This window comes from Vicugna pacos, chromosome 1 (genome assembly GCF_048564905.1).
Source record: "Vicugna pacos chromosome 1, VicPac4, whole genome shotgun sequence".
NCBI classification, from domain to species: Eukaryota; Metazoa; Chordata; class Mammalia; order Artiodactyla; family Camelidae; genus Vicugna; species Vicugna pacos.
This window is the reverse complement of record NC_132987.1, coordinates 42,462,367-42,606,545: the sequence shown is the minus strand read 5'-3', so window position 1 is coordinate 42,606,545 and position 144,179 is coordinate 42,462,367. Positions and strand designations below refer to the sequence as shown.

Sequence of the window (144,179 nt, the reverse complement as noted above, 5' to 3'; positions counted from 1 at the left end):
TTGACAGTGGTGCAGAAGCAGTTTAATGGAGGAAAGAACCATTATCCTGTTCAACAATGGCACGACAGCAAGTGGACACCCGTAGGCCAGGTAGGAGGCCAGTGCAGTCAGTCACACTTGGGAGAGATGCTAGTGGCTTGGACCAGAGAGGGGCCTGTGGAGAGGGTGAGAAGAGGCAGGCTACAATGGGGACAAACTTGATTCAGAAATCTTAAAATACACTGGCCTTCATTCAGAAACTGGGACTTTCCAATACTCTCTTGCTCTCCTGGCTTGGCCCAGTTTGAACTCATTTGATTTTCGTTCCCTAGAGATGCCTTTGCCCTTCCCCCACACCTGACCCAATCAGAGAGGAATGCAGCATGCAGAGATAGCTGGTTGTCTTTCTTCCCATTTATAGAAATAAACTAAGCTCTCGTTTTACTCAAAGTAAAAAGAATAGTGAAAAAAGAGGAGAAGCTCTTTTCTGTCCTTGGGAACTCTCACCACCTAGAGCTATTGGTATGTACCATGAGGAATAAATCAATCAGGTAGTCAGAATGCGATTTGAAGCGTTTAAAGAGTGAACCCTAAAACAAACCCAGAGCTGGTTTCACGCCCCCCAGAGGGAATATCCAGATGATTCTGAGCACTAGTGCACCTCATTGAGTGGTCCCCATACCGACAGAAAGGCTTGACTTTATCCCACAGCCAGGGAAACAGAAGATGCCTCCAGGCAATCCGACCCGCATTTCCTTGGGTGACCGCTAAAGGCAATCTCTCCTGAGAGGCCGAAATGGATTAATTCTCCAAGCGCTAAATCCATCAATGCAATCACTGTAACAATCCCTCCACCCACAACGGGAGATAAAGTTCCAGCCCATCCCTAAAAAGGTGCAGAGATTACTCATTTATGTGCAAAGAGCAGAACAGGAAATGTCTCGGCTAAACCAGAGGAAACTGGTCTGGGTGGCTCAAGGTCCCGCGTCCCTGGACAGCGAGGGGCAGAGCGCGCTTCGGCTCCAAACCGGCAGGACAAGTTAAAGGCTCCCCAGCCCCGCGCCACACTCAAGGCCAATTCTTCTCTTAAAAGATTCAAAAACAAAGGTTGGTAAACAGAGGGGACGATCAGCCGCACAAAGACTTTCCGGCAGCGTCACGTCACTGGAAAATGTTAAGGAATCCTCTCCTGATTATAGACGCTCTGACGGTGGCGCGAATCACTGGCTGAACCGGGGGCAGAAAGCCGGAAGCTGCCCATGCACTAAGGGCAGCGTGGCTCCTTGGGCTCTTTACAGTCTGCTTTCAAAACGGCTCCCAAAAGCTTGGCCCTACAACGAAGAGTGCCTTATGCTGTGACTGAATGAGTTAATCCATGTAAAGTGCTGAGAGCAGCACCTGGCACCAAGCAAGAACTCAATAAAGATTAACTATCTTTGCTAATAATATTCGTTCATGCTTTTCCACTAAGAAATTACTGCACTGATGTTTGCGCTTACGTTTGTCTCTTCCTTATGCATTTGTGCTCCTAAGTGTCTTATTTGTATCATGCATTTCAGAGCCTGGGTCTGTGCTGGGCTCAATAAAAGTTTGTGGTTTTAATGGGATTGTTCACTCATTGGCATCACCTTGCAGAGATGATAGAAATGAAAAGAGGGTGGTGAAATAAGAGACAAATGAAATCTGAGTTTCCTTTACCTCTTCACCCTATGTTTCTTCATAACACTCCTTGTTTATGGGGCTGTCTGGGACATTTGGTCTGCTGGGAATTGGTTCCACTTGAACCTCAGTGGAACCAGTGACACTATTTGCCAAGCACAGTTCAAGATCAACCAATTTTGATATCACCTGGGCCCCCCCAGGGAGTAGATCTCATAGTGAATACACAGAAGTGCCTTAGCTCAAATGCTATGAGCAGATTTGTTTGAGAACTCTACACTATTGCCTCCAACAGGTGCTTCTTGACATACACAGAATCAATAATAGTAATAGCGAAAACAATAACAACCAACATTTGCTGAGCACTTATTATTCACTGTGCTAAACACTTTCATATACTACCACGTTTAACCCAACCAACAAGAGAAAGTATGTGTTCTGTTATTCTCATTTTTATCAGGTGAAAAAATGAAGGCACAGGAGAGTCACAGTGAGCCACCTACTTAAGGTCACACCACCAGTAAAATGGTGAGATTCGAACCCAAGTTCATGACTCTCCAAACTCACTCAGGTAACCACTCACACCTACAGTGACCCCTGGCCACACAGCGCAGTCTGAAGCACAGCAGTGCAGAGTTGGTTCTCTGCAGGGCAGTGCGTGTGCCTCCCGTGCCCCTGTCTTTCTTGTCCCCACAACATAGCACTGCAGCCCAGCATATCTCATTCTCTATAAAAGACCCCAAATATTTCTTTCCCTCTGCCCCTGGTAACTGCCACACTTAGCACATGCCTTAAAACATGCCTCTGGTTTGTAACTTATGCCTAAGGACACTGTTCCCATTTTCTTTCCTGGTGGGACAAAGGCATGGAAGCCACAGGTTATGGAGGCAAAGCATTTATTGATTAGATTCTATCAATAATCACCCTCTGCCCAAGATTAAACTTGGCCTCTTTCCTCTTTGCCTTTGCTCCTCCTCCTCTAATGTATAACTAGTCTCAGAAGGCTGGAGAAAGACAGGCAGAGGCTGGCTACTGCATCTGCCACACTCACTACAGGACCTGGAATTAAGAGGAGGACTCTCAACACATAAAATGGCAGAAGATAAGGTAAAGTCGTATTATGTCCATTCGAGGACATGAATAGGGTAATCCGTTCAAGTCAGTGAGCGTGCTGAGGCTCTGGGGTATGATAGGAGTAGCTACCACAGATCAAAGCTACCTCTCTTGGCCAATTGATAGTTTAGCTGCTGAAAAATCGTATTTCTTTTTCAGTAGTTGGGATTTTAAGAATATTAGCTCTGTTTCTGACTAGTCTGTGTAATGTTTTCTCAAGTGGTACTGCATAATCATATCACTGAAAGAATGTGAAAAAAACAGGCATATTAAATCTAATTAATCATGAAACTGCTATGAAATCTCAGAAAGTATCAATATATGAAAAACAAGAGGTAGGACTGTTCCAGGAGACTAAGAACTGACAATGCAACAAGTGATCTTAGACGGTGGAAGGAAGAAGAAAACAGATCTCAGGGACAATACGGGGACAATGAGACATTTTGAAAATGATATATTAGGTAATAATAGATCTACTACATTCTTGGATATGATAGTGCTATGGTAATTATGTGGGAGAATACCTTATTCTTAGTGAGTACATGCTGAAGTGTTTAGGAGAGAAGTGACACAAATGTCTGCAATTTATATTCAATTAATTCAGCCAAAACAACACACACACACACACACACACACACACAGAGTTAAACAAATGTGGTAAATGTTAACCATCGGTGAACACAGGTGAAGGTTATGGAGTGTTCACTGCACTGCTCTTTCAACTTCTCTGCAGATACACTTTTCAAAGTAAAACCTTGAAAATAAAAAGTGTACTGTGCTATTGCTGCATTATAAGTGTTCTGCAACCAAGCATACCCACCTCTGCACACAGTCATACAAGTAGGGAAATGGGTGGCCCAGTTAGAGTAGGACCTGTAAGTTCTGATCCGCTGTAACTTACACTGCTGTAAGTGACAAGGCTAGGAGCACGGGTTTGGCAGCCAGCTGCCATGGATTTGGAATGTGGCAATGCTACGTACCTCCGTGATACTGGGGGTAAGTTATTCAATTGATCTTGGGTTTTCTCGGTTGTGACAAAATGAAAACATATGGAGATATAAGGATATAGCAGGGATTATAATAGTTCTTTACTGTATGGGAGTAATTAAATGAGGTAATGTTAGAGAAACTCAGGTAACAAACATTTGAATGTCAATAGTTATATATTTATATAATGTGTGTTTAAGGAATAACCCAGACTTCATGGTTTCCTATTACAGCTCAGGATAAAGCTAAAGTAGTTAAAACTTTAAAGATAATACAAAGACTATAATAACTATACCTATGGTATGTTGATTTGACAAAAATCATGAAGGTAGTGTTCAAACAACTGAAGTCTGGCAGATACTCCAAGAGGGAAGGTAACGTGCTTACCACAGTGCCTGGCACATAGCAGTTGCTCAAGCTTCATTTAGAACTATCATTAAATTCCCTTACAGCCTTTAGAAATTGCGTTCTAGCACTTTTCTTGAGAACTGAGAAATTGGCTAGTAAGAGAGCCCAACAGAATGAGGACTGATGTAAAGCATAATGTTTCAGCTTTGTAAATCTACCTAGACTTAAAAGAAGTGAACTAAGCAGGAGACTGAGAGTCAGGAGACCTGGGTTATCAGTCTGGATATACCCAGGAATGCACTCTGTAATTCAGACAAAGGACTTGGACTCAGGTTCTTCAACTGAAAAAGGGAGAGATCAGACTAGAATCCATTGCTCTCAAAGGTTCCTTTCAGCTTGAAAATTCTATGGCTTGAGAAGCTCCTGGACTTTTCCAAAGCTGAGTGCAAGATCACCTTTGGGTTGGCGTTCATGGTATGTGGTGTAGAGGAAACAGTATAAGCATCTCTTCCCTACCTACTCAATCAATAGCTGCTGAAAGCCTGCTTTTTTTGTTTAGCAATGGGAGTTTAAAATTGGAACCCTTGGGTTCCAATACAGGAGTATTTGTTATTCTCCAGCTGTGAGTGTTAGGTATACCACTTAATCTCTGGGCCTTGATTTCCTCACCTGTAAAATGGGAATAATTTCATGTACTTTATAACACTGTTGTGAAGATTATTGGTGATGTCTGAAAAACTGACAGCTGGTTGTTTGGCAAGAGTGATGAATGATGGGATTAAAGATCAGTTGTTTTCAGTTTTGATAGGAAGACCACATTATGTATCTTACACATTATATATGATAATCTTACGCATTAACTATTATTATATACTTTTTTCGGCAAAGAAACTGAGGCTTGGGGATGTTAAGGGCATAGCTGAAACTCTTCTAGGTTTTCTGACTGCCAAGCCTACTTGTTTTTCCTAATAGACCCCATCTGACTTCAAAGCCACAAAATAAATACCACATTTTGTTTTATGTTAAGGTTCCGCCGCTTGCCCATTCTACTCTTCTACATTCATCCAACTGCACATTTTAATTGGATATATAACCTAATTTCTCTAACAAAATTATTAAGCTCCAAATGAAGGTAGTCTTTCTAAAAGAATAAGCTTAATGCCTTGTTGCTATGAAGAGGTTGAGAGAAAAGACTGTATCTTCTGCCACTTAGTGGATAAACAGCCTTTGGATGAATTCCTTACTTTCCATATCTATCTTCCCATATGTGAAATGGTAATAATAATTCTTACCTACAGGGTTGTTGAGAGAACAGGCAAACCACTTAGAACCCAGAGCATGGACAGAGTGAGGTCCTAAGTTCTCACTGTTTTCGTTAGCTCCTATGTACCTACCCTTAGGTCAGCCTTGACATTAAATTGGACATTTAATGTAATGGATGAGGGTTGATGAACTAAAATTCAGAAGTAGTAGTTTCCAGAAATTTTGTATCTCATAAAACTTTCTCTGACCAAGTCTAACCACACAGAAGCCCGACTATAAATGTTAGCTCTTTTTGTTTCATAATGGAAAAACAAAAGATAGGAAGCAAGGAGCCAGTTTAAAATGGAGTTCAGAGAGGAAAATTAAACCTGAAAGTAAGAGGTGCCAAACAAACAAACAAACAAACAAAATCCAATCAAATAGTTCCAGAGACTGATATGTGAAATGATCACTTTAGCTGAGAATTCAAGTGATAAATGAAGTTTCTCCTTATCTGACCAACTGAATGAAATTTCTATCTCAAGGGGTTAAAACGGGAACTGCAGATCATGGGGTGGCAGGACCAGAGTCAAGGCTGAAAAAGAAGCCAGGGAAACCAGAAGACAAAGACTTTAAGAACACCCTAAGAGAATTCGAAAACTGCACCTCTTGGGGAGTGTTGGAAATGGTAGCTATCTTGATTGTGGTGGTGGTTTCATGTGTGTATACATCTATCAAAATTCATCAGATTGTACATCTGGAATATACGTAGATTACTGTACAGGAACCATACCACAAAAAAAGTGTTTAAAAAAAAAGAACACTCTAAGATTTCTAAACATTTAAAACCTCTCCTATCTCCTTCACAATGGCTTTTTTGCTGTTAGGGGCAGCTCCAGTATTTCTATAGTAATGACTGAGAACGATTTGATCAGGAGATAATGGGACAGGAGCTAGACAGACCTTCTGTCTCTGAAAATTAACTTTCATTTTTGTCAACGTAATGTAGGAAAAATTAACCCTATTGTAACTGAGACTGTGTATGTGGAGTGGCAGAGCAAGGCTGATGGAGATTATGGGGGACCCAACCTGCTGCAGCCACCACCTTCAGCCCCAACTGCCACTTCTGTAGCACCCCTGCTCAGCATTGCCATGGTCACTGGTTGAGCTCAAAATAAGAGGAAATGAACTATATGCTTGTCCAGGGGGGACAGGAGGAGAGAGCCAGCAGAGAGTAGAAGCCCAGGGGTGGAGTGGGAGGGACAGTCACTTAGACGCCGAGTGCTTGGAGACTCTGCCAGAGGAAGAAAGGGAGATGCAGGGATGAACTGGGTGAGTATATCGTGGCCCTGGGCTTGGTGGTGGGCAGGACCTGAGGTGGTCCTTCAGGTGAGTTACAGGTGAGTGGTTGAGTAGCCATTCTTTGTTATTTTCAACTTTTGTCCAGAGACTTCATGAAAGTTTTCTCTGGGTGTGTGAGGAAGGTGGGGATTTGTGTAGTGAGTGGCTGGAAAATGGAAAATGCACTTGTGGAAACGGAAATGGAAAATGTGACTTTAGTATCACAATTGGCAATTTCTATTAATATGTGCACTCTCGGATCTTTTTTTCAGTTTAGAAAAATTAGGATCCTGTATTTTCAGATATGTTTGGTTTTTGACTGTTTGTTTTTGACCAATGAGAAATGCCAAAGAACCAAGCAATTAAGAGTATAGATCCTGAATCCAAATCTTTATTTTACAAGTTACTGGCTGTGAGACCTTAACCTAGTTATCTTAGTTATTTTAACTAAGATAACCTAGTTATTTTATAGGGATATCAGTATCCTATAAAATAGGGATACTAATGGTGCTGTCATCAGGAGTGTGGTTGGCAGAATAATGGTCCTCAAAAGATGTCCATGATCTTGTCCCCAGAACCTATGAGTATGTTACCGTACATAGTAAAAAGGCCTTTACAAATGTCATTAACTTTATGGACCTTGAGATAGGGAGACTCTCCTGGGTTCTCCAGATGGACCAAAACTAACTTCACAAATTCTTAAAAGGGAAGAACTTTCCTGGCTGTGGTTAGAGTCAGAGAAATGGAACAAGGGGCTTGACCAGCCTATTTCTGGCTATGAAGATGGAGGAAGGGCACCACTACCCAAGGAACGTTGTGGCCTCTAGAGCTGGGAGCGGCCCTTGCTTTAAGCCAGCCCAAACCCTGGTCCTACAACCATGAGGAACTGAAGTCTACCATCAGCCTGAATTTTTCCCTACAAGCCTCCAGAAAGGAACACTTGCCGACACTTTAATTTTAGTCTAGTGAGACTTGTACCAGACTTACGAGCTATAAGAACTGTAAAAAACTGTAAAATAATAAATCTGTGTTATTTAAGCCACTGCTTTTTTGGTTATTTGTAATAGTAGCAAGAGAAAACCAGTAAATGAGATGAAACACATAGAGCATGCAATAGGCAAAATACTCAGTATCAGGCATTGAAGCTTCAATACATATAAATTATACCAGCTATATATGTATTTGGTTACCCCTCTGGACGAAGCTGTCCCAGACTTTCACAGTGTAGGGGAGATGAATGGTGCCCCCACTCCCATAAGAATGTACCCTGCCCTGCCGGGAGCGCAGGACACGTGGTGAATGAGTATCAAGGGGCAAGAATCAGCCTGTGGAGCCTGTGAGAAGTCCACGCTGCATGGGACAATGGGTAACTGAAATTTCCTGGTGTGTCCCAGCCCTGTGCTCCATTCCCCACAGGTCACCGGGACCTTGGTTTTTGCTGTCTTCACTGCCGTGCTGGCTTCCTTCCAGTTTGGATACGACATTGGTGTGATCAACGCACCTCAACAGGCAAGTGAAACATGTACAAGTTCTCTTTTTGGCAATTTCTACCAGTGACAGAAAGATACCTGCTCCTCATCCACAGAGATAAAGGGTGCCCACGTGGGAACACGGGGTAGTCCCGGTCTTCTGTCAGGAGCCACATGCATGGTTCCAAAGCTGATAACTTGGCCTTGACTCCTCATGTAATAGCCCTCGCAGAAAAAGAAGGGTAATAAACAATTCTTGATCTCTGATTCTGTTGTTTGCTGAGCTCACAGAAAACTGCAGTCAGAATACCACATGCCTCAGGATTTTTTTTTTTTAAGCTTAACAGCTTATTGCAGCACACATTCCAGAGTTCCCGGTCATACACAGATGGAAACGCCAGGGAATAAAAGGAAATGATGGAAGAGCAGGGTTTTCTCGGTGCACAAACATACTGAGCACCAACTCACTGTGCGTCAGGCACTTTAACATATGCTCTCCCCAGTCTCACTCACCCAGCAACATTATTGTGCCCATTTCTTGGCCACATCAAAATATTTAGGAGCCCCAGCAGTGGGTGGTGGGGGTTGTTGGATGAAGACAGTCAAAAGGTATAAACTTCCAGCTATAAGGTAAATAAGTACTGGGGATGTAAAGTACAACATAATAAATATAATTAACACCACTGTACGTTATGTATGAAAGGTGTTGAGAGTAAATCATAAGAGTTCTCATCACCAAAAAAAAAGACAAGCAAAAACCCCTTAGGAGCCCTAACACTAGTCCTTCCCCCGACTCTTGTCTCCCATAGGTGACTCAAAGCAAAATAATACAAAACTGTATAACAGTTACGAAGTCCAACAAAGTCTGGATTTTCTCCATGATGACTATTTGGATGGGTATTTTTTTAATATTGAATAATTGCTATCATTTTTCTCACTTATTTTGTGCATCCCTACTCTGGTATCTAGTGAACAGGCAGGAGAGGGATGTCATTGCTCTCAGCTCCCACAGCCTGTAAATGGGTGAATCAGGACTCCATTCTTTCTTCTCTAATGCAGACTGTCAGGTCATTGAGGGTGAGGTTGTAGTCTTGACCCTCTTCCTACCACCAGTGCCAAACATAACAATTGATGTAAACAACAAAGTGTTTAGTGAATGAAGGAGAGAGACACACACACACAGAGAAGAGAAGCTGGGGGAAGGAGTGGCATAAGGTGACAGTAAAAGCAGTTGCTGGGCGCCATTTATGAATCCATCATATTTCATCTGCTTCTCTTACAACATTGAACTCTAAGGAAAATGTAAGATTCTACAAGGCGTGAGTGTGTGAAATATGTACAGTCCATCACATGAAAAGGGTTGCTCCTGGGGCTGAGGCTGTGCTCTGGTTGGGCACCCACATGTCATGAGTGTGGCAGGCTTTGCCTGGGCTGAGGGATTTAGGGAATAACGCTGGAGGTCACGTCTTTTTTCTGTGGGTGATGACAACACACGCCAATTTAGCAGGATTCCTGAAATTTAGCGCAATATCACCATAATTTGGAAGTGACAGAACCTCTTCTCATGGGAGAACTTTTTATAATTTAAACCATCTTCTTCAATCTTAGAGGGAAAAATAATCTAAGGTTTCCCCTCCTCCAATCCAAGTCCTAGAGCCAGACCTGAGAAGAGAGTCTCCCACTGGCAGCTGGCTTAGTGCCCTCTCTATAGCCCCTCCCTTCCGTATTTAAAGAGCTGCTCATCTGGAAAAGACGAAAACTCTAACTTGAAAAGATACAAACACTCCAATGTTCACAGTAGCACTATTTATGACAGCCGAGACGTGGAAGCAACCTAAATGTCTATGGACAGATGAATGGATAAAGAAGCTGTGGTGTGTATGCATGTATGTATGTGTGTGTGTGTGTGTGTGTATTTATAAATATATATATATATATATTTAAATTTTGTATACTAACTTTATTTTTGGCCTATCTTACCTTTCCCAATCTTTTTTCTCATATCCACTTCTATGTTTCTATTAAAATATTTAGGGAAGCCAATTTGGATCCTGCTTTGCAAGGGTAATAGTGGAGTGAAAATGTTATCTTTTCAGCCTGCAGAATATTTTCAATTTGAATAGTTGCCAACCTTTAAAACTTAAGGAATTTTACATAAAAATCCATTATTTCTGGCTTCTCTTTTAAAAATTAAAGCTCACAAAACATTAGTCTCACATTGCAGCTTCCTTCTTTATACGGGACAAATAAACCCTGCCCACTCGCTATCAAATTCTCAGTAATACAGACGGTTTTTCAGTGCTCTGGTCATCAAGGTTCTTCTTGCCTCCTTCACTTGTTTGTTCCTGCCTGGTTCCTGCTGACACTGAAATCTGTAACCTCTATTTTATAGGATATGATCAACTGTAAATAATCTATATGTGTTAGGATGTACATAACACAAATAATTGAAATAATCCTGTTTAAACATCTAACAAATATTTTAAAGGAAAAACAAACAACAATATACAGAACATTTGAATTATTGGAGCTGTATTTCCTTATTTTATTTCCTTAGGTAATATTAACCCATTACAGACATGTTTTGGGTGTTCCACTGGACGACCGAAAAGCTGTCAACAACGATGCTATCCATAGTACAAAGGAACTACCCACAGTTCCACATCGAGAGAGCCCAACACCCATCTCTTGGCCTGAGGAAGAAACTATGGCATCTGCTAGCCTCATCACCTTGTTCTGGTCCCTATCTGTGTCCAGCTTTGCAGTTGGTGGAATGATTGCTTCATTTTTTGGTGGGTTGCTTGGGGACCGGCTTGGAAGGTAGGCATATTTCAAAAATAAGTATAAATACAGAAACTTCAGTAATTGGGGTTTGTATGAATTTGTTTGGAAAGAAATCATCTTTCCTTTTGTGAATTAGTTTTAGAGTTGTTTTTTTCAACTCATGATCCTATGAGTTAGGTTGGTGTTGGACCAAATGATGGACAAATCTGTTGCAACAATCTGCTTAATTGTGGAAGCATTTATAGCAAAAGTGAGTTTGCTGTGTATTTTTATTTTTTTGTATTTTTTTTTGTAGGGGGAGGTAATTAGGTTTATATATTTATTTTTAATGGAGGTACTGGGGATTGAACCCAGGATCTTGTGCACGCTAAGCATGTGCTCTACCACTTGAGCTACATCCTCCCCCACTGCTGTATATTTTTAGATTCTCTCACTCTATAACTTGTAAAACATATTCAGAAACAGCTGCACAAATGGTGAACTCAGGAAGTCAATAGAAGAGTCAGGAGTGGAATTTTTAACCTGGAAGTTCATTTTGGCTTCACCAAATCACTCCATTTCTCAGACATACGGGTTTTCATTTTCAGGTTATAATTTGGCATTTGGATCAGTCAAGTCCTAAGGTCAAGTCAATAACCCCAACTCCCAATTGCCCAATATACTTGGCATAGGGTGCCTAGCTGCTGCTACTGCTATTTCAAAGCCCCAAGCAGAAAAGTTTATTTCTGTACTCTGGTTTCTTTCAGGTGTTTTGGATTAAAAACATCAGTAGAACTTCTTTACACTCAAATTTCATTTAGTCATATGACATACTAAGTCTCCTAGGATTCCCCCACCTCCATAAAGAGGAAGTAAAAAATCAAATGGTTATTTCTTTTGATTTATTTTCTGCTCTTTGAGTCCATCTTTTGTTTATTACTTTGGTTCTCATGATAAAAATATACAAATATGGAAAATTTAGAAAATGCAAAAACTTTTGAAAGTCTAATTAATATAGGCAACTATCTTAGTAATTTAATAAAAACTATCTTTTATAATTCACTTAGCTTTTTAAATTCCTATTTTAAATTATAGTTTTAGCTCTCTGGTTATTAAATTCTGATAACTTCTTCCTCTGTACTGGAGCTTTTATAGAATAAGACTGGAAGAATTTCTCTTAAGTAATGGGTAGCATGGTAACCCAAGTTTTATTCTTGTTCTCATTTGAAAGGGACTTTCCTCTACCACAAAAGAAAATGGTTAGTTCTTCTTTTTATCAACTTACTGGTGTTTAGCTGAACTTTAAATCAGTATCCGTAAATTATGGAGGTCATATGCTGGCTTTATTTATTTTAAAAATTTGAGAGTCATTTTAATTTGCACATAGTTGGTTTAAGCAGTAACTGGAAAATTTTCTGAATTAATTATGTCTAAAATAAATAAAATTAAGCAAAACTATATGAAATTTTTAAATGTGGACAGACCAAGTCTTTTAGCAGCTTTTGATGTTTTATACTTCTCATCCCTGAAGAAAAAATTAAAGCCCTTGTCCCTCATTTAGAGATGAGAGTCTAGCAACTCAGTAACTTCTCTAAAACATTTAATTGGTGTCCTAGTGATGGAACCAGGATACATGTCCTCTCAAGTCTCAAGATTTAGCATCAACAATGGTCAGACCCCCAAAACAATGTCAAATGAGCATTTATCAAATCATTTATGGTGAACTAAAAGTGACACTTCTTCCAACTCTCAGTAGAAAAATGATCCTCCTTGAAAAACAGCCCTAAAATTAATCATTTTAACTCCAAAATTAAGACAAAATAGTCCAGCCTCTCTCATAAAACTATTTTTCTAGGGAGAGACCCTGAGAAATGACATGAGTGTCCTTATTGCCAAGGTCATTGCTCTACTAGTTAAAGTAAATAAATAAAAATATACCTTTCCTCCACTGCTTAAAAAAAAAAAGTCTTTCCTTGTAATTGTGTAATAGTCAATAGATGTCTGTGGCCACTGTTTTATAGATCTGGGTTTTCAAGGTCACTTTTTACTTAAAATGTATGTACTAGAGTATGGTGGGGGTGACCACGGTTGTGCAATCCACACTACCATGCATCAAGGAAAGTATCCATAGCTTGCCTTTGAATGCATTCTGTCTTTGCTGTCAAAAAAGGAACTCACTAAAATCAAGCATTAACCTTTGGTTCCACACAGACCAAGTCTCAGCTCTGTCACTTAATAGCTGTGTGAAAATAAGCAAGCTATTTATTAAATGAAAATGAATAGGAAAGGTTTAATACACCGCCTGGCACATGGTGAGGAGTCAGCAAACATAGACGGTGATGATGATGATGGCAGCAATGACAAAGCCTGTGCTAACAGAAGTATTTAGAGCAAGATTTAAGGAGATATGCTTAGAAATATATTTCTTTCTCCCTGATTCAACCATTTCGTGTATTTTTAGATTATTTATTCTTGGCCATTTCTCACATCTGAGCAGAAGTTAAAATCCTTTAAGTTGTATAAAGTGCTCCAGCATCCACCTGTGATAAGGAAGGGGGACTTTAGAACAATCTGGCATCAAAAATACTTTTAGGTTATCTCTTTTATGACTTTTCAAACTTTTTTCCCACTAATAAAATACACTGTTAGCTAGCTATCAACCATAAGGTAGATTATTGAATTTACCTGTCCTCTGTCCTTGTGTAGAGAAAAAGCCCTTCCCAGAGAAACACGCCTGCCTTTTCCTACTCTGCAGCTCCGAGCTGGCTGGCTCCAAATCACTCTATTTGCCTGCCTTTGGGTAGTTTATAACTTTCATATACTAGTTTCCTATTACTTCTCTAATAAATTACCACAACTTAGTGGCTTAAAAACAACACAAATGTGTTTTCTTACAGTTTTGGAGATCAGTAGCTCAAATTCAGTTTCACTTGGCTGAAGTCAAGGTGTCAGCAGGGCTCATTCCTTCTGGAGTCTTCGAGGAAAGAGTCCATTTTCTTGCCCTTCTCCAGCTTCTGATGGCCACTTCTATCCCTTGGCTTGTGGCCCCTTCCTCCATCCTCAAAGCACATCACTCCAGGCTTTGCTCCTTTCATCACATCACCATCTCTTCTGCCTTCCTAGGATAAGGATCATGGTGATTCATCATCACTGGGCCGAAATGGATAATCTCTTCATCTCAAAATCCTTGATTTAATCATATTTGCAAAATCCCCTAAGTCATATGAAGTAACATATTCATTCCCAGGATCTGAGGATAAGGATGTGGACTCTTGTGCGGTATTATTCGGCTTATCATATAGTTTCATTGCAGTATGAGATTATATGGTTTTCTACACCAGAAAAAAAAAAAATCGGTTTGGTGTTTGATATTCCCTTAGTAAAAGCACACCTATTAAAGTTTGAAACATTGAAATGGAACATAATAAGATACTTACATTTATTTGTGACACAAACGTTTTCATACCTGTTCACTCAGATTCTTTTATTGACCTTATTATCATCGATTGAACTTTGAAGAAGGTTTTTGTTTCACTTCCCTATTTTATAGGAGGAAAAGTGTCAGATATCTGCAAGTGTTGTCAATTTTTCATAAGATTAACTTTGAAAACGATGTTTTTGTTGCTGTTGTCAACTTTATTATGCACTTTACATTAGTTGACATTAATTCATACATTGTGGAAGTATGCTGGCATACAATGATAAAATAAGAATAATTATAGTTCTCTACGATAAGGCTTAAAGTAAAAGCGTGTTTTAATTTACTTCCAAATAATTCATACTAAAGAAACCTGAACTTTGAAAGTTCCTTTCATGATCTATAGCAACAAAAAAACTATACCATTAAAAGGAAAAAAGGGCATCATAGGTTACAGCCACAGAATTGAATTTAGCTAGCACCAGGCAATTATTGTCTAAAACAATCAACTTGTGGAAAAATCTAATTGTTAACTACTTGAAAAAGTGCCAAAAGAGTTACCTTAAAGCAAACTAGTCATCATTACAATTGAATCATCTCTGTCAAAATGTGGAGGTCAGGCACATGCAACACAAAATTCTCTCATTATAAATATTACTTATTAGTAATGCTTTAATCCAAAGACAAATCAAAGTAGCAATCACGGTTTAAGATTCCCCAACTATCTCTATCAACAAAATTAAAATAGTTACTCTTAGGTAAAAATCTCAGCATGCTCTGAAAGCAAATAATTTTTATCGAGATTTGATGCTGAATTTATAATCCTCGCTTTTCAAATTTTCAGAATCAAAGCCTTGTTGGTATCAAATATTCTCTCATTAGCTGGAGCTCTCTTGATGGGGTTTTCGAAACTGGGACCATCTCACATTCTTATAATTGCAGGAAGAGGCATATCAGGACTCTACTGTGGTAAGTCGTGCACACACGCCCACCCACACACACAAACACACAAACATATGTGTCTGAAAATTATTCTAATGGCAGATGAGGTTACATGCAGGGAACTTTTTGAGCCTAGGGTGATGTTACAAAAGGGAAAGGCAGTAGCATAAGGTTGCAGTCCTAAGTTAGGGAAGTTTGGGACCAGTAAGTGGAAGTTGTAAAGCTATGTTCTTATCCACAGCAATGACATCATTTCTAGTCATATGATCTCAGACAAATTACTTAACTCTCAGCTTCCTTATACATTAAATGAGAAGAGTAACAATATCTACTTCATGGGGCGTTTGTGAGAATAAAATGTTCAGCATGGAATCTGACTAGAGTAAGCTGCCAAAAGTGCCAGCTGTTGTTATTACCCCTGCTGTTCAGTAGACAGGGGAAGACTGCTAGACTAACTACACTCCTCTGGCCCGCCTGGCCACTGATGTCGCCGTCTCTCCTATCTGGAAAGACCTTGACATCCCGGCCCATGTCTCAGACCACATTCCCCAGCCCTCTCTGCTGGCTGAAGTGTTACAGGGGTGGGGACCACAGGGAGAGGGAAGCGGGCAGAAGCAGCTGCTAGAGGAGTTCAGAATGGAGGGAAGACGCATCACCTAAGAACGTCACGGTCTAGTCACTATTTCTTGGAAATAGCTTTTCAAACTTCCTGAAGCAACTTACCAGCAGAGGCCTGAAGAAAGGGAGGATCCCTCATTCTCTAAAATGGCCAAATCTTTTGCTTCTCAACGCCAGTGACACCCATTGTCCCGAATCACAGCCACATGTCAAACCACTAATATTCTTTGGGGGTGGGAGAGGAGACATGAGGGCACAAAAGGGTGCATAAAATATTTATAACATTCTTACCTGAAAAGAAGAAAGACTGTAATTCGATGCATCTTCAATGATCAGTTAAAACAAAAGTCTTAGGTTACTTAATTAAATGTCTCTGTGTTATTTTCAACATTAATACAAATAACTGAAAGTGAGGATAACTTTATCCAGGTAAAGAGTCAACTCACTTGTGGAAAGAGCTTTGGATTCAGAGTGAATCAGTTGTGGCACTGTCTCTGTGTAGCCTTTGTAAGTGAATATGAGACTCAGTTTCCTCTTCTGTAAAATGCTACTAATAACACTATCAAAGGATCCAAATCATGATTCCTCTTTCTTTTCTCTCCATTTCTGGAAATAGAGTAGAGGAAAAAATTACAAAATATTTTTGATAAAATTGAAAATAAATGCTATATAAACATATTGTGAGGCAAACTATCACTAGCACAGCTAGGTAACTTACACCCTCCAACCACCTTTTAAAATTATGTCTGGACCTATTATAAGCATTAAAATTGCCAAAAATTATTAGAAATACAATTTGACTTCAGGTTCACATGACTTCAGGCCTGCAAGCTTATTTGCATTTTCTGTTCTTGAGGTATAACATTAGGTATTACACAAAAATAGTACAGCCTGGAACAGGGCCAAACACATGTTTTTTCTTCTTATTTAAATCAACAGACGCACATCAGAGTTATTTGTAAAAGTCAGAAGAAATTCAGATGCTGTATCTACCATGCAAATGTTCATGTGAGATATTAAGGACAATTTGAAGCATTAAAAATATATATATTGAAACAGTTTCCAAAAGCATCTGTTACACAAAGACCATCCATTTCCATTTGATTGGCAGGCAGTCTCTCTAGGAGGAAGCCTCTGACAAATCTTATTTTTAAATTCTTAAGAAAATACAAAACATTATATTCAGCCTTGTTCATTGATAGTCTCTGACCTTTTTCTGCACTCAGCAAATGACTGGATCCTCCACCATTTCCAACATGATCGATTATATCTGCATTTAAGAAAACTATAGAAGGCAGAATGGCCTAGTGCTTTTCAGTTTTTTTTGTATTCCTTTAAATACCAGAAATCTTTATGCAAGTACAATCTTTTCTGAAGCCTATTATTTGGAGAAAATACAGAAGAAGCTAGGTTGCTGTGGTTGGAGCAATTGGGAGAAGAGCCCCGAGCTCCTCATCCCCTTCCACCTCCCTACATGCCAACCCCCGACCCTAAGTGTGATCTTGGGCACCTCCACACTGTGAGAACTCAGGCAGCGCTTGAGGTTCTCGCGCTAACGCTCTAATACCCTGTGATCTTGGGTAGGTCGTTTCTCACCTTTACCAAGTAAAGAGTTTGGCCTAGATATTTCCTAGTTTCCTTTAATCCCATGAATCTAGATTAAGAATGGTATTGTGTTTTTAAGAATATTGTTAAAGCATTTTTCAGTCTCTTTTCTGAAGATAACCTAAGGTGTTATGATGTAAACTCAATATTAACATGGATTTTTAACTGGATGAGCCAATGCTATGAATAATTGCCAAATGCATGACCAACCATTTCTGTTTGTACATCCAACTACAACTTCATTTGGAATCTTGTCAACAAATATTTTTTGCATAAACTCTGTCAGTGGTTGGGGGCAAGGTCTCTTCCTTCCAGTGAACTCAGGAAGGGATTTTCAGCAGAATGCTGACTGTACTTAAACAAAATTACTGTTATTGAGGTAGTCCTGACTACATTTTAACATGTATGTTCATGTCTCATGCAGGGCTAATCTCGGGCTTGGTTCCAATGTACGTTGGTGAAGTTGCTCCAACCACGCTCCGGGGTGCCATGGGTACTCTTCATCAGCTGGCCATTGTCATGGGCATTCTTATTAGTCAGGTGAAAACTCCCAGCCCCTATTTCACCTACCCTCTACTCTACCCAACGTCTCCCTCCCTAACTGTCCACTCTCACTGTAGACCAACGCAGAGGGAAAAAAACAGTTCCACAAGTGGTAGTGGATGTGGTATAGAGATACTGGCTTTTTAGCTCAAAGCTAACGTACTGCTACTCCATCCCTCACTTTTCTCCCTGCAGTTGTGTGGGGGTTGGTGCTGGAGGTGACCTGGTAAGCGAAGTCTTGAACCTCTGGAGCTATTCTACTATTAAATTATTCCACTTAGATTTCAAGGAATAAAAAATATCAAATCTCTGTCTGCCTGGGTTTCCTTTGTTTTGAGCATCTTACCTGCTCAAATTTAATGTGCAAATGATTACAATAGCAGTTCTTACTCAGCTGGTCTATTCTTTCCTTCTATCCTGTGGTCTCAGAGGGCTTCTTCGGAACCTCACACCTGACTATCCAGATGATAAACTCCTTGCAATAGGGATCACAAAACTGGTTCTCATCAGAGTAATTGCTCTAGCTGTGTGACGCCATCCTATTTAAGTTCTGGATAATCGAAGGAGAATTTTTTTTTTACAAAGGTCTAAAGTTATGCATGATTTTTGCTGTCGTTTCAGATATTGAAACGTGTACTTAGCGGTTTGGTTGAGGCCCATCTTAAATGTCCCATAGCAGTTAATGAAAACAAATCTAGGTGAATCCTTTGTAAAACAAAGTGTTCCTAAGTCAGTTAAGGTGAGACTACATGAGCAATAGTTCCCATCTTATGCATACTTGTGCATACTTGAATCAAAGTTGTCAGGGATTGCTATTAGCCAGTGAGTTTTTCAACAAATTGTTTCAAAAGGTAGGTCCAAAGTCTTATGCAGTCAATATGCTTCCTCCCTGCCTTTTCAGATTGCTGGCCTTGACTTTCTCCTGGGCAATCATGAGCTGTGGCACATCCTACTTGGTCTAACTGCTGTGCCAGCCGTTCTCCAGTCTCTGCTGCTCTTCTTCTGTCCAGAAAGCCCCAGATACCTTTACATCAGGTTGGATGAGGAAGCCAAAGCAAAGATAAGTAAGTCTATGGGTGGTTTAACTCTCTTCCTATTGTTTTGGAACTATCAGCTAATAAGAAACTGTGTGCATAAATGGATACTCATGAAACTGGTACCAGCGCTTTCCAAGTGAAGTTAGTGGTTATATGTAAGAAGAATATGTGAGATCACTTACTAGGACTGGCGCATGCCATTTTCCAACCATGAACATTCACACAAGCCCAAATAGAAAATCTACACACAGAGAACTGAACTCAGAGTCTTGTAGAAGACCTTTCCCGCATTATGCTTCTATGACAAAAAAAAAAAAGATTATAGTTTTCATTGTCGTGAGATAAAGCCAAGTGTTCTGCGTTTTCTTAATAAAAATAGTGAGATTTAATTTAACAAGAAAGAATTTCCAACACCCATGCTATTAAGTAATAGAAAGGGCTATGCAGAACTATAGCTCTTTCATTAAGGTAATAAAACTAAATTTATTTTTGTTTTGACCTGAGTTGTGTCAACCTGATCATTTTGGGGGACAGGCTTGAAAAGACTCAGAGGGAGTGATGATGTCACCAAAGACATCATTGAGATGAGAAAAGAAAAGGAAGAAGCATCAAGTGAAAAGAAAGTCTCCATAATTCAGCTCTTCACCAGTTCCACCTACCGGCAGCCCATTCTGGTGGCACTGATGCTGCACATGGTTCAGCAGTTTTCTGGGATCAATGCGGTGAGTTTAAGAACACGCCCTAACTCCTAAGAGCAAAGTGAATTAAGACAGAGAAGGAAAGGGGTTTAAGTTTAAATAACTAGCAGACATTTCAGAATGTTGATATCACATGTCTTATTACAACAAATATATTGAATGGGCATTAATTTTCTTTGTTTTGCTTCCTCTGATTTCTAAAACTAGCTTAAATTTTTTTTAATGTCAGTAATCAATGTTACTGTATGTCTATTAAGATGACGTTTAAAAGGCAAGTCATAATAAACACAAAAGAGGGGAGAGAGAATAAATATACCAAAAAGACTAAATTACAAGGGGCTTCTAGAGTTGAGTATCAAACTAGGATTTCTGAGAACCTAGGCAAAAGGAATCCATGGTTCCCTCTATTTAAATAAAGTATACCAGATATCCAGATGCAAAGAAGTTTCTCACCATCCCAAGAAACTTACACCCTACCTGGGGAGCACATAAAATACATAACAGAGTGAACTTATATGTTATCAGTGAGTGAGGGTAATAAAAAAGACATGATTGAAAAACATACTGTGTATTAAACTAGCAGCATTTAAGTTTTGAATTCCAAACCTTGTATTCAGACTAAAACTGTTCTACTGACAATCAGCTACTAGAAGAAAATAATTAAGCATTTGTTAAGAAACTAGATAACGAAAATCACATCACCTTTCATTGCTGTTAAAAATGTGGTTTGGGCTTCTATAGTGAATCACAGATTCGCAAAGGCACTGTGGGTGGACTGATCGGTGGACAGAGACTTGGGGAGACAAAGAAATAATTCCCATGAGCTGAAGTAAAAGGAGACCTGAGCCTTACTCCACAAGCTAGCTGCCACTCTGCTGTGGTCTCTGTCCTCCTCTAAGGGGCCCCTGATGTCCATTTTTATCTCTTAACTCTGTAACTTTGGGTCTCAGAGACCAAATCTGTGTCCTTTCTCTCAGCTCTGCCTGTATACCCAACAGTGCAACACTTAATCTCCCTGAACCTTCCTGCTTTAGCTTCCATCCCAGCGCCTGACTCAGAGGCATCCAGGAAATGTTCAACCAGAGACTATGGGGCAGCCTGAAAATGGTGGGATAGCGTGCAGTGAGTAAGTCATTCCTCTCTGAATACGGTCTGAACAGTCCTCCTGCACCAGCCCTGTCTGCTGGAAGAGGTGCCTGCAGTAGGGCATGTTACCTGGGGAAGGAATGACAGAGGATGATAGATTAAAAAAATGACCTAAATAAACATAAAGACTTCACTAAATAATAAAGGCCATTAAGGAGGTTGTGAGTCAGATTTTTTTCAATTCCACTAAGATTAGTGGGAAATTTTGGATTAAATGCAATGACAACCAGAACTCTTACACACACTGGTGAGAGCACAAATTGGCACAACTTCTTTGGAAAACTGTTAGGCAGGGTCTGTCAGAGCTGAGAACATGCATACACTATGATCCAGCAATCCTAGTCCCCAGGAATTAGCAAACAGCTTGTTATAAGTGTAAATGTGTACATATTTTAGCAAAAGGCTTGTACTAGAATGTTCATAGCAGCACTATTCATAACCACTCTAAATGATAACTACCTAAACACCCAACAATAGTAGAATGAGTAGGTAAATTGTGGTATGTTAATACAATAATATACTACTTTTACATAGCAATGATAATGAACAGTCTACAAACACAACAGTGTGAATGATTCTCACAAAGGTAATGTTGATGCCAAATACAAAATACATACAATGTGGCTCCACTTATGTCAAATACAAAACTAGACAAAATTTATCTACAGTGGTAGAAGCTGAGTTTCATTTGGAGGAAAGGTGACATTCAGGGGGCTTCTGGAGGGCAAGAAACAATTTATTCTTTGATCTGGACGCTGATATACAAAATACAGTTTATTTTGTGAAAATCAATTGAGCTGTACACTTAAGTGATGTGCACTTTTCTGCATGTATTTTATACTTTAACAAAAGGTTTTAAAACTGAAAAAAAGATAAAGTGCATATGTAGAGATTTCAACTAAACATAAGGAGAACGTTTAAGTGTTTGGAATCTTTACATAATAAAGAAAGACTGATTTCTGCTGCCCTGGAAGGAGAGGGCAGATGAAACATTTTGGAAATTCTAGGGACCCAGGTTCCACAGAAACAACTAAAAATAAACAACCTAAAATATTTCTTGCTTTAAAGCCATCAGTGCTAGGCTTCTTGATTAAGGCTAAACTATTATTATTTTGCAGATCTTTTACTATTCAACCAGCATTTTTCAGATGGCTGGAATCAGCCAACCTGTTTATGCAACCATTGGAGTTGGTGCTGTCAACACAGTTTTCACTGCTCTCTCTGTAAGTAAAATACCCTAGATAAATAGTCTGCTTGTTCCTCAGCCCAGAAATGGGAGTAAAAAACCTTCTGAGCTAAAAGCAACCAATGACATTTTCCACGTGTACTGGGTATGTAGGTAGAACCACGTGGGTCACAGGAAGAGCCCTGTATGTGAATAACCAACCACTGTACTAAGATGAGACATGACTGAGCAGGGTAGGTCACTGGTTCTCCCTATCTGCCGAGGAGGCCATTTGTCACTGATTTGTGAATTGACACTTGGTATTTTTGTGTAAATACCTGGGTTCCTTCTCCTTTGCTCTGTACTTAGCCCCCAGGAATTAGCAAACAGCTTGTTATTTCTGTCAATACTGGATCTTCCACTTAGATTCCTCTACTTTCATGGTTGAAATTCTTTATTTTATCCCAATGTCTTAGAAAAAACATTTTTAAAATAAACATGGCCCTCTTGATTAGCTATTTTGCTAAGCCTCTAGCAAAATTAAACTGACTCAGCAAATTCCTGTCATGTTCAGCCATGGGCGGGGCTTCCAGGTAGCTCACAAGGCCATGGCTTCTGATGACACACGTGACTGTGTGATATGAGAGAAGGGAGCAGAACTGCTGTATAACTTGATGTTATTGTTATTTTTGAAATGTAACTTTTTTTAAAGAGGGACTTCTTTTCTCCCAGTTTTATTGAGCTATAATTGACATACAGCACTGTATACTTTGTGGCAGGGAGGTAATTAGATTTTATTATTTTTTTTTTTAATGAAAGTACTGGGGATTGAACCCAGGACCTTATGCTTGGTAGGCACACACTCTGCCACTGAGCCATACCCTTCCCCCACAAATGTAACTTTTTTCAAATGTCAAATGTTATTATATACTTTTGAAATTTTGTTTTCTTCCCAACAGGGGAAAAGGTCACATATTTGTCTCAAAATCAGATACCTTATCTAAGGAATGATTCAGTATCTTGACAGTAATAATATTTAACCTAACAATCTAAGAATTAAAGTAAACAACCAAAAGACTCAAAAAACTTCCCAACCAATGTAACTCACTTTAAAACAAGGATAATGTGGCTTATTTTTTATCTTTGAATGCAGGATGTTCAAAAACCTTGTGCTTTTTAATTTTGGTCACAGTGCTATACTCAATATACTTTTAGTCATTTGTTTTTCATTCTCTGCACATGGACATTTAACTATTACCTAGACTGGTCAATAAGTTACAGCCTGGCTACCTAGATCAAAAGGCAGGTTTGTTCAGACCACATTAAACAGAACTGGACCTTGGAAAGAGGAGGATGAACAGATAGCAAACGAACACCAGTGCTTCGGGAGATGTGCCTTTAGAGATAATGCCTGTTCAAGCTCACTCGAAATCAATGAAGGCCTGGTACTGGAATGAAATCCAAGGGACTATGCACTCTCTTGTCTCCTGGGATAGTATTTTTTTACAAATCCCTCTTCAGCATATTTTTCTAATATAGAGACTACGATTAAAACATGTTATGTGTAACAGAATTTGCTATGTAAAGCGTCAAGTTATCAAGGTCAGGGTAACCCGAACTCCAAGTATGCCTAAAGAGGAATTTTCATTTTTGCTACTACTATTTTTTTTGCTACTACTGGAAGGCAGCATGAGTCTAGGGGAGAAAGAGTAGCTCCAAGTAGGCATCTGGGATCTGAGTGATGCACACTGTCTGGGGTGAAGACGAGACTGAAGATCAGGTAGACATCTCCAGCCCCTGACCAAGTCTCGACCCAAGTCAACTCCTCTATGAGTACCCACCTGGCCCCAGGAAGGGAGTCTGACTCAGTTTTCAAGGCATGTAGTTTTAGAGTTTATAATCTTATTGGTAATAATTGTTCAGAAATAGAAGAAACAGACACAGGAAAAGCCCTTATTCCTGAAGAGATGTTTCAGTTTTCTTGGCAGCTTGACATGGTGTCATCAAGTCAGCTTTAAAAGTCATAATTAAACAGTCAAAATATAGAGAGAAATTTTATGAACTTGAGAAAGGTTTGTGTTTTCCCACTTCTTTCTCAACAATTAAACGTAGGTAGGCTCTTTGCTTAGTATCCTTAAGTGATTTGGAACTCTGATATAAAATGCCTCTGAGATGAAAGGAGCTTTCACTGAAAGTGAACAGAAATATTCCTCAGATATTTTCAGAGCCTGAGCTCAGTATACGAAGGGTATTGGATTGCTATTGATTTACTGATAGATTTATGAGCCTAGCCAATCTACTGACTGAAGTAAGAAATTACGACAGGTAGTTTTTGTGTCTGTGACTCACCAACTTTGGTCGTATTCCAAGGGTAAAGCAAGAGTCTGGTCAACAAACTCTGGTCCTGGCTAATTGTAAATCTTAACCATTAATGCAAAGGTCCACAGACCCAAAGGACTCAATGATGTATCTCCTGAATTAGGATAAGAAAGCACTTTAACCTTTCGCTTTAAAGTCTTATCTTTCAAAGTGAATAGCAGGTCATTACCAGTACTAGGTACACTTGAGCTCACCAGAAAAATGCAGACCTGATTATTTTAAGGTGATCAAATTCTGTACGCTGCCCCCTGAGTGGTCCCAATTTGACTTTATTTGCAGTAAGAAAGTTGGATGAGAACAGTTGACACATCAACCGTTGTGCTGTGTCAGGGGTCTGCAGTGCTCAAACCCTTGCAGTTGCAACAGGATAATTATCAGAAGGGAGATGGCATTTTTTAATGTAGAACCTTTGTATTTTAAATGTACAGAAACTATATTCAGAGAGATCCAAGGTGTCCAGCCTCTTTAAATATTGTCCCCAAAGTGATAAGCATCGGGTGGTGGTAATGCTTGGTTCTTCCTCTAGAAGGTTCAAATCAATGCAATGCGATGAAGCCAGTATTTGTTACCCACCTCTGTTCACTAGACCAGTTCTGACACCTTGGGGAAGAACCACTCCCCTCCTCAGCTCCACGTCTAGAAAATGGAATAACAGAACTGCCTCTTTCCAGCTATGTAAGTTAAAATGACCTCTTTGGCAAAAAAAAAAAAAAAAAAAAAAAAAAAAAAAAAAAAAAAAAACTAGTTAAGTATAAAGCCAATATATCTAAAACTTTCCTAGGTATTCCTTGTGGAGAAGGCAGGGCGACGCTCTCTGTTTCTCATCGGAATGAGTGGGATGTTTTTTTGTGCCATCTTCATGTCGGTGGGACTTGTGCTGCTGGTGAGTTTGGTGCCTACAGTGAGATTTTTGGTTACCATATGATAGCACGTCTGTGTTCCAGGTTAAAGTGCTTTGTGTGTGAAAAACATTTGAGATTGACTTATGAAGTAAAGCCAGAGGAATAGCATATAAGGAGAAATGCAAAGAAAAAGAGAATTCGTTTTGGGGGTTTAAATACTGAACAGCAGCCAGTAAATTGTGCCTGTTAACGCAGAGAAGTAGTGTAGTGTAATGGTAGACCACAGGCTCTGCGATCAGCCCCAACCAGGTTCTGACGCTGGCTCTGCCACTTGGCTCCCTGTATGACCTTGGGCAAGTGCCTGGACCTTTCCAGTCCAGCACTGGCATCTGCTGCTTTACAGGGGGTCATGCATCCTGTCTAGCAATCTTGGTATGAGTAGAAGCTAAGGTCACTGGATCCTTGCTTTGCCTCTTTCACAGGAAAAGAGTGAATAAGAGTCATAGAAAATCCTAATCCAGAGGATTTCCTATAGCTCAAAAGATTTAAGGATGACTCAGGCTACAATAAATTTGTCTATGACTAGAATAACTTGTACCTAATTCAACATAAAGACAACAGGAAGAGAGCAATGTCACCTCTGAACTCCATGACAATCTACTTAGCTAAAGGAAGAAGTAGCCAATGATCCCAGTTCCACTCTTGTTTTGTTTTGTTTTTGTTTTTGTTTTCCTCAGAATAAACTGGCTTGGATGAGTTATGTGAGCATGTCAGCCATCTTCCTTTTTGTCAGTTTCTTTGAAATTGGGCCAGGTCCCATCCCCTGGTTCATGGTGGCTGAGTTTTTCAGTCAAGGACCACGTCCCGCTGCTTTGGCAATAGCTGCGTTCACCAACTGGACCTGCAATTTCATTATAGCTATGTGTTTCCAGTACATTGCGGTAAGCAGCCTAACAGTGTGCAAGTTCACGGAACAGAAGATAGAGTTGAACAGCTGTTAATTGGATCTCTGTTTATTCTCTTTGCAGGACTTCTGTGGACCTTATGTGTTTTTCCTCTTTGCTGGAGTGGTCCTGGCCTTTACTCTGTTCACATTTTTCAAAGTCCCAGAAACCAAAGGAAAGTCCTTTGAGGAGATTGCAGCAGAATTCCGAAAGAAGAGTGGTTCAACCCAAGCGCCAAAAGCTGCTGTAGAAATGGAATTCCTTGGAGCAACAGAGACTGTGTAAAGATAACCTACTTTTTGGCATAAACAGAAACAGGAACGAAGCAGTGTTTTTTAAATGACAATTTTTTGAGAATGTTTGAGAATTTTATATTACATCTTGAAGTACTCTTTTATTTTTTTAAAGAGATTTTATAAGCTCTGATCAGAAATGTCATCAAATATTACAAACAAAATATTTTTTTTAACTTAGAGAATCTATTTTGGATGGTAAGATTCAGTAATTGCGTAAACCCAGTCTAGCTCATTTTGTTACACTACATGGCAAGTATAGTCTCACGTTCTTAACCCTGTCCTTTATAACAAAGGTCTCCTGAAATTGAAGCAGTTTCATTGCATTATGTTATTGCTTCATTAAGCACAAAACTAGAAACCTGAAGACACAACAAATATTTGCATATTTAAATATGAGTAAGTTGGAATTTTCTTACCCATCAACCTCATACTAAAGGAGATATGACTAGTATGACTAGTGGCAGTAAGGTCCATGTTAAAATTGGTAACTTTGTATTTCTCCCCCTCAGCATTTTTCTTGTGCATTAGAATTTGTATTATGCTTACAATTTTATTTTTTCTGTATTTTCATGTGGAATGGTTTATTAAGCATATTAAAATATGTTTATATAGAAAACTTTTATTTTGGGTAAGCTTCCCAAAAATCTTTCAATACTTAGGGAAAAAAAAAATTTTTTTTTTTGTTATTTCGATGACGAAATGGTTTTTGTAGGATTAAGCACTAAAAGGTTTTACTTGGTCATTTAGCACTGGTTATCAGTTAATATTAACATCAATTATAAACCCATGTTATTCCTAGCTGGTTCAATCCTTTGAGCCAAATTTTGTTTTGCTTTTCAATTGAGCACAGCCTGGTGTTCTGAGTTGTGTTATAAAATACAATCAAACAGTGATAATTCTAGCATTTTGTATATCTCCTCAAGCCCCAAATAAGATAGAGCAGTCTAACTTAGAAAATTGGAAGCAAAAAATCACTGTTTGTTAAGAAAAAATATTTTCTAAATTATTATGTTTTAAAATAAGTTGAAAAGGTAGGGTTGGAGGATCCTGAGGGCGGGCTCCTGAAAATTCATGAATGTTCAGTTTCAGACTGGATCAAAATCCCTATTTAATTTTCCTGGAAAGACTGAGTTTCCCAGCACAAAATAGTCATCTCCTTTGACGTTTCCTTTTTTGCCTTAGCAGTATATGGATGCTAAATTAGCTGCTCTATTGCGATTGCTAACATTTCTTGTACACTACCTGTGTGCCAGGCACTGGTATAAGTGCTTTTACCTATGTAGGCAAATTGAAATACACAGATGATTAAACAGACTTTCACTTAGTTAGTTTTGCAACTATGGAAATACAGTTCTGATAGACACCAAAGACTTAACAGTGAGCTAAACTATCTCCATGCTGTTTTCCTCACAAGGTGGAGCACTGAATCAGTTCTTTTTATGTTTGCTTTAATGTGCGTAAAAGAAAGGCACTTTAAAAAAACTACTTTTTAATAGTGGAGGGAAAAACACTGAACACTGGAGGGGGGGCTGTTTCTTTTAGTCCTTTTTTGGGGGGTGCAAAATTATTTACCTTTATGCAATTTGGCGTCCCACACAACATGATATTATTTCTTTTCACATTGATTGATTTTTGTTTCCTCTGGGCCAATTTGAGATAAACTATTTTCACTTAGGACTTCAGGACACAAATAAGCTAAATAATTCAGTCGACCTTTTTGCTAAACTTTGAACTCTGAAAAAATGTAGGGACTCCGAATAGGGTAGGAGCAGGAAAATGGCTCATCATGCGGCTCCTGTCTTCTTCAGGATGCTGATGGCCTTGGAGAAGCCCACAGTTGCACTGATAAAGAAATGTAGCATTTTTACAGGCAATGAATGTGATTTATTCAAATCACTATTCCTGATCTCCTTTAGAATAAAGTAGTAAAGGTTTAAATAAAGAACCCAAAGACACATCCGCTAATACCAGAAATTCAGACCATGAAGTTTTCTGCCTCAGAGAAATATAAGTTGCGTACATTGTTTCCTTTCTATAGTTTTTTCCTTGCAGAGATACAAGTGAGTTTAAAGAAACACTAAGATGAAATAAGAGTTCAATTAAAAAAAAAAGAAATTGGAAAGAATACTCTCAGCTAATACTGACAGAAAAAAAAGATGAAATAAGAAGCTGTGGAAACTTTATACTAAGACAAAGGAACTAGCTCAACATGATAAAAACTCCTAGGTCTTCAACAATATACATCATAATACATAATAACAGCGGCATTAATGAGACTTAATCCCAGGGAAATTAGATGTGAGTTTGAACACTTGATTTTCATAGTATGCTGTCATTTTTTGCGGCAGTATTTTCACACTCTAACATCCTTACAAATGTGAGTTTTCTCTTTGCTTGCTTGAAGCATGATCACACTTCTTGGTCTGGCCACTCAACCGCTGCATCTAGTGTTGCCCGCTGTCATGAAACCAGTGCAAGGATCTCCCCTCACTGCCTCCTCCCAACTCTCCTCCACATGACCAGCACTACGATGTGCGCTGAGACACAGTTAGAGAATGCCCCTCCTCAAAGAGCTCAGTCTATGGAGGATTTCAGGAAGACCAGGGAATAAATGTCCCCATCTCTGTCTTTTGCCTTCCATAAAACTCAATTTGGAGGCCTCTCTTGTAAAATAGGTTCAATAATATGTCTACCTCAAAGAGTTGTGAGGATGAAATGTAAAGTGTTAAGCGGAGTGCCTGATACAAAGAGGGTGCTCAGTAAATGTTACCTAGAGTAAGAATTCATGAAGCTACTGTAAGGATACAGGATTATCATATGTAAAATAGTTCCAAATTTTTGTTTTAAATTAAAAAAAAGTTTTATAAATTCAATACAATATTTTCTTCACTTCAAGCAACAAGTTCACAATGACAAGGGAATGGTAAGAATTAGGGGAGATATTAGGCCATTTAATTCTTAAGCCCACACTTGATATTTCTAAGTAGGTTATAGGAGTTTTTATTATATTTTTTGAATTTGCTTTTGCCTAAGTTATTTTTTGAGGTCTATATATAATATTGTTTCTTTGGATAATACCGAGTACAAAATAATATGCTATATATCATAGTTAAATGTAGCTTAACAGGATTATAGTCACAGGACAAGACCAAACCTTCTTGATAATCCTCAAAAATTGCAAAAGGGTATACATCAGTGTACACGCATAAGCTACTTCTTCTTGCTAGCTTATTGTTGCATGTGTAGCAAATACAGCAACATTAGGCAATATTTTGTGCTTACAGTGTTCTAAACAGAGGTGCTGAGTAAAATGTAAAAAAAAAGCAATTTTTCATTACAAGTCTATATTAGTGACCTGAGGAGAAGACGTTTATTGCCAACCACGCTGAACCATCTGCTGGTGTTTTTACTGCTTTCTAGTTTGATGCATGTTAGAAAGAATCATCACGAAACTGATTTTAGTTAAGAGTATACATACACTATAGTTTTATGTTAATAAATATATGTCCAAATGCTTAGTGTTGTTTTATTTTACACAGAAAATAACCACATTTAAGAAGACTGATATTGGTTTACTGTATGTACTTGTTTCCTTCTCACAGCATTTTTCCTATTCTCACTTTAAATAAATTGCAAAGGTCAAAATGTTAAGCATCTTTTTTTTTTTCTGGGCTGAGTTAGCATTTATGATAATTAATACACAATTGATGAAAAACATTTATATTACAAATTTTGGTAAAATTATTCATTTTAAAGGTAGTTATTTTAGAAATTCATCTCAATGAGGAGTATGGGGGTTTTCAAGTAATTTAAATATTAATGGATAGTTATTTCTTATTGCTAATGTGAAACAGTGTTCAGCATAAACTCTATAAATATTTTTTGTTATTATAGATGTATTGAAGATCTTGTTTTCATAAACAAGTAGATAGAAACAGAAGGGCCGATGTCATTCAATTCCATAACTATTTCTAAGTTCTAGCCAAAAGCACATAAAAATTAATCTTCAAAGTAACTTTTAACAAACTACCAGCTAATAACTCAATTGGGCCCCTTCATTTTGTTGAAATGAAAGAAGCTGTATTGTGAAAGGACCTGTTACCCAGTTGTTACAATTATTCTCTCCCTTAGTTTCTGGGCAGCATACCAAAAAGGCTTTACCAAGACTTAATAAAAAGATCATTAATTGTATTTTTGAATCTTTCACTTAGAGGCAACTTGCTTAACCTGATATACTCAGAAAGGGTTGGGAGAATTTAAATATTATTAATCTTATGCATTTTCACATGTATATAATAAAATTCTATTTTTATCACATGCTCTTTTTTTACAACAAACCTCTGATGAGAACTCAGATATAGCTCGTTAGCTTGTTGAATTCATGGAAAATATCTGTCATAACCTAATGAGCAAATACAGTCCTCAATGTAAAATTTATTTCCTAAATCAGATCTACTTTCTATCTGACTTCATTTTTCACTTCCAGTGAGAACCTTACCACTCCCTCCTGTGACAGCAACCTCACGTCTGAATTCCAGTGCTTCCACAGGCAAACGTGGATGACACACAGGGACTTGCTGTAAGTCTGTCTCCTGCATTTTTTACAGATGCTTTGTTTTCATGACTTTTACTGGCGTTTCCCTCAGGAGCAAATGCACTTTGAAAATAATTGGGTAAGGTCTACTAAACTAAAGTGGTCATTATCCTGTGCCACAATGTCTGAATTCAAAATATCCTAACTTGGGCCAAAATACACTATTTCTTATGCCACCTTAATTGAGGTAAGCTTCACAGATAAAATTATTTGCAAATATCACAGATAAAATTGTTTGGCACCGCTAAAGGTTTAACGCTCTGGGGCAATGCACCATGGCGAGAGCTGGGATCCAAGGAGGATTACACCAGTCTTTTGTAAAGTAGGAGAAGGACCACCAAGAAAGAGGTGTTGGAAAAAGAACTGGCCTGATGCCCAGTCACAGCCACATTACTGAACATGGCAGCATACATTTTTGTCCACGAATAAGAGGTAACATGCCCAACTCTGAAAACTGTTATTATAAGTTATTCACAGACTAAATTTTGGTGGTAGGGAGGAGAGAGGAAGAAATGAAAGTTAGAGGATCTACCCAGAAGATGCAGCATCCAAACAATGGGAGCCCAGAAGAGAAAAAAGAAAAAATCATAACAGAAGGAAGAAAATTACCAAAGACAAATCATACTGGAATTTTGCTGAGCTGAAGAACAAGACTTGAGATTGAAAGTTCATTGTGTGCCAAACACAAATAAACAAGCAGAGCCCAAAATTTCATCATGAAATTTCAGAACACCAGCAATTAAAAATACATATAAAATCGTCTAGAAAGGAAAGACAGGGTACGTACAAAGAAACAAGATTCATAACAGCATGTAATATCCAAATGTAACTGTGGAAGCTAAAAGGCTGTGGAGCAATACCTACCAAGTTCTGAAGGAAAATGATTTTTGGCCTAGAATTTTGTCCCCTAGACATATCATCAATTGAGTGTAAAAGTAGAATTATTTCTATTTCCAGGCATGTAAGACTCAAAAATGTATCTTTGGCACCTTTTCTCATGAAACAAGTGGAATATGTAATCTGCCAAAAAAAAAAAAAAAGAGAGAGAGAGAGAGAGAACAGAGAGAGAGGACAATATGGGATTCAGCAAAAAGGGAGAATGAAAGGCAAGTCTCAGGGCAGGGGCATAGATGATGGCGAGCACCAGGGCCTAGAAAGCAAACAATTCAGATTGAAATAAGGAACAGAGGGTTCCAGGGGAAAACAAAACTGAAAGATTCTCTGATGTGTTTGGCCATTTGAAAAAGAATTTGGAACATTTAGGAAGAAACAGTGCCAAACACATAGAAAACTAAACAAACGCAAACAGGAGGCAATTGTGAATTCTCAGGGAGAGAGCGAGACAGGGAGTGGCACAGAGAGGAAAAGTCCCAGTACTCTACTTGGCTCGACGGCAAAGAGTATTTACATGATCAGGTAAAACACAGGCTATTTTTACAATTCTTGTCTTCAAATAAAATTTATAATAGTACTACATTATGAGATATGTGGAGAGGAAAGGTGAGACGGTGTGAGAAAAAAGAGCTCAGTTACTATTTATCATAATTAGCTGTCAACACATGACAACCCAAATCTATCAAGCAAAAAACATCTATATAAGCCTAGGTGCGGGTGATCTTCCCTGTGCTCCTGCAGATCAGCTTTCACCCTTTCCACCCTGCTTTGTGGCTCAAAGGCTGATCTCTTCTGACTGTATCTTCTGGGCTCCCAGTCTTTGGCTTTTAATTGGGTTTGCTTAATGGGCTGCCCTGGCGGGAAATGGCAGAAGGAGGGCTATTGTCTCCTTCAGCTTCCACCCTTGGCTGGGCAGTGACCGTCTTCCTCCACCTAAGGCCACAGCTCCTGTACAGCTACAGTTCTCACTGGGAGCAGGGAACCGCTCCCCCAAATCTTGCCTCTTTTAATCCTAGAGTTGGGAATGGCATCTTACTACCGTTAGTCCCACTACCACCAGTCCCAGGTGTCTTACCATCCCTTGCTTTTTCCTTAACTTGGCCTGCCCTCTGTAGATCCTTTTTTCATTAAACTTTGTTAACCATCTCTTTTCAGTAGGCCGTCTGTTTCTGCTGGGACCCTGAACAATACAGCATACAAATCAGAACATGGAACTTAAAGCTTTAAAAAAATAGCTAAACATTTTTCAAGTGTTCACCTATAAGGAGACTCATGGTTAAAGAGGAATGGGGCAGGAAACCATTGTGATGGGGTTTTTTTAAAATATATTTAATATAAGCCTTGTACTATTATTTGAACTTTAAATTATAAACATGCATTATTGTCTAAAAATTTAAAAATAATTATCATATAAAAAGAAATATTTTAATTTAAAATATTAAATCAACTGAAAAAATGCTATGTAGCACAAAAATGGATGAGATTATATGTACACAATATATTTCAGATCGATGACAGAGATTGAGAGAGTAAAGAGGGGTAGGAAGGGAGGGAGAAAGGGGAAGAGAGAAGAAGGAAGAGAGGAAAAGAGAAGAATGTACAGAGGGTAGTGGTTATTGAAAGGGGATAGGATTTCAGTTAGTGTGTGTTTGTGTTTGTGTGTGTGAGTGTCCAGATTTTCTTCACTGTGCATGTTTATTTTGTATATAATAGGCCAAAAAATGTGGGAGAAATTTCTTTCAGAAATAGATAGTGAGAAAAAGAAGGAGAAATGGGTCTGCAATTTAGAACAATTCAGGACTTACAAAGGGGGGATATGTGAATGTGTTTGTAGACTGAGGGAAAGGAGAAATAGAGAAGGAATTTTAAGATAAGTGAGAAGGATAAGTGAAGCATGGGGGAATCTGGTATAAAAATCACAGGTAGGCATAAAGGTAGGAGAAAGGTGAAAAAAGATATGAAGACATTTTGAGGCAAAAAGTTAAAAAGTTGAGATTTCTTGTATCAGATTGACAGGTCCTTTTCCGCAGAGAAACTAGTAGGTGAGCTCCTACGGAGTGGGAATGCTAGAGATCACTGATTCCTTAGCCAACTCCTATAAAGCAACTGCACCCTAATGTTGATTATAGAGTCCATCTTGGGCTGATCACATAATCCTCTAAAGTTTCAATCATTCGCTTTTATGTAAAATGAAAATAAAGATAGTATGGATTCTGTTTAAATTATAGGTTTTTTACAAGATACAAATAATAACTGTTCAAAAAATTTACTGAAATATGCCATGAAACACACAAATAATTTAGTGAAGTATGTATTTGTCTGTTCAGACTGCCATAACAAAATACGACTGGGTGACTTAGACAACAGATTTTATTTCTCACAGTTCTAGAGGCTAAGAAGACAAGATCAGGGTGACAGCAGATTTGGTTCCTAGTGAGAGCTCTCTTCCAGGCATACAGATGTTTACCTTCTCGCTGTGTCATCACAAGGCAAGAGAGGGTCCTAGTATTTCTTCCTCTTTTTATAAGAACACCAGCTCTATCAAATTAGAGGCTTACCCTTATGACTTCATTTAACCTTTATCATCTCCTCACAGGCCTTATCTCCACATATAGCCACTTTGGGGGTTAGGGTTTCAACATATGAATTTGGAGGGACACAAATATTCAGTCCACAACAAATAGTAAAGAATTTTTTCCTCTAGCAGAGAAAAAGAGAAGACATACTGAGGGAGGGGTGAGGATGGGAAGAGGACCGAACTGCCTTGAAAGAATTAACATGTTTTAATATGATTTTATTATTGAAGAATGAAAAAGTAGCCCATTTTTGTTTTCTTTTGCTGGTGTAGCCATTAATCACACTTAAAAACTTTCCCAAAGTACCTACTTGTTAATTTCTTAAAGGACTTTACTCTCTTGGGAAAGAAAAAAATAGGACATTTTGGGAAAGGAAAAAATTGGAGGCAATATGGATGGCCCAATATTGGAATTTAGGGTTGGCAGATAAAATACAGGATACTCAGTTAAATTTGAATTTTGGAATCTCATGCACTATTTAGAACATACATACCCTAAAAAATTATTCATTGCTTATTTGAAATTCAAATTTAACTAGGTGGCCTGTATTTTAATTTGCTAAATCTGGCAATACTAAAAACTTTATAATCATAAAATTGTGGCATGGTATAAATACATAGATTGGCAAAAACAGAATTAAAAACTCAGAAACAGTCACAACTATATAAAAATAATTAATATTTGATAAAACAAGGATTTCAAACAAAGGGAAGGGGTGTGTGGGTGTGTGTGTGTGTATAAAACGTAATAGATATTACTGAACATATGCTTGCCAGTTAGAAAAAATAAAGTTAGATGCTTACTTCACACTAACCAAAACAATTAGTTGCAAATAGAGAAAAGTGCTAAATTTAGGAAACAAGTAGAAGTGCCAAAAGAAAATGTTAATGAATATTTACCTAACCTAGGATGTAAAAGATCTTCCTAAATAAAAGCCAAAAAAAAAAATAGTAAAGAAAAATTAGCAATAACTTTTCCTACGTAGGAATTAAACTGCTTTTAAAAATAAATCAGAAGGCCGGTGGGGAGGCGCCTGTGCGCAGTAAAGGCAGCGCGGTGAGTAGGGACGGAGCTGACAGCCGCCGCCACCGCCCACCCTCCCCGCCGGCTAGGTCCTGCGCGCCCGCGGGCCGCCCCCGCCCCCGCCACAGCGTCGGCCCCGCCTCCGCAGCAGATTTCAACACTAAACTTGCACGATGACTTTGAAACCGAGAGTGGTGGATTTTGATGAGACCTGGAACAAGCTCCTCACGAAAATCAAAGCCGTGGTCATGCTGGAGTACGTGGAGAGAGCCACGTGGAACGACCGCTTCTCAGATATCTATGCTTTATGTATGGCCTATACTGAACCCCGTGGAGAAAGACTTTATGCAGAAACTAAGATTTTTTTGGGAAATCACGTAGGGCATTTGCACAAGAGAGTTCTGGAGTCTGAAGAGCAAGTGCTGGTGATGTACCACAGGCACTGGGAGGAGTACAGCAAGGGTGCAGACTACATGGATTGCTTGTACAGGTATCTCAACACCCAGTTTATTAAAAAGAATAAATTGACAGAAGCCGACCTTCAGTATGGTTATGGTGGTGTAGATATGAATGAACCATCTATGGAAATAGGAGAGCTAGGGCTGGACATGTGGAGGAAACTGATGGTCGAGCCACTTCAGACCACCCTTATCCGGATGCTGCTCCAAGAAATCAAACATGACCGTGGTGGAGAAGACCCAAACCAGAAAGTAATCCATGGGGTTATTAACTCCTTTGTTCATGTTGAACAGTATAAGAAAAAAATTCCCCTTAAAGTTCTATCAGGAAATCTTTGAGTCTCCCTTTCTGACTGAAACAGGAGAGTGTTACAAACAAGAAGCTTCAAATCTATTACAAGAATCAAACTGCTCACAGTATATCGAAAAGGTTCTAGGCAGACTGAAAGATGAAGAAATTCGATGTCGAAAATACTTACATCCCAGTTCGTATACTAAAGTGATTCATGAGTGTCAGCAGCGGATGGTCACAGACTTACAATTCCTCCACACCGTGTCACAACATCGTCCAGCAAGAGAAGAAGAACGACATGGCGAACATGTACGTCCTCCTCCGTGCTGTGTCCACTGGCCTACCTCACATGATTCAGGATCTGCAGGACCACGTCCACGATGGAGGCCTTCGGGCAACTGGCAACCTTGCTCAGGAAAACATGCCAACACTATTTGTGGAGTCGGTTCTGGAAGTACACAGTAAAATTGTTCAACTTATCAACACTGTTTTGAATGGTGATCAGCACTTTATGAGTGCATTGGACAAGGCCCTTACATCAGTTGTAAACTACAGAGAACCCAAGTCTGTTTGCAAAGCCCCTGAGTTGCTCGCTAAGTACTGCGACAACCTGCTGCAGAAGTCAGCAAAGGGCATGACCGAGAACGAGGCCGAGGACAAGCTCACGCGCTTCATCACCGTCCTCAAATACATCGACGACAAGGATGTTTTTCAAAAGTTCTACGTGAGAATGCTGGTGAAACGTTTAATTCATGGGTTATCTATGTCTATGGATTCTGAAGAACCCATGATCAATAAATTAAAGAAAGCCTGTGGTTATGAATTCATCAGCAAGCTGCATTGGTGAGCGTCAGCGCGGACCTCAACAATAAGTTCAACAACTTCATCGAGAGTCAGGACACAGCGATAGACTTGGAAATTCGTTTTCAGATATATGTTCTCCAGGCTGGCTCGTGGCCTCTCTTTCAGGCTCCTTCATCTACGTTTGCAGTTCCCCAGGAATTGGAAAAAAGTGTACAGATGTTTGAATTATTTTACAGCCAGCATTTCAGTGGAAGGAAACTTACATGGTTGCATTATCTTTGTACAGGTGAAGTTAAAATGAACTACCTGGGCAAACCATATGTGGCCATGGTCACCATGTACCAGATGGCAGTCCTTCTTGCCTTTAACAACAGCGAGGCCGTCAGCTACAGGGAGCTTCAAAACAGCACGCAGATGAGCGAGAAGAACTGACAAAAACGATCAAATCCCTGCTCGACGTGAAGATGATCAGCCACGATTCAGAGAAGGAAGACATTGATGCAGAATCTTCATTTTCATTAAATATGAACTTCAGCAGTAAAAGGACAAAATTCAAAATTACTACATCAATGCAGAAAGACACGCCGCAGGAAATGGAGCAGAGGAGAAGTGCTGTGGATGAAGACCGGAAGATGTATCTCCAGGCCGACATCGTCCGCATCATGAAGGCGCGGAAAGTGCTGCGGCATAACGCCCTCATTCAGGAGGTGATCAGCCAGTCCAGGGCCAGGTTTAACCCAAGCATCAGCATGATCAAGAAGCGCATCGAGGTCCTGATAGACGAGCAGTACGTGGATCGCAGCCAGGCGTCGGCGGACGAGTACAGCTACGTGGCCTGACGTCCGCGCCGCGGGCGCAGTGTGCGGTTGTCGCCTCACCCTCCAGGCGTTCCTGGGGGGTGAGAGCAGACCTGTGCCTCCGTAATTTGGTCATTTGGCAGCCCCTGTTTTTCTGCTGTTTACAACATCACCAGTGCCACGTCCCGAGTGTCAGAGAAAATGCCTAGAGATATTTCAAGCTCATGTCATTATGGCATTTCTTAAAACTTTATTAAAAAAGAACGAGTGAAGTATTGCTGAAATGTGGAAATTTGGTTGGGTACCATGCTTTTTCTCGCCTTCACGTTTGCAGTTGATGTGTGTGTGTGTGTGTGTGTTTTTAATGTATCTTAAAGGACATACGATAAAAACTTAAATATTGTAATATGACAGATAACCTAATAATTGTATCATTAAAATGACAAACATGATATTGCTGCTTGTCAAATAAAAAAAAATAAAGAAATAGAACGCCAATAAATAAATAAATAAATAAATAAATAAATAAATAAATAAATAAATAAATAAGAATGTGAGGGGAAATTGGCAACATATACAACAAAGGCCAAATATTCTTAATGCCAAAAAATGAGATGCCATTTTTTCCTGTCTATTTGGCTAAGCTATTAAAAATGGTACTACTGACAGTACTGACAGAGACAAGTTACCATATTTAAAGTAGATAATGAGGACCTATTGTACAGCACGGGGAACTATATTCAATTTCTTGTAACAACATATAATGTAAAAGCATCTGAAAAGAAAAAAATATATATATGTACAACTGAATTACTTGGCTGTACACCTGAAACTAACTAACATTGTAAATCAACACTTTAATAAAAGAATTGTTTTTTAAATGGTACTACTGAGGCTGGCAAAATTCCTAAGAAAACAGGGCCCTGATACCCTGCTTGTGGAAACATAAATTGGTATATCTAGGGAAAATATCCTTTAGAGATGAAGGGGAAGAAATAACATTTTCAGATGAAGAAAAACCAAGAGATTTTTGTTGCCAGTAGACCCATTCTAAAAGAAATTCTAAAGACATTTTCTTAGCATTTCTTCAGGCTGAAAGGAATAATACAAATGTTTATGATTGTACTGGTGGTTTGCAGGACTATATATTTGTCTTATAGAAAGGTATGCCAAAAAGAGTGAATTTTACTGTACATAAAATTCATAAAAAGTATTTTAATGTTTTAAATGTTTTTAAAACTTTGGATAAAATGAATGGTAATGGAGTTCTTCTCAGGCCACTTGAGGAGTGATTTTTTTTTCCCCGTTTTTTTCTACCGAGGGTCAGTCATCAAAACACGAATCAAAATCAAATCAGTTAAGCCTTGCTTATTCTTTGAGTCTGGGTGATTTGCAGCAGAAGAGGACTATGCCGATCATCAAAATCCAGAGAGAATCCTAACAAACAGTTTGCGCTTCTCTTCACAGTCTCCAAGCTAACACTCAAAACCCTTTTCCAGAACTGCCAAGGAGGCTTGGCTGGGTTTCAGCGTCATTTCCAGACCTGCTCAGGTGGAGCCATTAACAATCAGTGAAATGGCCCAAAAAGAGAGCACGGAAAGGAACATGAGTTTCAAAAATCTGCTAACTGCATCATCAATTTCTAAATGATTAAGAACTGAATATAGAGGCCAGGATACCACTTTCCCTGTCTCAAAACCTACCACACTCTGAAGCAGAAATCAACCCCACAACGATCTCATGATATCATATAACCCTGAGGAGGCAGGGATGAGGCTGTCTCGGTACAGAGTTGCACTGATTGTCACCCATCAATCTGCACAGTCAGGAATATCTGTACCCAGAGACTCTGGCAACCAGTTCCAGTTCAGACTTGTTCCCAAGTGATACTGGTGATTATATTTATCTCCTAACGTTACAGTTTAACTGATTCACTAATGATTAAGACAATTCTAAAGACTGAGCAAGCCCCACTAACTAAATGGCTGTTGCACTTTAGTTAACATGCAAAGGGTGTCCACAGCCTGCAGTTAGCTAATAATGCATTATAATTAATAGTACATGGGGAAAGTGTCCTGTCAGCGGGAGCCCTGAGGTCGTTTTCCTGATGCACCAAGATGATCTCCATCGGGGCTTTTCTGTTTCATTGGATAAGTGACTGATGCTGTCCCTACTCTGATTATTTTAATTCTAAAAGTAATTTGGTTTCTGATTCCACAAACCCACAGAATTTTCTTCACTAGTATTTCCTTGAATTGACATGTGGGGTGCTGTGATGATAAAAGTGAATAATCACCTTCTTATTTACTCATCTGCGATTTTGCCTTGCAAAAAAAGCACATCTATCTCAGCAGGATGGCATGGGCAAGCAAAACCCAGGGGAAGTCACGACAGTGATTCAACGACCCTGGTAAAGATTTCTCTATTATATGCTTGCTCCATCTCATGCTCTTCTCACTAAATGCTTTTCTTTTCAATTTTTATTTCCCTGTGTATAGGATCCACTGTGTTACATTATCCTTAATTAGTGCTAAAAAGTATATTTTATATGTAAGAAAAACAATCTTGGATTACAGGTGATGATGATTTCTGAGGCCAGAGCTGTTCAGTAAAAGCTAAGCAAAATAACAGCAAATAATGGCATGACAACATGGCCAAAGACTCATCCTCATGTCCCACATCATTGTTACTGTCAAATAAGAATACACATAGAAATATTTTTGGCAATTCAGTGCCCATCTCCAGATTCCCCTTCCCATCTCCGTCATCATCCACTGCCCACCTACATTCCAGGGGCAGCAGCAGAAGAGGGATGAACAGTGTACGTGACCCTTACGCCACACTTTCCGAAAGCAAAAAGTGCCTAATCATGCAAATGTGATAGAACTATCAGAAGAGAAAAAGTGTAAGATGAGTTATGCATACTGTGAAGAATCATTGTTCTCTTGGCTCTGCAATTATATAAAATTTCATTAGCAAGTTAGAAATTAAATACAAAGGAAACTTTTAATAACTTTGGCATTAGATCACCTGGAGGAGAGTCTAGTTGTGTGGTCTGTGTTGTGGGGTAGGGTGTTCTATGAATGTCGGTCAGGTCAAGCTGGTTGATAGTGTTGTTCAGGTCCCCTGTTTCCTTACTGATGATTTCTTCCTTTGCTTGTTCTCTGATTACTGAGAGAGAAGTATTGAAGTCTCTAGCTATAACTGGATTTGTCTAGGCATATAACCTGTACCACTGTCATACAGTCTCCATCCCAAGAGTTTTACCATTCTAAACTCTACTGTCATGAGGAAATCGAGGCAGGGCGAGGTTAAGTAAATTGTACAAGGTCACTTAACTAGTAAACGGTAGAGCAGGTTTCAAGCTGAGGCAGTTGGACTCAGAGTCTCTGCCCTTCAACGCCATGATACGCTGTATCTTATCCCATCTGTGAATTTCAAGAGCAGGTGAATTGAGGCCATGACTGTATTTATCCTTTATAAGGCATTTTCAACACAAGTCAACTTCTAGGGAAGCTCAAGTGCCACCCCACCTCCAGCTTCTCCCACCTCCACCCACACTCAACACAATCTCATCTTCCCTCAAGGAGCACTGGAGGGGATGCTCTGAAGGTGGGTTGTTAGGAGTTACAGCTTCCAGTGGGTCAGAAGAAGGTAAAAGCCCTTGCTTTGGTATGAAGGGCTATCTGAGGTTATCTCTTTCTTTCCAGCTTTTCTTGGTTCTTAGCTTCCTCAACTTTGTTGTCTTCAGGATGCTGGTGTGGACAGGTTTGAGCCTTGTCTCGAGAGGAGCTCTGCCCTGAAGAAGCCTGAGGTGGGGAGACAGAGCCCAGTACTGCTCTGGGGGGTAGCAATTCATCTGTCCTTGCTTCTTTTTGTCATCAGTATGGTTAAGACCCCAAAGGTCAGGTATGGAGTGTCGGCTCTGAGGAAAGACCTGTTTTCAGATTCAGCTTTAGGCCAGAAATGCAAAAGGGAGTCCTTCTGGTTCATTCACAGTTCACCGAGTTTAGCAAAGCCAGGATGTCTCAAAGGAGTGGGGTCAAAGTTACACAGGAATAAGCAGCGTGTGTCCTCCTGGAGTATTGCTCCTGTGTAGAGCTCTCCTAGGGACACTGGAATGGTGGGCCACTGGCCACCTCTGTTTTCATCAAAGAAAAACTCACATCATAAAATTCTCCATGGGAATGGAATAACCACTTCTAAACCTAAGAAATGTAAATTTCCACTCAAAATATGGCTAAAGATCTCTTCTGCTATAGGCCTCAGAGATTTTTTTCAGACCTGAGGTCCCTTCCTATTTATATTAGGACAAACTTTAGATCCAATGCAAGGTAAAATGAAATCTCGGTACATTTGATATCTTGAAAACAAGAGATGACCAGCCACTCTCTCTAGTCAGCTAAGGAAGGACTGTGAGGTCTAAACTCCAAAACCAAGGCTGATATCCAGGTGCTTCAGAAGACCAGCTTCCAAAGGCACCCAGACAAACCCAGCAAAGTGGTGTTTATCTTGCTGCATTTACCATAGTCATGGTCTGACCTCAGCCTTGTAGGCTCAGAAAATCAGTCCCATAGGGCCCCAGAGCTGCCTGGCTTCAGGGATGCAATGCATGTAGAGGTAAAGAACTGGGACTCTGAAGCTAAACCATCTCAGTTTGAATTTGGGCTTTACCCTTTACTAGCTGCAAGTTACTTAACCTCCCTGTGCCTTACTTTCCACATTTAAAAAATTACGATAATAATAGGAGCTACCTTCTAGGGTTGTTATGAGAATTAAATGAGTTAATATTTGAATACTGTTGAGACCAGTGTGTGGCACATAGTCAGTGCTTTGTGAGTGTTATTACCAAACTAGTAAGAGACTGGTCATAATACCAAAGTGGCAAATTATTTTACAATGAGGAAACAGAGTTGTTGAGTAATCTGGAGACTCATGTTGACCTGACCTGGCCCCAAGGGAAGCAACATGGTTCCTAATGAACATGGAAAGTTAGCAAGCAAGGGAGTTGTTATGGCTTAAGTATCTAGTAGCACTAGGCTCTGAGATTGTTTCAGATTAAACATTCCTACGATAGATATGTTAGCGTATTTATCAGGCAAGAATTATGGACCTGCAGCCGGTGGGGAGAGGTGTCATCTAGTTGCTATACTGTTATCTTGCAAATCTCTACACCTATATCTTGTAGTGGTTGTAATAATAATGATGATGTTATAATAATTAGAATTTGGTGAGTACTTACTCTGTCCATTATAAAGATAAACGTTTTCTCACTTATTCTTCACAACACTTCTATAAACACTTACAGATGAGGAAACCAAGATTTAGAAAGATACACATGGTCTCTCTGTGCTTTTGCCCTTGCAGTTTCCTTGCCTAGAACACACATTTGCCACCTGGATCACACCTATTCATCCTTCAAGACTCAGTTCTAGTGTTCCCTATTCTAGAAAGCAGGCCCACCTTGCCTTCCTGGAGCCTACTCTGAGCTAGGAATCCTTCCTCTGCTCCCCTCAGTCCTCTGCATGACCTCTGCAAAGTACTCACTGCATCGTATTAAAGTGTTCTTAGCTGTCTTCCACTAGGGCTGTCTGCACCTTGTTTTGACTCTACCTTCTTTCTTTCCAGAGGTGCTTAGTATCTGGCAGAAATGATTATTCAGTAGAATGAGTATGGTGCCTGGTACTGAGTAGGTACTCAAATACTTGGGGAATCACAAATTAGGTAGTGGTAAAGGCTTTTAGCACCAAATGGTGATCGGACTGAGGATCCTTTAAGGTCCAATTGTGAGACTCTACAGGCTTGAGGTTCAGAGTTGAGCCTGGCTGGCTTGAATGGATGATGCCAAAATTCACTGAGAAAAGAAGTGGTTTCAAGAGGAAGATAAGGAAGTCAGTTCTGAGTTCGAATGAGCAAAAGAAATTGCCCCTTCTAAGTTGGTAAACTTATCTAAAAGTGGAGGACCCACATTTTTTAAAGAAAAAAAACCCAATAATGTATTATAATGTTATCCTATACTACACCACTTCCAATTTTCAGATGTAAATCTCTACATAGTTTCCAGGAATTATAGTAGTTTGACCCTAAAAATAATCCAACTTGAGTCATAACCTCAAAGAAGAAGTTGCTCAGTTATGTAACTCAGATTATATATGAAGGGTATGAAAATGCCATACAGGAAGGGCTGGTCAGCCCTTCCTCGTTACCAATGGCCCCAGCAGCGGTAGCAGTCGGCTCCTGCAAGTCGTCATTCACAGCCTTGATCTACTATTTACTAGGCCTCTGCTGACTATCCCTGTGATCTTCACCAAGGTGCCTCATACAGTAGTCATTCTTTCCTGCCAACTAAGGGCTTCATGAATTGTAAATCAATTCAAAACTGATAAACACACATCAGCTCCCACTTACACTCTGTTCCAAAGCATCATTGTTTCCATCAGTCCAAAATCCGTCATAAAACTTTCACGCTATGAAACTCATGATGAGAATCTCTCTCAGTAGTAAGCATATTTATTTCACGTAAGCCTCGGAAACTAGCTCAGCAAAATGTAGTATGGTTCTTTTTGCCTTGTTTCTAATGTCTCTTCATTGCAGGAAAAATACTTTGAGAGGTCTCTGGTAAAAGGCTGGTTTTGATGGCCAGTGTCATAATCTAAATTTCATCACAAGTATTGATTGATTCAAAAGTAACAAAGAAAAATGATCTGCAATTCTCTGTTGTAGAGCCAAGTTTAATCTGAGTGTTGTGGGAATATTAACTTCTTGGCGGAATTCAATGCAAGGTAACATGCTCGCGTTCTTACGCAAATCTGTCATTTCAAATTGGGGTTGCCAAGAACAGTGTCACGATATTACAAAATCAAAGTTTAATGTGTCTATGTTCACGTGCTTTCCGAATGTATTTCATAGTCCACTTGTAGTACAGATAACCTCTGAAATCTGCTACTTTAGATTTTATTCTGAGAACTCCCTGCAACCACGAGGCTGTGTGGTTATTTTAACTTGTGAAAATCACCCCTCCTTGTCCACTTCTGTTAGACAGCTTTAAATGTTAGAAACTACTTCACTAAATTGAACCAAAAATTGCCTCCATGAAATTGCTTTCATTTTTCAGGTGGGAATGTCTTCTAGATAAAAGCAACAGGGGCCCAATTTCAACCTATCACGAAAAATAACTTTCTAGCAATCAAGTGCTTTGGTGGACAGTGAGTTCCCTATTAACATGACTGTTGTGTGAATTGAGTATACACAAATTACATGTACAGATGCTCCTCAGCTTACGATGGGGTTATCTCCCAATAAACCCACTGTAAGCTAAAAATATCGTAAGTTGAAAATGCATTTTATACACCTAACCTACCAAACATTATAGCTTAGCATAGCCTAACTTAACCATGCTCAAACACAGGACACTATACAGTACAAGTTGTTTACCCTCGTGATCACGTTGACTGGGAGCTGAGACTCACTGCCACTGCCCAGCATCATGAAAGAATATCATACTGCATATTGCTAGCCTGGGAAAAATTCAAAATTCAAAGTCCAGTTTCCACTGAATGAGTATCACTTTTGTACCAGTGTAAAGTCAAAAAATCGTAAGCCAAACTATCCTAAGTTTGGGGTGGTATTTTATGTGCCAGACGTTCTTTTAAATGCCTTACCTATATTAAATCTTCCTATCACAACAGCACCTTTAAGTGGATACTATTATTATTTCATTTTAGGGATAAAACAGGCACAGAGGTTTTAAGCAACTTGCCTGAAATCACGCATGCAGATAGTAAATAAGTAGAGCCAGGACTCAAACCCCAGTAGTCTAAACCCTTTGATTATACTGCAAAGCCCTGTGTACTGCATCACCACTTGACACAGAAAATTCCAGCAGCAAAAGAGGTTTGAACTAAATGACATCTGAAGTCTTTTCCCACCATGAGAATATATGGCACAGGGAATTCTCATGCAAATGAACATTTCCCATTAACCACCCTTCTCTAGACTCTGGAAGAGTTGCCTCTCTTACGTCCCCCCTTGGATGTGTGTACTTCTTCTATAATGGCACCTATCCAATGACTTTTTAATTATTTATTGTGTTTCTCCCACATAAAACTATACTTCCTCAAAATGAGGACCACTTCTATCTTCTTCATCATTATATACTAAGTACCTAGCACAGATCCTGGTACAAAGTAGGCAGTATTTGTTAGATAAATGAATGAAAGATATAATAAACCAATGGTAACATCTTATTGCCTACAATTTAAATTGCTATCTTACTGCAAAACTAGATGCTGGAATAAACCCTAAAAAAAGAAAAAAACAGATACACACACTAGAAGTTAAGGGTCTTTAAAAAGCATATCCTTTTGTTTATTGTATATTGCTTACTAATAAAAGAATATAAATAATTACAATAGGAGATTAGTTAAATAAATTATGACCTGTTCATCCAGTGGAATATTGGACTTCTATTAAAAATGATGCTGACAAATAATAGTTAGTAACATGGAAATACATTCTCAATACATTAAATTTTTAAAAATTTAAACCCTTTTTTTTGCAAGTGAGAAAGAAAAAGAGAAGCAAATAAAATGGTATGTACACATAAGCCTTACTTAAAGGATATGTTATAGCCCTACATAGCAATAATGTTTTTCTCTACTGTAGAATCAGAAATGGATTTTTATTTTTTACAGGTGAAGGTTTTTCCTATGTCATTTATCTCTATTTTTTAAATTTCTACAATAAACACATACTACATTAGGAAAGAGAAAAATAAAGGGTTTGGGGGTTTTTTTCTGATAAATACAAATAAAGTACTTATATAAAATAATTAGTATAAGTAGGATAGGTACAAATTCTCCCCATGTTCTCAGTTACCTCTTTTCCTCAATACTTTAGTTGAAACACTGTATATAGATAGGCATGAGTAAAGGGAAGGTGTAACTCTTGGGAAGTATCTTTTCAAAGTGGAAGCAAAAGCACTAGCAACCACCCTCACCCACACTTGATTAAAGTGTTCAGAGGCTACTGTGCTAGCTTGAATCTCCTCATGGTTTTACCTTTCTCCACTCATTGTAACAAATGCGCTAACTCTATGAAGTGATTAAAATCAACCAACCAAATGAGCCAGCAATAACAAATTCTTCATAATGACATGTGCCACCAGAAAGAAAAACAAATGCTGGTTGTTGAAATGAAAAAAAGCAAACAGGGGCAAGACAGTGATAGTTCTTGGCCTAGACCTATGTAATTTATGGGGAAAATTACATACAAAAATTCCAGGCAAAAACAGTTTTTCTAAGTGTTTTCTGTAGGTTTTCCTATTTTTCCCCCCCTCTAATAACACAAGACCAGGCAATTTCTGAAAAATGTTATGCCAGGATTCCAACTTCTTAATTTTTCCCCCTGCCATAACAACAGAAAAGAAAGGGTGGAGAGAGTGGGAGGAAGAGGGTAAGAGAGCAGTGCCGATGCTGGCTCTTGTAAAGAATTCAATTGTCAGTGATATAGGTGATGGTCAGGAAATATTTCTTTTTAAAGAGGAGGGGAAGATGGGCAGAGGAGGGTGTGCCTGTGAGTCACTGAACACTGGCCCTCCTTCCATCTATTTGTAAGAAAGGTTAGACATTGATGCCCAAGACTGGGAGAAGGAACAAAGAGTGGGAGTGATGGTCTAGATGTGGGCATGGAGTAATTAGGAAGGTAAACAGCTCCATCTCTCTACACCTTGGAGTCATATACACAATAACCTGGGAACCATTTATCAACATTACAAGACCTCCCTACAAGCCACAGAAATTCTTTGCATTAGGAAGACACAATATTTAGTAAAACCTCCTTCTCAAAAGACATTGTTTATATTGTGAGATGGCAATGCATTTATAAAATCCCAAAAACTCAAAGCATTTTTTTTTAAAAGAGAGACCTATGGTAGGTAAAAGGCAGTAACTTTTTTTTAATTGAAGTATAGTCAGTTTATAATATTGTGTCAATTTCTAGTGTAAAGCATAATGTTTTGGTCATCCATATACATGTAATCATTTTCATAATCTTTTTCACTATGGGTTACTACAAGATATTGAATATAGTTCCCTGTGCTATACAGTATAAACTTGTTTATCTATTTTATATATAGTAGTTACATCTGCAAATCTTGAACTCCCATTTTATCCCTTCCCCTACCCTTTCCTCCCTGGTAACCTTAAGTTTGTTTTCTATGTCTGTGAGTCTGTTTCTGTTTTGTAAATAAGTTCATTTGTGTCTTTTTTTTTTTTTTTAAGCTGGAGACAATAGCACTACTACATCACTCATTTAAGATGGTGGTTCTCAACCCTGTCCACACATTAGAATTGACTGTGAAGCTTAAAAATAATTACCTATGCCTGGATTCCCACCTATTTCCCACAACCCTGGAATTCTGGCTTAATTTCTGGGATGAGACTGGTGACAGCTACATTTTAAAAGTTCCTTCAGTGAATCCAATCTGTAGGCTGGGTTCAGAACTACTGATTTAAGAAGTCTAAAGGCTATAAACCAAAATATGAATAATGGGTCTATCTGGGTGGTGAAATTACAAATTCTATTCTCTTTTCAGTTGTTTTTCTTTATGGTTTTCCAATCTTTAAAATATGAAAATGTTTAGATTGTGTATTTAAATTTATTTTCAAAAATGAAATCTATAAGTTAAACATGAAGTTAAATTTTAATTTCTATTTTTATTCAAGTCATATTCCTACTTTGGAATAAATTTGAGGTGAATTGTGGGAATAATCATGACAGTTATCATTAAAAAATAAAATAAATGGGACTAATGTAAACAAAACATACTCCAAATTTGGGGGAATTTAACATAGTACAACAATTTGAAGAGCTGTAGTCCTCCCTAGCCACAAATAGCTCCACAGAGTCAAACCCCCTTCCCTTACCGTTTTCACTCCTCCAAGTCAGGGACAGTAACTCGCCCTCTTACACATATCTGGACCCCCTCAGGCTCACCCATCCTAAGGCCCCATCTCTGCATAGACAGGAAGGATATAAGAGATCCCTTTCTGACAAAGATTAAGCTTAAAATCACTTACACAAGATACTGTTTGCTGGTGGCTTGACTTGACTTGGATAGGTTTGGTGCATATGCCTGCCAGCTGCAGATACTGAAGTTTTCCCGAGTCCCTAACCAGAGGAAAGCACTGTTTGGTGAGATATATACTGAGAATTTAGGGAGATTTTATGTTAAAAGGTGTACCAATTCTAGTTTCATTATGAACCACAAAATGCCTCCCATTTGCTATCCTCTCACTGGGCAACGCTCCTTTTTTTTATTATTATTAAATTGACATCATCACTTCTTACTTTCCCATACTAGTGCACCTGTTCATGTGAGACAGCTCTCCACATCAAAGAAGTATTGATCCAAGATGCCCGTAGTGCTAATATTGAGAAACCCAAGCTTACATATATGATTTCACTTATATTTTCTGAATGCTACTCTACTCACTTAAGTGGGAGTAAGAATAAGTTCAAAGCATTTTCCAACCCTCGAAAATATAAATGATTTACTCAAGACCACCTATTCAGTAAACCACCTACTAAGCACTGTTCCTAGATCTCTAAGTGTCGTTATCTTCCCACTACATTACAATCTTGGTCTCTGCTTGATTTCTCTGGTTCTCCTACTTGAACTCCTGTCTCCCTTTGTTCTTAGCATGCTAACTGAGCTCCTTAATGCTCTTTTTTTTCTGCCTGGTCTCCTTAGCTTTTCTGGCCTCTAATACTGTTTCCCCTTGTGTCATCGTTTGGCCCTTCCTGTCCCTTGGTTCTGTTTGAGGCCCAAGAACAAGTATTAGTGATCAAAATTCCTTCCTGTATTATTGAATTTTGTGTCTATGATAAAATAACATTTGAGATATAATTGTTTCCTAAAAATAACTTTTGTTATTGTTTTCTTAGCTATACTAAGAAAACATCATTAAAACTTGGGGAAAAAAAAAAAGATAGTAACAGAGAAAACTGAAAATAATCTCCAAACCTGGAAATATCTCTGCCATCATATTCAGTCTCCTTTCTATGGGATATTTTTTTCCTCCATTAAACGGTATTACGATGTCAACACTATTCTGTAATTTTTTTCCACGTAATACATCGGAACCTCTATGTCACTATTATTCTCTAAATATTTAAAGAATTCTCAATTCACTAAATATTACTAATGTAATTCATTACATAGTAATTCATTGTATGGATATATTAGAATTTGTTTAACTACCCTGTATTGTTGGGTAGTTACGCAACTTCTAATTTTTATCTTTTATAAACATGTCCTTCCAAATATTCTTCAAACAAATCTTTGAGCATTTTTACCATGTTCTTACCTAGAAGTAGAATACAGGGATCAAATTACACACAAAAGTTTAAGCGTTTTGACATATAGGGTCAAACTGAATGGAAATTTTATTTCAAATTGATTGATTTTTAGGTTAGTGAGGATTGATAAACCATGCACATCCTTAATCCAGGTTGGTTTCTCACTCTAGTGGCTCCTCATTGCGTGTCCGTGAAATGTAAAGCCAGAGTGAGGCTGGCAATCAGGTGGTGACTGATCAGCACTTTCACCACTGCTGCAGACTAGCTTTGAATCATCCTGAAATTCAATTCCACTGACCTTAGTGAGTGCCACATAGTACCAACACAATGAGGAGACTAAAAAGACAAGCTACCTACCTTCAAAGTGTTTATAATTTAGTGTTCACACATAATTATGACATAATACAAAAATGTGATAATAAGAAAATTACAAAGAGCTGTGTGAGGAAGATTTCTGAATGCGGTGTTTGGGAAGATAACAAAGAAAATGACATGTAACCTGAGCTTTGATGAGAATAAGGTCAGACTTTGTCTAGTTGGGCAGAAGGGCGTCATAGATATGGGGATATATGAAGTGAAACACTCACAGGCAACAAAGTGTGTAAAATTCATTTTAAAAAAAAGGACAGCAATGAAGGAGTCTCATGAATAAAGTCAATGCAAGGCAATAATGGGAGATACACTGAGGAAGCAGACAGGTATCAATTTCAACACTTATCTGAGGAGTGGAAATTATTTGGAAGGAAGTGGGGACATGATGGAGGGGACAGAAATGCTGCAGGAAGGTTACTGTGTCAGCAGGTGGATCAGAGTGGCCTCTGGTGTAGGGAACCACTGAGGTAGCCCTTCGGAGAAGTAAGGGCCTGGAAAAGGAAAGGGACAGGACAGAGGCAGACTGTAAGACAAAGAAAATTTATAGCTGAGACTTTTCAGTTTATGTAGAATATAATAATGCAAGCAAAAGTGAAAACTGGCAAAATTTAAAAGCTAGATTTATAGTCCATGACCCCTCCCACCCCAATTTTTCCTAAATAAATACCCAATTTATTGTCAACAGTTTGCCTGTTTATTTAGCTTTATTCAAAAAGCACCAGCACCACCTGGTGACAGAAACTCAGATTACCCTCTCAACCATCCTGAATTCCACCTTATTTTCTTCTAATTTTTCTTATGAAAAAATTTCACACATACATAGATGTTGAAAGAATACTAAAATAAACACCCCTATCCCATCATCTACATTTTCTAGTTATTAATGTTTTGCCAAATTGGCTTTAGCTCTTTCTATATGTGTATATATGCTAAGCCATTTGAAAATAAACTATAGACACTGAAACACTTCAAAATTTTCTGCATAAACTTACTAAGAAAAGAATATCCTCTACATAAACACAATACCATTACCTTACCTGAAAAAAATTAACAATAATTTGCATCAAAATATAATATGCTATTCAAATTTTCCCAATTGTCACAAAAAATGTTTTGAAGTTTGTATTTTTTAATCTAAGACCTAGTCAAGATTTATGCTTTGCACTTGGTTATGTTTCTGAGGAATCTTTTAATCTAGAACAATTTTCACTCCTTTTTTTTTAACTTCCTATGACATTGCCATTGTTTAAGCCTCCAGGCCAGTTATCTTGTAGAATGTCCTACATTCTGAATTTGTCTGATTATCACCCTCATGATAACATTCACATTAAATGTTTTGGCAAGAATACTTCATAGGTAACTTGTGTATTTTTTTACTGCATCACTTCAGGAAATATAATGTCATGTTGTCCGACTGTTGTTGTTGCTAAGTTTGATCACTTGGTTAAGTGGTGACTGCAAAATATACCCTACATAATTAATCCCATGAGTAGGGTGTTATCTTGAGGCCATGTGAATATCTCGTCCTTAACAAATTTTTAGCCAAAAGTTTTAAAATACATTGACAACCTTGAATCAATTTATTGCACGGGGAATTGCCAAATGATGATTTTCTATTTTTATCATTCTTTTCACATATTAAACAAATCAACCTAACTATAAATCAAACTGATAAAATAATAAAAGAGAAAATAATTGAGATGGAAGAAGATTTTGACCAAGTACTCTATACATCCTTAGTGAAATATAGCCCAAAGACAAAAGGAACTGAAAAAGAAAACTTAAACTTTACTAAATATATTATTGGTAATCATACAAGTATTATAATTCTGAAGTTTTTTTTAATGTAATTGTAGAATAAAGTAAATAAGCAAGTGTATTCATGAAATTAGGAACCAAGATTTCACTGTAAGATAGAAGAGATACACATATAAAATAAAATCAAGTATGGAAAATGCTATAGTGTTTCATTTGAATTAGAAATATCAACATTAACTCATGATTTAAGAAAAAATGTACTTCTTAGTTCTGTCCACTAATCATTTAAACAATGGTATTCTAGTAGCGACAACATACTTAGCACCTAGATCTTGAGTTTTCATATGTTTACCAGTCATTTGCGTATTTTCCTTTGTGAAGTGTCTGCTCAAATATTCTGTTTTTTATTGGGTTGTGTTTCTTATGATGGAGTTAAAGGACTTCTTTCTGTATTCTGAATATAAGTTCATTTTCAGATATATGTTTTGTGACTATTTTCTCCATCTGGTGGCTCTATTATTTATTTTCTTGATGAGCAGTTTTTAATTATGATGAAGTCCAAATCTACCCATTTTTTCTTGTATAGTTATTGCTTTTCTGTGTTCTGCCCAAAAAAATCTTTGCCTACCAATAAGTCACAGATATTCTTCTTATGTTTTCTTCTAAAATGTTTATAGTTTTGCTTTTTATGTGTAAGAATATGCTCTATCTAAAATAAATTTTTGAATGGGCAGACAACCTGAATAGATCTTTCTCCAAAGAAGACATACAGATGGCCAATAGGCTCATGATAGATGCTCAGTACTGCTAATTATTAGAGAAATACAAATCACTTACAATGCGGTATCACCTCACACAGGTCAGAATGGCCATCATTAAAAAGTTTACAAATTATAAATGCTGGAGAGGGTGTGGAGAAAAGGGAACCCTCCTACATTGTTGGTAGGAATGTGAATTGGTGCAGCCACTATGGAAAACAGTATGGAGTTTCCTTTAAAAACTGAAGATACAGTTGCCATACAATCCCGCAATCCCATTGCCAAGTATATACCGAGAGAAAACTCTAATTTGAAAAGATACATGCACCCCAATGTTCATAGCAGAGCTATTTATAATAGTCAAGACACAGATGAATGGATGAAGAAGATATAGCTAGATAGATATAGAGATATAGATATGCAGTGGAATACTCCTCAACCATAAAGAAGAATGAAATAATGCCATTTGAAGCAACATTGACAGACCTCGAGATTATCATATTAAGTGAAGTTAGTCAGACAGAAACAGACAAATATCATATGATAGCCCTTAAATGTGGAATCTAAAATATGATATAAATAAACTTACTTACAAAACAGAAATGGACTCACAGACATTGAAAACAAATACGGTTACCAAAGGAGAAATGGGGTGGAGAAGGGATAAATTAGGAGTTCAGAATTAACAGATACAAACTACTATATATAAAATACATGAACAAGGTCCTACTGTATAGCATAGGGAACTATATTTGATATCTTGTAATAAACCATAATGAGAAATAATATGAAAAAGAATATATACATGTATAACTAAATCACTTTGCTGTACACCAGAAACTAACACAACATTATAAATCAACTATACTTCAATTAAAAAAATAAAATAAAATTTTGTATGTACTTATTAAATACCATAAAGTGTTTAAACATCTCCAACTTTGTCTATGTTTTATATGTTTCACACTTTTGATTAGCATAAAACAAACATTAAATGTGAAAATAAAGTTTTAGGAATACAAATTTTTTCCTTTTTATTTTTTAATTGAAGTACAGTTGACATATAGTATTATATCCATTTCAGGTGTACAATATAATAATTTGACCTTTATATACACTACAAACTGATCACCACAATAAATCTAATAACCATCTATCATACAAAGTTATTATTGACTATATACTCTATACCATACATGGTATCTCTGAGACTTACTTATTTTATAACTGGAATTTTGTACCTTTGAATCTCCTTCACCTATCTCCCTCATTCACTGACCCCTATCCTCTCTGGCGACCATCAGTTTGTTCTCTACAGATCTGTTTCTGTTTTATTCTGTTTGTTTTGTTTTTTAGATTCTAATATAAGTGAAACTATACAGTATTTGTATTTCTCTGTCTGACTTATGTCATTTAGAATAATGTCCTGAAGTTCCATCCATGTTGTTATAAATAGTAAGATTTCAGTCCTTTTTATGGCTGAATAGTGTTTCATTGTAAATATATACCACATCTTTTTTTTTAATCTAAAATGAGTCTCTTTTCAGTTTATACATGGGTCTTGTTTTTTATCCCATGTTTTTTGATTGAAGTATTTAGTCCACTTACGTTTAAAGTAATTATTGATAGGAATATTTATTGCCATTTTGTTAATTGTTTTCTGGCTGTTTTGTAGTTTTTCTCTATTTGGTTTCTTGAAAATATTTTCTAACCCTGTTGAAATTCTTACTAAGTTCATCCATTCTTCTCCCACCGTATTGAGTAATTTTATGACTATGACTTTGAACTCTTTATCTGGTAAATTGCTTTATTTCATTTTGTTTTTTCTGAGGTTTTGTCTTTTATTTGGGCTTATTTAAAACTAATGTATGTTTCTGTCCCAGAATCCTATCCAGGATACTATATTACATTATACTGCATGTCATGTTTCCTTGGGTTCCTCTTGGCTATGACAGTTTCTCAGACTTTATTTTGATGATCTCTACATTTTTGAGGAGTACTAGTCAAATATTTTATAAAATGTCCCTCTACTGGAATATGTCTCCTGTTTTTCTCATGATTAGACTGGGGATATAGGTTTAGGGATGAAGACTACAGAGGTGAATTGATGTTATCTTCATATTAAAGGTACATATTATCAGTATTTCTTTATTACTGCTGATTTTGACCTTGATCACTTGGCTGAGGTAGTGTTGATAGGTTTCTCCACTGTAAAGTCACTGTTTTTCCCTCTTTCTGTATTGTACTCTTTGGAAGGTAATCACTATGCACAGTGAGGATTTATGCTCTCCCTGTATTTAATTTTGATGCTATTATAAATGGTTCCTTTAAAATATATGTCTAATTTCTAACTGTCACTAACATAGAAATATAATTGATTTTCCTATTGGCCTTCATCATCACTTACTAATTCTAGTAATCTCACTTGTTAATTCTAGTTCCCCTTTTATAGATTCTATGGAATTTTCAACTAGATGATCATTACATCATGAATAAAATAACTTCTGATCTGTATACTTTTTCTTTTTCTTATCTCATTGCAATGGGTAGGATCTCCAATATGATGTTGAATAGAAGTGATTACAGTGGGTATCAATGGTCTTGTTCCCGTTCTTAGGAAGATATGATAGGCAGAATTCTAAAAATGTCCTCTCAAATTCCCATCCTCTCATTATTCAATCAAATACAAGTATACCTTGTTTTATTGTGCTTCACTTTGTCACGCTTTGTAGATATTGCACTTTTACACATTGAAGGTTTGTGGCAACATTGAGTCAAGCAAGTTTATTGGTGCCATTTTTCCAACAGCCTTTGCTCACTTTGTATCTCTGTGTCATATTTTGGCAATTCTTGCACTATTTCAAATCTTTTCATTATTATTATGTTTGTTGAGGTGATGTGTGATCACTGATCTTTGATGTTACTACTATGACTTGTGGAAGGTTCAGATTATTGTTGGAATTTTTAGCAATAAAGTATTTTTAAATTAAGGTATGTACACTTTTAAAGACATAATACTATTGCACACTTATTAGACTACAGTATAGTGTCAACATAACTTTTACATGCACTGGGAAACAACAACAAAAAATTGTGTGACTCAGTTAATTGTGATATTCACTTTATTGCAGTGGTCTGGGACCAAACTCAAAATATCTCTAAGGTATGCCTGCACTAATCTAGGTACTGCTGTGTAGAGACTCTGAAGATGGAATTAAGGTTACTAATCAGCTTTACCTTAAATTAGGAAGATTACCCTGTGGGGCCCAGTATAATTACTTAAGCCCTTAAAAGTAGAAGAAAGCAGAAAAGTCAGTTGGAGAGATGCTAAAGAAGGAGAAGGAGGAGAGGAAAGATGACAAAGAATGGGTGATCAGAGAGATTCAAAGCATAAGAAGGACTTGACCTGCCATTGTGCTGGTTTTGAAGGAGGAAAGGGTCCATGAGTCAAGAAACACAAGTGACCTATATAAGCTAAGAACAACCTCCATCTAACAGCCATCAAGGAAATAGGGACTCCAATAATAAAGCTGCCTGGAGCTGAATTGTGCCAATAATCTGAATGAACTTGAAAGTAGATTCATCCTTAGAATCTCCAGAAAAAAACACAGCCCCGCTAAAACCTTGAATTTGGCCTGCTAAAATCCAGAGCAGAGAACAAACTGAGCCACACTGTGTATGGACTTCTGATGTACAGAACGGTGTGATTTTAAAATGGGCATTATTTTAGGACACTAAATTTGTGGCACTTTGTTACGGAACAATAGAAAAGAAATACAGAGAGAATACCATCAGTCTTTCGCTGTTGAGTATGATGTTAGTTGTTTTTTTGTTCCCCCACAGGTGTCCTTTATTGGGTTGAAGAAGTTCCTTTGTATTCTTAGTTTGCTGAATGTTTTTCTCAGGAATGGGTATTGAATTTTGTCAAATGCTTTTTCCTGTATCTACTGAGATGATCATATGTTTTTCAATATTTTTCTGTTAATATAGTGAAATATATTTTTTATTAACATTCAGGAAAGTCATGACAACAAATGGAGGTTTTCATGTAAAACACATAAAGGAATAGGCTTGCAAAAGGACTCACTATGGTATGGCAAAATTATTTATGCTGAGTGGATGAGTATTGATCCTTATTTTTTATCTTTTCTTAAGTAACAACTTTATTGAGTTGTAATTCATGTACCGTATATTTTCCCCTTTAAAGTGTACAATTCATTGATTTTTAATATACTCAGAGTTGTGCAACCATCACATTATCTATTTTCAGTACATTTTCATCACCCTAAATGAAGCCCTGTACCAATTAGCAGTCATTTCTTATTCTGCCCAACACCTATGTCCTGTCAACCACTAATATACTGTCTGTTTCTATGGATTTGCCTATTCTAGACACTTCACATAAATGGAATCAGTCAACATGCAGCCATTTGTGACTGGCTTTTTTTCATGTAGCATAATTCTTCAAGGTCTGTCCATATTGTACTATTTATAAGTACTTTAATCCTTTTTATTCCTGAATATTCCATTATATGGAATAGCACATTTCATTTATCTGTTCATCAGTTAGAATGATGAACAGATAAATTAAATAGTTTTTTTTCTATAATGAATAATGCTGTTATGAACATTGGTGTACAAGTTGTTTTGGGGGGGATGTATGTTTTCAATTCTCTTGAGTATATAACTAGGTGTAGAATTGCTGGATGTTGAATTTTGTCAACTGCTTTTTCTGCATTTATTGAGATAATCATATAATTTGTATCCTTCATTTTGTTAATGTGGTGTATCACATAGATTGATTTACATATGTTGAAACATCCTTGCATCCCTGGAATAGATCCTTTTAATGTACTGATTTAAGTTTGCTAATATTTTTGTGGAGGATTTTTGCACTACGTTTCCTAGGGATATTAACCTGTTATTTTCTTTTCTTATAGAGTCCTAGTCTGGTTTTGTTATCAGAGTAATGTCGACCTCATAAAATTAGTCTAGAAGTGATCCCTCCTCTTCAACTTGTTGGGAAAGTTTATAAAGGATTAGCATTAATTATTCTTTAAATGTTGGTATAATTCACTAGTGGAGCCATCTGGTTCTGGACTTTTCTTTGTTAGGAGGTTTTGATTATTTGTTTAATCTCCTTATTTAATTGATCTCTTCAGATTTTCTATTTTTCATGATTCAGTCTTGGTAGGTTGCATGAATCCAATAATTTATCCATTTCTTCTAGGTTGCCCAATTTGTTAGCATTTAATTGTTCATGTGTGCTTGATAAGAATGTGTTTTCTGCTGCTATCAGGTGGAATGTTTTGTAAATATTGTCCATCTAGTCAAACAGGTAGTTTTAATCCAATGTTTCCTTAATTATTTTCTGTCTGGATGATCTATCCATTGTGAAAGTGGGATATTGAAGTCCCCTACTATTAATGTATGTTATCTAGTTCTTCCTTTTGGTCTGTTAATATTTGCTTTAAAAATTTAGGTGCTCCTATGTTGGGTGTATAAATATTTATAAATGTTAATCATCTTTCTGGATTGACCCCTATATCATTATATGACCTTCTTTGTCTCTTATTACAGTCTTTGTCTTAAAGTCTATTTTGTCTGATATAAGTATAGCTACCCCAGATTTCTTTTGGTTTCTATTTGCATGGAATATCTTTTCCACTCCTTCACTTTCAGTCTGTGTGTGTGCCTAAAACTGAAGTAAGTCTCTTGCTTTAGCTTTAATCAACATCTATATACTGATGATTCATAAATGTTTATCTCTAAAATATAATTCTTTCCCATGGTAAACTTAAACTTGATCTACCCAAAAATGAACTCAACTTTCCCTGGAAATTTATTTTTTCTCTTATATTTTCTATCACAACAAATGGTGCCAACAAATCTTCACAGTTTTTAACTTGACTCTTTCCTCTTCACTTCCTGTGTCTCCCTTCACATTTTGACCCTCAACATTCAATTAATTATGACATTCTTTGCATTATCCCTTATAATTTTCCTGAATCTGTCTTCTCTATATTCTCATAGTCACCACCTTTGTTCACCAACATAAATATTCCTTACTATTGGTTTTGTTTTTCCAACATTTTATCACCCTAAAAAAATTAATTCTTATCACAACCAGAAAGGACTTTCTAATTAAAAAATACTGTCTTGTCATTTTTTTATGTGTACTGTTTCGATGTTTCTCTATTGCCCTTGGGAGAAAATCCATATTCACCCACCTCTTTTTAGAATACACACCACTGACACTAAACTATATGCAGTCCAGGATGATGCCACAATTCTGTGAGCTATAGGCCCTTGTACTCCTAATCCCTTTGCTTAAAATGCCTTTTCCAAATACCTCATCATTGCTAACTTTTACTCATTTTTCAGATCTCAAATTAAGATATTGTCCCCAGATAAGTAGTGTTAAAATCTCCTAGACCTGTGATGTCCAATATGATAGCCACCAGTCATACATAGCTACTGAACACTTGAATGTGGCTAGTCTGGACTGAGATGTACACTACACCAGATTTTGAAGGCTTAGTATAAAAAATGAAAAATTATCTTATTAATAATTTTATATTGGTTACAAGTGAAATAACATATTGGATGTATTGGGTTAAATAAAATATATAATTGAAATTAATTTCATCCTTACTTTTTTATGTGGATACAATAAAACTCAAAATTACACGTGACTTGCATTATATTTCAACTGGACAATACCTAGACTAGACGAGGAGGACCGAGCCCCTTTTTCCAGCACCCTGTAGTAAATTCTTTAGCAGCATTTATTGTACCTGTTAAAATTGCTTCATTGTATCTTGCACTGGACTGTAAGCACCTAAAGAACAAGGGGCTATATTGGTCAACATGGTAATCTCACTGCTGAGGGCACTAAAATAAAAACAGTCAGTCCTCATTATTCATGGATGCCATATTTGTGAATATGCCTAGTCACTAAAATTTACTTGTAACCCCAAAATCAATACTCGCTGTGCTTTCACGGTCATTTGTGGACATTAACGAAACAGCAGATTTGAGTCATCCGATATATATTTTCCTAGCAGAGGTCAAACAAGGCAATGCTCTACCTTCTTGTTTCAACTATCAAACTGTAAACAAGTGTTCTTTTCAGTCTATTTGTGCCACTTTTTCACATTTTTGTGACTTTTGTCATTTTTGTGTCAGTGATTTTGCTGTTTAAAATGGTCGCCAAGCATAGTACTAAAGTGCCATCTAGTATTTCTAAGTTCAAGAAGGCTGTGATGTGCCTTATAGAGAACATGTATGTTTTACAAAAGCATCCTTTGGGCATAAATTATGCTGCTGTTGGCTGTGAGTTAAATGCTAATTAATCAATATATATTAAATAAGATGTCTTCAAACAGAAATACACATAAAGCAATATGTTGGTTAGCTGATTAAAATGTTGTGACCCCGAGGCTTGCAGGAACATAACTCTCTATTTGCCCTAGGAGCAATGGTTCAGTATTTGCTAATTCAGTGTTCCAGCAACTTGACGAGATCTGTTGAATGAATGAGCTAGATCATTTGATTCCAATCCAAATCTTGTGAGAATGCAGTATATGGTGGTATACAGGTAACATATGGTAGTATATGGTGATAGTGACTGTGGAGCCAAACTGTCTTAGAGTTCAGTCCTGGCTCTCTGACTTGCTAGCTATGTAATTTAGGGCAAATTGCTTAACATTTCTCTGCCTTTTTCCACAACTAAAAATGTTAACAGATAGTTTCTAATGGTGGCCAAGGGCTGGGTGTAGGGGAGAGAAGTGACCAGAAAGAGGCACAAACAACTTTTGAAATGAGGGAAATATCCTATACCTTGATTATAGGATCATAGTGGTAGTTATATAACGTCCTATGTTTTTCAAAACTCATATAATTAAAAAGGGTAAATTTCAGTTTGCATAAATCATAACAAATTTGAGGTTAAAGAAGAAGTAACAGTCAAGATTAAAGGAATAATGCACATAAAACATTTAATGTACTAACTGCTTACATACTTTTTAAATATTGGTGCTTATTCTAACAATAAACGACAGGTAAAGGTTAGGTGGCGTAAGGAAAATGCAGAGTGGACTCATGAACCAGAGCTCTAATCTGGCTCTTTCACATATTAGCAGCTGAGCTCAGGTTATGGGAGTTCACTTGTTTATTGTAAAGGTTAGACTGGACAACATGTGTGAAATGTCTGTGTAAAAAAATAAACCACAGTGCCACATAGGAATGTGAGAAATGGGGTTTTTCATGAAATAGTGATACAAAATCTCAGGGCCACATAAACTGGGGTGTAAACGTCACTCCTCTAAGTAGGAGAATGTGGTGGGCTGTGAAGCCAGTGAGAAAAGGGGAAAGCATCTCTTTTTAAGAACCTTGGTCCTAATCCTATTCAAGTCACTATTGGCGCGAGGTTGATTCCAAGACAACCCAACTGCTCTTATGAGGTACGGACATACCTCAAACTGCAAGGAATGCCAAAGCCAGAAGGAAGGAAGAGCTGAGTTTGGCAGAACATCTTTTTGCTGGACGATGCAGTAGGAGTTAGGCACCACTCGCCTCCACCACGCCATAACAGCTTCTGGTGTGAGGAGTGAATGAGGTAATTTCACAGTTGCTTTTTAGTTCGTGGATGTCTCCGGAGTTCCCACCCCAAAGTGCGCTGCTGATCCTGCCGGGCCACCAGTGGCAGTCGCTGCCAGAATCTCATGAGTAGCTAGGGTCCCCTGCGGAGCCAGCAGCGGGAGCCAGGTTATAAAATACTTCACTCAGGCTTTTCCTCGAGGAACAGGCGTGGTGTTGAACGCCAAGTAGGGCTGCAAGTTGGGACAGAAGTTGGAACCCAAAGTTCCCTCCACAGCCACGAGGGACATCCGTTGAATTCGAGCGCCTCGCGAGTTCTGACAGCTGTCACGTGACAACCACCACGCACCTGAGGGCAAGGGCCAACCAGTGAGCGGCTTGCTTCCCGTTACCTTCGACTGGGACCCGAACGCAACGAACGAACCTAAAAGTTTGAGGCAGTAAGTTTCCTCGCCAGTGAGTTTGCCCTCAGCAACCGGACTCCAGAAAGTGCTCTTCATGCCGGAAGTGCACTAATCCGCAGCACGTGGGGTTGCCAGGGCACTCTTCACGTGACTGGGCGGGGCCTCGAGAACCTTATAGCCAATGGTAGCACAGGAGGGCGGTTCCTATGACGCGCCGGGACCTATCCCGGAAGTGGGGCTGAGGTGGGGGTGGGAAAGGGCGGGGAGGCCGGGGTGTGGAAAGTGTGGCGGCCCCGCCCCGTCTCTTGGAACTGCCGCGGCCGCCACCGCTGCCGCCGCCGCAGCTGTAGGGGACCGGCGCGGGTGCGCAAGCGAAAGGCACTCTTCCCCTGCTGAAAGGTGAAGGCATAGAGAAAAGCTGGTGGGGTTGGGACCGGAGCAAGGCAGGGCCGGGGAAGGCAGCCGGAGCCGAGCTCTGACAGAGAATGGAAGGAAGGATGGATGAGGGACCGAGGCGAGCGCTGGACCCGCCAGGGCTCAGGCCCGTGCGGCGCCGGGCCGGGGATGCGGGCAGGACAGGGGGCGTCTGAGAGGTGGGGGTGACGGCGCGGCCGGCTGGGGGAAGGAGTGCGCGCCGGCTGCCAAAGGGCCGGGTGCTGCTAGCCAGGTCCTGTTATTCTCATCCTTCGCGGGGACGTGCGGCCTGGGCTGGGCTGGGCCCCCCGCCGTGGGGATCCGGGCGGCGCGGAGGGCGGGCGGTGCGGTGCGGAAAGATCTTTGGCTTCTCCTGCGATGGGACGCTGGGGGCCGGGATTTCCATCCCTCAGCGCAGGTGAACGCTTTGGGCGGGTATCCCCCACCCCCAGCGAGCTCTTCTGCGACTTCCCTCCCACCTCCCCACTAGTGGATGGAAAAGTTTGTAGAGGCCAGAGTTAGAAAGTCCCCATTATTATAGGTGGGTGTTCTATAAATGCAAAAATAATAGATCCATGATGCTTGGCTCGTAACCTATCCGAAATGAGGCGTCTGCCTGCCTGCATGCCAGTTGTTAAAAAGCAAGCAAACTTTTTGCATAGTTCCCTCAGAAGAGCAACCATCTCCCCAGCCTACCATGGCGGATGAAATTGATTTTACTACTGGAGATGCTGGGGCTTCCAGCACTTACCCTATGCAGTGTTCGGCCCTGCGCAAAAACGGCTTCGTGGTGCTCAAAGGACGACCATGCAAAATAGTGGATATGTCAACTTCGAAAACTGGAAAGCACGGTCATGCCAAGGTAAATGCCCTTCCAGGACTGTCTTGGCATTGGGATTTTGATCCTTTGCATTCCGTTACAGAACATGAGGTTTCTGTACTGACAACTGTATATAATAACACAATTTTTTCATCCCATAATTACTGGGTGATCAGCTATTTGAATACTGAAAGGTAGCATTTCCCTCCTGGGCCCTTATGTTTCATTTACTAGGAACTGAAACTTTCCTGAATCCTAGTGATTTAGACAATCTATTCATTTTACAAATGAGAAAACCTATTCTAACATCATTCTAAGAAACCTAATTTCATTTTTCTTAAGCACTTTACAATTGAATTGAACTGTATATTGCTATTGGGTCTTGATATGTCATGATACTGTTTAGTTGTTCACTGCTTCTCAATTGTATGACCAGTACATTTTTTTTTAAGAAAGTAAAATTAGATGACCTTGGAAACAGAAAGAATCTGTCATAATCAGCGTTGGTATTGTGCTCTTGTGTATGTAATGAGTGATACCTTGGCAAAGATTAAACAGGTTTCCTGTTCCCTCCTCTCTGTTAGGTTCACCTTGTTGGCATTGATATTTTCACGGGCAAAAAGTATGAAGATATTTGCCCTTCTACTCACAACATGGATGTTCCAAATATTAAGAGAAATGATTATCAAGTAAGTACTAATTTCTCCTTGTTTCTTAAAGGTGCAAATACCCTCTACTCTCTATTGTAATTTAATAACACCCACAAGTAGTTTTCTAGGTTTTTCTAACTGTTAGCTACCACTTAGCTTAGAAATTGGAGAAATAGTGATATTGATATTTAACACTTGTGCCTTATCTAGGATGATTGCTAGTTTGCCACTTTTAACATTCTTGCATTTATAAAAATTTGAACACTTATTATTTCTCAGAACAAGTGACTCCATATTGTGAGTTTAATGTTTAGTTAAATTATTATTCCCTTTGTTGTAGATTATTTCAAGTTTAGATAACTCCTTCCCAGGTATTTCTTTTCCCTTACCAGACTTAAGACTTTTAAGAACTTATTGGACTTTATGTTCCACCAGCAAGTTTTTGTATATTAATGTGTGTCAGAATTTGGTATTCTTAAATAGAATAAGTTGAAAGCCATAAATACAAAGGATAAAGTATATGGTCACTGAGTATGGTAAAGAAAATAAAAAACTTTGTAATTGTTTTATTTATATTCAGTGACCATGCTGTGACCTTTAGTTAAATTATAGGTATAAACTGCAAGTTTTAGTTCCAGTTATACAGTTGGATAAGTCATGTTTAATGATAGCATTTTGTTGTTTGGAGTGCTGATGGCAACCAAACCATTGACCTCATAGGATGTGGGAGCTCAGATTAATCCTAACTAAAGTCTTCTTGAAAGTCTTCACTTTCTTTATCAAGCATACTATCTATAGAACTCTTTTCTATTCATTTTGCATAGTGAAAAATGCAAATGTGATTCCTGGATTTGTTTTACCCAATTTAAATTGATTACTTTCTATACTTTATATTGTGTTGTATAATTCTTTAAAAATGTTACCATTAACTGCAATTATCCAATGATTTCCTTTTACTTTTTGTTCACATGTAAACATATTTTACACAGTTTTAATCTAGTAAGCAGTTTTATATTTTCATTTTCCTACTTATCATAAACATTTTTAGGTTGCTTTGGAGTCTTTGTAGAAATGTGAATTGTCTTAGCATAATAATAGCAAGGTTTTGAAGTAAGGCTTGCTTGCTTTTTTTTTAAGTAAGGCAGATCTGGGTTTGGATCTAGTTCTGCAACTTTCTAGCTGGGTGACCTTGGGCAAATTATTCAACCTCTCTGAGCCTCAGTCTTCTCATCTACAAAGTATGGATAATATGAGGATTAAGTGAAAAAAATCTACCCTATAATTACCTCATAAGCAGATACGTACCACAAAGTAGTTCTTTCCTGCTTCCCCATTTCCAGTATGAAAATTCCACTTAATCATTCCATTATTCTTAGAGCACCCAATGTAGACATGGCATACAGTGGGTGCTCAATAAACATTTGTTAAAGGCATACGTGATTATTCAATGAGATAAAGATAGTGCAGTCAACTAAGGCTAAGTATAGAATTTCTCCTTGCCAAAAGTGGATTTCTGTTTTCATACTAACATGTGAATACTTTGAATATTCACTGTTCATTAATATTCATTCAATATACAATGCTTTTGCCTTTGACTATTTCAGAAAGATGGTATCAGTAGTTCAGATAACTACTATGATCAAATTAGCCTATCATTGATTGGAGCTCAAGATTTAACATAAAAAATAAATTTGGTTTTGGTTTTGTTTTGGGATATAGCAGAGCCTAGACTAGGGTGAGGGGGATGACATGAGTGAAGCCCTTGCCTCAAGCACAAAATTTTAAATAAAGACAGGACCAGTAACAATGGCAAGCCACACGGAGGCCTAAGTCAAAGGGAAAAATCAGCAATTCTGATCCTGTCTTTATTTAAAATGTTGATACTTTGTTCACCATAGAATTTTTGCATTAATTCTAATTTTAAAACTTGATCACTGTGAGGGGGGTGCGCACGTGCACGTGCCACCTTAAGTTTTGCACCCAAAGTGAGTCCTCATTTGCCTTACCCTAGTCCCAGCCTTGGTGTGTAGTCTGTTGCAGAGTGGATAAGACAGTGACTCAAGCAGGACAGCCTGGGCCCACATACTTGCTTTGGCACTTACTAATTGCGTGACTTCTGCTGGCAAGTCAGTTAATCTCTCACCTGCCTTTATTTATAAAATAGGGATAAGAATGATAAACTTATCATGGAATCATTGTGAGGTTTAATTAGTCAATTCTTAGAACAGGATTTGCATAGTAAGTACTCAGTGATCACATCCCTTTACTATCAAGTCACCATAGAATACTTATTTCTGTTCATTTAAAAAATTAGTTTTATGAACCTTTCTGGTTATATTTATTGTGCTATGGTGGTCTTCATGACTCACCTATCCAAGTGCCTTGATTAAATTCCTACTTATTATTGGGCTACATGTAGTCCTTTGTATTTGTACACACATATATATATGTTCATTATAATAATTAAAAAGTAAGTCTTTGTTTAGGGGAAGAAACATATTAATATTTACAGTTTTAACTTTATGTGTTTTAAAATGATACTGGATTAGAATTGCTCATTTCCATCGCTTCTCCCAAAAGTAGTGATTGTTGTCTGAGGCTCAGTGATCATGTAAAATACAAATGCACCCAAACACCTTTGGGAATCCCCAGACTCTTAAATATAGACATGCTTGTTCAAACTCTGGTACTCACTTGAATCATATTTCCTTAGAAAGTTCTGTGTTCATGTGCACCACAACCCAAGTTAAATGCCTTTTCTGTATTTACAAAGTTCTATCTGTCATTTAAAGACCATTTTTTCAGAAGGAAATCCTACCAGTACAAGACATGTTAAAGTATATATTGTGGATCTTTGGTGAATTGCCAGAACTATGAGTATTAAATCCTAGTATATTCTTCAAATAAGTGATATGCCTTTCGGATATGGAGTTGAATTTTGTTGTTGCAACTTAAAATAGAACAACAAAGAAATTAATGATGCTATGAATTATTTGTGCCTAAAGTCTTTTTATAATTTTTACCTGTTCTGTGGAATCTTTGTGTTCTCTACTGATAGAAGCAGTCTTTCTTTAGGAATAGAAAACCTCTAAACCAGCAGATCCCAGCATAGCAGGGACAAGAAACAAATACTTGCTACAGTATCATTAAAAGTAATAGGGAGAAGAGCCTCCTACTTTTGGTTCCTAGACCCGTGTATTCTACCTATGGGAGAAATAGTACCATTTTTGGAATGTATTGTAACCTGTGAAACAGCACCCAGGTCCATATAATATCATCCAGCAGGTGGCAAAGATGAGTCTTCTTTAGGCCAGTCCACACAGGCAAGCTGTTTTAGAATGATGGAGTACAATAGACCAATGAATTCTCTGAGTGTTGTCCTGTTATCTTTTTATTTTGCCTGTCAAATGAATTTTTAGCTAGAGATGATACTATGTGAGGTACTGACGGGAATGCGACATTCTATAAATCTGCAGATGAGATTTTAGCAGAAGCACTGCAGGCATCGAAGGCAAATTTACATGCAGAGTAAAGATCTATTGCAATGAGCACAAACTGCCACCTCTTCCATCATGGAAGGAGTACAGTATTACCAGGCAGCTGGCTGTTCCCTCTGGGGAATGGTGCCATATCAAGGACTCTGTACTGTGAGGTACTCAGTAATGGCTGTAGTCAGATCAGCCTTGGTGAGAGAAAACCTGTGTCATTGAGCCCTGCCACCATGGCCAGTAGTTCCATGAGCCAGTTGAGCAAGGACTGGGAAGACTACAAAAAGAAGTTAAATGACATTCACAGATAGAATCATCTTGTCCACCTAATTGTCCACCTCCTTTGTACTGTGTCCCTTTGGTAAGCATTCATATGAACACATTCTCTAACTTTCTGGAGAGATCTCTCCACATACCACTTCCCCAGACCTTACTGTCAGCAATTTTCCTATCTTGTTCTTTCAGTGTTGTTGACCTTCCATCCAGACTCATAGCCATTGCCCACAATCAGTGTAAATCCAAACCTCTGGTTCTCTCTTCTTTCAAATCCAGTACATGAAGTTCTTCTCACCCCCACTATCTTTCAGGGTCACCTCTGAATAGTTTCATCAGACCATTCTTAACCACCTAGAGACCAATCCTAGTTTTTTTCTTTTTCAGTCAGCTGGTCATAGGCAACTCCCCAGAAAGCCATTGGTATGAGCTGAGGGAGAAGCTGTTAATATTGCAGAAGAAGGTCCTTTATGAGTCTGAGCTACTTCTCATACAACTTGTTTATGCCTTTCGGATCTGCTTAGGCTGACCTCCTATATGCTATTTCCACTTGATGATGGAGTGCTGCCGTGCATACTCACCTTCATGGCTTGGTGGGTCAGATAACACTCCAGCTGATGATAGTGTTATTTGCTTGAGCTGTATGGTAACAATGATCAAGCATTCAGTCTCTCCCAGGGACCAGCAGCTCTAAGGAAGTAGCTTGAGAGTGCTAGGGGGAGAGGAAAAGGAGAAGGAAAAGTCTGTCTGTTTTGGAATAGATTGAGAAATAAAATAAAATTAAATTCAGAAATTAGGGCTAAGAAGGCACCTGCAGTGATGCCATGCTGTCTCCAGCCTCCTGCTGTTGTATATCAATAATACAAATACAGGCAAAAATATTCTCCATAATTCTCCTTTTTCAGTGTTCGTGCTTATTCTGACCACATCATGGACAGAATCTGCAGTCAGTAGCTCTTCTCCATCTTTCCTTTCAGTTCATGCTTTTCTTCCTCAGTTCCCTGTATCTCCAGCAATTTAGTGGCTACACTGCTCTTTCTAGTATTCTGATATACATTTTTCTTTTTTACTTTTTATTGTGGACATTTTCAAAATATGATGAACTTCATGTACCCATCAGCCAGCTTCAACAATTATCATTACATAGTCAATCTTGTTTCATCTGTATCCCACCACCTACTTTATTTCCTGTACACTCTACCTGATTATTTTGAAGCTAATCCCACATACTATATCATTTATCATTTCATCTGTAAATATTCTATTATGCATTTTTTAAAGATAAGGACTGTAAAAAACAAAATCAAGGCACACTGTGGCACCCTTACAATTAAAAATTCCTTAATATTGTCAAATATCCAGTCAGTATCTGCATTTTCCTAATTGTCTTTGTTTCTTTGTTTTTTTACTTTTTTGGATGTGATGGTTACTTTTTTGTCTTATAGTATGTCTAAATCAGGTCCTAAATAAGGTCCACATGTTGAAATTGGTTGAGGTATCTCTTAAATCTGTTTTATAGGTTTCCCTCTCTCCTACATGCCCTGAGGTCCCTCTCTTCTCTCTTTCCTTCCTCCCTTCTCTCTCTCATTTTTTGATGAAGAAACTAGATCGTTTGATCTGTAGACTTCCCCACAGTCTGTATTCTGCTAATTGCATTTCCTTGTTTAACATGTTCCTTTGTCCCATATATTTCCTGAAAATTGAAAATTAGATGTAGAGTCTTGATCAGATCCATTTTAGATTTCTATTTTCTTCCTCCTTTTTCTTCAAAGAACAATTCCATAGGTGATGTTCTGTGCAACCATCAAGGTAGTTAAGTCTGATTTTTTTGTGTGTGATGTTATCAGATAGGTAATCATTGCCTCAATCCATTAATTTATTAGGAGAGACAAAATAGTAATTTTATTCTTCAAAAAAAAAAAGCCAGAACACTTCTATAAACTTTAGTTCATCAATTTTTTTGTTTACTTTGTGGTACAGTATATAACAGGAAAGCCAATATAAATGCATGATTTTCCCCTTTAATTAGTATTCAAAATTAGTTGGTTCTCTTGCACCTACTGAACATGACCAATGAAATTTTTTTTCCACTTTGAATAGAAGCATTTAAACACATTTGTGTTTCAATCCATTGTAGTTATTATCCTTATCGATTCCCAAATTGTTCCATCTTTGGCAAGAGGGACCTTTTTCTGGTTAGCTCTTTGAGTTCCTTTGATACAGACCTAGTGGTCTTTGATAGCACCATGCATTCTTATCTTGTATACTTATTCTGGACCTGGAAGTATGTGTTTTTCCAAGGAGCCCTATGGAGAGAAATAGCACCGTACACTGGATTCTTTTAGTAGGAAATAATAGATACCACATTCTGATACTGGTATTTGGGGGTATGGTATAACTTCATATGTCTTTCAGCAGGTTGGTACACCACTGCTTGCCAGACTCCTATATTACAAGTTTTCTCACCCTGCCCTCTCCTGTTTCCTTGCTTGCTATTAACAAAATGATTTTTCTCACTACCAAAAAAAAAAAAGTCATAAACACCTCAAAGTTATCAATTGAGTAGATTTGTTTAAAGGTGAAGGATCAGAAAGAATATTTAGAATTGACATATAATTGTCTCCTTGCCGTCCTCTCCTTCTAACTCTATAGAATCAGAGAGGGCTTTGAGGGGAAATCAAAAAAGTTGCCCAGAAATATGCTTGAAACTCAGCAACCATTAGCTTTTTTTTTTTCAAGATTGAAAATTATAAAAGGGAAAATGGTACCATGAGAGTAGAAAAAGCTGGCAGATAACTATCTTATCCAAGTGAGCACAGCTAATATCACCAGTAATGGGACAAACTGACATCATTTGGCCTCTTGGTGTGATACTCTGAGGACACATCATTTATGTAGTAATCCTTCCAAAAATGCATTACCTGAATCATTAAGAAACAGATAAACTCAAACTGAGGAACTTTCTATAATAGAGTGAGCCTGTGCTCGTCAAAAAATGTCAATGTCATGAAAGACAAAGGGTCAGGAACTGTTTCAAATTAAAAGAGACTAAACTGACATGACAGCCAAATAAATACAAGTCATGATCCTGGAGTTGAGAGGGAAAAGTTGTTATTAAATACAATATTGGGACAATTGGAAAATTTGAGTATGGACTATATGTTGAATAATATGCTCACAATATTGAATTTCCTGATTTTGAAAAATAAACTGTGGTTATTTAAGAGTCTGTCCTTGTTCGTGGAAAAACACACTGAGGTATTATTGCTAAAGAGTCATAATGGTTGAAACTTACTCTCAAATGATTCAGTAAAAATAAGAAAAGAATAAGAATATTTATGGTATACAATTTATATATTCCATATATACAGAGAGAGAAAAAGTGCACATGTGGTTAAATGTTAACAAAGTGTAAATCTAGGTAAAAGATAAGGGATTTCATTGCGTTATTTGTGCAACTTTTCTCTATATCTGAACTTTTTTTAATAATTTAGGTAAGATGAAATACTTAATTTTTATTATTTAATTTTATTTTTCTATAGCTTAGTTTTATTTCTGAAATTTTAAATTTTATCTTATTGCAATTTATTTTCATAAGATGTATAATATTTATACATTTTTTACTAGATGTTTTATGTCTACATGTTTGTATTTGAAATACTTTATATTTATTTTATGAATTCTTAACTCTTGAAAAATAAAATATCATATAAATATCAAAATACTAGTATTATTATTTGTCTTAAAGGTCAGTCACTAAGGAGTGGGAACCTTTAACTCTTGAAATAGATAAATTTTATTTCAGGGACTTGCTAAAAGAGCCAAAATAAAAAAGGTCTGCTTTGAAAGCCTGTGGTTAATTGTTTAAAAATTACACTTCTATTGTAACCATCTTGCTCCCCACTTTTCTACCAACTACCTCACAAATGTTTGGATGACCAAAAGATTAACTAAAAGTGTTTGTAGTTTGTAGATTAACTAAAAGTGTTTGTAGGGTGGTTTTTTGTTTTTGAGACTGTAGACTCATACAAAAACTGAAATCTCCTGTGCTAGGTAGGGTTCCTGTGGAAAGCAACTGCCAGGTTTCGTCCTGCCATGGAGGAGAGCTTTGAAACTCTACCTCTGTTTTGTGCATGTGTTATGTCATCGTGGTTAGAGGGGATCAAGGACCATGTCTTGGACTTCTGTTGTGTATGTCAGTGTTAGCATTTGGTATTCTGGGTGATTGCTTTTTATAAAACCCATTAGAATTCTAGGCACGCTGGTGGCATACATGCTTTTAGAATAAATGGATTTGGCCTGCCTATTTGCTTATACCTGTAATGAAAAAAATTTAATGATATCAAAACTATGCCTTTTCGCAGGTTAGGTGATGACTTTGTTTCATTAATGACATCAGTAAGCTAGTGTTTGTCTTTTTAAAAAAATCTAATGTTGTTAGCAGTGAGCTGGAGACCTAAAATTTTCCACTTCAGCTTGTTTCATAATCAAATTATAAAACACAGGTTTTTGTAATTGTGAAAAACTGAAAATAACTTTTATGCCCATTAGTGTGAAAATGGTTAACTCAGTTGCAGTATATCTATGCAGTTGTGAAGAGATTAAAGAGACTAAGGTTGGGCCACATTTTCCAATATGGAAAGATTTCTAAAACACACTAAGTGAAAACAGCTTGCTGAAAAATACAATATCTCATTTTTTTAAGCTACCGTATTTATATTGTGTCCATAAATGTAAATGCTTCAGGATACACAATAAAAAAGCCTAAACTAGGGGGGAGGGTACAGCTCAGTGGTAGAATGCCTGCTTAGCATGCACGAGGTCCTGGGTTCAATCCCCAGTATCTCCATTAAAAATAAATAAATTAAATAAAAACCTAGTTATCTCCCCACAACAACAACAACAGCCAAAAAGACTGATTAAAAAATTTTAATAAATTAATTAATTTTTTAAAGCCTAAACAGTTTAATAATGCAGAGATTTGGGGGAAGGGAGAGTACAGGGAGGAATGAACTTACACTTTTTGTCTGTACCTATTTCATGCTTTTGTATGTTTACCATTCTCAAGCACCAAAAATTTCTTAATGTATTACTATGTTCTTGTACAAATTAATGTGGATTGCCACATAACTATGTAAATATTACAAAGGAGTAGATATAACCTAATTGATTCAAATGCTATAATTTCTTTCAATAGCTGATATGCATTCAGGATGGTTACCTTTCCCTGCTGACAGAAACTGGTGAAGTTCGTGAGGATCTTAAGCTGCCAGAAGGTGAACTAGGCAAAGAAATAGAAGGAAAATATAATGCAGGTGAAGATGTACAGGTAAAGACCTATGGGAAGATTGCTTTTTTAAACCATTCTATAAAAACTTTAAAAGCTATGTGAAATATAGCTTTTAAATACTGCTGAAATGTTGAAAATGATCTCTAGAAGGCAGTCTTCCCAGGATCCCCTTAGAGACCCATTACCAAAGAGTCAAAGTTCATTTTTTGCTACATAGACAGTGTCAGCCCCAAACTTGTTTTGAAGATCATCCTGAACTGTTCTTAAGGATAAGAAAGGATGCTATGAGAATACTGAAGAGTGAAGGTGATTACTCTAGTATTAAAACATTTATAGCTCTTATGTTCCCTGTTCCCTGGAAGTCTTAAAAACCACAATTTGAGAAATTCTGCTTTAGAAAACTATAAAGAAAGTAATTTATTTGGTCTTAGAATACCTCTTTCCAAAGTCAATATGTATAAAGTATCTACAAATATATCCAGTGTACAATGAATTAAATATATCTTATGTATATTTATGTATATTCTTATGTATGTAATGCCTTCTGAATAACTTTTTGCCTGCATTTTCCCCTTCTAGGTATCTGTCATGTGTGCAATGAGTGAAGAATATGCTGTAGCCATAAAGCCCTGCAAATAAATGGGAACATCAGGCATCAGCAAACTGTTTAGGTCTGGATCAACTGCAGATCTAAAGTCTGGTTCTAAGTTGTCACCAAAGCTATGGCCTTCATAAGCAACCTCATTTCTTTTTTAATTGTTTTGAAATTGTGCTGAGTTAGTTTTGCAGGCAACTAGTAATTTCAAACAATAATCAAGGTGTATAATTCTTTTGTTTTTTAATTTTGTAGGTGTCTTTCCTATAACATTCCTGCGGTTTCAGTACGTAAGCCCAAGAAACAGACAGGATAGTTTGGGCAAATGTGATTCGTCTGAGCAGATCATTCCTGAATTTTAGTTAAATGATAAGTAAACCAGGGTTTTAGATCAAACAATGTAGCATCTAGTGGTATTGACGTACCACATTTAAGTTGAATTGCTCTGCAGTAATTTCAAACTTAGTATCAGAATATCATGGATTGGAATTGTCACAGCTTCAGCCTGAGTGTGGCAAGTATAGGTCCTTCAACCAAAATCATATTATCAAAAAGTGTCAAATCTTAGTAGCCATGTGCAGCCACCTGTATTACCTTGGTCTTTCTGTTCTTTGCCAAATTGCTGGCAGACTTAACTTGTATTATGGTGATTTCAGTTCTTGCTTGTGCTTGACAGAGGCATTAAACTGCTGCATGACTGTTAGCAAGTCTTACGGTAAAGAAGACACAGGACAGTGGCAAAGGGAGTTGCTTAAAGCTATAGGGTTTTATTTGAGGATTTTGTAATCAGCATAAAAATAGAAAGTTTCTTTCTGTTTGTGTTTCTGCTTTTAACTTGTGTTCTCTCTCTCTGTATGTAAAGGAGTGACCTGGTTTACAGGATACTATGCAGTGCTTTTTACCAATTATGTTGAATAAATGTTAGTGTTTGCAGGAGTCACTCCTTTCCAACCATTTTTAAGTAGACTTCCTTAACATCAAAATATTTATTTATCAGACAAAAACTGGAAATTCTTACTTGAAATTGACTTGGATCATTTGTTCAATTTATTTTTTTCCAAAGTGAAAGTGTATCATGGAAGAAAAGTTACTTTATGTGATAATTATTGTTTAACTTAAGAAGTATATGTATTTTATCTGGTTATCATGTGACTTAATTCTGTTCCATATGTGAAATATAACTAGAGAAAAATTCTATAAACTGAATTATTTAAGAAAGAATTTTAGGTGATTCTGCTACATTTCTGTTTAGTCTTTTGGATCATGTATCTCTTATTTCCAGAATTCTAGACATTGTCACAGGGTTTGTGAGGACCTTTGACTCAATAACAATCATCATGTTGCAGTGAAACTTAGAACAAAATCATATTTCAGTAATACCTTCATTCTCTAAGACTGGTTTTAAGACTTCTTCCATCATGCTCTGACCTCTAAAAGGCCTTTGTACCTAGTGTCTAGAGGAAAATATGTGTCATGCTGTAACTGGTCTCATCAGCGACTCAAAATACCATTAAGAACAGAAGATCCCAAAGTATTAGTTACTTAATTTTCACATACTTTTAAATCTTGTATTGGCCTCAGCAAACCCATTTGGAGAAGAAGCAGTACTTTAAGGAAATGCAGGAGGAATTCTAAAGCACAAAAAATATTGAGGTTGTAGCCAGTCATTTTTAGTATAACATTTTAGCTTTTGCCCATCTGAAGCACAATTAGTAATTAGGCTAAATTCTTTCCAGTATTCCATTTCAGTATCTGCTACATATTGCTTTAGGTTTTAGCACTCTGTAATGTGTATCTTACTTGCAACTGATTGGCACTGTTACCCACAAGAACTCTAGAAAGTTATCAGTCTGTGCTGCTTGCTGGTCACTCAGATGACCCCAGTTAACCATACTAGTGTTCTGGTTTAGTATTAATTCTAGATTAGCATGCCCTTGTTCTTAACTTGTCAAACTTCACATAAATATATTTTCAATTGTGAGATAAGCCTATATTAAATTGTAACAACGCATCTCTGTCATCATACCTTGAATGGCAAAAGCTACTTATGCATAAATATTTCATTTTAAGTACTATAATGAAGTATAAATACTCCTCTGACATATAATTATAAGAATAGATTTTAAAGACATGGGACTGTTTATTTTCACATAAGTCAATACATATTTCTCTCAAAAAATATTTCATTTAGTAAAGCTTTATAAACTGTATTAAAAGGAAGCAGGGAAACATATTTTTTAACAGAATAGAAGTAACTTCATTCTTTTTTGACATCAGAAATGTTAAAAGTTGATTCCTAGTATTTGTTGTACCCTTTTGTAGCAAATGTTAAATATCAAAGTTACCATGTATAGAAGGTAGACTTTCACGTTGATAGATTATACAGTGAAAACACCTCTTTGTCTGCAGGCATTTCACAAATTTATATACAATATTACAATAATAAGTGGAATATTTGTTTCTTTCTAGAACAATGTATTTTATTTCTACTGTGGAGATTTTGTCATACCTTACTTGCTATGAAGTTGTATACCCTCTGAAATAGATCAAATTATTGCTACTTTGACTTAGCATTTGCATCATAAACATAATTATGATATTTCTTTCATGCTCCCCTACAAGGGCTGTCAGTCACTTAAAATTATTGCTAACCAAGCTCTTGAATCCATTTCCATTTATGGTACAAAATTCAGTACCAATGCTTTATAACAATTACCAAAAGTCTCCTGCAGCCAGAGCATGATATCTTTAATAGGAGATGCTGCAAAAAAATGTTTAGACTATAAAGTTTGGGGATACAATTTTTCATTATAGCACAATGTGAATGTGTGCATGTGCACACATAGCTTTGTATGTTTGTTCTTTTTACAAAGTCCTTCCAACTCTTAAAAGTACTGTAGTCTGGTAGTGCCTCAAATGTTGGTAATTTTTTTTATTTTACAACTTTTCCAGAATTTGTTTTTGTATTTTAAAGTTTCTCAATTAGATTATTTCTAGTTGAGCTGTAATTTGAATGCATTGTTCTCAGGGCTGTTTGTGCTAAGAGCTGAAGTTTCATTATTTTAAAGCTAACTGCCTAAAAGTATGTTGCAAAATTTTCCCAGGTTGTAATACAGTGATATATACAAATAAAAAATCCTTAATATCAACATATATAAACTATATGCTAAATATTCAAGAAAAAAATGGGAACATTGGTAACATCTATACTCTTAACATATTTTTTTCATTTTGTAATAGAATTTGGTAGTCTTATCTTAGAACCTTATCCTTAATGATATATCTGAAAGCATTCCTTTGGCATGGACCCCAAAAGTAACTTTAGAGCCAGACAATGATACAGTGATTCTCAAACATATTTAGGCACAACAGAACAAAAGTTCATAGTGCTTTTCTTTGGTACATTAAAATGTTTACATATTGAGTTCTGTAATATGAACTAGGAACAAATTAACTTAGAGAAAATATGGCTCTTAAGCAGTATATGCACAATCTGTAAGCATATTTCCATAAACAGTATATTATATTGAACTGATCAATAGTTCAAAATCTTCTGGTATCATTTAGGCATAATATTTCATAGTTTTTAAGCCTTTTTTTCTCCTAACATTCAGACAGGTAACAGTCAACAAAGGCTTAACAAATTTTATTGTGCAAAATCTTAAAATTGAGAAAATTCAATCTGTTAACTTCAATCCCTTAAATTTCTTTCTGCTGAATTGGATATATGGCATTATTTGATTTTAGTAGGGAACATTGGATTTAGCTTACGGAACACAGATGTTCTGTAGCTTGAAGTCCTATATAATTCAATGTTTTTCCATTAAATAAAAATCTAAACACCAACTTAACTACCAAGTGAGGTCAAGTGCCTGAAAAGTGCTGTATCCATCTAATTAGCACGTTTTCCTCACATGAAAGATGCATCTTATAGCAATGCATATGCGGCTTTCACCTGCTAAAAACATACTTGTTGTCAAATTTTACTGTCCACCACTATTCCTCCCGCCTTAGGACAGGTTGAAACCAACTTTACAATTGAAAGAGAGGTTCCTTTACTTACATAAAGTCCCTAAAACTATGTCTTGGTATTGATAGACTTAAGTTTATCTTACAAACTCTGAACATAAATTACATTCATTGATGACTGTACAGCTTATCATAAATCACAGTTGTGATCTTTCTTGAGAGGAATTCTTTATTGTGGTTAATATCTACTATAAATAAGCACTCTTGTGCTTGTTACAAAATATAATACAAATTACTAGTTCTCTAATATTTTTATCCTCCTCTCCAAAAAAGGAAATAGTTGAAATGGCATTGTTTAGTCCAGTGGCACTTTATCAGTAATACATTTTATTTGTCTTAGGGATAAGAGAACTCATGCTTTTACCTGCAGAGACTCATACATTTTAGCTAAAACTTTAAAATTATAAGATATGTAGAATGGGTATTATTATAATTGTGCATTTTACAATTCAAAAATGGGTAGAATTGAAATATTAAGTCTTTGGCTATATTAAAGTAATTGTGAAATATTTTAAAATGTAGATGGTAAATTTATCAATTATAACTTTTTGTTATATTAAAATATAGTTATCTGTTGACTTCATCAGTTATATTGAATAAAAATAAAGTTGATTTAACAGGATACACTATTCTTGTATATATTCATTCCCAGAAACATTTTCATGCTAGAATATTCCGTGAATTAATGTGTATGTCACTGTTAAAAGAAAATCTAACTTTTGTTCTTACTGTTTTTTATATTTTAGGTCTTACTATGTAGCACCCTTGCTTTACAGCCTGGGAAGGTTAATTTCTAAATTTTAGTTCCAGATTTAGGTACAGTTTTTTATCTTTAAAGTTTTAATAGTTTTTAGAATATGTAAAATACATGGTTCAAAATTCCACAGGTATAAGAGTAAATCCATCTTACCGCCTGCATCCTCTTTCTGTGCATTCTTCCACAGACATTTAATGCAGGAGAGTTTAGTGGTGCCTCCCCAACCGCTGACCTCCCAGGGTCTGAGATGTTCCTTCTCTACCAGAGTTGCTGTTCTCTTTCCACAGCATGTGAATGGTGTAATGAGTCCCTGAAGCAAACCCTTCACCCTTTTCCAGTCCTCACCATGTCTAATTAACACCATCTGGACAGATCCATCCCTAGATGGCTAAGCAGTTTCTTCCATTTATACACTGCACCATTCTAGAACAGCTCTCTCACTCCCTGGCATGTGGACCATACCAAGACTACCCGTGTAGCTGTCACCTCATATCCATGCTCAGTATTACTGATATCTGTAAACTTCTAGATCCAGCAAGCGTAATTGGGCAGTAAGAGAAACACCAGATTAAAGTTTCCCACCCCTCAGTCCCACTCTTCTTGCTACTTGCAAATACCAGTAGCTGGTTTTCAAGAGGTAGGCATGAAAGAAAAAAAAGAAGAGTGAAAAGGGACTAATCGTGTTATGTATCAGCCTTTCTGATTTTCTTCCTCCCCTGACTCCAACCTCATACTTAAACATTCTATCCAAATAAGAGGTGCCCTATGGAATTGCCACTTTCAAAACCCATACTGCCTCTCTAAAGTGTGTGTTCCACTGGGAAGTTAAAATATCTATTCCCACAAATACATTCAGCAGGATCAGTTACAACCACTGGCTGTGTATTGGCTCAAAATGACCCACCTACAAGATTTTATCAACCCATTGTCCAATTGAGAGTTATTTCTGAATCCAGTCAAAATAATACCTTGACCCCAACCATAGGTACTACCCAGCATCACAATGACTTGTGTCCCAGTATTTAGGAGGGCTAAAAAGGCTTGGCAACCACAGTTGCCATCAGATCCCCAACAAAGATTCTAACTGGGAGAATGGAGGTTTATCTACCTAACACTGATAGTGCATCTGCCTTTTTTTGTTCACAAGTATGTGAGTTTCAACTAAATTATTGTCACTCTAGTTTATTATAATTGCTGTACAACCAATGAGGTAAATCTTTTGGAGAAAAAAAATATAAAACACTCCTAAAAGACACAAAGTTGACTTAAACAAATGGAAAGAACATGCCTCATTCTTGGCTGATAGCTCAACATTGAGATGCTAATTCTACCTAATTTGATTTATAAATCTAACGCAGCCCCAATAATACAGTACAAGCTTTTTTATGGAGCTAAGCAAGTTGCTAAAAAGTTCATATGGAAATATAAACATGCAAGAAATAGCTAGGAAAATACTGCACAGAAAGCTATGAGGTGGGGATAGAACCACCAGAAATGAAAACTTACTACAGAGCCGCTATAATCAAAAGAGAGGTACAGGCAAATGAACAGAGACCAATGGAATGGAATATAAAATCTAGCAATAGACTCAAATACATACAGAATTTAATATCCAGTAAAGGTGGTGTTGCAAACCACTGGGCAGATAATTTAGCTAAATTCTGCTGTGACAGTTTGAAAAAATAAATTTGGAAAAAATAAAATGAATTCCATATAACATACACAAGAACAAACTCCAAATGAAGCAGTGGTCTATATGGAAACACAAACTGTACAAGTCCTTAGAAGAAAACATGAGTGAATTTCTCTATAACTTGGCTTCTTTTCAACTATGACTGCAAATCCAGATATAATAAAAAGATTTATAGATACACAGATATAATGCAAAGAAAGAACTAATGATAAATAAGTGGAGCAAAATGTTAACAGGTAAAATCTGGATAAAGGATATATATATATACATTTACATATTCTTTATTCAGACTTTTAGATATTTATATTTATATGTATATGTGTGTGTTTTGAACTATTTTTACAATTTTTGGTAGGTTTGAAATAATTTCTAAGTAAAAAGTTTTTTAAAATTCAAAAAAGTATGTATAGAGCCATCCATTTTTTATAAATGTATGTAATGACTTGTGTAATCTAAATGATATAGATAACATGTACACACTGATAAACATGAATGCTCAAAGCATTAAATATCTATTTTTAAGTAGATTTTAGGTATTTTTATACATTTTTCTTCTCTATATTTCCTTTCATGAGCATTTCTTTTGGCATAAGAGGATAATAATTTTGTTATTTAAGAAATTCCTTCCTCCTACACTGTTGGTAAGAATGCAAATTGGTGCAGCCACTATGGAGAACGGTATGGAGTTTCCTTAAAAAACTAAAAATAAAGTTACAGCAATCCCACTCCTGGGCATATATTCGGAGAAACTCTAATTCAAAAAGATACATGCACCCCAGTATTCACAGCAGCACTTTTTACAATAGTAAAACACATGGAAGCAATCTAAGTGTCCATTGACAGATGAATGGATAAAGAAAATGTGGTGTGTATACATACACACACACACACACACACACACACACACACACACACACACACACAAATAGAATACTACTTGGCCATAAAAAGGAATGAAATAATGTCATTGGCAGCAACATGGATGGACCTAGAGATTATCATACTAAGTGAAGGAAGTCACTCAGAGAAAGACAAATAACATATGATATCACTTACATATAGAATCTAAAAAAAGTCACAAATGAACTTTTTACAAAACAGGAAGAGATACAGACATAAAAAAACAAACTTATAGTTATTAGGGGTTGTGGGGGGAGGAAGAAGGGAGGGGTAAATTGGGAGTTTGGGATTGACATATACAAACTACTATGTACAGAATAAACAACAAGGTACTACTGTATAGCACAGGGAACTATATTCAGTGGCTTGTAGTGACCTGTAGTGAAAAAGAATATGTATATATACATGTATAACTGAATCACTATACTGTACACCAGAAATTAATACAACATTGTAAATCAACTACAGTTAAAAAAAAAAAGCTTTAAAAATAAAAAAAGTTTCTTCTACATTAAAAAAGTTCCTCAAAGCATTTATAATAGTGAAAAAATGGAAATACTCTAAACAGCCACCAATAGGTGAATGACAAAGCTAAAAATGACAAGTAATAAAATTAAGCAATGAAAAAAGATACTTGCTCTCATTTTATAAGTTGACCGATTGTTCCGAATTCCTGTGGCACTATATAACAAGAAAATCTTACTTCTGATACTGCAATTGTTAAAAGTAATTTTAAAAATAACAAGTCTTTCTAAATACACACAGAGAACAGATGAATGGAAGCAATAATATATATATATATTTATTTGTTTGTTTTAATCATAGGTTTTAATGCTTTCCAATCAAATTAGTAAAGAAAAAGGCAAGCAGCAGTGACTTCAGTTCTTACTTCCCCACCTGGTGCCATTAGCTTTCATTTGTAAGTATCTAACAAAGAACATTTCTAGGTTGGCAGAGTTAAAAACAATATTCTTCAGTAGTAATAAGTTGCTCCTCAGGGCCTCATTGCTGCTTGCACAGAAGGGCGGTAGCACATCCTTTGTCAAAGCTGTGCAGTTTGCTTCCGTAGGACTGTTTGTCTGCAGTGTCATTTGAGTATATTTTTTTGGAGATGGATAGTGCAATGCCTCGTGATGCTCAACATACTACACTTCATAGCATGTGGCATAGAAAGAAAAAATTCCATAGAAAACAATGGTATTTTTAGTACATACACAATTTTTTTTTAACCATGCTTGAATGCTGATAACATTGACGATTGGAAAGTTTGGGTAAAGGGAAATGTACAGATTCCTGTTACATAAATTAGCTTCAGGCAAATAAGATGAGTTTTAATAATTAATAAGTAAATTTCAGAGATGCAGACACTGTCTACTTTCTGTTACAGTGTGATCCTTTGTGATGTTAATAGAGCTGAAGTCTCGCAAAAGGAAGGATGCACACAATCTGATCCTGTAAGAAACCTTGTGAGATGTACAGACGCAGGACAGATATAGAGCTGCAGGAAGAGCAGAGGTTTGAAATATAAATGCAACATGACAGAGAACAGAAACAAGGAACCAGGAAATGTGAAACTGGGAAGGAATGAAAGCAAAAAGAAACGTGCTGGGGACAAATGAGGGTTAATCCTGCTGGGATCGTCCATGCAGTGCTATAGAATTTCCTCTGTCCATTCAAGAGAAAGAAGAAGGGAGCAGCAACCAGTCTGGGGCAGGGGAAGCTTGGCAGCATCTCCCTGCATATTTTTCACCTTTTACTTTTATGGTTTCTCTGACTTGAGGCATGGGACGCTGGTGGGAACCTTCCTACTAACATTCCCTTACACATGTACAACCTGGGAGCACAAAGGAGTTAACACTCCAAGGACAACCACTGACCAAGGCAGGACAGGAAACCGTGGATAAGTGTTCCCCTCCTCTGGATTAAAAGGGAAGTTGACAGGATGTGATTTGGGGCATAAAAGGTATCTGTCACAATTTGCATTATTTTTCCCTCAGGTGTGTGGCAGTAGTGGCTGGTGACACTATCTGGGTGTTTTTCCTTTTGGAACTTTTAATTACAAATTCAATGTATTTAAAAGATATAAGACTATTCAGATTTTCTGTTTCTTGTGTATTTCTAAGTTGTGTTTCTAAGTTGTATTTTTCTAGCAATTCATTTCATCTAATTTGGAGTATTTTGGCATACAGTAATTTAAACTATCCTCATTTTTAATTAAAGTGTAATGTATATGTATATAGAAAAGTACACAGATTATAAATTTGCAGCTTGATGAATTTTCACAAACAACACACAGTCATATATCCATCACCATGATCAAGAAGCAGAACATTACTACCACCCTAAGCCTACAAAATAAACGTTATTTTTTATAGAGTTAGTGTTGTTTAGATTTGTCCACAATTTAACCATGTTCTTTGCACACTATTTCTTTCTAGGGTTATTTTCCTTTATCCTGACGTATAGTTTAGAGAGTTCCTTTATGGGAGGGTCTTTTGACAGCAAATTTTCAGTTTCATTATCTAAAATGTCTTAAATGCATCTTTACTCTTAACAGCTAGTTTCACATTTTATAGTTCTAGGTAGACAATGCTTTTCTCTCAGCCCTTCAAAGATAATAACCCTCTGCTCTGGCTTCCATTGTTACTGATGTGAAGTCAGCTGTTAATATAACTCCTGTTAGCAAATAGTTTGGCTTTTCTTTCTAGATGCTTTTGAAATAATTTTGTGTTTGTGTTTCCAAGTTTCACTATAATGTGTTTAAGTGTGCGTTTATTTTCCGTTATGCTGTCTGAGGTTTATTGGGCTTCCTGAATCTAAGAATTCAGCATTATTTCTCTCAGTTTTGCCTTTCCCTCATTTTCCCTGTTATATCCTTCTAAGTCTTCCATTTGACATAACTGGAACATTCTTACTCTGACATTCTTGTCTCCTAACCTACCTTTTATATTTTCTATCTCTTTGCTTTTCTTTGTTGCATTCTGAGTAATTTCCCATTCACCAGTTTTCTCTGCAGCTTTTGTCTACTCCCCTGTTTAACTCACCAACTCTTTAACTCACCAAATGTTTCTAACTAAAGATTTTCTATTTTTAATTTCTAGAAGTTATATTTTCTTTCTTTTAAAAAAAATTTCTGGCCAATTTTGCTTGTCCCTGTTTCCCTTATAGGACTTTAAATCATTTTAGCTTTTAAATACATTACAGATACTTATTTTATATTCTGTTTCTTATCATTCCAATATATACAGTCTCTTGTTTGGGTCTGACTTTATAGGGTTTTTAAACGTTAAACTTTTTTTTTATTGAGTTATAGTCATTTTACAATGTTGTGTCAAATTCCAGTGTAGAGCACAATTTTTCAGTTATATATGAACATACATACATTCATTGTCACATTCTCTTTCACTGTGAGCCACCACAAGATCCTGTATATACTTTCCCTCTGCTACACAGTACAATCTTGTTTATCTATTCTACATTTTGAAATCCCAATCTGTCCCTTCCTACCCTCTGTCCCCCTGGCAACCACAAGTTTGTATTCTATGTCTATGAGTCTATTTCTGTCCTGTATTTATGCTTTGTTTTTGTTTGTTTTTGTTTTTTAGATTCCACATATGAGCGATCTCATATGGTATTTTTCTTTCTCTTTCTGGCTTACTTCACTTAGAATGACATTCTCCAGGAGCATCCATGTTGCTGCAAATGGCATTATGTTGTCAGTTTTTATGGCTGAATAGTATTCCATTTTATAAATATACCACTTTTTCTTTATCCAGTCATCTGTTGATGGACATTTAGGCTGTTTCCATGCCTTGGCTATTGTAAATAATGCTGCTATGAACATTGGGATGCAGGTGTCATTCTGAAGTAGGGTTCCTTCTGGATATATGCCCAGGAGCGCGGTATTCCTGGGTCATATGGTAAGTCTATTCCTAGTCTTTTGAGGAATCTCCATACTGTTTTCCACAGTGGCTGCACCAAACTGCATTCTCACCAGCAGCGTAGGAAGGTTCCCTTTTCTCCACAGCCTCTCCAGCATTTGTCATTTGTGGACTTTTGAATGATGGCCATTCTGACTGGTGTGAGGTGATACCTCATCATAGTTTTGATTTGCATTTCTCTGATAATTAGTGATATTGAGCATTTTTTCATGTGCCTGTTGATCATTTGTATTTCTTCCTTGGAGAATGGCTTGTTTAGGTCTTCTGCCCATTTTTGCAAATGAAACTGACAAAGGCTTGACCTCCAGAATATATAAGCAGCTCATACGACTTAATATGGCTTTTTAGATTGATTTTCATTCATCGTGGCTTGTTTTCCTGTGTATTTATTGATTTTTTTTTTAATTGTCAACTCATATTTCAGAAAGCTTATCTTAGGGAATCCTTTGTCCTTGGATATACAGTACATTCCTCCAGAAAAATGTGCATTTGCTTCTGCCTGGTACCATGAAGTCAAGCACACTTTTAAACTACATTTTTAGGTTGGAGCTTTTTCATGCTATTTCAGCAGAGCTAATTCTAGCCATAAACTGGTAAGAGCATGGAGACAGGTCATTTCCATCCTCCCTCCAAAAATTATTTTACTTTTTCACCAATTTAACCATACATTAGAAATTATTGATAAAACTATATTTTAGCCAGTTTTTTGGCCACATATGGAAGGTTTCTCTGTTAACCTAATCTGCCATATTGTGTCCTTCTATACCTTATTTCACTATTCTATTCAGACCTGGTGTACAGCACAATGTTTCAGCCATACATGAATACACATATATTCACTTTCATATTCTTTTTCACCATGAGCTATTACAAGATCTTGAATATATTCCCCTGTGCCATACAGTATAAACTTGTTTATCTATTCTATATATACCTGTCAGTATCTACAAATTTCGAACTTCCAGTCTGTCCCTTCCCACCCTATATAATATATACATACTTATATACTGTCTGTGTGTGTGAAATTTGGAAGAATTTGGTTATTTACAATATTTAATCTCACTATCTGCACAATTCTGGGTACTATTTTTCTTTTTTTAAAGTGTTTTCTAATTAAAAGAAAAAAAATCTGTTATTAGAAAATTTTCTGTTAATAGAAACTGTTTTCTAACTAGTTATTTTGGGATTACTAGTTATTCAGAAGCACATGTTGTTTTCGCAAATATTAAGCCTTTGTAAAAATGGCTTAATAGTTCTTTAGGATTGGTTTTTTTTTTTTTTTTTGTCATGACATGGGGGACTGCCAAAACAAGAAAAATAATAAGTGACTCAATCAATGGCTTATTTTCAAAATATCCAACAGTACAAGGATCATTTCTGCCCTGCAGCCCAGGCCACCCTTGAGGAGAAAATGCCAATTGCTCTTCTTTTCCTTTAATGTTTGAAAAATAAATGAAATTCTAGTGGTTCTTGAGGCAAACAACCAAAAAAATCTTGAAATGTATTTCTTCCAGGAACTCAACACCTCTAGTTAGACCATATACATTGTATGCTTCGTTAAAGCATAGTTGTTATTACTACTAATCACTATCATAAGGGACATACACAGTTGTCACTTTCTAGTGTCAACCTCCAAATTAACAACAAAAGCCACCCCATCCTCTACCCCTGGCTCCCAGTGCAATAGTTTCTCCTCCACAAAAAAAAAAAAAAAAAAAAAAAAAAATTACAAAACGCTGAGAGACGTGCCATTTTTCTGAAATGACATCAACTTGTACTCCTTCTAACTCCGAACACTTTTTTCTTTTGCCACTGTCACCACCACATACTCATCCTTTGTACATTATAGTAATTAAGTCTCAGCAAATATTCGTTGAATGTTAACTGGGAGGCATTTTGAATGGAACTCAGGAGTCCCGGATTAATTCTAAGGTTCATAAAATAGAATATATTACACACAACGTGTGAACAAATGAGCACTATGTATTTTTCACTTAAAGGTCGTTTGCTTGTTTGTGGGTTTGGTTTTTATTATCCTCAAGAACCTAGTTTATTTTGGCTCCCGGAAAAACTAATTTCCCTCAACAGTCATTTAGAAAACAAGACTCATGGTCAAAACACAGAGAAATAACTTTTTAGCTGGAGGATTATAATTGCAGTATAAAACAAGAATCCCCAAAGCAATATGAAACATTGCCTTGCCTTGATTGGAAAGAAGATCCAGATGATTAGCGAAAAAATGTTTCCAACATCCCTGGGGCGTATACTTCTAGAGCGGCCTCCCAAGCAATCAGTCCTAGGGACCACTGTGGTCAACCGGCGCTTGTAATCACCAGCGTGAAACTGAGTCATTTCAGCTCCCGCCGCAAGTAGGCGCTGCCAGGAAGCCTGACGGCCTGTTGATTGTATTCTCCGCGGGCCACGCCCCCGGTTTCCTGGGTTACCGACCTCGGCGCTCCTCCCAAGTTCTCTTCCGGGAGGGGTGATCTTACGTTCCCGGCGCGTGACGCACCACGCTTTGGTATAAATGCGTGCGGCGCGGACGCCGCGTTCTCTCATCGCGCGGCCGGCTTTCCAAGATGGCGCCGGTGAGTGTGCGTGCTTTCCGCTGGATTATTTTACTGCACTATAGATGATTTTTGCAGCTCGCGAGTTGGGAGCGTCTTATTCAGATAAAAGGAGGGTGGGAATGGAGACTCGGGTCAGGAATACAACTAAAATGTTAACGTTGTAGGCTTTTTCTGGCCCCTGGCAGCTGCCATGCGGTCTGGTGGAGTTCGAGCTGGGCCCGGAGTTGGCTTAGGATGGGGGGCCGTGGGAGCGTGGGGAAGGAGGCACGACGGCGAACGGGGCTAGGGGACAGCATTTGGGCCGTTTCTTTTCTCGCGCGCGCGGATGCTACCCTATTTGCAGCAGAAAGCCAAATGTGGTTAATCGGACTAGTCTAATGGCCTTGCCAGGGCGGAGGCAGAGCCGAGGCTCTCGGCTCCCGCGATAGCAGCGGTTACAGAAGTTTCAGAGAACTTTAAAACTGTGTTGGGGAAGAAGTTTCTTCATTACCTCATGAAAGATAAAAGTGACGATTTTTAGGCAAATTGTAAAAGTGTTTCAGAGGTTTTTATCAATAAGGGAACCAGTGAGATGTAAAAGCCGGCCCAGAAAACATTTGAAATGTTAGGGTAAAATTGCTGGGTTTTATAAAGAACTAATGTTCAATGGGACCATAAACACTCTGGGCTTATCTGTTCCACCAGACAAATTATTTGCATTTCTTATGTTAACTAATGCCCCAACAGAACTATAAATTGCCCACTAAGGCCCAACTCCTAGTAACTAGTTAACCTAATTTCCAGTCCCAGGTTTTGGATAAATTTTGGGGGCACAAGTTATTCCACTGTCTTAAGAAAGCCTCGGTAGCTGTTTGGGTGGATTTTACTTCTGTATTCTTATTCTATGGTATTGGTCTAAAAGGTTTGGGATTAGAAAACTTCAAGTTACACATGTTTTTCAAATTAAAATTACTGTCAGACCTTCTTGCCTGCCTTTCCCTCACCCATAGCAGCGTAAGAATTGAATTCTGTAGACCTAAGTGGGTGAAATATCCTGTTCTGGCGTGTGATTGAGCTTGGACTAAGTGGTGCATTACCTGTTTCCCGTCTGCAGTGGGGATGGCAGTAGTGAAGTAGCTAAACAGTACCTGATAATTTAAAATTGAATGTTCGTGGTCTGGAAAATAATAAAAGCCCAAAAACTTTTCTTGATAACTCAAACACAGTGGGCCTGGTTAGAGGTTCACACCATCCCTGGTGGGTATTTTTTAGTTTTAACTTGTAGTAGAAAGTAGGCTGATCCTTTTAATCTTTTCCAGTTGCAAAAATAGGGTTTGGAGAATCTTCTGATGAAGGAAACTAAGTAGCTCACCATATACGTCGAACTTAAGATTAATCTTGAGTTTTGTGCTTGTGAGACACTTGTATGACGAACAGGGAAAATTTCCATAGGATTTCACGAAACTTGGTTTTTAACCAAGTTGATGAGAGTACTCCCCTTCAAATAGCCTGGTTGAAAAAAACGGGTATATCCAATAGATACTAAAGCACTTTTTTTTTTTTAGATCTTTACACTACTTTATATATACAAACACATAGCCTCACAACATATTGTACATTATTGCACTGATACAGATTTTTTATTTTGTATGTAAAGTGAATAAATTATTGTAGAGAGTCATAATTATTAACTTTCTGTAGAAGAAAGACAAGAAGCCTAAGAAGTCAACCTGGAAGTTTAATTTGGACCTTACTCATCCAGTAGAAGATGGAATTTTTGATTCTGGAAATTTTGTAAGTATCACTTTAGTCAGTTTGTTCTTATCATTATAGTAAAGTTCTTAATAATGAATTAAGTATGTAATACTTGATTTTAACCTAAGCTCTATTCCTAGGGTACCTTCCCTAGTGAATATCTAGGGTTTTCTTCCCTAGTGTGGCACTTTTTCTTTTTAAAAATAGGAACAGTTTCTACGTGAGAAGGTTAAAGTGAATGGAAAAACTGGAAATCTTGGGAATGTTGTTCACATTGAACGCTTCAAGAATAAAATCACAGTTGTTTCTGAGAAACAGTTCTCTAAAAGGTTGGTATTCGTTTTCCATGATTTTTTTGAAATGAAACTAATTGTGGAATATTTATAGAATATGTAATGTAGTATTCTCTGTTCACATGCAAAAACAGGTATGTTAATGAAGTCAGTGAGATAGCAGAAGTGCTTTGAACTTATTAAAGGCTGTATGAAAGGAAGATACATTCAGTACAGTGCCAGTTACTTAGGCTGATTGTCAGTAAGTGATTTATTGCTGGAATATAGGCAAGTTATGTCCAGGGCTCAACAATGTTGTATGTTTGATACTAGAATATGTTTCCAGAAACTTGTCTTTTGTGTAAGGGGGGAGTGATGTGCCAGGTTTCTTAGTTTTGGTCATCTAGTACAGATAACCACTAACGTTAGTCTTGCTACCAGTTTCTGTTCATGCAATTTGCTTGACAGATATTAAATAGTTGACACATGGCAGCACTGTTGCAAGACTGAGCAGCCTAGCAGTGAACCAAGCAGACTAAGGACCCACTACCAAGGAGCTTAAATTCTAGTGGAGAAGAGATAAAATGAAATGCAATATTAAATACTTAACAAGTGCATAAAGTGGGCAGAAAATTTCATCTAAATGAAATGCAGCTGTGAGCCATGCAAATTAAAGAGTTGATCATTATGGCTGAAAAAGATTGGTAGTGGAAACTGAAGACTTAGACTGTTGCAGTAAGAGGTGACGGTAGCTTGGACTAAGGTGGTAGCAAGCAGTGAATGTTAGCTGTGGTCACAAGTTAATCACTAGGGATTTGGAGATGAAGTATCTGTCCTCAAGGATCATATAGACATGTGGATAGTTGTTACACATGCAATACGGTAATTGCTGTATCTCTGTCATAGGGCACAAGGATTTTCAGAGAAGCTGAGAATAAGCTTAGTGTTGCCAGTGGAATGGGGTATTTCTAGTAGAGGGAGTGGCACTGACAGCAAGAGGCAGGGAGGTTTGAGAGGAATGCTTGGTAGTTCAGATGGGAATGAGGCTAGGGAAGCTGATCATGGTGAAGGGAACGTTGACATTTTAGTACATAAGATATTTGAAGAATGAGAACTGTATGTTGTTACTTTTTTTAATGTAGCAATAAGACTGAAGAGGAAGGTACTATTACTGCTCTCCTGCATGGGTCTCCAACATAAAGTTTATTTGGGGGGGGTGGGAGATAAAGGGTTTGTGGGGCATAAACTGATTCTAATTGAGGTTGAGATGCTCCCTTACTGTATTCCTAGCAACCTTGCACATGCTTAATACAAATGAAAGAAAATATTGTGGAGGGAACTGGGAACACAAAAGATGAATATGACAATGCATGTCTTAATAGCCTTTACATAGTAGATACTATGTTTTATGAAATTCATGTTTTTATTTTAAAGGTATTTGAAGTATCTAACCAAGAAATACCTTAAAAAGAACAATCTTCGTGATTGGCTTCGTGTGGTTGCATCTGACAAGGAGACTTACGAACTTCGTTATTTCCAGATTAGTCAAGATGAAGATGGATCTGAGTCTGAGGATTAGGTGAAGCCACCCATTATAGGGCTTTGCTTGCCAATAAAACAAGTGACACATGTACAAGAGGAAAAGACATCTAGAAATTGACCTTTGGTTTATCAGTGAATAAAAAGCATTGTACTCTGTTAAGCATTCATCTATTATTTAAGTATATACTGTTTACATGGTGCTAGCTTTCCTTTAATATTTTCTATAAGCAATATTTAAATAGCTAAGTGGAATTTTCCCCAGGATTTCTGAACTGTATTGCTTTATAAAATGTACCAGTATAGTATAGGAAAAAATGAAGCACAATTTGGGGCATAACTTTATATAATAAAATATTTAAAATTCTCGTGACAGTCTCAAATACCTTTGTACAGTTTGTAACTACAGTCCTGAGTGCCTTGAACAGTTCTTGCACATAGGTGTTCAGTATTAAATTGCTCCTGCACTCTGCTTCATAGGAGCAACTTTTCTGATTAGCATAAAGGTTCTGAGTTGAGCATGGTACTGGTCTAAGCAAGTGTTTGATTGCCTTTTAGAGATCTCCATCCAAATGCCTCGTAGGCACTAGAAACTCAACTTACATCTGTACTCTTCCGTGGTTCTTGTGTGAAAAATTATAGTTTACTCAGACGGTTCAAATCTTCATGCAACTCCACTGCACTGATCATTATAAAAATGTTGGTCTTCAGTTGCTTAAAACTTAGCAGTGGATAGACTCTCCCAAATCAAGTGACCTTAGCTGTTTAATGCTGACGCCCACTGTGGATTGGGTGTTTCCTGCCCGGCCCAATTTCACGTTTCACCAGTGTGAGGCTCTAATCATATGTGCTTATAGTTCATCTGTCTTTCCCAGTATTATTGGAGTTGTTTTAAACAATTTCTTATTTTCAAGACAAGCTAGAAAAAAGTTTTAAAAGATAGGAACATACTGTCCTAGTCCCAAAACACCACAGCTTTGTATAAATTCTTAGTGAATATCATAAGAAAGCAGCATAATCTTACATAATTTTTATTTGTGTATATACTTATGTTATTACTAAGTGTATTACAAATGAAAACTTGCAGATTACTTGTAAAAACCTGCATAATTGGATGAAGGAAAGCATCACCCATCTGGGTGACAGGGCCCCTGAGAAAACACCCCAGGTTTGGGTGACAATCGGCGTGTTAAGCAGAATGGTTTGTCAAAATCCAAATTGGAGGAGAGGAGAGAATGATGGGAAGGGGTATTAGCCATATCAGTTTGGTTTTCCAGTGCCAAGTTATGTGCCTTTTTCTACTTTTAAGGTGAAGGTGGTGTTAGTACCTCAGGGTACTTAAATGGGCCCTGGGCCCTGATACCAATGGAATCATTGCCAAATAGGTCTTGACTATTGCACCCTAATACTGATTTATATAATTGGTTTGGGAATGTTTTAAGAATTTTATTTCCCTTATTAAGAGCTTGTTTAAGTACTCCCCAGAATTGATGCACAGCAGGCCTTATCTTAACTCTGCGTGCTCTTTGAATTGTTCATGTTTTCCACCAATAGTTACAAACATCCAACTGTGCTTGTTCTGTTGAGCATTGTGGGTGCAGTGGAATAAAAACCTGTTTCCTGGTATGGTGAGGGAAACACCAAATAATTACATAAAATCTTAAGTACAAGAAAGGAGGGGCTATTTAAAAGGAATTTGATGATGTCAAGGAAGGCAACTGAGGAAGTGTTTGAGCTGACCTAGGATAGGTAATCTCTGGGTAAAGAGAACGGTGTTCCAGGCAGAGGGAACAGCATAGATCAAATTCTCAGAACGTTGGGAATCTGGTTGCTACACACTGCATCTGAAATAAAGTGATTGGTTTATAAGAAGAACCTGGAAAAGCAAGTAGAAACTAGCCCATGCAGGGCAGAAGCTGATGCTTTTAATCTTGAGAGCAGTGGAAGGCTACTGAATTTCAAGTGCCTTGAGGGTGGTGAGATGCAATGAGGAGTGCATTTTGAAAAAGATCAGTGGCTGCATTATGACGAATGGTTTCCAGTGGCAGTCACTGGATTCAAGGAGACAGGAGGCCATTGACAGTATCCTGTGGATAGCGGTAGACAGAACTGAGATGGTGGAGATGGAAGTAGGTAGATTTTAGAGATTCTTGTAGAGGATAAAGTTTGTGGGACTTGGTGATGGACATTGGTGGTAAGGGAGAAGTGTCAAGGGTGACATACAGTGGGGCTCAGAAGGTGGCGTTTGCTGAGTTGGGTAACAAGGGAAGAAGGCAAGAGTAGGAGGGAAGTTCAATTTATGCCACGTTAGTGGCTTCCCCCACCTCTGCCCACTGTGTTTCCTGTGAATTGATAGATCCATAAGCTTGATCAAATATTAGATTGAAATTTAATTTGGTGGGGGCTAGAATACTTATAGGTGTCACTGTGCACATCTGTTAAGAGGTAGGATGTTTGGTTTTCTCTTTTGTCACATTCATACCACTGATGACAACTGCCTGGATTCACTGTTTCCTTAAAGCTTGCTGAATGATGATACTCTATCATTCTAAAATTTATGGACTGAAATGCCCTAAAAGAGGTGCTGCTCTTAATCAACCCTGACTGAGGTACAGCTCCTGTAAGAAAGATAGGATAAGTGCTTGCTTACTTTCTCTTGTGTTTTACTTTTAAAGTTGCTTCCCGAGCAGGTATCCTCTAAAGGTGATCAGTGAGAAGTTCTGTTTCTTTGTTTTTTTGGTTTTGTTTTGTCTTAGTATCTGAAGCCATGCTGTAAAAGTATTCGGTATGTCCTAATCCATTGCGATTACTTTTATTGACTCAAATGGTCCCATCTTTGACCAATAAGAGCCTCTTCAATTTGGCTCCTGAATTTCTTTGACATGACCTCACTAGTGCTTTATTGTTTCCTTGGTTCCTGACGTAAGTTGTTCCAGGCACTTCCAAATTTCCTTCCCCAGATCTGGAATCAACCATTTTTCCAAAGAGCCCTGGATCACCTTCTAGGTGCTGGACACGCTCATTGTTACTGGGATGGTCATTGTTTTTAGACCTTTTCAGTGGACAGAGCAAGGAAATACATTTTTGTTTTTCAAGGGAAAACACTTAATGAGTTTATCAGTATAATTCAATTCAAATTTAGAATGACAGGGTTTTTACCTCATCTGTTGTGTAGACGTACTTGCTTTTTTCCATGCTGAAAATTTCAATGACACCAACACGAATACTCATTTGCTTGCCTCATGGTCCACACATAATAGTCTCAAAAAAGCAAAACCAGCATTGCTACCTACAATACAATGACTCTGCAGATTGTTTCACAGCTCTTTTTGTCCTGATGGTGTATCCCACTAGGAATGAACGAAGTCGTGTGTTTTACAAGTCACTGGAAATGATTCATCTCTGGTTTTGGCACAAACCTGACACACAGGTTCATTTGTTTCATTTTACGTCTGATTTTTTTTTAAGTTTGCTTAAAATCTTTCTGTGTTTTATAATTCTGTGAAATATTTACAAGGTTCCACAAGTCCAAAACAAGTATGCTTAAAGAAGTCTAGCTCCTGTATTAGTCCCCTCCGTTCTGTTTCCTCCCTTCCCCTGCAGTTAGCCATTTAAAAAGAATATCATGGTTTATCCATCCATTTTTTTAAAAAGATATACACCGTTAGTTAAATGATAGTAGCTTACTGTACTCACTTTTCTCCACACTACTTTTTTTCACTTAATAATATCCTGGAGCCCTCACTCCCTAGTGGGTGTACTGTACTTTAGTCACCCAGTTCCCTACTGATGGGCACTCGAGTTGTTTCCAAGCTTTCACTACTATAAATAGAGCTGCAATTAAAAGCCTCATGCACATGCATTTTCAAGTTTTTGCCGTTAAATCTTTGGAGTAGATTCTCAGAAGTGAGTCTCCTAGGTCAAAAGATAAATCAATGTATAATTTCACTATATATTGTCAAATTTCCTTCCATGGAGGTTTGAGCATTTTACCTTCCCATCAGCAACATGAAAATGTCCATTTCCCCATGGACTCACCAACAGATTGTACTGTCCAATTTGGGTATTTTTGTTTGATAGATAAAACATTGTTTCAGGATACTTTGCATTTCTCTTATGAGTGAGGTTAAGTGTCACTAATAAAGACCACTTGCATTTCCTTTTCTGTGGGCTGCCTATTTGTATCTTTTGATATACATGGGATTCCTGGTCTTTTTATTTTTCATTTTTAGAAGCTCCCTCTATATTAAGGCTATTAAGCTCTTGTCTGTGATGTAAGTTGCAAATTTTCTTTTTAATTTGAATTTGTCTTTTCCTCATATTTATGGTATTTTTTGTCTTGTTGAAGTATTATTTAATGCAGTTAAATCTATTAATCTTCCTTATTGCTTCAGAATTTTTAGTCATGGTTAGAAAAGTTTTCCCTATTTCCAGGTTATTGAAGAATTCATTCATGTTTTCTCCCAGTGCTTGTATGGTTTCGTTTTTTAAATTTAGGTCTCTATTTAGAATTTATACTGGTTTACAATTGGAGAAGTAGATCTAATTTTACCTCTCTTTTTTTCCCATGTGGCTACGTACTTACACCATTACCGCTAATTAGAAAGTGCTCAGGAATTGATTAGCATTAATTTTCCTCCTTGTCTGGAAATCCTTATTTGTGACTATGCTGCCACTCTTTTACAAGCTGGATGATTAAAATGCTAGAAAGGCCACTTTAAAATAATGTGTTGCAGTTTAAAAGGGAGCTTGTCTTTGGATCCTTCAGCAGCCCTGTGTGGCAGAATGTTATCTTGCCCATTTTGCACAGGAGCAAACTGGGTCTCAGACACCTGGCTTTCCCAGGATCACACCATCCCTCTACCTCTCAGTGCTCACCCAGTGCCCCTCCTGCCCTAGGCCTGTGCCACTTCTCTGCCACACAGGGGTGTGGTCAGGCTGTGGTGCAGTGGAGTAACACGAATAATCTGGGGGTCACAAGTCCTGCCTCTGCTGCCTGCTAGCTGTGTGACCTTGACGCGCTTTACCTCCTGGGCCTCACTTTCCTCATCTGTATACAAATAAGTGGTTGGAAATAGGTCAGTGTTTGTCAGACTTCAGTAAGGCCTGCCTCCATTTGATAGACACACCTCATGTTTCCCTGCCCCAGTTCTGTTTGCTCTCCCCGTGACACGACTGATGCACAAATATCCTCGCCAAGAGAACCAAGGGCTTTTGGGGTTCCCATCCCAAGATGCAATAGAGAAAGGTTCTTCTTTAACTTTTCCAAATATGAACTTACAATGTTGAATACGTTTTTTAAGACACACAAGCTCCTTGAGATATGTGCCCCACCCCCCACTCCACCCCTTAAGGGGGCACTCTAAAGCTTTTTGCTGCCTTACAGTTCAGTGAGTCAAAGAACCAGCCTGGGGATCAGGGATCTGCTATCTCAGTTTTGATTGATGGTAGATAGATAGATAGATAGACAGACACACACACACACACACACACACACACACACACACACACATTGATTTTGTTCTCCCAAGGGAGGGAACCAGGAACACAACTGCTCTTTCCCTACCTCTCTGAGGCAGGATGGTGTGAACTATGCAGATCCCACACATGTCGCACGTGTGCATCCTTTGATTTCTGTTCTTCCAGGCCCTGCCCGCAGAGCCGTACTCTCAGGAGTACCGTGTCCTCTGTACTCAAGGAGCCCACAGTTCTAATGGGGAAAGCAAGTTTACAATTTCAGGTTAGTGTGATTAGTGCCACATAGACACATCACAAGGTGCTTTGGGAGCACCTATACCGTAACGCGTGGGAAAGGGAGTCCATGAGAGCCTTCTGGAAAAGGTGGCTGACTCTGAGCTGTCTTTAAGGAAGAGTGGGGATTGACGGAGCAAGGAAAGAGGAAGGGATTCTAGACTGAGAAGTATGGTGATGGTGGCTACTGCTCGTGGAGGGCCTTCTACATCAGTCTTTACTGAATATTTCACTTGACATCTACAGCCATCCTTCACGTTGCTTTTATTTCCCCTTTTACAAGTCAGAAAACCAAAGGCTTAGAGTGCTAAACTGTCTCCCTGTGGTCGCACAGCTAATAAAGTCCATGTCTATGACTCTGCTCACTCTCTGTAAATGCCTTAGTGTAAAGTGTTTCTCAGCTTCTCTCTGCCAGACAGCCCTTTGTCACAGTGATGCACATTCACCTGCCTCCATTCAGCTTCTTAGGGAAACCAGTGTTGTGTTTTGTTTTGCCTTGTTTTGTTCTACTGCTTGAGACCCACAAACTGGCTTAATAGGTACATAACTTTGTTGTAATAAAGTTAATCATGAGAGCTGGCCCACTGCTTTCTAGAAACAGCATGGAAGTTTCCAGACTTCATCACTCCTATACTTTTCATTTAGGCATGAAACAAGCTTTTACAATGGAACGTTTTCTCTTCCTTTTCAGCTGAGGTCCCAAAAACTGCGAACAAAATTAAAGGTGGCAAATTTCCCCACTTTCCAAAGTAAGGAGTTTACAATCTCTGTGGAGCTTGCAAAGGAGGTGCATAGGTTCCAGTTCTAAGCCTTAGTTTACTACCTGCTTCTAGGACATGTGAGGAGTTGAAGACTTCTGGGTGTTTTTGACTCATCCTCAAGAAATTAAGGCCCAAGGCGGTGGCTGGAGCAGTTTACCTACTTCAAAGCAATGCAAGATGCATGTCCACAGATATAAGGATGCTTCCCCTGGACCAGATGTGGTCCATGAAGGAGGACCCAGCCGGGATAAGTTTGTGTCCCCTTAAGAGGACTACTTGGGAGAGAGGTGGGACCCCAAACGAGGAATCTGCGTAGAATGAACTACCAAGTATGCAGAGGCTACAAGCGGTAAGTGGAAATTCTAAGGCAAGGCACTACCCATGTCACAAATGTGGCAGATTAAGATTCTCACTGATAAATCTTTGAGAAGTTCAGATATGTATTGTCGACTAAAAGAGAAACACACAACATGGAAGTTGTGAGTTAAGTTTTATTCCTGGACCTTACTGGGGACTATAGCCCAGAAGACAGCCTCTCAAATAGCTCTGAGGAACTGCTCCAAAGAGGTGAGGGAGGAGCCAGGATATATATGAGGATTTTTGCTTGGAAAAAAACATGCAGTCGAACGTCAAAAGATCACTGCTGATCACAAAGAACAAATGTCTCAAGTTAATGATTTTAATGCTTTTCCACGAATGGGAAGATAACAAGACTTGGGGTTCATTGAAGTTATTCCTTAGATATGCATCTTAACTATCTAGGGCCAGAATACCAAAGCATTATCCTTCAAGATAAAGAATAAGGCTTGAACTTCCCTGTCCAGAGAGGCATACCACCAAACCGTTGCTCTTAGGTCAGACTTTTCTGCCCTTACCCTTTCTCGGCCAGCCCCTCCGCTTCCAGCCCTCCTAGGAGGAGCCAGGGCAGCTACTGAAGTTGGAGGAGGGGCACACTTGGAATTTCCTGGCACACAAACTAATGCCACCACCTTTTTCTTTTTGCTTAAGCTGCACAACAGGCATTCTAACACTTGGATAGAATTTTTGGTTTACTTGTTTTCCTCCCTCACTAGACTGTGACTATCTCGAGGTCAGATTTATTTCTGTGTGTCTTTCTGTGTTAACAAAACCATATAACTACAAACGAATCCCAAGCCAGATAACTGACAGTAACTTTCCTTCATAAATGTGGAAGGATCAGCCAAGGATGACCCAAAATGAATAAAACATCTATGGGGGTAAGAAAGATTTTGATGAACAAATTGAAACAACTGGCCCAGAGAGAGAAATGCAAGGAACTGAAGAAAGTTTCCCTCAGCCTAAGGAAACTTGGATCGTCACCTTAGAAAGGCTGACTGTAAGGCCTCACAGAATGAAGGGGAAAGTTCATACTTAGACACATCCTGAAGAAGTTCCAGAACTCCAAAGTATAAAGAGAAATCTTAAAAGCTTCCAAAGGGAAAACAAAGCAAAATAGTTTACCTATCAAAAAAAAAAAAAGAATCTAGAATGGGACCTACGCAGAATATTATTAAATTTAGCAGCAGGAACATCTGGGTTTTAGTCCTAAGCTGTGTCCCTCCTTAGCCAGGCCAGTCCTTTCCTGTTCCTGGGCTTCATGTCCTTGGTAAATGAAGAGCCAAGACCGGATGATTTCTGGGGTCTCTCTCAGCTCTGACTTGCTGCCAGTTCTTCTTGCTCATCTCCAAAGCTGACCTCACCGCTGGAGCTTACCTCCCGTGAGCCCCACCGGGCCATCCCACTCCACGGCTGCAGTGTACACAGCTGATTTTTCACTGTCTTTTCCTTTAAATGAGTACGTGTGTTTACTTCCTGGACACCTGCTGATTCATCAACTCAGTCTTATTTCTTGAGAACAGGAATAGTGTTTTCAGGAATAGTACTCCATAAATAGGAAACGCACAGTAAATGTCTGCTGGATCAGTCTATCAGCAGACGTTCGTGAGCATCTGCAGTGTGTCGTGGATTCTGAGAAGACCAGATCTTCTACTCCAGTGTTTACCAGTGTGTAAAACAGGACTCTGGTTCCACGCGAATGTAACAGGCAGTACAGCAACAGTAATGAAACCAAACACAGGGGGAAAGCACAGTTAAGCAAAATTAAATGTTTCCTCACTCTGTTACTTTTTAATTCTTTATTTGTGAATCTCCATGTGTTGATTTGCAAAAGTATACAGCATTTCCCAAACATACTGCATCATAGAGCACTTTTATTTACCAACTCAAGAAAGCATACGGAGTCTCTCTAGGTCTGTCTGCTGGCTTAAAAAAAAAAAAAGGCCCGTGGATATAGAGCTTGTTGAACGGAACCAGGAAGATTTCAACCGGCCATATGCAGGATGTGAGAAATTCTACAAGATGAACAACCAGTTTCTTTAACAACAGAGAAATAGCATTAACCAAAGGGGATGGGACTATTTCAGAATAAAAAGATTTAAGAGAAAAATCAACAAAATATAATATGTGGGCCTTTTTGTATCATGACTCAAATAAGTCAAGCGTCAATACACATTTTTGAGGTAAGCAAAAAACAAAAGAAAAAAACCCATGAACTGGGTATTAAAAAATTAAAGCATTAAATATTTAAAACTCTAATTATTAATTTTATTGGGTATGAAAATGATATAGCTACGTTTTTATATTTTTTAATGCTATTATGGTATATGTTAAGAGTGTCCATCTAAATCAAAGAGATAAACTGAGGCAAACTCAAATTATTAGACATTGAGTTTATTTGGTAATAGCAGAGGAATTGCAAGCTGGGACACACCAAGCTTTAGGAGAGTGCATTGAGGGTTGGGGGCAGGCTGTATTTACGGGGGAAAAAGTGAAGAGAGAGGGGAGTTCAGCCAGAGTCCCAGCAGTAAGTCCGTTGAAACTGGGGAGGGATTCTTGGAGGATGCTCATTGGTCAGGAGAAAAGTTTTGGGAAATCAGTCTTTCGGTTCTTAAGTTTTATTTTCCTGAGGGTGCATGCCTGAGATTCTCCATTTCATATCCTCTGGTACCACCTGAGGTAGGAATCTTTGTGCAGGAGACACACTGAAATATTTACAGGTAGGCATTTTAAGTGGCTGAGATTTTCTTTTGAATATACACCAGTAGTGATTTTGTTCTTGATACGAGTTTTTCTTACTTGGTTATATTAACTTCATAAGATTATTGTTCTTAACACTTACGGTTTGTGTACTTTTGGTATATAACTTCTGTTTCAACAACTTTACAAAACATTGAATTTATTGGATTTTTTATTTACAGATAATATGTATAGATGGTTAAAAAAATCAATTTAAATGAAAAGGGTATACAATGAAAAGTGTGTCTTCCTCCTCCTGTCCCATTTCTTCTGAGAGACAATAATTGTTACCAGCATTCATCTTGAGGTGTTTTTATACATGTATGTGCAAGCATGTCTTGGAGATAATCCCATGTCAGTATATTTAGATTTCTAACTTCTAATAGTTATATATATTTCATTGTATGCATTACGTTAGTCACCTAGCGCTGGACATTTAGGTTGCTGACAGTTTTTGTGACTCCACATGGTGCTTGTGTGACTGTCCTTGCCTATAGGTTTTAGTACTCGTGGGTTTGAAATGCTAATAGATGTTGTCAAATTGTCCTTCAAGATGTTTGTATTAATCTACCTCCATTTCCACCCACCGGTATGTATCAGAGCACTCGAGTTTAACAGCGTATCTGTGCAAAAATAGTAATGCCCTCAAGAGGGAGGTATTTTCAAAATAAATGGACCTTTAATTATAACAGTTCTTATTCAGTTACTTTAAACAAGGAAGAAATGTCTTGTTTATGAAATTAGTACTGCAAAAAGTCAACTGAAGTACTTCCAAAATAAAAGGTTTTCCCTTCTAAATGGCTTGAAAAATAAATATAAATTTAGGAAAAATAAAATCATCAAGAAAACTTTTGAACTGTCCTTATTTAACAAGACTAGTGAGATTAAACTCAAATTTTTTAAGGGATAGATTTGGATGCCCTTTCTCTCTGCCCTTACCCTTGCTGTTGGGTAGATCTTGCTGTTGTTTGTTTAAAAAAATGCATATAAACTTCATGGGCAGGCTAATTATAGGATTGCAGCTTGTATTAGGTGATTTGGGGAGGGTTTAAAGCAGCAGCAATTTGCTCAGATTTGGGTGCCATCAGGACATGGGAGTGATTCTGTGATTGGGTTTTTTTTGTTGTTTTTTTTTTAACGAATCTTACCTAGGAGGTGGGAAGAATTAATTAGGGCTAAAGTTGTAAAAGCAACAATTCCTTATATTAGCCAGACAATGGGAATATTTGATCATTTTTGTGGTTTGGACAGTTCTTGTTTTTGTCTTAGCTCAGACATAATTACTAAAACTGCCTTATTTTTGTCTTGCTCTCTCATGATCACAGAGTGACTTTGTCTGATATTAACATTTTGTGAAATTTTTTATGTTTATGTTTTATGTTTAACAGAATATCTTGGTCTGCCTGTGAGGACCAAGCCAGCCCCTGACTGCTTTGCTCTTTTTCAAGAGGTAAGACTCATGAAGTTGCAGAGGACAGAAAACTCAAACCAAATTGACTTAAGCAAAAAGATAAGTCCAGGGCTATGTTCTGTTTATATTATATAGACACACATACACACACACACACATATATATGTAAAATGTTTTTATAGACAAAGTAATTGAGGCTCAGAGTGGTTAAGTAGCTGAGCTGGAATCTGAACCATTCACTCTGTCTGATTCCACAGCGTCTGTTAATTCCATTACTTTAAGACAATGAAGAATGAATGAGCAGAAGGAAGTGGAGCTGAGACATGTCCTGACTGGATGGGGAGGGGAATAGGGAGGGAAGAGGTTGGATGGTTAGGGTGGGGTGAGAGCAGGAAGAAAATGAGATAGAGATGTGTGTTTTAGGGCAGGAGAGTGAAATGACGAAGGCCAGGTTTTAGGACATTTAGTCTGAAATTAACATGCAGAACATATTAGTTGGGAGAGAATGAAGGCTAGGAAATTAGCGCAAAAAAAAAAAAAAATCAGCTAAGAGACTGTAATATTTACCCAGGCAGAAGGAATTGAGGGTTTGGTTTGAGAGGAAGGAGTGGGTGGATCCAAGAGATCCTGATTTCATTTATTTAGTCCAAATCTAAGGAAAAGAGCAGATCTTGCAAAAACTATGACTAAGTAATTTAGGGTCCTGCTTAGTTTCAGAAAACGAAAAGGCACAGAAAAACACGTGTGTGTGTCTACGATCTACACGTACTTTATAGTTTTACTAACACTCGTGGAAATGGTCCTAGCTCCACGAAGGGCTGTAATTGGAAGTTTTTTCCATTAGATGGAGCTGCATCTTTGTTACAGGAGAATTTTATGACTTACGACAGGAATGTTTTATAGATGATGAACGTTAATGCGGAACAGGAAAGAACTGAAAATTAAAATAGTTTTAGAGTAGCCATGTTATTTCTGAGTTTTGAAATACCTTGAGTTGTTTACATGGGTGCCTTTGCATGAGTCTTATATTTTACGCATTCTGTTGATATAAAGCTTATGTAATAAAACTTTGTTTCTTGTGACTCCTTTCAGAAGGCCCAAACCAAACGCTACCCCTAAAAGAGTAGCTGTTAATAGTGTTTCAATTAGGATATTTCTTGATGCAGGTCCACAATCACTTGTTTGCAATTCTGAAATTCAAAAAGCCAGATTTTGCAAATAAAAAGCCAGGAAACTCAGTTAAATTTGAATTCTAGGTAAACACTGAATAACTTTTCTAGCACAAGTATGTTCAATGCAGTATTTGGGAAATATACTAAAAAATTATTTGTTGTTTATCTGAAACTCAAATTCATTTGGACATTGTGTGTTTTAAATTGTAACCCGTTTGGAAAACCATAGGTTTTTGATTAGAAAATGTAACCTAGGTTGACGCAAGACCACGTACACAGTTTACCTCACTTAGTGCAAACATACATCACTACAGAGAAATGGATGTATTTAACTATGGACAGATACTACCCCGACTGCCCTGGGGGTGTTAACATAATATATGATGTTTGTACCATGTTATTGTTTCAAAATCAGAAAAAGTCCTGAATTTTAAACTACAGTTGTCTCCAAGGCTTTTAGAGAAGAGATTGTGAAGCAGTGATAAGTTTTTGTTTAGTAAGCAAGAAAAGTACGCAAAAGGTTATTTCTGAAGATACTGTAAGAAATTTTGTAAAAAACCAAAATTGGTTCAACACAGGTAATGTGACTGAAAATAAACCTAACTTCTTTTGAAAAGAGTGTCTTGATTTTCTGCTGCTTCAGGAAAGTCAGAAAAGTAACATAGAGGACAGGGCACCTACAGTTCAAACCGAAAGAACCACGGAGAAACCATTTCGTCGTCCCCAGCCCAAGCAAGAGGGCCTTGGACTCCGAAGGAGAGGCGCCGTCTTCCCTTCCCTTCACACGGAGCAGGCCCTGTGGAGGGAGGCTGCCTAACTTCGCTGACATTACCTTCCAGAATGTTGTCGCTCTGCTACTTAGGAAATGCTTTCTAATTTGTCTTAAATCTGTCTGCTTTCAGCAGATACTTAATAGAGTCAATGTTATTTATTTATTTTTTAAATAGAGTCAGTGTTAATGACCATTAAAGAACTGCTCAACATTTTCACAAATATGCCTTTACCTCTTTGAATAGCTATTGATTTTCTTCTCAGTTTCCATTTCCAGCTTAAATAACCTCAATTTCCTTCAAAATTTTTTCCATTGTAGCCATTTAACAAACTTTGTTATTATTATAAAACAACTAGCCTCAATCATGTATGCACTGTGTATTAAGGCATAATATGCAGGAGGATTGCATTTCTGTATGCATTTTTTAACATATGTACACATCCCCAAGTTATGCTCCAGAGCAGCCTCAGTGTTTATAATGTGTCTACGAGGTCTTTTCCGGCTAGGTCTTTTTATGCTGCCTCAATTTCTTCTAATCACTTTGAAAATAAGTTTTTGCCAAATAAACCCACTGATGTTCTCTTTTTCATATGTATATTTTGCCTCTATCTTCCAGCTTCCTAAAATCAACTTAAAATCTTATTACATACCTTCTTGTTGTCACAAGTTAGTTGTGGTCTGTGTCACTCATTAAGAAATAATACTAGTCCTTCAGTTGTGTATTTATAACATGAATCGCATCCAAAGGGAAACAGGTCTTGTTTAGGACCATTGTACAAAGTGGTCTGCTCACAATGAATGTCAAAATATATACAGAAATATATATGATATAGGTACATTCAAAATACTTCTGATTATATGAAAAACTTTGCATCCTTATTCTTTTAGTTAACATTACAAGGTAATCACTCTCCCCACAAACATAATTTTTATTGGATACCTCATATAGATTTACCATTGTTTGCTTAAGTCATTTGTCTATTATTGGACATTTTGGTTATTTTAAATTAAACTACTACTATTAGCAGTGTGGCAGTGAACATAAGGTTTTGTTTTTAAGCATTTGGGATTTTTTAGGATGGATTTCCAGCAGTTGAATTGCTACGTAAAAGAATGAGAGGTAATTTTAGGCTCTTGATACGCACCACCACATTTCTTTCCAAAATGATTTTATCAGATTAAATTTGAACCAGCAGCGTGTGGAAGCGGGCACTGAGGGTCTCGAACACAGTGGTCAGCTGCCGAAGCAGGACGCGCCCTTTCTTACCACTTTTTGATATGACCCCATTCAAGACTTTTTTAAAGATGACTAAAAGCATTACCTGGAAATGACTAAATTCAGCCTTGGAATGAATGATACACAGTTTACTAAACCTAATGTTGATACATGGGTTTTAGTCAACATAGAGTTAGAAGTACAGAGAGTTTCTGATGTGAATTCTAACCCCTCTTCACTGAAGAATAGTGAGGCCAAAGAGGAGTGTGTAGCTCAGTGGCAGAGCGCATGCCTGAAATGCAGGAAGGAGGTCCTGGGTTCAACCCCCAGTGCCTCCATTAAAAATAAATAAACCTAATTACCTCCCCATCCAACAAAATTAAGCAAATTTTAAAAAATAGTAAGACTGATGAGACTAATCCATCACAGCTGATGAACTGCATGAGGGGACATGGACAGCCTTAGCACCCTTCTATGGAGGCAGAGAAATTGAGGGAGGACAACCCGCCACCTCTCCCTTATTAAATTAGCACTGAGGTTCCGCGTGGTACCCATCAGGCCTGTTCCCAGACATTCCACTTCTCCTTCTGGACACATGATGAGATTGCACATTCCCAGCTCCCTTTGAGGTTAACTGTGGCCACGACTTACTTGAGCCAATGAAATGTGAGAGGAGAGTCACAGGTACCACTTCTGTGTGGCAGCTTTAGGAGTCAATGTATGTTTTGCCACTTGCCCCTTTCATGCCTTGGTGACTGTGGAAGCTCATGTTGAAATGGTCTCTCCGTCAGCCTGGGGCCCTGATAGCTCAGTGAGCAGAGCATCTTTGCCATTCTGTGATGGATATGTAAGTGTGACTGGGAAATAAACACTATTTAAGCCACTGAGACTTTCAAAGTTTGTTTCTGCAGCAAAATCAAACTCACTCTGACTGATACACCCCCTTAACCCAGCTCCGTGTTGGAAGGCGGCTGTTTCCCCAACTGCAGAGGGTCTGAGCCTGTGGGGAGTCTCACTCCTGCGGACAGCTTCCCGGCAGCTTCCACAGCCAAGTCCTGTGTAGCCTTTTTCTTCTCCGAAGTGTGTAAGCCGTCCTTTCTCATCACCACAGCATACCTAGCTTTTGCTATGTCAGCTGTGCTTCCTCTGTTCACAGGAAGAAAAAGGAAGCTCTTTTTGGTTATACGCGAGGCTGCAGAGCACGCTGAGGAGTGTGGTGCAGGGGAAGGCACCACAACTCATTTTTACTAGTATTATCGGGAACTGGGTCTGACCCTCTCTTTCCCTTACCCGGGTTCATTCATCCTTATACATCTATCTCCCGTGGTTGCTCACACCTCAGGCAAGTCATGGTTCCCTGACTTTATAAGGACTGATGATAACGGTGCAGATTCTCTTAGTCTCTATTTTACAGTTCTCAAGTCCAGATTTTAAAGTGTAGAATCTTCAACAACACTATTTCTACTTCTGTTGCCCCACCACACAATTCATTTACTACTGTGTGCATCTTTATAAAACTTGGAGGTTAAGAATGTGTGGTTTAATGTATAAAAGCTTGATGCTGGAAAATGATTTCTTCTTTTTGTGTGATTGATAGGTAGGGTATATAGGCTGTCCAAGCGTTGTTTTTCTTTAAGGGAGACAACCTCAAAGTTGGACTTGACCTTGAGATGCTTTCCTTCATTATTAGAACAAAGAGACAAACAAACAAAAATATAATTTTGTAGTTATTTCTTGTCTTGCATCTTAAAAGCCATTACTGTATCTGGAGCTGCATGGACTTTGATGTTTGGGTATTTTACACTCATTGATGTGAGGATTATGGAAACAACTTATGATTATACAAAGAAATAGGCATCGTATAGTAGTTTAGAATGATGCTCTAGAGGGAGAACTTGGGTTTGGACCCTGGACTCTCCTCAGTGTAAACTGAGTGAGCTGAAACGTATCACGAAGCCTTGTTGTGAGCATTTAATATGAATGTAACAGGAGAAAATAAAACTGTTATTTATAATCACCCTTCACTTTATAAAGAAGACTCTTAATATATATTAAGACAACTGACAACTGAATATATAAGTATGCAGGTTGGGGGTGAGAGACTGGAGGAAGGAAAGGAAGCTGATGGGGTTGGGGGCTCTCTGAAGGGTGACAAGGAAGACCCCGCTGGCAGCAGAGCTGGAGAGGAGGAGAGAAGAGTCAGCACTGATTTGGATGTTTGCGGCAGTTCTCTGAGAACGTATAATGTAAGACCTCTTTTCAGTTTCGCATTTGAAATCTGTAGTAAAGTCTATTTTTTCAAAAATCTCAGAGTGCTAGGAATGACTGTCTTTCTTGTGTAAAATGGGGCAGGGGCCTAAGTGCCTACTGGTGATGGGTGAAGACAGAGTCAGCCTGTGAGGATGAGTGACAGCCCGTATCTTCGTTAAAAAGAAAAATACTGCACTGCCTGGCAGGTCCAGGAGTCTAACGGGAGCCGTGCACCCATTGTCTGAGCCAGAAGAAGGTGTTTTGTCATGGGAACAACAGTGGACATTTATGACATTTGAACAGAGTCATATCTGCAAAGATCTGTGATACAGCAGTGAGGGGCTGCAGTAGCTGGCGACTAGCAACACAATTAAAGAAGACATTGTTTCTTAAAGCCTGCAACTTGAACAATTGGGGACAGAAAGACTAAGAATTCAAGCACAATGTAAAGAAATGAAATGTCTGAATGAGGAATGAGAATGGCATATAATACGGTCCAGTGAGGGCACAGAGCTGTAGCCCTGAATGATGCTGAGCTGGGCTTTGAGAATACAGGAGTCTTGACGGGAGCATGGCTTCTCTAGTAATTTCTCTAATCATTTCTGATTCACAGTTTCTTCTGTATCCTAAAGAGAACAGTTTGGGGATAATGCAGTTTTATTTGTATACTATCTGTATGGTGTTGTTTTTGTTTTCCTTTTTGACTTTGTTTAAATGTCTGTTAATTTTATCTCAAATCATTTTTTAGAGTGGAATTGGTTCTTCTTAATTAAACTTTTTAATAAAGTTCTTAGACAAGACCCTTTGGTTCCTAGCCTCGATGGATACAAGGTTATATCTATGGCTATGTTTTTGAATCCCAGAATGTAGAACAGGTCAGTAGCCATCCTTATGAAACCCTGTCTCAACAAAATTCCTTTCTTCACCAGTGTGCCATGACTTGTGAACTGCACTGTGTCTGTTTGGCAACCTAGGATTTTTTTTTTCCAATATCTCTCCCCCAAGTTATGAAAGTGATAAACACTAAAAAACGATATAAAATAGGAAAGCATAAAGAAGAAAGTGAAAATCATGCTTAGTCCCATCATGCAGAAGTAAACATTTTGTTTCCTACAATGTTACATTTGAGTTTTGGAAACAAAGTTGATGAGCTGTATAAAGAATAGCCCTGGAAATCAAAGATTTGCCCTTGGCCAAGATTGAGGTATGTATGTCCTATAAAAATTCCTAAAATTCCCAGGAGAAATCTTCAGTTTTTTTTTTTTAATTATTTCTTAAGTACCCTAGGATTTAAGAATTTGGAACTGCAGAAATGAATATTTGATTTATTAAAATAATTGTTATCTAACTACCTCTTGCTGAATTTCCTTAACTACCAAACTAGGAAAGTATTCATTGCTCCAGGTGTTCTATCACAGCTGCTACGTGTGTGCAGAAACAGGGAGAAGTATCAGCTTTCTCCCTTATTCTCATGAAAAGAAAGAACTCTTTTCTCTTTAACTATTGTATAATCTTATTGTCAGGGCACAGTTTATTATGGTGTTCCTTAACCTTTTTACATGTTGTCTTCATTCTGTGTGTCGCTTTCCTGATTTTACTCTGAGAAATAAGATGGAAGTGAGTGAAGAATATAAATTTAAATAACTACAGCTTGATGTATTGACCCATCTCACCCTGTAGTCACTTAAAAATTATTAAATTCTGTGGACAAAGTCACAAGCACTAAGCCTGCGAGGAATCTGCATACATGTCTGCTGTAGGGTGTTTGTGGTAGTGCTTTGGTAAGACAGAGCCCTTGCCTGGAAAGATAACGTTCAGTGAGAGCAATGTTTTCTGGATGTGTTTAACCCCCTCTAGTAGAGAGGAGAAGCGTAGAGAAAATTCCCCAAATATTTTGATTAGCCTACAGAGTTTATCTAATTAGGTGATTTTGTCTAAGCTCATTAGATGTGCTAATTAATTTTCACTTAGTTAAGCAAGAGAAAGCTGGTCACCATTTAAAAAAAAAACTCTCATTCCCTACACATTTACAAACTAGATCATCTTTATGGAGATGTTTAGGACTGAACTGAAATGTTATTAGCATATTTCATTTCTTAGTTGAACCAAACAAGACAGAACCCTGATGCAGAAAACATATCACTTTATCTGGAGCGAAACTAAAAGAGAAAAATCTATCTTTGACCAGATTTCTCCTCAAACCACTATTTTAGGATCACATAATGTTTTCTAAGAACAGTCATCCACCGATGAGGAAAAACTGTCAGTGATTTTGAAACCACCCTTGCTACTGCTGCGTTTAAGAAGAGTGGGCCTTACAGAGGCCACTTCAGCTGGCATTTTTCACGTGCAGACGGACATCTGTTTGGCCTGGGCGCCGTGCAGCTCAGAATGCATTTATTCCCCTCGCATTCTTAAGGGGCTCTGTGCACTTGCTGGATGCCAAAGATAACATCTAGATCAGCAATTTCTCATAAATCATTGGAACATGGAACATGAAACAAGGAGAAGAAATCAGGAATTCAATAATAAATACGGCAAGGTGCACAAACAAGAGAATTGAAACCAGATGAAAAGGAGCCTTTCAGTACAGAAGGTCAAGAAACGCGTTTCCCTGCTCCCCCAAGCCTTAGAGGACTCCCTGTGATTGTGCGTCCCGTCCAGCCATCAGCTTACTGCTCTGAGCTGGTTTTGGAATATTTATGTGGTGGATTTAAAGCTTTAACATACGACTGAAAAATTAGTGTAGTTTATTTTAGTTTGCTCAAGACCCCAGGCTATTGTGCAATGAAGAGGAAAATAGTGTTTACTGTGCTTTAAGGAGTACTGTGCCCACGTGCCTTGAAATAAATTCTAGGTATGTGTCTATAAATACAGCTCAATCTGCACAATAGGGTTTTTTAACTTGAAGTTACATATGTGATAATGAAATAATGTGACTAGTTCTGTTTTAAACAAAATGTCAGAATTTCTCAGGAGCCATTTTAGGAAAACATACTTATCTTAGCATTGTTGATATTACTAAATATGTTATGGGACTATCTCCCTGAGTCTTGAAAAGCTGCCATCTGTTTTTAAAAATAGCTTCCGCGATGACAGATCATCATCCTTTGTCAGTGGGTTTGAACTTCTGGAAACATAGCCATTAGGTGACAAGTATGGTAAATGACATAGGTGAAATGATTTGTTGAAAACAATGTAGAATGATAAAGTAATAATAAAAGTGGTTGGAAGGCATTTGCAAAGAAAAGTTACAAAGTATGAGAAATTTCTCCCCATACAATTATTCAATATGTAAGGTGAACATTAGAATTTTGGGTACTTTGTTTTATAAGAAAGAGCCTCATTTTACTCTTTTATTTTGGATATTTTTATTTAATTTGAAGTGCACGATGAGAACACGCTTGTAAAGGGCATCGTAAGCAATCATTATAGACTAAAGAAATTGTCTATTATGTGCAAAAACAAATCACTTTGTAAGTTCAGGTTTATAAACACTTTTATGTTTTGTTTTTTTTAATCTGAATGCTTTCATGGCATACTTTGTGATTAAATTACCTTTAAGATACTGAGTTGATGCATTTTGGTCCCCATGAAATTTATTTGTCTACCCTTGATTTCCGTTCCCCATGTCAGCCTTGTCAGGCCTGAACCCTTGCACCACAGCAGACCGGCCTTGGACCCACCTCCCTCAGTGCCTCCCTTAGCTGCTTCCAGACAATGAGTTCCTTCATGCAGAGATAAATTTTCTCCCCTATGGTCACTATTAAAAAACAGCCTAATTCTGTTTTGTCTCCTAGGTTTCTTGATACATAGGCAGGCATTGTCACACGTGACTAACCGTGTGGGTACAGCCAGGAGACTTGGGACCAGTCACCAGCCTTCCACTTGCCAAACAAGCCATCTCATCCAAGTTGCTTAACTGCTCTGTACCTCAGTTTTCTCATGGGCAAATCTGAAAAAAATCACAGCACCTAATTTATGGTATCGTAAGGTTTAAATGAGTTGACATATTTTAAATGCTGCAGAGAGCATCTGGTACATAGTGAGTCTCAATAAGCATTTGCTATTATCATTACATTTAAATAAACAAACATACAGAATGAGCCTTTTTGCTGTTATTATTTTTAATAATTTCAAAGTTTATGGAGAATATTTTCTCATGCCTGTAAATATGTTTACAGCTGATAAGATTTAGCTTATGGATGTACCATAATTTACTGCATTAATCCCTTATCTTTGATATTTAGGTGGTTTGCATTTTTTGCTGTTTTAAATAATGTGATAACTTTGTTCATCCTTGTTTTCCTAAAATAATAGGAGTTTGTTAATAGTTCCATAGGGTGTGTGCATTTTTAATGTTTTTGATTTTTTTTTTTTCCTAAATTAGCCACTAGGAATATATGAACTTGTATTGCCCTCTGTAGAGGCTGCATTGATTTCTCTAGCTCACTGGGCATGTGTCAGTCTGCGCATCCAGCATAATCCCTCTTCTACTGCTTTAGTCTATGAGTCACTTCTGCCCACTTACCAGACTCCTCACACAGGAAAACAGCTTTTACTGGTCCAGCCATCCAGATCATCATCAGTGATTGATACGTTGGGGATGTCTCATCCCAAGCGCTTGGTTCTTCCACGTTGCCTTCGTCTTTCATCTTGGTTCCATCTCCCATTGTCCCTACTCCTTGCTCCTTACATCTTGTTGCATATCTGTCTCTCCAGAAAGGTACAAGTTCCCAACCTCAGGGATTTCCTTCGATGTGCTATTTCCAGAATTCTTCCTTTCAGCCAGATGCAGTGTAAGAGGAGTAGAACGGAGGGCTTACAATGAAAGAAAGCAGAGACAGAAAAAAACCCCATAATATAAGGGACAAAATAGACACAAATGAGGGCAGTTAGAAGGTTATGGGGCATAATTTTAAGGTAGGGACCCTGTATGGGGAAGTTCTTTATATACTGAAACAAAACCATGTTCAAGAGATACTGTTAAGTGTAGAAACAAGGCATGTAATCCAATCGTGTGTCCCTGTTTGCATTAGAAACTAGGGTCTAAGAATGTACGTGCATTGCTTGTGCACCACATACCTCTGGCAGAACCCCGGGAGCCCTGCCCCTGGAAAGGAAAGCTGGGGAGTGGGGAAGAGGGGTGTGAAGAGTCTTCACTTTCCAGCCTTTTGTTCCGTCTGAACTGTCAACGACATAAATGTGTTGTCTATTTGAAAGGGGGCAGGTAAAATATATTAAAATTCCTCTCATATGTGAATGCCTTGTTTTACTCCTTGCCTTACATAATGGTGCTTTTCTTTTTAGAACCTACTTCCTGCCTTTATTCTAATTGTCCTATTAGCATACGCAATAAAGGACCCCTGAGACTAAAAGGCTTTCTTCTGACAAAATTGCTAACTGTAAATTTCAATTATCCACAGGCTGAATGTGACAAATCTCTGTCGTATAAAATCTTTGCTCAAACATCATGACAATGAAGAAAGTTGTCTTCATTTTTGTGTGGTGTTCGGTGAAAGCTAAGGGTTTGAGGGGTAAAAGGACAGCAGTGGTTTCCAGGCTTCACAGAATTAGTGGCAGGGCTGGGGAGAAAAGCCAAGCTTTTCTATTTTTCTTTTCTTTGTTTTTTTCCAAAAGAAGCAGCTCATTGTATTTGGGCTCCCACAGCTATATAGCTAAAACCATATTGGTGTTTTGCGGTTTTTTTTTTTTTTTGCTGTACTTTAATGAAACTCAGAATGATTCACTTGGAAGAGTGGTCTTAACGGCAAGGAAAACAAACACTTTATGAATACAACATCTATAAGCCTGAGCCTCCCATCTTTCATCTTGACTGTTTTCTCTGAGTCTGGCATGAAGCAGACACACACCAGTCTCCACAGGGGTTAAACAGAGAACCATCCAAACATCACAGAGCGCTGTCCAGAATCTTGATGACGTCCACTCCCTGACTCTGGTGCGCGAGGCCTGGCTCGCAGCGCAGAGACCACGGTGTCCCGGCCGGGACGGGCCCTCGCAGCGTGTGCCAGGATCAGCAGCCCTCCTCAGCTCCGGCACAAGGCGCACACGTCTCAGCACAAGCCTCCGTCCTTTGTCTAGGGAACCGAACACAAGCAGCTTGTTCCGCATGTGGCTCAAGGTCCATGTCTGCTCAGTCTTAGAGCAGGGTCTTTGCTCCCACTCTGTTTTAGGTCAACGTTCAGCACCTTCTTTAGCTCACTTGTTTAACTCTCTAAGTAAGCTCTTACTTCCGTGTATTACCGAAGGTAGGGACGGGGGTGGGGGAGAACCAAAGGATCAGGATGAAGCTGGGGACTCAGGCATGAGTTCCTGGGTCTTCAGATCTCAGTGACAGGAACCCTCCCTGGAACCTGAACTCTAAATCCAAAGCGGTTGTACGCCGGTGAAAAAAACACTATACAGAGATGCACTGAACGCTAATAGTAGTTTGTTTTGAGTGGGGCTGTGGGTAGTGTCTGTATTATTCTTCTTTATAGCTTTTTGTACTTTTCACATTTCCTACTGTGAACCCACCACTTAGTAGGTCTGTAAGCTTGAGTAGTTATTTTGTGGAATCTCTCTTTTAAGGAATCCTTAAAGTGGAGACAAGAGTAGAAACTCTTAGGGCTGATGGAAGGGCGACGCGAGCGCGTACAGTGCCTGCCTGACTTGCAGTTGTCGCTCCGCGAACACTGGCCTCCTCACCGCGGTGCTCTTCTCCGCGCTCTCCTTTCATTACGGGGCCCGCAGTTTGATTTAGGACCAGCTGGGAGGGTTACCTCTCTGTCAGAAGATCTGTGCTTCTCAAGTTTTAGCGTGCATCAGAATCACCTTGAGGGCTTGTTGAAAGCAGACTGCTGGGTCCCATCCCTAGCGTTTCTGATTCAGCAGACCTGAGGTGGGGTCTGAGGATTTGCCTTTTTAACACGTTTCCGGTGATGCTGATGCCGCTGGTCCAGGGAGCACACTTTGAGAACCATGGATCTACAAGCTGCACAAGAATTAATTTCAAATTATTCTAAACACAAGTATCTGATCTCTGTCCTTCCTCCCTCTGTTTCTCCTTTCCTCCTCACTCCCGCTTTCCCCCGCCCCCATATTTGGAGGTTACAGAAACCACCAAATTCTGTATGTCTCACCTCCATATGTTTTGTCAATAGCTCAAGTCTCCTCTTATGTCAAAAAACAAAACAAAACAAAACAAAAACAAAAAAACAGAAGGGAGCAATAATGTTGTTTTGCTCTAAGTATCTTGTTTCATTCAGATACCAAGAGAAAGAGAAACAAGCATTTTCTGGTCAGTCCCAAATCTGAACTGAGATTGTCTACTAATAATAGAAAGACAGTCTCTTTGATGACTTCATGCTTAAAAAAAGTTGGAAGCTCTATGGGCATCCTGGTGCCAGGGAATATTTTTTATATTTAGTGTTTGTTTTATCTTTTATCAATATAAATATTTGAAAAATAAAATGGTCAGGAAAATGGCTTAGGAAAACATTTCAGGTCAGCACTTGGAATACCAGGCCATGTTCAGCTTGAAGCCTGAAAAGGCCCTCTTTGTCCTCCTAAACTGTGTAGGAGGGAATGTGTTTGCTTGAGATTCCCAAACCCCCAAAGTTGAACGCAAGATGGTGTGTTTGCTTATGCGCCTTATGTGCGTTTTTTGGGGAGGTTTCTGTGGCCTTCAGTAGATAATCAAAAGGATTGTGACTCAGAAGAGATCAATACTACCATGGGGACTTGCTTGATCACAAGCTACTTGTTAATTTCTTGATGAAGAGAGCAAAGTCCTAGCATGGGAGAGGGAGCTGGAAGCATGAGCTGGTGAGTGGCCAACTGAAAGATGAGTGAGGACCAGTGAGCTCTGTCAAGGAGCCATAACCACTGTATGTCCCTTCTTTGTAATATATAGTTAATAAAGATACTCACCTAGCTGAGTTGTCAAGGTTAACGGGATGTTTGCAAAGCCCTTAGTAGAGTACCGGGTATATGGTAGATGCTAAATACACGGCAGCCAGCAGCAGTGGAAGCCGTGGTTGCTGGAAGGCTGACCTTGTTGGGAGCAAAGATCTTCAGCATGTCTTTGGTTCCAGCTGAAGGATCAGAGGTCTCCCTCTGTGAGGTAAGGTTATTACCTGCATTTTACAAATCAGACTGAGGCTCATTTTCAAAAGGACTTAGGGCGACTTGTTATTTTATGCTGTGTTCACTTATTAGAGCCATATTTTCTGCCAGTACAATTGTATCATATCCTTATGATGCAGGAAAACAGATGTGGGGCATGAGGAGGGCTGTGTCCCAGGTCTCAGTTGAGCCCCTGGGACGTGCCCCGCCAAGTGTGGGTCCTTGGCTTCGCACAGGAAAGAATTCAAGAGCGAGCCATAGTTGAGTGAAGGTAGATTTATTCAGCTACATTGAAAGGCAAGAGAAAGGCCACAAGGTGTGGGGGTTGGGTGCTCAGATTAAAAGTAGGTACACATTTCATAGACAGAATGCGGGCCGTCTCTTGGGAGGGAGGGAGAGAGAGAGAGAGAGAAATAAGGGGAAGGGGCTGGGATTCCCAGGAAGCTGGCCATTTCCTACTCTTTGGCCTTTTGTGGCTGGCCTTGGGACTACCATGGTGCCTGTGGGCGTGTTATTCACCATGTTAACATATTACAATGGGCGTGTAATGAAGCTCAAGATCTACTAGAATTGAAATCTCTCATCAAGGCCTACTGGGGGTTGAATCTTTCACCATTTAGATGTTAACTGCTGTAGCATTCCTTGAATGGCTGGGCCCTGCCCTCTTCCTGTCTCAATTATGTAAAATTATAAACATTTCATCCACTGTGCTTTGTAGGAAGCACTGTGATTTCCAAGCACTCAACCTCTCCAACAAGTTTGAAAAGCACTGGCCAAGGTGGTGATTTGGAAATAGCTGGGCAGCAGCCGAGAACCTTAATTGTTTGGTTCTAAACTCTGTGCTCTACCCAGTGAACCGCTGCCCTGGCTGGGAGTAACTCTTATCTCCCTGTATTGTGGGCTCTGGAATTAGTTTTGCATTTAAGCAAAAACTTAGCTAAGAAAATGGAAATATAATACACACCAACACACACAAAACAGCAGCATACACATGCTACTTAAAAGGTTTTTTCCTTAAAAAAGTAAAAACAGACTCTGAATAAGGTAATATTTTAACTCACGCCATGGAGGCTGAAGGTAACACTCAGCAGGAATGCTTTCTGTTACTCCCAGCTAATGAATCTCATGCATTTTCTCAGTTCCTTCTCTTAGCCACGGACCTCACAAACCAGCAGTTCTTGCTACTCAGCCTGTGGGCTGTGCACATTATTGTCAGCATCCCCAGGAAGCTTGTTAGAAATGCCGACTCTGAGGCCCACCCCCACTGCTGAATCAAAATGTGCATTTTAATAAGATCCTCAGGTGATTCATATGCATGTTAACATTTGAGAAGCATTTGTTTAGGTAACCAAAACATTTCTTCTGGGGAGTGTGAGGGCAGCTCGAGGGCATGGAGATGGCTTGCAGTTTCCTGCCTTTCTCCCTCAAGTGTGGGAGTCAGTGCTGGGTGTATCTCTCGGCTCTCTGTAACTGTACCCTGGTCCTCCCTCTGTGGCTTCTGGCTCATTGCTGCATCCGAGGATGTGCCCCACTTTGACCAGCGTTAATTGCTCCCTTCCTCTGAAAAGCCCAGAGCCTAGAGAATCAGAAACTAGGCAGAAGCAATCCTCTGTTTCACCAAAATCTTTCTGGCTGGGCACTACTGGGCAGAGTGTTCAGGCCGCACGGCCTGTGGCAGAGCTGCTGGAGGAAGCTGGAAAGGACTCGAGGAAGGAAGCTGCTACTGAGGACTCTCACCCGTTAGTAGGAGCTTGCTGGAGGAAAGGAGAGTTTAGGAAGTGATGAGTGAAGGGAGAGAGACTAAAGTTGGAACAGTGTTTCAACTTCTTGTTTTAGCCCCTTGCTGGGGTCCTGTTCTAGTTTTAGGTGAGCCATTTATCTCACAGAACTGCTTTTGGTCAAAGTGCTTTATCCCAGTTTCAGGGGTGCTGATTTTCAGGAAGCATACTTGCACTGCAGAAGCAAATTTGATTCCATTATTGGCCAAGAACAAGTTGACCATGTGGATTCTGGGACTATCATTTCAATGTCACTATTACAAAGAGGTTGGAATTATATTATTATTATTATTATTATTGAAATGGCCCCCAAACTTGGGTGTGAGACACCCCAAGGGACAGAGATGATGATGGCAGCTCCCCAAAGAAAGGAAGAAAGAAGGCATGTTGAGGCCCTGCGGATGGAAGCCAAGGAAGACAATCCCAGGGGGTCCTTTGACATAAGGAGCCCTGTGACTCTAGCAAAAAGTCCAGGATGGTCTCCTCCCAGGCTTGGGGAGGTTAAGTGACTTGGTGGAGGTCGTGGAACTAAAAAGAGGCAGAGCTGGAACTGGACTCAAGTTAGGTGGGTTCCTTGGCTTGGGAAAGGCCAGGCCAGGAAAAAAAGTTTGCTTCTCAACCTTTAGCTGCCTCACAATCACCTCATAGGCATTACCGTGTTTTTAATTTCCCAAGGTATGAAGAAGGATTAACAAATGACCACATTTAGGCTAAAAGATTGCTTATTCTTATGCTTGGCCTTAAAACGGTCAACTGACCTGACTGACCCATTGCTAAAACTAAAGCTATTGATCCTACTATTTCTACTTTATTCCAGAAATCAAAAGCTATGATCACGCTTGGTCTCTGAGTCGATCTCCAGGGAAAAAGCCACAGAACTGTAACCTTACAAAGTAAGCTAAATACCAAAGAGACCACGCCTTGAGTGCTTAGGAGATAAAGAGATCAAAAAAGTGACAACGGCTGGCCTCTATAGAACTGGTCGCCTGGAGGCATCATGAGGCCATTCTGAGTCTTCTGATGAGAAAATGGTTCTGTTGATTGTTATCAGTGCTTTACTGTTTGAGCGATGGCTATATAACCACCCCACCCCATCCCCAAGTGGGGGGTTCCCGGTGTTGAAGGCACCAGCCTGCTGTGAGTGCCCTTTGCCAGCAAAGTAACACAGCTGCCTCTTCTCTTCTACCTACGCTCCAAGACCCGGTCGCTGAGTTATTTGGCTCTTCAGGGACGGGGTGGGGGAGGGTATTTTGGCAACAGGTAGGCTTGAACTACAGCAGGGAACAATATTGACACATAATAGACATAGGAATGGTCAATGTATCCATTCTCAGATTTCTCCTCCCTTCCTAGCTTCAGTAGGGGAGACTCTGGCTTGATGGTCAACTCCCAGGTTTTTTTCTATAGCACTGAATACTGGAACCAGGCAAACGGACAAACTAAAGGAAGCCAGGGGGGCTAAACTGATGTACACAATGAAATGTTAAAAGAAAAGGAGCTATATTAAAAATTCACTTTGGTTGGGCCTTGGGAAAAGTCATAGAGGAGACTTGGGAGTAAGGAGTCTTAGAGACTGAGAGGCTCTGGAATAACCACGGGAAGTGAAGAGGAGGAGAGGAGAAAGGTTCCGTGGGCTATGGACCAGATGCCTGTCATATCCTTCAACAGATGCAGTTAGAGATTCAAGTGTCCTGTTGTTCCTGAACTGTTTGAGTGTAATATCACGTGAGTCTGGGTCACGTGGGTCCCGGGACTGACTGGAGACAGAGAACTGGTCTGGCTTTATTCTGACTTGTCCACACCTTATCGTCCAGTTCTTGTTATAACAGGTAGCAAGACAGCGAGCTGGGAAAGGTATATCAGGATAGCAAGGAAATTCAAGGACACTGGTGTTGCATATCTAACTCTGCATCGTTTCTTAATCTGCACTGTGATTCTTTGTTACCTTCAAACGTGCAATGAAGTCTGTTACATGAAATGGCATTGCCTTGGAGAATGAGGAAAAGGGTAGAGTGCCCATACTGGGGACAAAGTGATCATAAAAAGGACAGCAGCTCTTAAGAGTATTGATGAGGAAGGCAGAGGAGACGGAAATGAGACCAGGAGTAGAGGTTTGGAGTGGAGAGTTGACAGGTGAGCTCCAGGATATTGCGAGTTCTCCCGGAAAATTTCTGGAGAGCACAGATTTCTTAAAGTTATAGTTATTTTTTTGGCCACTAAAAGCTAAGATCCCAAAGGCTGGAGACTAGTTGTGTCTCTTAACAGCAGAGAAGAGCGTTGGAAGCTTTATGCAACTTTTACAAACTCTTATAACTAATTCAAATGTACATGCGATCTGCCTTGAAACAAGAGGGCCATTATGCTAAGAGACAAGTCACTGGGAGGGCTCAGGCTTAATGGGAACCAGAAAGTGGTGAAGAGAGAAAAAAACCTCATAGAAAAGCTGCATTTTGATATGTTCCCAGGTGGATTCACCCCAATCAAAGAGTTTTGGACAAGGAGCTAAACATCTGGATTACAAGAGAGCCTTAAAGAATGTTGGTATTCACAAAGGACTTCAAAGCCTGATTTAATTTAACCAGTTCGTTTTTAGACTGAAAAATCATCTGCCTGGCTCTGAAATATCTGAAGAGCAATTTTACATTCAAATGTGCAGCAACCAGACACAAGATCAAATCCCCCTATTTTTTTGAGGCTTCAGTTTTGCTGGATCCTATCTTTAGAATGGAAAGAAGTAGCCTATTTTTTTTACAATATATCACAATTATATTCTTTATTATGTAATTTCATATATATTGTTATCATATGATTTATCATAATATCATAAAAATAGCCTGGATCAGCAGCCCAGGATGCCTGAAGTGACCAGGCCCAGAAGACAGTTGCCCACACCTGCGGTGTGATTTGCAAAATAGTTCTGCTAAGGTGCCCAAATTCCCCTTCATTAGGTGAATGAAAATACTGCAACCATATCAGTAAACAAAGAATGCTGAAACTAAGTCATCAGCGGCTGCCGCCACCCCCCCAGTGAGAACAGGCCTGCAGCCCAGCCTCTGCAGCCACTCACAATGGTGCACTCTGAGCAGACTCAGAATAAGAAAGGACAGGATACTGGCCCTAGATAGCTAGGTGCTTGTCAAAGGAATGAATTCAATGAGCCCAAACGTTTGCTTCCTCCCATACATAGAAGAGCACTAAATTCTTTAACTTGAGATGCCTGTTTTTCTTTAGATAACAAGTAATCTTTTAATGTTCCAACTACCTGGTCTTTGTTGTAAAGCTCCTATACATCCTAGCTCCTTCCCTACCCCTTTGGAGCAGTCCCTCAGGGCGATCTGAGGGGCTGTCATCCCGGCTCGCGTCCTCCCACCGAGTAAAACATAACTCTCCACTTTCAGTCTGTGCGTTTATTTCAGCAGACAATTATAAAGGTCATCTTACCCAGGAGGGTGGTACCTTAGTTCACGTAGGTTGCAGGTGAAAGGGCTCTGGAGTCACACAATCCCACCTCCAGCATTTACTAGTTTAACTTCTCCACCCTTAGTCCCCCCAGCATAAGAGTAACACCACAGGGGGAGGGTATAGCTCAAATGGTAGAGCGCATGCTTAGCGTGCATGAGGTCCTGGGTTCCATCCCCAGTACTTCCTCTAAGAATAAATAAACCAAATTAACTACCCTCACCGCCCCCAAAAGAAAAAAAAAAGAGTAACAGGGCACAGTGCCTAGAACTCAGCACAGTTACAGTAAACGCTCGTTTCCTGCTCCCGTGGGTGGTAAGGGCGGGAGAGTTACTCACTAGCTCACTGAGAGGGAGCACAGGGGTGAATCTCACGTACAGGCCTTGAGGGAACGGGACAGATGGAGGCCAAGGTGCTGAGGAAGACGGTCCTGAGTCTGGGCCTGTCTCTGAAACCTCTTGGGTGTCAAGCCTGGTCTGTAAGCTGCATAAACAAAATGCGTCACACGTTCCATTTTTCAAAAGTATGTGGATGCTCTGATGGCTCTTAAAAATTCACAAAAAGTCAGTTTTGAATTTCTGGTAGCTTTGGTCGTTCCAGATGTTCTCCAGCAACCGGTGATGAAAGCACAGCTTCTCTACAGGTGGCGCGCCTTCCTTTCCCCCACCCCCCCCCCGTTTTGTTTTGTTGTTTCTTTAAATAAAAAAGCAGCCTCAGATTGGAAAAAGCTGGGACTGTCAGATCTGGGACTGGAGTCTTGTCCTAAACTGAAGAGGCAGGAAGGCTTCGGGTGCCTGGATGTGGGGACTCAGGAGGGAGAAGGAAGCTGATAGCAGGGGAACATGGTTCTGAAAAATGTAGCAGGGTCGGTTTTGTCAGGCCATCCCCAGAGAAGATGCAAAACGGCAGAAAATGGCGAGATCCTCAAAGCAACCCTGGCTGTGTGTGGAGTAAGCAGATTCTGCAGGGAACCGGGAGACCTGCAATTCCTTCAGCAAGAGACACAGTTCTGCTTGCTTTTCCCCCCGACAGGCTCCATTTCCTTTGTTTTCTTCTCTGCAAATCTTCCTTTCTTTCTCAGTTCCTCTTCTTTTCACACCCACAGAGAACCAGATTCTAGTAGTGAGAAAAACTTGTGAAACAAATATTTGGGTTGTATTATAAATCAGTTGTCATTTATTTTCTGTTTCCTCTGACTATTGACATCAGCCTGGCTTTATTTGGAGAGGGGGGCCACACACTCAGGACTCAGTGCAAGAACCAAAACAAAGATGACTCCACAGCACCGTAACATGCTCAAAGTGTTTGCTGTTAAAAGGTTCTCGCTTTGACAGTATACTTTTTAACCATTTGAAGCTTGCTGTCTGAAGGAGATAAGGGTACAAATGGGGTCTGGCCAATCCCAACCAACTTTGTTGTGTAACAAATTTTATAATTATTTGCCATTTTTGGAACTTTGAATCACACCGTAGATACAATTTTAAATCTTACTTTGTTGTACAATGAATATTTTATAACATAAAATTCTCCTCGTGGTAAAATTATTCATGGAGGAAAACATCTTCAATGGTTGCACCATCCTCCAGTGTACAATGTAGCAACATTGATGCAATCACCGTCCGTTTGTTGGGGATTTATGTTATTCCCAGTTTCTTACTGATATCAACCCTGCTGCAGGGAACATATTTATGAACAAAAGCACCATCTGCATTTGTGACATTTTCTGCAGGATTGCCACTTTGAAGTGGAGTCTTTAGCCAAAGAATGTGAATGTTTTGAGGATTCCTGGCACATATTGCCAAGTTGTTTTCCAGAAAAGCTGCACTCTCTTATTACTCCACACTCACTACCCCTACCCTTGTCTGCAGCCTCCACACCAGCACTGCAAGAATAAAATATGAAATGCTTGACATACGGTACTTGGCACCTAGTAGTGACTCAGTAAAAGGTAACTGATCATGTTAAGGATGAGCCAGGTTATTCTCATGTTGCCTCTCTGTAGAGGTGCAGGGTTTCCAGGCTCTTCTGAGTTGTCCATCATCTGGACGTCCAGGATCACCAGCTTATGTCCCTTCCCGAGGTGCACTGCTGAAGGACTGACTAGCTGTGACAAATTTCTGTGACTGGGGTCACGGAAAGGAAAATTACTTACAATTTTACCGGCTCTGGATTTTTCAATAGGTGTCCGAAGACTGTAACTCAGCGGGCAGTTCTGAGCTCAGGCTGTTCAATGGAATCAGCGGGGAGCTCTGTAAACAATACCAGAACATGGCTTTAGTTGGTCGAGGGTGGGGCCTGGACATTGGCATTTAAAAAATTCTTCCCAGGTAATTCTAACATAAGCAAAGGATGAGCAACTTAACCCTGAAAATGAGTCGTTTGGAAATTCCAGGCACCACGTGGCACCTACTGAGGAACTTACCTGGAAGCTTCCTGGTGTCCCTCAAAGACTAGACTTAAGAATACGAGATGAAACCCTCAGGGGCCTCAATCTTCAACATGTTGGCAAGTTATTTGCTAACATCCTGCCTGCCTGATAGGCCAGATAGATTGATTCCTTCTAGAAAAGTATTTTTCTCTGCATTTATAATAACTTGTAGAGTGCTTTGTGAAGAAGAAACTGGAACTCAAAGTAGTTAATTAACTTGCTCTCATTCTCTGCTAGCAAGAGGCTCATTTGGGAATTAAACTCAAGATTCTGAATTCTATGATTTTTCTACCACACCATGTTGCCCTTAAAAAAAAATTGCATTCATCTTTTTGTGCTCATGTGACTGAGTATGATTTTTTTTCTTTACAATATGAGGCTGACTTGGTTCCTCATTTTCAAAGAAGCTTGCCTATAAAAGTGATCTCCCCCACCAAACAAACAGCAACTGTATTTTGATCAGGTGTTCTGGGTGAGTTCTAGACATGGCCCAAGAGGAATGCAGCTATATCTAGTCATCACTTCATAAATATTGATGAAGAATGATACAAATGTTTAAAAGGAAACTTTATCTGAAGGAGTGTCTTGGAATTCAGCTGTTTCTTTTCATGTTTTTCAGACCTCCTACCCTGGCACTGAGTCCAAACAGCCAAGGCTGGGCCAGATCCCAGTGTTTGCTCATTACTGTGGCACCAGCGATTCAGTACCTGGTAGGATTCAGGGTGGGGTGACCCCAGGGCTTGCCGTCCACACACCCAGTCATTGTTTCTGAGCCATGATGAATATTTCATAACACGGTGGCTCTGCAGAAGGAAGTACTGAGTTGCAGATTAGTTTGTGAACTCCTTTTATTCTAAATATGAGAAAAGAAAAAGCCCGTCCTATAGCAGAGAAAACTGAGGCAAAAAACCATTGCTCTTTATCCAGTCATCTCCATGTATGTACATGTATAACTGAATCACTTTGTTAAGGAAACGACAGGCCAGCCAAGAAACAAGCACCGCTCGGAGGGCTGGAGCGCTCAGATGTATTACGCCGGCGGGCTCAGAGGGGCTTCTGCTCCGAAGCTCTGAGCACCTCCAAGACGTGCGCATGAGGTTTTACAGGGTAAAGTACAAGCTTGGGGTATTCGGCCAATAGGCATGGAACGGCTTTAGCAGCATCATTATCACAAAAGTGGAGGCAGGGAGGCAGCAAACCAACATTCCAAAGCCAGATATCTATCTTTGAAAATCCAGCTGGCTAGCAAAAAAACATGAAGAGCAAACCAACACTAATTAACTTAGATTTACAGGTTAGTCCAGCAGAACTCAGATCAGTATTCCGATACTTAGATTTGTGAGTTATCTTGTTAGCCCAGCCTAGCCTCTCTTTCACATTCCTAGACTTGTGAGTTATCTTGTTAGATCAGCCCGGCTTTTCCTTCACAACTTTGCTGTACACCTGAAACTAACATTGTAAATCAACTACATTTCAATAAAAACCAAAATTTTAAAAATTAAAAAAAAAACCCAAAAAACCCCACTGCTTGACTTGCCTGAGGGCACATGGTCACAGTGACCATGCTGGACGGGAACTTGTGCCCTGGGTGGTTGTGCTACACTGCGCCCCCTTCACCACTTTCATCTCTTTCATCTGTTAGTTGCTCATTTAAAAGTTGGAGACAAAGAAGTATGCACAAAGACGTTCCTTGCTGCATTGGTTATAATAAAAAACCTGAAAACAATGAAATTGACAAATAATAAGGAAATGGTCAAGGGAAAAATATGGTCTGTTCATTTTAAGGAATATATAAATATTGAAAATAATAATTCAAAAATACTTTGTAGTAACTTGAGAAAATGATTAAATTATAAATAATTTTTCTTATTCTTCTTCATCTTCTTGACCTCTAAGCTGGTGGTACTCAGTGTGGTCCACTGACCAGAGTGGACCACATGTCAGCTTGTGAGAAGTGCAGAATCTCAGGCCTCACCCAAGCCCTGCTGAATCAGAATCTGCATTTTAACAACATCTCCAGGTGACTCACACCACATTCATGTTTGAAAAGCACTGATCTAAGTCAGGTGTTTTCAAAGACTCAGTCCTCAGACATCTTCTCTACACCCTTGTGCCTTGAGTTAGTGATTCCAGCACCTGATAGCATATTATGTCTCTGATTCCACTGGCCTGGGACAGTGGCCTTGGGCACTAGCATGTGTATATGCACCTCAGGTATTCAAAACTGCGGACAAGGTTGCGATCCACTTTCTATATGATGCCCCCTGTGATACAATTTTAAGTAGAAAATGCATGATACCAAAGAGCATATACCTTGTGTATTAATTATGGAAAACTACAGAGAAAATACTGAAAGAAAATATACCAAAATATTAACCATGATACAAATAGAGGTGAGGTTTTCTGGGGGAGTGGGTTTGTTTACATGGTTCTCTACTAAAAATGGTCACAAACATCAGGCTGCAGATTCAGGTGTGCAAGTGATACAACTTTATTTTTATGTACTAAAGTTAATTTTGACTTTGAATCCCAATCTTCTTGCAGTGAAAACTTTTCAGTTAATTCAGAGAAATCTCTGCAAATCAAGATTGGCTCAGTCAAGCTGCCAGTGGCCCATGACTTATTGTGCAAATTGGAAAAAGTACCCCTCTGGGCGGGTGCAGCCCCCACCAGTACACATGGTGTGATGGCAAAGCACAAACTAGATTGTGGTCTCCACACGCTCCCTGGGGTGTCACTGTGCAGTGAGCAACCTGCACCCCTGTGTGTGGTGTCCTGGGCTCAGTGGACCCCACTTCTTCATCTCACATTTTAGGTAAACTCCACAAAGCTTTCATGGTGGCACTGGATTAGGAGGGGGACAAGGAAAGCATGGCATCCCCACAGTCTTCGTCACTGACACTGTCCTTGCCATGATGCCCTGATTCCCGTCTGGCCTCTGAGGGAGATGGTTGACCAGACTGATGCTGGAGCCTCCTTACTAATTCAAAGCTTCTCCCGACTGGGTCCTCTCTCAGGACTTCTAAGCTCTTCTGGGAAATGTTCAGCTACTCCTTGAACCTCACTGGGAACAGGGAACATCATGAGGCCATCTCAGCCCAGCAGCCTGGATATGCCTCCCGCCAGTCCCCATGTTATGTTTCGGGGTTGCTGTGTAAACTTGCGGCCCTCCTGAGCTCCACCCAGTGCCCCAAACCCTCCTGGGGGTTTCGCCATCTCCCTGTCCCTGGGACTGGTGGGGGGCCAGGCCAGGAGTGGGTGGAACCCGGAGCCCCATCTCAGTGCTGTTCTTTGTGTTTCTACCCAGGGAATCTTTTGTTCCTCTGGGACAGACAAACTGCCTCTTTTATCACCTTGCAGCCTTCCAAATCTGTTGTTTATTCGTCTCCTTGCCATCCTGGTCTAGGATTTACAAATCAAAACATTGCTGTTAGTCACCAAAGGCCTTTCTTCTCCTTTTCTCGGGTTTTGCCCTTCCCTGGCTCAGTGAGAGCCTCCCACTGAATAGGGAAAGAGAGGGGTTCTTTTAAGGAAACACAGGAAAAATGTTTTTTTGTTTTCTGTATTGAAGTATAGTTGATTTATAATGTGTTAGTTTCAGATGTTCAGCTAAGTGGTTTAGTTATACATACATGTATGTACTCTTTTTTCGATTCTTTTCCATTACAGGCTATTACATGATATTGTGCTACACAGTAGGACCTTGTTGTTTACCTATTTTATACATAGTAGTGTGTTTCTGTTAAGGGAACACGGGAAAAAAATGTTGATTAATAACCTTAAAATACTATTCTGCCACGCGTACTTTCCATATAAATATATTTAACAATAAACCAACAAAAGAAGCTGCAGGAAAACATCCTGCAGGAGTTCTGAGCGCTGAGACATGAGGAGGCTGAGGGACTCGCTCAAGGCCCCACGTCAGCGGCCGGGGAGCCGCGCTGAGGGTCGCAGCCGGCAGCTCCCGGGAGCCCTGCGCTGGACAGGCGGCGGCGCTGCCCTCTCACCCGCGCGCCTCGCGTCCTCCACCAAGATGAAAAGACCCTGCTGGCCCCCTTGACGTTCAGAGACAACAGCCTTTCCTCCTTCACGAATGAGTGGTGAATATTTATTTTTTGAAAAGTCGCTGGTAATTGTGGATATGTTTTTGCAGGTGGTCTAATGTCTGTTATTGAAGGGAAAGACAAGGTTCATGAGGACAACCTAACGCTGGTTTTGGCTCATTCCTCACAGGAAGTCCAGTTTTCTCACTACATTTTGTTGATCAAAATGGAACGAAGGCCATAAAATCCAAAGCAGCGTGAAAAGCACCGCACTGACTCCTGGGGGCTTGCAGGTGTCCGCGGGGACAGTGAGGAGCAGTACTCGGTGGGGGCGGGGCAGGAGACCGTGGGGCTGCCTAATTTCATCCCACCTGGTGAGAACTGGATTCCGAGCTCACACACCCATGAAATCACAGCCAGCAGCTGGGGGAAAGTTCTAGGGGGTGAAACACAGCACAGGAAGTGGAGGGGGGTGCTTCCCCATCGGTGTGGGGTGGATGCACACAAGTTTCTGCAGGACAGGAAGACAACTGGTGAATTGCTTTGAGAAGCAGCAGCACGAAGCTGCCACTCACCTCGGCTCTCAGTGCATGGGAGTTTCTGTCCTCCCTCCTTCTCTGGAATTTAGAGTCGTGTTAAGGTCTGGTTGTAGGAGTTCTATTAAAGAGTTATCCTTTCTGTATTAGTCTTCTCAGGCTGCTGTAACAATCACAGGCTGGGCGGATTAAACAACAGGAATTAATTTTCTCACCGTTCTGGAGGCTGTCAGTCCAAGGACAAGGTGCTGGAAAGGTTGATAGTGAGGCCTCTTTTCCTGACTCGTAGGTCCACTCTCACTCTGTGTCCTCCCATGGCCTTCCCTCTGTGCACATCGCGGGGTGGGGGGCTGTTTGATGTCTCCTCTTCTTATAAGAACCTCCGTTCTGTTGGATAGAGTCCCACCCTTATGACATCCTTAATTATCGCCTTAAAAGCCTATCTCCGAATACAGTCACATTGGTGGGTAGGGCTTCAACATACGGATTCGAGATGGACACAATTCAGTCTATAACATGTGTTGGGCTCTGGGCTGGGTGCTGAGAATACGAATTTCTGAAGACTTTCAGCCCCTGCCTTCAGGAGTTCGTAGGTAGGGACTGGCTCTGTAGCTGTCAGAGGAGTGGGGTATTCAGTGAGCTGTGGGGGCCACGGGAAACACACCTCTGCTTTAAATGGTACTTCCTAGGTGGCCTTTACTATGGTTGTATCTTGAGCTAGCAAATTCCACAAATATTCTAGATGAGCAGTGGAAGAGCTATTTTCCTGGTGTGGCAAAATTGTACATTGAGGCCCTTAAAGATTTCGATGAGGTGAATTTCTGGCAAAACCAAAGCAAGAGCTGCGAATGAACTTTGGCAATTTGACTAAATTAAACACAGGATTTTCTTGGGGTTCCAAGGTTTTCACCCACACTACACCATTTCCTTCACCATAGCTACAGGTTAGAGTGGACAGGACACTTGGCAGAGAGGACGGAGCAAAGTCTTTGGGGTGGGAAAATTGGGGATGGGAGTTGTCACGAGAGGAGGAGTCCACCAGCCCCTCTTGCATAACCAGCTACGTGGGAAAAGAGGAACTCCAAGGAAGATGCACCAGACACAGGAAGCTGACTGTTCCACGCACCCAAAGCCTTTTAACCTCTTCACTAGCTGCAGCTAAACCTCTACACTGCAGCCCAATTCAATGTCCTTGAATTCGACACTTGAGATTGGCCACAGCCCTGCTGCTCATACTGTTAGTAAACAGGCAAGAACAAAGGTCCGGGGGTGCAATTTTGCCTCTGAGCCACTAGGGGGCGCACACGACTTCCCTCTCGTCGGAAAAGGAGGAAGGGAAGGATCCGCAATATAGAGAATGGCGTTAGGGTGCGGCGTTCAGTGTGGTATTCGGGCTGGGGTTAGAAGCTGCTGTGAGGTTTTTGCTTTTTTCTGTGTGTGGTGAGGGTAGGTGATGTGTCAAAGACCTAATTATTTAAGTAGTAATATAGTGTGTATTGATCTTACACTATACTAGCTGGTGAAAATCTCTGGGGTGTTATTATGCCAAACAACAGCTTGTTTTAAGATAACTAAGTGACATGTGTGAGTGTGTTGTGCACCATACGGGAGAGTGCTCTACACACACACACACACACACACACACACACACACACACACGCTTACTGACTTAAATACGTTAACACACTGTGTAAATATTGCTTCAGGTTAGAAAATACGTTGTGTCCAAATTGTGTCATCTTTTCATAATACACCTGGAGAGAAAGGGCTGCCTATATTTCAGAAAGCTTTTAAATTTCATTGAATAGTGGCATATCAGCCTCGCCTGCCAAAAGCCAGAAGGATCTGAGTCACCAAGTTGGGGTTGTTGATCACAGGTTAACAGCGGATCCCAGCCGTCCCCTGTCCTGTCCCGGCCCCCACACAGATCTGTGGCTCGCAGCCAGAATTTGCTGCTATTCCTCATTCTCCCCAGGCCTGCTTTCCCCAGGTCTCCCAGCCACCGTCACTGCTTTCCTCTCACATACTTTCTCGTTTACTAAGCAGAGAACCTCCGAGACGCTACTTTATATTTGGGGTTATGGGGTAAAAAGATCAGAATCAGGAAACCAGGTTCCCTCAGAGCATCCTCGACTGCGGTTTGCCTCCCTCCCCTCATTGCAGGAGGTGATAAGCAGGGGTAGGACCAAGGACAAGAGCCTAGCAGCCGTAGGGCAAGGGAGGGAAAGGTTGCTCCCGTGGGCCAGGTGCTGGGCTCGGTCCTGTCAGTGGCATTATCTCATTTAATCTTCACCCCAATCTGCAAGTTTTCTGTTATCATCTCCATTCTACAGATAAGGAAACTGAGGAACAGAGAAACTAAGTACTGTCTAATGTTCATACAGATCTGGGATTTGAACTGGCATATGTTCCAGTCCTGGCCACAGTGCCACTGTCTACTTTACCAGAACCACCTGAGGGCTTCCTCTCTGGTCTCTAGCTTGTAACTGAGGATCTTGTATTGGCAATGACTGTGTGACTGATGATGATGATGATGATGATGGCAATGATGATAGTAGATGATTTTTATTGATCACTTACATGAGCCAAGCAAGGTGCTAAGCACCAAGCCTTCATTATCTTTAATTCTTACAATGACTCTACACTGAAATTAGTATTATCATCATCATTTCAGAGGTGAGGGATCTGATGCTTAGGAATGTTAAGAAACTTGCACAAGGTCACACAACTAGAAAGGGACAGAGCACGAATTTGATCCAAGGTCTGTCTCTAAGCTCAAATATTTAAATCACTATGCTTAACTGTGCATCTTGAGAGTATTAAGTTTACGGAGATGTACTCAGGGCTACAGGATGAGTCAGAAGATCCCTTAGAAATCTAAAATAATACTAAGCAAAAAGGGGAAGAGTCATAACTTTATGTGGCATGGTATAATAATGCAGCCGGGGAAAATGCTTACATGCTAAAACAAGAAACTTTCTAACTGTTTGCTTAGAGAAATAATCAACTGTGATTATTTTCATTTATTCTTTTCTTGAATTGGAAATTCCTGGAGTCTGGTTTTCATTACATAGAAAGTTAACCTGGATTGTTACTGTTTGTCAGGATCCCCTTTCATCATTTCTATAATCCGCTGATGGACTTACTAGGGTCTGGAGGACCTAGTTCGTCAGTGATTCTGGTTCAGTGAAGGCTGCCAAGTAACCAAGGATGAAGGAATGAATGACTATTTTGTTGTCAACCACCAGCATCTGGCTATAAAACAGTGAAATAGGGAGTGATCAGGAGAAAGTGGAAGTATGGTCAACAATGAACTTGAGTTTATAGGTCTTGACACATTGAACCCAAGTCAGCTGGTCTGCTGTTTTCCTACATGCAACCGTGGGGATGAAATAAATGCGTCCCTTCTTACCATCACCTTGAAAAGAATCAGATATTAAACCAGACCTCAGGAATTAGTCAGTACCACTCAGCAATATTTTTTAAACCCCAGGGTTTGAATATTTCCCTAACAACATTTCAAAGAACAAACAAGAGGATGGGTTCCTCTCCTGCACTGTTGGTGGGAATGTAGTTTGGTGCAGCCATTATGGAAAACAATGTGGAGAGTCCTCAAAAGACTCAAAATAGACATACCATATGATCCAGCAATCCCACTCCTGGGCATATATCTGGAGGAAACTCTAATTTGAAAAGATTCATGCACCCCAATGTTCATAGCAGCACTATATACAATAGCCAAGATATGGAAGCAACCTAAACATCCCCGACAGACGACTGGATACAGAAGTGTATATTTATACAATGGAATAGTACTCAGCTATAAAAAATAAAATAATGCAATTTACAGCAACATGGATGGACCTGGAGATCATCATTCTAAGTGCAGTAAGCCATAAAGAGAAAGAAAGATACCATATGATATCACTTATATGTGGAATCTTCAAAAAATGACACAAATGAACTTATTTACAAAACAGAAACAAACTCACATAGAAAACAAACTTATGGTTACCAGGAGGAAAGGCAAGGGAGAGGTAAATTGGGAGTCTGAGATTTGCAGATACTAACTACTATATATAAAATAGATAAACAACAAGGTTCTACTGTATAGCACAGGAAACTATATTCAATGCTTTGTAATAGCCTATAATGAAAAAAATATGAAAAGGAATACATATGTGAATGTATAACTGAATCACTCGGCTGTACACCAGAGATTAACACAACATTGTAAATCAACTATACCTCAATAAAAAAAAAAAATGCATATAAGCACCAAAAAAAAAAAAAACCCCAAAAAACCAGAGAGAGGATGGATTCCTCAACAAGGGTCAAGTGCGCATTATCTGAATATCTGGAATGCGAGTAGTTCTGCTATTTGGTGAGGGAGCTTTGAGGATGATTCAATCAGGAGACAGGCACAGAACAGGGTGGAGGTGCACGGCCACTGCCTCAAGGCAACTGCCAAGGAAGAGGAGTCACTTTCACTCCCTATGTGACAGCAGCCAACAAGGATTTAGAAGTCCCCAATGATGTGGCATCTCAGGAATTCCAGAGGTGCAGAGAAAGGCTGGATTAATATTGGATTTAAGATTCTGAGGTGGGTGATGAAGAGTGCAGGAGTGGGAGGCAATGCAGCAGAGCGAGGAGTTAGAATCTGGAGGCCTGCCTGTAAGTCCAGCTCTGCCACTAGCTGGCCAGGGGGCCTGGGGCAACTCTCTTGTAAACGGTACCACCCCATCCGTCATCTTGCTCAGCCTCACCCTCATCCAGTAAGTGGAGTTGGATGAGGCCATCTCTAAGTACTTTAGGTACCATGTGACTCACACGTTGAGGATGCCCCGGGCATTTTCATCGCATTCTTTGCAATGAAATAACCTGATTACTCTGGAGGGCGCTGTGGAGAGAGTGGTTGTGTGTGTGTGTTCTAGGGAGACGCATTATGCCCCTGTCTTCTTCGCAGTGTTCTATGTCCAGGGAACATGCTGACTTTCACGAACTGAGACGCTGTTGCCATCCAACCATTGGCGAAGGCGGTTTTTCTGCAGTCGTTGACATACTGTGGCCAACCTACTGCTCCCTCTCAGCCGAACCTTCCTGCTGTCAATCCAGCAGTTGTGCCCAGGAGGGATGGAGATTTTTAGTACTGTCTTCCAGCCAACTGAGCTGTGGCTACGCCACAACAGTTAGAATTTCTTTATTCTTTTACGATGTGCCAGGCAGTGTGCTCAGCCCTTAGTATAGCTCACATGCACGTAGCTCTTTTACTCCACCTTCAGGTAGCTTTTAGTTACCCCTGCTGAAACAAACCAGCCTCTTAAGCCAAGTTCACCTTAATAATAGCTAATACATGCAGTGCTTACTATGTCTCAGGCACTGCTCTAAGTGCTTTACATATGTTATTTACCTCACGATAACTCTGTGGATTAATACTAGTGCTTAACACTATCTATAGATGAAAATTGGGGCACAGAGAGGTTAAACAACTTGTCCAGTGTGACAGGATTGATTCGTAGCAGAACCCAGGCATCCTGGCTCTAGGATTCCCCAAGATACCACACCTAGAAGATGGCTAAAGATCTATGTATGCTGCTTCTGTTTTTTTCCCACTAAATTAAAAGCAGAGTTTTTTTTTTTCCAACTTCTAACTTACTACAGAGACATTCTGTTTTCACTTTGTTCTTTTCCTAGGATTTATGATTTGACAATGTAGTCACAATAACAAATCCTACCACCACCCGGACAAGACAGTGTGACTCTCCCTGGAGTTTATTTATTTCTCTGTCTCTGTGTGTGAGTGTGCGTGTGTGTGTGTGGTTGGAAAGGATGTAATTGTTAGAAGACGGAGAAACACCATTAGGAGAAAAGAGGCATGTGCTTTTGGCTGAAGGATTGTCTGAAGGGGGAAGTTATCAGGGTTCAAGAAAAGATATCCGTGGGTTGCATGAGTCCTTTACATCAGGGAGCAGAGATGAGAAACGTGAAACACTGTGTCTGAGGTGACAGGAACATCAGCTGTGGAGGCAAAGGTAACCTCAGTTGCTCTTGAAGGAATGCAGCTGGAGTCCAAGGTCCCACTGGGGGAGCCTTGTCAATGTTCCCTGTCAAAGAGGCTGAGGACACTCTGACTATGATTCTAAAGCTTTTAATCCTGACTGCAGGAGGATTGGTCCCCTTTATAGATGTCTCTTACTCACTGTTCTCTGGAGGGATTCTAAACTAGTGTCTCAATTTTTGAGAAGGAGACACGAGTTTTGGAGTGGTTAAGGTGCTGGCGTGCAGCTCACCACAGCCCTATATAGCCAGGAAAATAGCTCAGTGTTCCCATCAAGTTGCCTCTCCTCCCCATCCTGTTTCTTTTACATAAGAGCAGACTCAAGTGTTTATGTGATGTCTGCCTGGGGCCAAGGTGATCACAGAATATGTCTCCTGCATATTTTGTTCAATATTTTTCCATCTCGGAGGTGCTCCAAATCCAGTCAGAGCCAGGTTGGAAAACTTTGGTTTCCCCAGAGGGAGGACTTGCTGAGCAGCCAAAGGTTTTTATTCCTGAAGAATTTAAATCACAATCGATCTCTGTCCCTCAGGGAAGAAACAAGCGAAGACCAATCTCACAACTGTGAGGGTTCATTACTTACATGATACTGTTTGGAATACGCTATCTTAGCGATGATTCTTGGCAAGTCAACAAAGTTTTCCTGCAGCAACAAACTGTTTGGGTCTGAAGGCTCATGTTATGTGCTTCCTACCCAGAGCCTCCTCCAGAGCTGTTCCTTGGAGGATGCTGGTAAGAGGACATATTAATCATGGGAGCACCTGTAATGCCAGAGCAGAAGAGACTTGAGAATACGTACCATTTGAGATCCATCCTTGACTTCCCTCATGTCTTGTCAATATGCTGAACCTTTTGCTTGGGAAGGAGATATTGAAAGGTTTCTGCTGATTTATTTTCTCCTAAGTTCCTGAGGGAAAACTCTTGAACCCTGGGGACAACTGACCTACCTTCTTTCCAATAGGAGACGTCGCCTGACTTTGACCCTAGATAAGACATCTTGATTTATTCGGGGTGTTTCGGAAGGCTTGGCAAAGAAACCTGACCCTTTTCTCACTAATTATTCTGAAGTTATTGGGCTATTCCCTTTCAGAAATAGACACTTCACTGGCATTATTTTAATAGGTAATAACAAGAAACACTGCTGACACTACTTCAATATTTCCAAGTACTAGAACTCCTCCGAACACACATTTTCTAGGAGTTTCACAACAGCCCTATAGATGTTGGTTATGAGAATTTCTAATTTGTTATCTGGAAGATAAAGATTGGGGAAGTTAAGTGACATGTCTAAAGCCACATAGGTGATAAGCAACAGGTGTTCTGACCCCAAGTCCTAAACGTTCTACTCTGTATAGTGCTGCTAATCACCAACCGGGGTTAAACACACAGATTAAAGCTTTCTTTAAACCTTTCCTTCAGTCACCTTCTTCTATTCAGGTCACAATCACCCCCAAGTTCCTGACTGTCCCTGAAAGCTAACTTTCAGAGTTGCCTTCAACCCCATCTTTTTTGGGGGGAGGGAAATTAGTGTTATTTATTTATTTATTCATTTATTTTAATGGAGGTACTGGGGATTGAACCCAGGACCTTGTGCATGCTGAGCATTTGCTCTGCCACTGAGCTATACCCTCCCCTCTTCAACTCCATCTTGATCCATTTATCTTACATATCTTACATATCTGGTTTGAAGCCAAGTGGTTGGATGGGTCTGTAACATTTTCCTTCAGGTCACATTTAAGACCTCTGACAAATCATTTCTCTTGTTTCACGGGGACAATGAGGAGGGTGGCCCAGAGGACTGCGGAGGTTTCATCCAGCTCAGAGGTGTCGGATGTGCTGCAGGCGTGGGGCTACACGTGGCCTGGGACGCAGCACCTCTCCCTGGTGGCCGCTGCCGTCATCCCCTCCCTGGACCCCTCGGTTCCTGCTCCAGTCTGCTCAGGACCACTAGAAGGGCTAGTTTAGCATTCAGTCCAGTTCTGCTCCTTTGCTGGTTCTTAAAATGGGCTGTAGACGAAAGGGCTTCTTCGCACAAGCAACGGGACTGTAGTGAGAGGTTCCAGAGTGAGAAGGACTCCATGTAGGCGGGACAAGTCATTTGTTTGCCGACTCCTGGAGCAATGGGCATAGGCTTCAGGGGTTGTAGGACTAGCCGCTGAGAGCACGTGGGCGAGAAGAGCTGGTCCTGAGGCACAAGCTCGGAAACTGGAATTATTACTTTGGGTCCATGAACCCTTCGACTAAATGCAAAGTTGTCTGTGTGTGCGCGCATTCATGTGAGTGTTAGGGAGAGTGTCCGTAGCTTTTATCAGACCCTCAGAGAGATCTGTGACTCTAAAAAGATTAAGAATAGTTATAAATGCGAATAGTATGATCCAATTTTGAAAGATGGGAGGGAAAATTGCATAGCAAACTAGTATCATCAGCTAAGTCCGTGGGATGGGATTGATTAGAAGGTGAGGAGACTATGAACTTTTGAAGAACTGCTTCTCTGTATTGTCTGACTTATAAAAATGAGAATTATCTCTTTCATAATTTAGAAAAGTTTAAAAAAGGAGAAAAATCTCCAGCTGAAACAAATAAGAGCTTTCACACTCAAAGATGTAACCGTCCTGAGTGGCTGGTTCCAGATAAAACAGGTAGAGAAGGATCCAGCTAGGGAAGAGGTGGGAGCCTGAAACAGAGGGGGAGGAGAACCTGTGCTGGGAGGGGGCAAACCTTCCTGAAACCAAGGACTATTTCCTTGGGGGCCACAGGGGAAAGGACTTTGCTCATGTAGAGAAACTAGAGCCACTGATCCGAAAAGTGGACAAGGAGTTGGCATTGGGACGTGGGGAGGAGTGAGCCTCAGAGCCAAAGCTAGGAAGTAGCTTACAGGGCCCAAGTCTTTACAGGGCTGGCCTGGGGTGTGTGATCCAGTGTGACATGTGCTGTCTTCTGGGAGTGATGCTCTCTGGGGAGGTTGCCTGGCATTTGGGAAGCAGGCAAGATGTAATATGAGCATTTAAGATCTATTGCTACCCACTGGCTGCTTCTCCTAACTGGTTGGTGTTAAAATCCTCAAAATGAAAGAGGCCTAAATGTTTATTCTGAGGATGAGTAAGGTGAGGGAGGCTGGGGAGACTGTGTCCCCTGTCACAGCATATCTTAACGGAAGAGGAAGGTCAAAGACAGGGTAGGAGATAGAATAGGCAACCCTGAAATGGACAGAAAAGCAGGTTGAATCCCTGGGACCTCTGGGAAAGAGGAACAGAAAACAGAGGGGAAGGTGGGGAATGCCTGCTGGAGGCCCCCTGACTCTAAACAGCCAGCTCACAGGCTCCATCTGGATGAGTCTGACTGTCACAGAGGAGCTGACTACCCAGGAAGCTGGGCCAAGACAAGTGTTGGATGTTTCTGTGTTTTTTCACTTAGACTCTTCTGGCTCCTGTCTGAGACTGCTGAATGAGTCCCACCCAGCGCGGTGGTCTCTGGGTCCTGCCCAAATCCTTCCAGTGCTTAATGGCTCTGTGACGATTTGAAGGAAGCGACTCAGAAGCCATTTTGTCGCTTACTTTGGTTCAGGCAAAGTACTGTTGTTTTAGGCCCTTGGGAGGATTCACTGCCCCTGAATGCATCGTTTCTCTCTGCTGTTGGCCCTCACCTCTCCTCCCTGCACATCATCCTCAAAAAAGAAATTGAAGCCTATATTTTTAAAGTTAGAACTATACTTTTTTAGCTTGTGACTTTAAGCTTGGTTAGTGAAACTGCCACTTGAAGGTATTATCTACCAAAGATGGATTCATTGTGACTGTTTGCTTAAGGCTCTAAGGTTTACAAAATGCTTTTCCATGCTATTATCTAGTGAAAACCTTACCACCAGCTGATGTCTTGCTGATAAATAGCTGAGGTTGTGAGAGAGTAAGCCAGAGGTAGCAGAACTAGAATGTGGTGAACTCAGGATTTCAATGCAATTAGACTCCAAATATTAGACACGCCCACTGCCCCAGTCTGCTTATTTATAGGTGAAAAGTGGTTACTGTAGTCAGTAAGTACCTGGGCTCTGGAACCACATCTCAGGTTCAAGTTCCATGCCACTGTTGACAGTGGAAGTCGCGTGGATAAGTCAGTTAGAATCAGTTACATCGGCTCCCTGATCTGTAAGCTGGTGATGCAATACTATTGCCCACCTAGGAGGGCTGTGGTGAGAATTAAATCTGTTGATCCATATAAAACTCTTAGAACAGCTTCTGGCACATACGGGATGCTATGTAAGTACTTGATGTTATTAAGAAATCTTACTTCTAAGAGACTTTGTGGTAAAATAACCTTGTTCTGCATGTCCCTCATTCTGCCTTTACCTCTCCTGGAGAGTAACAGGGAAGAAAAATAGCTGCTTCCCTGACAGACACACTAGAGTGAACCTCTGGAACTTCCCATACATTTTCTCCAGGACGAAGAGATTAACTTGTGGAATTACAGACCTTCTGGGCTGGAAGTGACCTCCGACAAGTCTCCTGCTCTGAGGGGGAGACTGGAGTTCAGAGGGGCCCACATCAAACTGGTGTCTGAGCTGTTTCCTGACTCCTAATCTAGTGCCCTGGCTTTGAGCTACAGACCATGGAAATGCCACCTTTTTTTCAGCTCAAAGGATAAAACAACCTTCCAGTTCCTTGGGAAATAGTCATATTTGCACTGCAAAGCCTGCTTGAAATCAAGTGGGCAATTGCCATAACAACACATGTTTTTTTTTTAAAAAGAAATAATTACTGAGTAGAAACTACAGTTAGATTTTTGAGAAAAAAGGCCATTTTACGTGCTTTTTAAAGGAAAAATGTTCTGTGAATTAAAGCTCTAAGCAGAAAAAGAAAACTTAAATGCATTGTTTTATTTCATTTATTTACCTTCAAGGTGATCAGAGGAAGAAAATAGAAATGAAAGCTTTAACCAAACGTAAAGGAAAAAATTGCTCTGAGATTGAAACTGAATTGAAATTGATATTTCTGGTCATCAGACAAGCTCTTAAGGGAAGGAAAAAAATGTTTCCCAACCTTTCCTCTAATAGAAATGTTAGGAAGCTTTGGATTATTCATCTGAGAAATTTTTCTTAATGCCGTTAAAAGGCAAGTCAGTGATTAGACTTCCAATCCGCGCACTTTAATGTACGGGTGATTAAAGGAACCACGTTAGTCATGCAGCTGTTTCATTAGAAATAAGGGAACATGTAGTTCGTTTGTGAACAAAGACTCTAGTTTTCACAAATTGGGATAAGAGGCAGAAACTGAAAAGGCAGAGGCATAGATGGCTCCCAAGGAGCCCCTGAAAACATAGAAACCTTCAAAAAAACTACATGTCCCCCCACCCCCGGTCTGAATCTGAGGGCATCTGCTCTACGATCTGGAAAAGAGATCCTTTCTACAGTCTTCTCTGAGGGAATAGAATTTCAATTGTAGATAAATCGTATGAGTTAAGGGCAGTGGTTGTTTTTCTGAGTCTTATGATGGGCTTTATTTTTTTTAAGTTACACCCAGACTAGCCACCTGGGGCGTGAGCTGCCCAACCCTTAACTTACGCAGGACCCGGGCAGCCGTGCAAACGGAGGCCCGCGTGCCCGGAGTCTCAACATTTACAAGCAATCAATTCAGCTAACAAACTGCTGAAGAAAATATGTTCTATCTTCTTACCTTGACAAATATATCTTCCTGTTTCTTGTCCTGGGATAAGGGTGTTCCTGGAAGGGAGTTTGTTGTCTTTTATGACAGAGGCCAAATTACAAGGCTTGGGACTGGTCTGTAGCTAAATCAGCATATGTAAGAATTTTCTGGAATAACCACGATCTATCACATGCTGTTCTGTTGTCTGACCGTGGATCAGGCTGTTGTGCTGTCTGTCCGTGCGTCAGGCTATAGCTTGTTGTTTTTAGTTTGGTCACCACAAGCATATGTGCGCAGGTCTAGTGCTTCTTAAAGGTGACAGCATTTGCATTTTTACCAGGACAATTCCTCACTGTATAGGACTGTCATGAACATTGCATGGATTTTAGCATTCCTGACCCTTTCCCATTAAATGCCAAGAGAAGACCCCAGCCACTGACAAGTGAAAACGTTCCAACTTGATTTCAGATGCCCCCAAGTAGGTGGTCTCACCCCTGATTTACAACCTCTGGGACATTATATCATCAATACTTTCTGTCGACTGCAGTGGTTATATATATAGAACACTTTCCATATATAGACTTGGGTTCTGGTTTGAAAACAGAGGCTTGATCTGGTGCCATTGTCTTGTCAGTGGTCTCACTAGGAGAGCTAAAGAAAAGGTGTAAAAACAATCACTTCTTAAATCTGTATTGTCTTAAACCTGTATTGTCACAGTGACAGAATTGATAAACCAAACTTTTAAGAGCATTGATGTTTTCCTCATCCTATATTTGGTTTGTGAAGAATATACTTATGGTTTTTATGACAACCATGGAGTGAGTTAGTCTTTTGGGCAGCAAGAAATAGGCACTTACTCAATTCACTTCAAATAGTAGGAGATTTCTTGTGAAGAAACTCTTGGGCATAAGCAGATTATGCCGTCAGCCTCGTGGCCAGTCCTCATGGGGACCCAGGAGGAGTTGCTCAATCAGGCCTCAGAGGGAGAGGAGGGCACAGGGTCTGTGAGCTAGGAAGTCATCGGGTGCAGTTCTAGGGCCTGGGCCACCTGGACATCCCCTTGGCAGCTGGAGTTGTCAGTCCCAAGTGAGCTGCTCTGTAACTGGAGGGACTCAGCTCCTGGACTCTGTTATTCATCCTCCATCCAACCACCTTCCTCTCCAGTTTATCTGTCCTTTAACTTCCGCTTGCTCAAGGCTCCTTCTTGCTCTTGTTCTTGTTCCCCTCGCCCTCTTCCCTTCTTCTCCTTCCTCCTCCTCGCCCTTCCTCCTTTTCCTTCTTTAGTGGATTCCGCAGCCTAATATCTCCTGGTTCCTCTATGGCTTACTTACTCATGACTTCTATCAAACTGTGACCTCCGCTGCTGCTTGGCCTTTGCTCCTGTCTCCTCTCTGCATGTCTCTCTGCTTCTGCTTCCCATGCCTCACATTCAGATTCTTAAGACAAAGAATCAGATTGGTCCTGATAGTCACTATCATTTGTTAGGGGCAGATCGCTCATGCAGAGTCTGAGCTGTTCTTTGGTTCAAGCAGGGGTACACGAAGTGGGCCTCAGGGGCCTCCCTGGGCGCTGCCCTCTTCTGTGGGGGGGGGGGTGTGCGTCTAACAGCCCTGCGTGGCGGACAGCCCTCCGGTGTGTGAAGTGGTATCCCATGAGAAGGTGCTTTGCAATGTGGGTGGAAGAAATACTGTGGACAAAGTGTGGAATGGTAATTTCATCACCCGCACAAGGGCTGAGCGTCACGGAGCGCCAAGGCAGGTTTCCGGCGGACTTCAGCGGTGAAACGGCTTTGTATGTGCTAGTGCTGCAAATGACTCTTACTGCTTTTCTACTTTAAAAAATATGTGTAGAAGCAACACATTATTCAGTAAGATGTCCAGAGCCTTTCAAAATCCCCTCCCCCCGGTGCTCTGTCTCTCCTATTGGTGTCCCTCTGTGCTTCCGCTGGGCAATTTTACACAGATCGCATGTACGCCTTTTGGGGTGACAATCATCTGGGTGCTGGAATCTCACCCACAGGAGCTTCTCGAGAAGGTGGAATTCAGTAGGAGGGTCTCCTGGACACTGTCCAGGGGGCTTCTCCAGGGGGCTTCCTCTATGGTGGTTTCACCCTCTGTGACCCTGAGCACAAGGCCTGAACACAGCCTCCTGGACTGGCCTCAGGAGGATCACAGTCATCCTGCGCCTGGGGCACGGTGGCCTGGCCTTAACCAGGAGGGAAACAAACACAAGCACAGAAGGACACCCCATCCCCTGACAGATGCTCCTCTGAAAAAAAACAGACAAGGTGAGAAAGAGTCACTGCCAAAGGATCTGCAACACCAGTTCTGTTGCAAAATCCAATCTCATGTTTGTGATTTATAACCCTCCTGCTGTGAGGGACTCAGACTTTAGTGCCTGGAAGGGAAAAGGATTCTTTAGCCTGAGACATTACTGTGCGCAGTGCTAGAGAGACAAGGAGGGAAACTAGAGAGCGAAGCTTGCGGATACCCTACTGTGCGCCAGGGCTGGCTCTGCCGCTGTGATTCTCAGCGTTCCATTTCTAGCTGGTGATTCTCAAATTGGGAATAGCAAGCTGTGGTTTGGGGTGCTTTGTTTAAGATATGTCTCTGGTCATAATCTGAATATACTTGGCTATGAGACGTGGGACCCTCCACAAATTTGGCCATGCATTCTCTGACACTCCCCACAGTGAGAGGCAGGGGCTATTCTCTTTCTCCTTGAATCCAAAGCTGGCCTGTGATTGCTCGGAGCAATAGAACATGGCAGGAGTGATGCTGTCTCGGCCCCAGGCTGGGCCTGTAAAGGACTGGCAGCTTCTCTCGTGGTTTCCTGGAGCCTTGGCTCTGGTGTGGGAAATATGACCAAGCTGCTGGAGGAACCACACGGAGAGGCCCTGAGACCACGTGGAAGTGGAGAGGAGACCCACTGAGCCAGGCTTCCAGACTCTTGGACCCTCCGAGCCGGCCCCGCTGCTAGTTGAATACCACCACGTTGCCTTAGATGACATGACGTGGAGCAGACTGCTCCAGCCAAACACTGCGCAAGTTCCTGACCTACACAAGCATGAGGTACCATACAATGGTTGATGATTTAAGCCTCTAAATTTAATGCAGTTTTTAAATGGAACAGTAGACAGCCAAAGTATTCACAATGGCAGGAAAGGAAGCTGGGATGGGCTTGGACCTGAGGGAAGGGGATAAAAAACCCAGAGCCTAGTGGGTAAAGCATAAGGGGACTGTCCCAGTTGGGCGGTGGGTATCATGGCTGGGGGTAGTGGGGGCATGAAAATGCCTAAAGGTTCAGTTAACCACGCATCTACTGCAGCTTTGAAAACTCAAGGCCCATTTAGGCAGTGACAGGGTCAAGAGATTTTAAGAAGGGCCAAGTTGAAAGTCAGATGGTGGGGATGGTGGGGTTCCTTGTCTTCTGGCTGAACTGCGAAGGGCCCAGCCCCAATACAAGAGATGTTAAGTGGTGGGGAGTGTTTGAGAGTCTCAGATGAACAGCCTGGGAGTCAGGAACAGAATCCATCCCCAGAGGGGACCCAGGGAACAAATGGAGAGAGATGCTGAATCATGTGACTGTGAAGATAGGGCGTACTCACAGCGAAGCCTGTGCCTCAGTGGCCCAGGGGTGCTTTGGGTGCCCTCATGTCCTGGTGGGTCACAGACTGGGGAAATTCTTTTTTTTTAAAAAATTTTTTAATTGAATTATAGTCATTTTACAATGTTGTGTCAAATTCCAGTGTAGAGCACAATTTTTCAGTTATACATGAACATACATACATTCATTATCAGACTAGGGAAATTCCGAAGTAAAACTGAGGAGAAAAGTCGTGAGTTTGCAGGAGTGACAGCCTATCAATTTATACATGTGCATGAACAGATACATAGACAGATAGATACAGATACTGTTTTGTAGTTATTAGGTTTCCAGGAGAAAACAGATGGTATATTTGAAAGAATTTGATTGAAAAGTCTTGAATGAAGAAATTATTTGCAGAAGGTATACTGAAAATAGTTAAGAGTAGATTGCTGTCCTTAGGACGGCTGACTTGCAAAGTTGGTCCTTGGTGGGCATCTGGGAACTTGGGTTTGGAGAGGGTCCCTACTGTCTCCTGATAAGAATGGCTCACTGTGCCTACGCTGTTTGTGTAAACACTATGGTTTATGCCAAACACCTACTTTCCTTCTAAGAGTCTGGCATTTTGGTATGTGCTAGACAGAGGAGGGGGGCCTATGTGACCAGCCCCCAGTAAAAATCTTGAGCACCGAGTCTCTAATGCGCTCTCCTGGTAGATAATATTGCACACTGCTGTCACACTCATTGTGGGCAGAATTAAGCATGTCTTGTGTGATTCCACTGGGACAGCACTCTTGGACCTCGTGTCTGGTTTCTTCCAGACTTTACTCCATGTACCTTTCAGCTTTCCTGATTTTGCTTTGTATCCTTTTGCTGTAATAAATCTAAGCCATGAGTATGACTATACGTTGAG

At 39.4% G+C, this 144,179-nt stretch overlaps 3 protein-coding genes, 2 long non-coding RNA genes, 1 other non-coding gene and 1 pseudogene across 10 annotated transcripts; 4 read left to right on the top strand and 3 right to left on the bottom strand.

The window, feature by feature from the left end:
• The first annotated feature begins 2,646 nt into the window (after positions 1–2,646).
• Positions 2,647–26,523, top strand: SLC2A2 (solute carrier family 2 member 2). The gene is made up of 11 exons (XM_006200812.4): positions 2,647–2,745; positions 8,086–8,178; positions 10,696–10,958; positions 15,164–15,288; positions 17,909–18,024; positions 18,929–19,091; positions 19,599–19,786; positions 22,027–22,131; positions 25,234–25,335; positions 26,032–26,235; positions 26,323–26,523. The coding sequence occupies exons 1-11, from the start codon at positions 2,731–2,733 to the stop codon at positions 26,521–26,523; spliced, it is 1,575 nt and encodes a 524-aa protein (XP_006200874.1). The 5' UTR covers positions 2,647–2,730.
• LOC140696347 (uncharacterized) lies at positions 13,308–19,805 on the bottom strand. Of its 2 annotated transcripts, none has more exons than XR_012072542.1 (5): positions 19,724–19,805; positions 16,326–16,485; positions 15,985–16,104; positions 13,797–14,440; positions 13,308–13,441 (listed from the first exon to the last, which is right to left on the bottom strand). It is a non-coding gene; the product is annotated as an uncharacterized lncRNA (long non-coding RNA). The 2 variants fall into 2 exon arrangements; XR_012072541.1 differs by lacking the exon at positions 19,724–19,805 and adding an exon at positions 19,247–19,339.
• Positions 22,887–22,959, bottom strand: TRNAG-ACC (transfer RNA glycine (anticodon ACC)). The gene has a single exon. It is a non-coding gene; the product is annotated as a tRNA-Gly (tRNA).
• A 9,245-nt stretch (positions 26,524–35,768) lies between the features above and the next one.
• On the top strand, positions 35,769–38,031 carry LOC102541182 (cullin-2 pseudogene; annotated as a pseudogene).
• Positions 38,032–62,486: 24,455 nt separating this feature from the next.
• Positions 62,487–83,214, top strand: EIF5A2 (eukaryotic translation initiation factor 5A2). Of its 3 annotated transcripts, XR_012072530.1 has the most exons (7): positions 62,487–62,624; positions 63,302–63,501; positions 64,044–64,148; positions 73,068–73,199; positions 78,531–78,600; positions 81,960–82,053; positions 82,522–83,214. XR_012072530.1 is itself a non-coding variant. In XM_072960899.1 (6 exons), exons 2-5 carry the CDS (start codon positions 63,337–63,339, stop codon positions 82,008–82,010), a joined length of 453 nt encoding a protein of 150 aa, XP_072817000.1. In that variant the 5' UTR covers positions 62,487–62,624; positions 63,302–63,336; the 3' UTR covers positions 82,011–82,053; positions 82,522–83,214. The 3 variants fall into 3 exon arrangements, 2 of the variants coding, with proteins under 2 accessions (XP_072817000.1, XP_006200876.1); XM_072960899.1 differs by lacking the exon at positions 78,531–78,600; XM_006200814.4 differs by lacking the exons at positions 78,531–78,600; positions 81,960–82,053; positions 82,522–83,214 and adding an exon at positions 73,740–78,404.
• A 4,368-nt stretch (positions 83,215–87,582) lies between these two features.
• RPL22L1 (ribosomal protein L22 like 1) lies at positions 87,583–91,353 on the top strand. Its single transcript, XM_006200815.4, has 4 exons — positions 87,583–87,663; positions 89,326–89,418; positions 89,587–89,708; positions 91,086–91,353. The coding sequence occupies exons 1-4, from the start codon at positions 87,655–87,657 to the stop codon at positions 91,228–91,230; spliced, it is 369 nt and encodes a 122-aa protein (XP_006200877.1). The 5' UTR covers positions 87,583–87,654; the 3' UTR covers positions 91,231–91,353.
• A 14,938-nt stretch (positions 91,354–106,291) lies between these two features.
• Positions 106,292–128,337, bottom strand: LOC140696336 (uncharacterized). 2 transcript variants are annotated; one of them, XR_012072512.1, is made up of 6 exons: positions 128,206–128,337; positions 124,949–125,127; positions 123,136–123,232; positions 112,151–112,440; positions 111,461–111,574; positions 106,292–106,515 (listed from the first exon to the last, which is right to left on the bottom strand). It is a non-coding gene; the product is annotated as an uncharacterized lncRNA (long non-coding RNA). The 2 variants fall into 2 exon arrangements; XR_012072511.1 differs by lacking the exon at positions 106,292–106,515 and having other exon boundaries at positions 111,101–111,574.
• Positions 128,338–144,179: the final 15,842 nt, after the last annotated feature.

Bases quoted from the DNA above. Each gene is read 5' to 3' on its own strand.
- SLC2A2 (XM_006200812.4), top strand. The intron at 19,092-19,598 runs GTAAGTCTATGG...TTTGGGGGACAG, and splicing joins GGAAGCCAAAGCAAAGATAA to GCTTGAAAAGACTCAGAGGG. The intron at 22,132-25,233 runs GTAAGTAAAATA...AAACTTTCCTAG, and splicing joins CAGTTTTCACTGCTCTCTCT to GTATTCCTTGTGGAGAAGGC.
- EIF5A2 (XM_006200814.4), top strand. From the start codon at position 63,337: ATGGCGGATGAAATTGATTTTACTACTGGAGATGCTGGGGCTTCCAGC. The intron at 64,149-73,067 runs GTAAGTACTAAT...TTCTTTCAATAG, and splicing joins TTAAGAGAAATGATTATCAA to CTGATATGCATTCAGGATGG. The intron at 73,200-73,739 runs GTAAAGACCTAT...TTCCCCTTCTAG, and splicing joins ATGCAGGTGAAGATGTACAG to GTATCTGTCATGTGTGCAAT.
- RPL22L1 (XM_006200815.4), top strand. The intron at 89,419-89,586 runs GTAAGTATCACT...TTTTAAAAATAG, and splicing joins TTTTTGATTCTGGAAATTTT to GAACAGTTTCTACGTGAGAA. The intron at 89,709-91,085 runs GTTGGTATTCGT...TTTATTTTAAAG, and splicing joins GAGAAACAGTTCTCTAAAAG to GTATTTGAAGTATCTAACCA.